Below are 144,179 nucleotides of genomic sequence, written 5' to 3' on the forward strand. Positions count from 1 at the left end.
TAGGACAAAATCCCTGATGAATTTAGATGCTAAAATCCTCAACAAAATATTAGCAAACCGAATCCAGCAATATATGAAAAAAATCATACACCATGATCAAATGGGATTTATTCTTAGGAGGCAAGGCTGGTACAATATTTGCAAATCAATCAATGTGATTCATCACATAAAAAAAAGGAAGGAGAAAAACCACATGATAATTTCAATAGATGCAGAAAGAGCATTTGATAAAATCCAGCACCCATTCATGATCAAACTCTTAGCAAAGTGGGAATACAGGGAACATAGCTCAACATGATAAAGGCCATCTATGAGAAACCCACAGCCAATATCATACTCAATGGGCAAAAATTAAAAGCAATCACCTTAAGATCAGGAACAAGGCAGGGGTGCCCCCTTTCACCACTTTTATTCAACATAGTTCTGGAAGTTCTAGCCACAGCAATCAGACAAGAAAAAGAAATAAGAGGTATCCAAATTGGAAAAGAAGAAGTAAAACTATCATTATTTGCAGATGATATGATATTGTATATAGAAAACCCTAAAGTCTCAGTCAAAAAACTAATGGACCTGATAAATTAATTCAGCAAGGTGCAGGATACAAAATTCATACTCAGAAATCAGAGGCATTTTTATATACTAACAATGAATTGTCTGAAAGAGAAATTAAGGAAACAATCCCCTTCACCATTGCAACCAAAAAAATAAAGTACCTAGGAATAAATTTAACCAGGGAGATTAAAGACTTGTACTCAGAAAATTATAAAACATTGATAAAAGTAATCAGGGAAGATACAAACAAGTGAAAGCATATACCATGCTCATGGTTAAAAAGCATAAACATCATTAAAATGTCTAAATTACCCATAGCAATTTATAAATTCAATGCAGTACCAATTAAAATACCAATGACTTACTTCAAAGATATACAACACATATTCCAAAAATTTATATGGAACTAAAAAGAACACGAATAGCCTCAGCAATCTTGAAAAAGAATAAAGTGGGTGGTATCACACTTCCTGATATCAAGTTATACTACAAGGCCATTGTACTCAAAACACATTGGTACTGGCATAAAAGCAGATATACAGATCAATGGAACAGAACAGAGAACCCAGAAATAAACCCACACTTTTATGGACAACTGATACTTGACAAAGGATGTAAGAGCATTCATTGGAGTAAAGACAGTCTCTTCAACAAATGGTGTTGGGAAAATTGGACAGCTACCTGCAAAAAAATGAAACTAGACTACCAACTTACACCATTCACAAAAATAAACTCAAAATGGATAGAAGATTTAAATGTAAGCCGTAAAACCATAAGCAGCTTAGAAGAAAACATAAGCAGTAAGCTCTCTGACATCTCTCGCAGCAATATATATATATTTTTTTAATAATTTTATTTTTTTAATGGGGTGACATCAATAAATCAGGATACATATATTCAAAGATAACAAGTCCAGGGTATCTTGTCGTTCAATTATGATGCATACCCGTCACCCAAAGTCAGATTGTCCTCTGTCACCTTCTATCTTGTTTTCTTTGTGCCCCTCCCCCTCCCCCTTTCCCTCCCCCTTTCCCTCCCCCATTCCCCCCTCCCCCCCGTAACCACCACACTCTTATCAATGTCTCTTAGTTTCACTTTTATGTCCCACCTACGTATGGAATAATGCAGTTCCTGGTTTTTTCTGATTTACTTATTTCACTTCGTATCATGTTATCAAGATCCCACCATTTTGCTGTAAATGTTCCGATGTCATCATTTCTTATGGCTGAGTAGTATTCCATAGTGTATATGTGCCACATCTTCTTTATCCAGTCATCTATTGATGGGCTTTTTGGTTGTTTCCATGTCCTGGCCACTGTGAACAATGCTGCAATAAACATGGGGCTGCATGTGTCTTTACGTATCAATGTTTCTGAGTTTTGGGGGTATATACCCAGTAGAGGGATTGCTGGGTCATAAGGTAGTTCTATTTTCAGTTTTTTGAGGAACCACCATACTTTCTTCCATAATGGTTGTACTACTTTACATTCCCACCAACAGTGTATGAGGGTTCCTTTTTCTCCACAGCCTCTCCAACATTTGCTATTACCTGTCTTGCTAATAATAGCTAATCGAACAGGTGTGAGGTGGTATCTCATTGCTGTTTTGATTTGCATTTCTCTAATAGCTAAAGAAGATGAGCATCTTTTCATATATCTGTTGGCCATTTGTATTTCTTCCTGGGAGAAGTGTCTGTTCATATCCTCTTCCCATTTTTTTATGGGATTGTTTGTTTGTTTGTTGTTGAATTTTATGAGTTCTTTGTATATTTTGGATATTAGGCCCTTATCTGAGCTGTTGTTTGAAAATATCATTTCCCATTTAGTTGGCTTTCTGTTTATTTTGTTATCAGTTTCTCTTGCTGAGCAAAAACTTCTTAGTCTGATGTAGTCCCATTCATTAATTTTTGCCTTCACTTCTCTTGCCATTGGAGTCAAATTCATAAAATGCTCTTTAAAACCCAGGTCCATGAGTTGAGTACCTATGTCTTCTTCTATGTACTTAATTGTTTCAGGTCTTATGTTTAGATCTTTGATCCATTTTGAGTTAATTTTTGTACAGGGGGAGATACTGTAGTCCAGTTTCATTCTTTTGCATGTGGCTTTCCAGTTTTCCCAGCACCATTTATTGAAGAGGCTTTCTTTTCTCCATTGTGTGTTGTTGGCCCCTTTATCAAAAATTATTTGACTATATATATGTGGTTTTATTTCTGGACTTTCTATTCTGTTCCATTGGTCTGAGTGTCTATTTTTCTGCCAATACCATGCTGTTTTGATTGTCGTGGCCCTATAATAGAGTTTGAAGTCAGGTATTGTAATGCCCCCAGCTTCATTCTTTTTCTTTAGGATTGCTTTGGCTATTCGGGGTTTTTTATAGTTCCATATAAATCTGATGATTTTTTCGCAGCAATATATTTGCCGATATATCTCCATGGGCAAGTGAAATAAAAGACAGGATAAACAAATGGGACTATATCAAACTAAAAAACTTTTGCCTAGCTGAATACAATAAGAACAGAATAAAAAGACAAACTACACAATGGGAGAATGTATTTGACAATATGTCTGATAAGGGGTTAATAAGCAAAATTTATAAAGAACTTGTAAAACTCAATACCAGGAAGACAAACAATCCAATCAAAAAATGGGCAAAAGAAATGAATAGACACTTCTCCAAAGAGGACATACAGATGGCCAATAGGCATATGAAAAAATTCTCAACATCACTAATCATTAGAGAAATGCAAATTAAAACCAGAATGAGATATCACCTCACACCAGTCAGAATGGCGCTCATCAACAAAACAACACAGAATAAGTGCTGGCGAGGATGTGGAGAAAAGGGAACCCTCCTGCACTGCTGGTGGGAATGCAGTCTGGTGGAGCCACTGTGGAAAACAGTATGGAGATTTCTCAAAAAATTAAAAATCAAACTGCCTTTTGACCCAGCTATACCCCTTTTAGGAATATATCCCAAGAACACCATAGCACTGTTTCAAAAGAAGAAATGCACCCCCATGTTTTTGGCAGCATTGTTCACGATAGCGGAGATCTGGAAACAGCCCAAGTGTCTGTCAGTGGACGAGTGGATTAAAAAGCCTTGGTACATATATACTTTGGAATACTACTCAGCCATAAGACATGATGACATCGGATCATTTACAACAACATGGATGAACCTTGATAACATTATACTGAGTGAAATAAGTAAATCAGAAAAAACTAAGAACTGTATGATTCCATACATAGGTGGGACATAAAAATGAGACTCAGAGACAGGGACAAGAGTGTGGGGGTACAGGGTGGGGGGAGGAGAGGAAGGGAGTTGTGGGAGAGGAGGGACACAAAGAAAACCAGTTAGAAGGTGACAGAAGACAATTGGACTTTGCGTGATGGGAATGCAACATAATCAAATGTCAAAATAACCTAGATATGTTTCCTCTGAACATATGTACCCTGATTTATCAATATAAACCCATTAAATTAATTAAAGAATTTTAATGTCAAATATATAATTATAAAAATATTAGAAAAGATATTGACGGTCATTTTTATCATATTCGGGAAAAGTTTTCCTTTCCCAGTACAGTGCAAAAGTTATCAAGGAGCCCTGGCCGGTTGGCTCAGTGGTAGAGCGTCGGCCTGGCGTGCGGGAGTCCCAGGTTCGATTCCCGGCCAGGGCACACAGGAGAAACACCCATCTGCTTCTCCACCCCTCCCCCTCTCCTTCCTCTCTGTCTCTCTCTTCCCCACCTGCAGCCAAGGCTCCATTGGAGCAAAGTTTGCCCGGGTGCTGAGGATGGCTCTGTGGCCTCTGCCTCAGGTGCTAGAATGGCTCTGATTGCCACAGAGCAACGCCCCAGATGGGCAGAGCATCGCCCCCTCATGGGCATGCCAGGTGGATCCCGGTTGGGCGCATGCGGGAGTCTGTCTGACTGTATCCCCGTTTCCAACTTCAGAAAAGTACAAAAAAAATGTTATCAAGGAAAAGACTGACAGAGTTTAAATAAAAATGTAAAACTCCTTTTATTTATATATTTATTCTCTCAGTATATTTTTAACAAATGCTACCATGTGCAGGTATTGTTCTAGTTTCTGAATATAGGATGAACAAAATACACATGGTATCTATTGTAATGCATATTATAGGCTAGTGGCAAAATAGAAGATAAATAAATGAATAATCGAATAAAAATTAGTACTAATTGTGGCAAGTTTTCTGAATGTATTTACTAAATGTGAAAAAATTAGTATGAGAGAACAGGAAAATGCTATATCGGATTGAACGAGCAAGAAAGTTCTCTCTAAGGATGATATATATATATATCTCTCCTGAAGAATACTCTAGATATATGGAAGGAAAATGTTCCAAGTGGAGGGACCAGAATATATGAAGACCCCAAGGCTGAAAGATTCCTTGGTTTTCTGAGGCTCTGGCAAGACAATTTTTAAAAGGCAGGGTGCCTGAGGTGAATGAGGTGAAAAATGACAACAGATAAGACTGAAATAAACAGACAGGGATCAGATCACATAGGATTTCATAGACCTGGTTAAGGAGTTTGGATTTCATTCTAACTAAGTTGGAAATCCACTGAAGACTTTTAACCTGAAAGAAATATGATTTTAAAAAATGTTTTTTAAAATTGTACAACTACTTTGGAAGAGGACTGACATATTTTTGTAAAACTAAAAACACAACCACCCTATGGTTGGCACTAATACTCCTTGGTATTTATCCAAAAGAAATAAAAATATATGTCCTTTGAAAATGCTCATACTGAAAGTACATGTTAATAATTCTGAAACTACTTTAATGTATATTAGAGTGGAACAAACAAGTAAATGAGTGATGGATGGTGGGAGCAAGGTTTCTCAATGTCATAAGGGAAGTAAATAAGAAGGGAAGACTAGAATTAAATCTGTGATATTGGATTGGAGTCAGAGACATCAGTATGTACTAATGTTTAGCTTATACAGATAGATACAAAGACAATCATAAATATGTATGAATTTTTGGATTTAATATACACACTTATATTTTCTAGGCCTGTATGCTCAGAGGGCCCAAAAGCGATAATAATCCAGTAACAGCCAACATACCCAGAGCTCAGATCTTCACTTCTAAATACCATTCCCCAATAAAAGGAACCAGGACTCCTTGAAGAAATGGCTAATTCTCAGGCTGGTAGGAGAAAATACAAGATGAGCCTAGAGTAGTTTGCAGTATCAGAAAGTAGGAAGGTGCTCAAAATACAAAAGGATGAAGGCATGTCAGAAAGACATAGGGGCCAATGGACAAGGCTAGAACAAACAGAGCAACAAAATAGATCATTTTGATTATAATCCAAAGTCTAAAATATATGAGTCTATAGTGACTAAAGAAATAATTGAATAAATCAATACATGGAAAAGATATACACTTACATATATTATTTCAAATAACATATGAAGATATTCTCCCTATAGGAAGTAGAGTGTAATCTCCTTCCTCGAGGTCAGTTTGAACTTAATGAATTATTTAGAGTATAAGAGGGGATATAGTCACTTTAAAATGGAGAAATCTAGCAACTGCTCCTTAACAAAAATGATCAATGTTTAAACCACCAGTAATGTCATGAGTATGTCATGTGCCCCCATATGATGTGATGAGAAGTGCATTTCACCTCAACTGCTTTCCTCTCCAAACCCATAATTCAGGCCTAATCATTAGAAAACCATCAGATAAACCAAATCAAAAAACAGTCTACGAAACACCTAACTAGTACTTCTAAATACTGTCCAGATCATTGGAAAAAAAGAAAAAATAAAGAAACAAAAAAGAAAACACTGAAACCTTGTCACAGACCAGGGAAAACTGAGGAGATATGACAACAAAATACAATGTGGTATATGCTGGATTGGATCTTGCAACAGGAAAAGAACATAAATAGAAGAACTAAGTGATCTGAAGTTTAGTTTCAAGTAATGTACCAATGCTATCTTTGTTTTGTCAAATGTACCATGGTAATGTGTAATGATAACATTAGAGGAAGCTGAATCTGGATGAGGGATTATCTTTGCAACCTTTCTGTAAATCAAAAATTACTCTGCCTGACCAGGTGAATAGAGCATCAGACTGGGACGCAGAGGACCCAATTTGAGACCCTGAGGTCACCAGCTTGAGTGTGGCCTCATTGGGTTTGAGCAAGGCTCACCAGCTTGAGCCCAAGGTCGCTGGCTCAAGCAAGGGGTCTTTCGATCTGCTGTAGCCCCTCGGTCAAAGCACATATGAGAAATCAATCAATGAACAACCAAGGAACCACAATGAAGAATTGATGTTTCTCATCTCTCTCCCTTACTGTCTGTCTGTCCCTGTCTGTGACTCTCTTTGCCACAAATAAATAAATAAGTCTAAAATAAAATGTATATTTAAAAAGGAATTGTACAAGGATGTTTATAATAGCTTAATTAATATTTCCTCAAACCTAAAATCACCCAGGTGTTCAGCATTAAGGGGCTATATAAACAAGGTGTGTTATATCTTTTTAAGGGAATACTATTCAGCAATAAAAAGAAATAAACCATTGAATGTACCACAATATGACTGAATATCAAAAACGTTATGCTGAATGAACAATAAATTAACATCAATAAGTATATACTTGTGTCAGTCTGGGTCCAATCAGGAGAGAGAAACCACAGAAATTTAAATGGGAAACTATAAAATAAAGAATTGTTAACTCTAAGAGAGAATTGGAGTAACAAGGGGTTGCTTGTTAAGAAGTAAAAAATAAAAAACTCTAAAGAATGTAGAAATGATAGTTATAAGGAGCAGTCATTATCCTTAAAGCTGAGAGAGTGGCCAAGGCAGAGCCCTGCTTCCCGTCCCTTCAGGATTCACTAAATGGCACAGAAGTCATTGTGGTGCAGGTTGAACTTGGTGGAAATCTGTTCTCTGTTGCCAGCAAAAAATATTAATGAGGATATGTCTCACTGGAGGCATGCTGCTGTAAAACTGCCCAAGTTGGGATGGGGTTGGGTGCTAAGGAAAGCTTCTCTGCACTGCAGGAGCAGGAGCAGGAGCTGGAGCAGCCCCAGCCACTGCAGGAGCCGGATGCTGGGGAAACTGCCTGTGATGCAGGACGTGGATGCTGAAGTTGTGCACACTGCACAAGCCTGTCATGTGAGCACACTGGGACCAGAGAGAGAAAAAATCTTTCTTCCTTTTGCAATCTCTCTCCTGTACCCTCTATTGATAAAGCTGCATGTTTTGCCAACACTCAAAGGAGAAATATTTAAAAGGCCTGTATCTGTTTTCACAGAGCAGGCAAAATGGGTGAATTTGGAATGAGAGGTAATAAATTGTAAGATAACACATCATAGTACCTTTCCATTTATTTGAAGTTTTAAAAGAGAAAACTAATTTATGATAGAGAAAACATCAGAATAGTAGTTACTTCTGAGGTTTGGGGATGTGAGAGTAGGAACTGACTGAAAAGAAGCAAGTGGGAACTTCTTGGAGCAGTGGTAATGTTCTACATCTAAAGAAGTTAAAAGTTAACCAGGTATATGCATTTATCAAAACTCAAGATTTGTGTATTTCTTTGTACGGAAATTTAGAGAAAAGAATGTAAACAAAGGTAAACATATGCCAGTGAAGTATTTAGAGGGGAAGTACATTGATTCTTATAATTTACTTTGAAATACATCAACAAATAACACAGATTGATGAATGAGTAGACATGTGATAACAAGAATAGTCAAACATTAATGATAGAATGTAGGAAACATTTAGATCAAGGGGATAGAGGTGTTTACTGTAAAATTATTTGAACTTTTCTGTATGTGGAAAGCATTTCAAAATTTCATATTGGACATAAAAGATTACCTTAACTGCTGAGGGAGAATATATTTTAGGGGAACAAGAGTGGAAGAGTGAAAATTGTTGAGGAAGCAATTGCTGTTTGCAGTAAGAGATGATGATAGTTCAAACTGGAGTGGTGACAGGAGAGAGGTAGAATCAATACAGACTGAGGGGTGGAAGTGAGCTGTACTAGTGATATACTGGAGGTGAGAGGTTAAGAACAGGAAGGAATCAGTAATGACAGCCAGGATTTGATTTTGTGCTACTGCATATATGGTAGTGGTTCTACATGATGAAGATTGAGAAAGAGGTTTGGAAAATGTGTGGGATAGAATCAAGAATTCTGTCTTGGGCCTATGTATCAGATTTTAGATATCTAAGAGATATCTCAATGGAATTGTCAGGTAGGCTGTTGGATATGAGGTTGGTGTGCAGAAGCGATATCTAAGCTAGAGAAATATTAATGGGAGTCATTTAAAAAATATCAGTCATGGCCCTGGCCAGTTGGCTCAGTGGTAGAGCATCGGCCTGGTGTGCGGAAGTCCCGAGTTCGATTCCCGGCCAGGGCACACAGGAGAAGCACCCATCTGCTTCTCCACCCCTCCCCCTCTCATTCCTCTCTGTCTCTCTCTTCCCCTCCCGCAGCCAAGGCTCCATTGGAGCAGAGATGGCTCGGACGCTGAGGATGGCTCCATGGCCTCTGCCTCAGGCACTAGAGTGGCTCTGGTCACAACAGAGCGATGCCCTGGATGGGCAGAGCATTGCCCCTTGGTGGACATGCCGGGTGCATCCCGGTCGGGTGCATGCGAGAGTCTGTCTGACTGCCTCCCTGTTTCCAGCTTCAGAAAAATACAAAAAAAAAAAATCAGTCATGGTATTTAAAGCCATGAAAATGAATATAATATAGGAAGCAAGTGTAAGAAGAGAAAAGTAGAGGGATGGGCTTTAGGTCTTGAGAACAGCAATGTTGAGATGACAACCAGACAAGATAAAGTAGCAAAGGAGATTGAGAAGATTAATGGGAAACTGACAGAGGTGTAAAATATTTAATACTTCATAATTTCCAGAAGATGCAAAGATACTGTCATACTCTGTTGGTATGTTAAAGATATTTTGAAAGATAATTTAGTGGTATGTGTAAAAATAAAATCACTTAGACCTGATTTCCATTGATTTTACTTATAAGAATATTGTTAGCAGAAATGCATATACAGTATAGGTGTGCAAGATTGTATCTTATTGCCTGACCAGGCGGTGGCGCAGTAGATGGAGCGTCAGACTGGGATGCCGAGGACCCAGGTTCGAGACCCCAAGGTCGCCAGCTTGAGTGTGGGCTCATCTGGTTTGAGCAAAAGCTCACCAGCTTGGACCCAAGATCGCTGGCTCAAGCAACGGGTTACTTGGTCTGCTGTAGCCCCACGGTCAAGGCACATATGAGAAAGCAATCAATGAACAACTAAGGTGTCGCAATGCGCAATGAAAAACTAATGATTGATGCTTCTCATCTCTCCGTTCCTGTCTGTCTGTCCCTATCTATCCCTCTCTCTGATTCACTCTCTGTCTCTGAAAAAAAAAAGTGTATAAATAAAATATAGTTTGTTTAAGATTGTATCTTATTCACCGAATCTAAGACACCACTGATTGAAATATGAATCCAAATTTCAGAGATATTAAAATGTGAAGCTAAGTATACCCTAGAAACGATAAAATACAGTATTATAAAGATGTTTTTAGCAGCATTGTTTAAAAATTAAAGTTAATATAACGATTTTAAGCTGCCATTCAAAGACCAAAGATCTAATGTACTGACATGAGAACATGGCCACTACTGTTAAGTGAAAAATGAATTTGCAAAATACTATTCGTAATATGATTCCGTTTCTATAGGAAAAAATAATATATGTCTATAGGTATAGTTTCATTTTAAAAAAGCTGGTAAGATAGACATAAAACAGTGGCAACCTCTTGGGAATGATAATGGCATGGGGGTGAAGGCTAGCTTTTCCTTTTTCTTTATACATACATATTTTTTTTAATTAAAAAAATCACTTTTTTTTTTTTTTACAGAGACAGAGAGAGAGTCAGAGAGAGGAATAGACAGGGGCAGACAGACAGGAACAGAGAGATGAGAAGCATCAATTATTAGTTTTTCGTTGCGCATTTCAACACCTTAATTGTTCATTGATTGCCTTCTCATACTGCCTTGACCGCGGGCCTTCAGCAGACCGAGTAACGGTTACTCAGTAACCCCTTGCTGGAGCCAGCAACCTTGGGCTCAAGCTGGTGAGCTTTTGCTCAAACCAGATGAGCCCTCGCTCAAGCTGGCGACCTCGGGGTCTCAAACCTGGGTCTTCTGCATCCCAGTCCGACGCTCTATCCACTGTGCACCAGGCAAAAATAAATAAATAAATAAATAAATAAATAAATAAATAAATCACATTGTTTTTGCAGAACAGAAAATCTCTTTGTTTTAGCCTGAATGCCTAATTTGTATAAACTTATCTACTTGAGAATGAGACAGTAGAAGGTTAACATCTGAGCATTTGGGGAATAAATTGAATATTTCATAGTTAATGACAAGATTGTAAAGCTTTGGGTTTTGTTTCCAAATCTAGATATTAATTCAAATAGAATTATGATTTAGAACTTGTAGAATTATAAGTGGGAAATGGGTGCTATAGAATGTTGTGACACAGGGGAGAAGCAGAAATATTGTTTTACGGAAGAAATGTGGAATTTGGAGAATGTATGGAAATTTTGTGTAAAATTCAACATTGTATAATTGTCGTGTGCGGTGGTAGAGGGTATTCCAGCCAAGAACAACCCTCATTGCAGATAGCACAGTTTGGATAAAGAGACCTGCATCCTAATTTAAGTCCTGCCTATTTTAATGGCTTTGCCTCAAGGAGTTTTAGTTTATTTATTTAGAAAACGAAAGGATTAGTAGTTGACTGTTTTTCCCTTTTCAGTTCCGAGATGTTACTACACACAGAGGCTATAAACTCAAAAACCTACCATTGCCTAACAGGTAATTAAAATTGTGCTTGGGGTCTAAAGGAGGCGGCTTTCAGACAATAATGTGGGCTCAGGGTTTCCCAGCCTTTTTCGAGATTAGTAAGAAATACAGAATTTTATGTGAAATTAAAGATTTGGAAATGTTAACAAATAAAAATGTAAAGAAAAGTAAAACTGGAGAGAGACGCGGGATGGACCACTGTTGGGCAGATAAAATGTATTATGCTCACTTTGTTAAAGTGGCGCTGCCCACGTAGAGGTGCCCAGGTGATATTAATGTGTGTTGGGGGCAGGCAGAATCATTGTAGCCTGGGGCTTGGTTTTGGGATTAAGCCTTTCCCACCCTTTTTGATGTGGGGTGGTACAATCCAATCATGCCTCAAAGAAGTGACTTTGTATTAGAGACTTCCCTATTTTGTATATTGGATTAAAGGTTGTGAAGCTACACTATAAAATAGGGGTAGAATAGGAGCTTGCTCTCTTGGTTCCTGAGATTATCATTAGAAGAGAGAGCAGAGGAGAGCAGAGAAAGGCCACGTGGAGGAGGCCAGGAGAAGCAGCCAAGATGGTGGAGTGCTGAGTGAGATGCCAGTTTGTGTAGAGTTTGTATTTGGGATAAGGAAGGAGATGGGGAACAGAGGTGAATAAGTCTGGTGAGCTAGAAACCTTTGATTCTAGGAAACCCGGATAAGTCAGTGGCTTTGTGAGCACTGAATGTGACTGGGTTTTGGAGCCCAGTGTGTATTTTTACTTGCCCGCCGAGTGCAAGCTAGAATTAAAGACTATGGCCCATCAGTTTTTGGCTCCGCTGTTTCTTTACCGACTGTCCGAATCCAATGCGAACCTGCGTGAGCCGGGCGGCTGTGATGGTGGCCCTGGCCGTGGCTCCTGGCTTTACAACCACCAAACTGTGCAGTTCAGCTCTGCCTTTATCTGGTACACCACCGTGGGGCAGGTGGGTAATAGTGAGTCAGATTCTTAGATTAAAACAGACGGAGATCCCAACATCCAGCAATGATTCTAGGAACAGAATTCTGCTTTCAAATACAAATCTATTTCGGCCCACGAGGTTTCCTCTACGGATGAGACTCAACACCACCACCTGCAAAGAAAGCCCAGGTTATTCCTTTCGTTAGCCGCATGTTGCGCCGAGGATCTGGCACCGGCGTAGCTCAGCGTCCTCCTCGGACCCTGTGGGCGCCGGGTGACTACAGGCGCTACCGATTTGACAGTCCCCGGGGCGCAGGGTGGACGATCCGGACCGCACTTTGACAGCGAGGTATGCCGGCGCCTGGCAACCCCAGGGAACTCCTGCAGGAGTAAGTTACTTCGCTCCCCACCAACCCCCACCCCGCGCGCTTAAGAAGAAAAAGTTTGCTCAGTGCAAGGGAGTGGGGTCTCAACCGGAAGTTTTGCTTCCGGGTTTGAACGCTTCCTGTTTGGTAACTAAGGGCGCGGGACGGTTGCTAGGGCTCCGGAGGCAACAGTTCCTGAGGCAACTACTCGGAAGCTTTGCGGGTGTCGCGGAATTGCCTCCAGTGTTGGTGTTGCTTATGGGCGTTACGAAAAGGCGGATCTTTTCTCTGCCCTGGTCCCGTTTGCCATGAACAGCGAATTTCTGCAAGAGCTGAATTGGGAGAATGAGTTCGCCATCCCTGTGGCGAACGAAGAGAACAAGATACTGGAAAAGCAGGTGAGGATCGGGTGGAAGCTGGGGAAGGAGGAGGTCTTTTTTATTAGGGGGGGGGGGCAGTGGGAGCTGGGGTCCTTTCCTATCATAGCTGGCAGGAATACCTCAGTCCAATTATTTCTCTCCTTTTCTCCCTAATCCCATCTAACGCTCCTCCGCACCATTTCTCCTTCACCTTCCCGCCCTATTCTATAATTGCTGAGCATTAAAAAAGGTATTGAATCGATAATTGATATTCAGGACTATAAAGTCCGAATCTTTACACTCCCCCTCCATGAACTCATTTCCAGACTCTTGGGCAGAAGAGGAAAGGCGGGTTCTAGCGCCCACTTTCCCTTTCCTCAGAATTACGTGCATTCTGCAGTGGGACTTCTGTGGTTTGTGTAGCAACAGTTGTTTGTGGATGTGTATAAACAAAATACGTTTAGGTTAATATTTCTCTTTGAGTTCTGCCTATGACGTTTAAAGTTGAAAGTGACTCGAATAAATGTTTTTAAGAGGGACCTTCTAGTAAGAATGTAAAATGTGCAGCTTTTCAAATGGAGGATTATATTGTCATAGAATGTTGTAAAATATTTTAAGTTGTAAGGAATAATTTACATCAGCTTGCAACCAATGTATAGTAGTTGTTCTAAATAAAATTGCACCCAGCTCGGGAAACTTGAAGAAACCTTCAGCAGTCAGCCCAAGATTCCATGATATGGCAATGTGTTGTGTGGAAGAGGACCCAAGGAGAATAAATGATATTTACTCTATTTAGATAATGTTTTTTCTTTTTCTAAAAATTGAAAATATTTTCACTTTTTCTTTTTTTCTGAATATTATGACCTGTTTACTCATGCCATTTTTTAAAAAAAAATTTTATTTATTGATTTTAGCAAGAGAAGAAGGAGAGAGAGAGAACGAGAGACAGGAACATCAAGCTGTTTCTGTATGTGCTCTCATCTGGGATCAAACCAATAACCTTTGCACTTCCAGACGTTGCTCTAACCAACTGAGCTATCTGGCTGTTTTGTGTTCAATGAAGGGCAACATTAGGGAATGTCTGAGATCTAGCACTAAGTACTGAGGCATAATACATAGTATAAGAAGTATCCAGTCCGAGGTTTATTTATTTATTTTTTCATTTCTTTATTGATTTTTGTAGAGAGAGAGAAAGGAAAGAAGAGAGAGAAGTTATTCCACTTATTTATGCACTCACTGTTGGTTTTTGTATGTGTCCTAACCTGGGATGGAATCTGCAATCTTGGCCTAAGGGGGTGATGATCTAAGCTACCCAGCTAGGGCCTACTTACCAATCAGCTCTGAGCCAGTTTCTTCTTCTATAAATTGAAGATAAGTAAAATAATTATCTCATAGGGTTGTTACGCAGGTCTAAGGACATTGGTGCAGGTTAAAGTTACATTCAAAAGTTAGTTTCTGGCCTGACCATGCAGTGGTGCAGTGGATTGAACATCGGACTGGGGTGCAGAGGAACCAGGTTGGAAAAATGGAGGTATCCTACTTGAGTGTGGGCTCATCTGGCTTGAGTGCAGGCACATCTGGCTTGAGCGTAGGCTCACCAACTTGAGTGCGAGGTCACTGGCTTGAGCATGGGATCATAGACATGACCCCATGGTTGCTGGCTTGAGCCTAAAGGTTGCTGGCTTGAGCAAGAGGTCACTCTCCCTGCTGTACCCCTTGGTCAAGGCACATATAAGAAAGCAATGAAAAAACTGAAAATAGAACTACCTTATGACCCAGCAATTCCTCTACTGGGTATATATCCCCAAAACTCAGAAACATTGATACGTAAAGACACATGCAGCCCCATGTTTATTGCAGCATTGTTCACAGTGGCCAGGACATGGAAACAACCAAAAAGCCCATCAATAGATGACTGGATAAAGAAGATGTGGCACATATACACTATGGAATACTACTCAGCCATAAGAAATGATGACATCGGAACATTTACAGCAAAATGGTGGGATCTTGATAACATGATACGAAGCGAAATAAGTAAATCAGAAAAAAACAGGAACTGTATTATTCCATACGTAGGTGGGACATAATAGTGAAACTAAGAGACATTGATAAGAGTGTGGTGGTTACGGGGGGGAGGGGAGAATGGGAGAGGGAAAGGGGGAGGGGGAGGGGCACAGAGAGAACAAGATAGAGGGTGACGGAGGACAATCTGACTTTGGGTGGTGGGTATGCAACATAATTGAACGACAAGATAACCTGGACTTGTTATCTTTGAATATATGTATCCTGATTTATTGATGTCACCCCATTAAAAAAATAAAATTATAAAAAAAAAAAAAATGAAAGCAATGAATGAACAATTCTGGAGACTATGGAGCCTCAATGAAGAATTGATCCTTCTCATCTCTTTCCCTTCCTGTCTATGTGTCCATGTCTGTCCCTCTCTCTGTCTCTGTCACACACACACACACACACACACACAAATGTTAGTTTGTTAGTTTCTGGTATTAGTATTCTAATATTTGTCTCACAGGATGTCATGTACATGTCACTTATATTAGCAATTTAAAAAATATTATAAAACAATAGAAAAGAAGAATAATGAGGGCCATAATTACTTCACTTGAATAAACTCTGACATTAAAAATGTAACTCTTTTAAGTTTAAGATATTCAAACAGAACAGAAAAGTATAAAATAAAAAAATGTAAAATATTCCCTCCTATTGACCACAGAAATGACTGTTATGGCATAAACAAACATTCCAGACTTCATGGTCTACAATACATAGATTAAAAACAGACGGGAATATTAGAAAAAATGAAATCCTAATGTATATGTTGTTTTTAGCATAAAAAATTTTAAGTTTTGGTTAAATTTAAGAGAGGAAAGAGAAAGAAATTATTGAATTTCAAGTAAGTATTTCTTACTTGAAATACTTTTCTGTGGTCAATAGGAGGGAATATTTTACATTTTTTTATTTTATACTTTTCTGTTCTGTTTGAATATCTTAAACTTAAAAGAGTTACATTTTTAATGTCAAGTATGATTACAAGAAATAATAATTGCTAAAAATATTTTTAACATTAAGAAAAATATAAGAAAAGGTGAAATGGTTAAATTATTGTTTTTAAAAAAGTTCTTTGTGTCAATTGTAGACAATATGGGTTACTCCTTGCTCTTTCATTCTTTAAATGAATAAATCAGCTCTCTTATATATCTTTCCACAGTCTTTTATCCCATTAAATAAATACTGATTGTTTTTTTCTGTTATAAAGGCTTATTTTCTTTTCATTCCATTCAATACCCTTAATTTACTACAAGTATTTAGCATTAGTTTTATACTTAAAATGATTTAATGGTCTTTCATGTAGCCACTTTTACTTAGTTTACCTTTTTTTTCCTTTTCTGAAGTGAGAAGTGGGGAGGCAGAGAGATAGACTCTCGAATGCGCCGGACCAGGATCCAGCTGGCATACCCACTAGGGGTTGATGCTCTGCCCATCTGGGCCATTGCTCTGTTGCAACCGGAGCCATTCTAGCACCTGAGGTGGAGGCCGTGGAGCCATCCTCAGCACCTGGGCCAACTTTGCTGCAATGGAGCCTTGACTGCAGGAGAGAAAGAGAGACAGAGAGAAAGGAGAGGGGAAAGGGTGGCAAAGCAGATGGACACTTCTCCTGTGCGCCCTGGCCGGAAATCGAACCCAGGACTTCCGCACACTGGGCCAACACTTGACCACTGAGCAAGCCGGCCAGGGCCAGTTTATCTTTTCTTGACTGCATCATTTGAATTCATCCCTTGACTGATTGGGTTCTACCCTCAAAAGAAAGAACCATAGTACTGTGCTTTTAATTCTTTGTATCCTCAGTTGCCAGTTTGATTCCTTACAGTGCCTGCTTTAAGTTTATAGTATCAGATCTTCAAAATACTTTCTCTCTCCCCCACTCCTTCCTTTGCAGTCCCATTTTTCAATAGACAGTTTTTTCACAGGCCTACTTCCCAACTGTTAACTTGTGTATTCCCTTTTTTCCCTTATTGGATTATCACTCTGTATCCCAGATCACATTTCTTCTTCTTACATGGATTATTCTTTTTTTTTTTTTTTTTTTCAGAGACAGAGAGAATCAGAGAGAGGGATAGACAGGGACAGACAGACAGGAATGGAGAGAGATGAGAAGCATCAATCATTAGTTTTTCGTTGCGCTTTGCAACACCTTAATTGTTTCTTGATTGTTTTCTCATACGTGCCTTGACACAGGCCTTCAGCAGACCAAGTAATGACCTTGGGCTCAAGCTGGTGAACTTTTGCTCAAATCAGATGAACCCTCGCTCAAGCTGGCGACCTTGGGGTCTCGAACCTGGGTCTTCCGCATCCCAGTCCGACGCTCTATCCACTGCGCCACTGCCTGGTCAGGCTATTCTCTATTTTTTGATGGAATACTTTCTTGTGTCTCCCCAAGAAGGATGTATGGGAAGTAAATATTCTAATTTGAAAATGTTTTAATTTGTTCTCACATTTGATGGTGATTTGGCTGGGTAGAAGATTCTAGGTTAAAAATAATTTTTCAGCAAAATTTGGAGGGTATTGATTACCCTGTGATCTTCCAGCAGTATGGAATCTAATATTAGAATGATTTTATTTTTTTTGTAGGTTACTTTTTTAATATCTGGAAGTGTTTAGTTTTTTTTTTTTTCATCTTTACATGGCAATATGTATTTTGGCAACTATATCAATCATTTTTTTAATTATCAGGTTATTTTCTTGTTGGTTTATTGTAGCATATGATTTTATTTTAGGAGTACAATATTTCCAGAGTTTCTGAGTGTGTGTGTTTAGTTTTTTCTTTTTTTATTATTTATTCATGATTTTAATTTGCGCTTACATAGCTTCAAGTGTCCACCGAATGAATATATCTCCCGCCACCCCCGTGTTCCCCTTGGCTCCTCCCTTTACCCCCTCCCTCCAATGCCTTCCCCCTTTCCTCCAAGATTTGCTGTCCTGTTCTCTATAATGCTGTTTTATGTATATATAATTTCACTAATCTCTTTTCCTTCTCTGATCCCATCTTCTCTTCCACTTTCCCTCTGACGGTATTCTCTCTGGTCCCTTTGATCCCGCCTCTGCCTCTGTTCTGTTCCTCAGTTCACATTGTTCATTAGATTCCTCAAATGAGTGAGGTCATATGATATTTTTCTTTCTCTGCCTGGCTTATTTCACTTAGCATGGTAGTTTCCAGGTCCATCCAAGTTTTTTTCTTTTGTGTCCTGATTATCTGTTTCCTCTGGGGTCTTTTTGTTTGTTTATCTTGATATCCTTTACATGATGTAAGTTTTTAATAAATATATCGTGGTTCGTACATGTACATTTTTTTTTCGTACATGTACATTTATTTGTAAGAAAAAACATTAGAACTCTGGGGAAGGAATTATCAACTTGTGGAGAGTAAAATCATTATGCTTTGTATGGCCAGTAGCCACTGCCACCATCACAGCTGCCTGGCCCGTGCAGGTTCGCATTTGATTTGGACAGACGGTAATAAAACAACAGAGCCACGAACTGGTGGGCCATCATCTTTAATCCTAGCTTGCACCCGGTGGGCAAGTAAAAACACACATTGGGCTCCAAAACCCACTCATTCAGTGCTCACAAAGCTACTGCCATATTATCCAAGTTTCCTAGAATCAAAGGTTTCTACCTCACCAGACTTATTCACCTCTGTTCCCCATCTCCTTCTCTCTGCACAAACTCTGCACTAACTGGCTTCTCCTTCAGCACTCTGCCATCTTGGCTGCTTCTCCTCTCCTCCACGTGGCCTTACTCTGCTTTCCAACCTACTCTCTGCTCTAATACTAATCTCAGGAACTGAGAGAGCAAGCTCCTGGTCTGCCCCACTTTATAGTGCAGAAATCAAAACCTTTAATCCAATATACAAAACAGGGAAGTCTCTGATACAAAGTCCACCCCACATCAAAAAGGGTGGGAAAGGCTTAGTCCTAAAACCAAGCCCCAGGCTACAAGGATCCTGCCTGCCCACAGCCCGCCCCCAATACACATTAATATAATTATGCCCATCATCACCTGGGTGACAGGCTTCCATGTGGGCAGTGCCATCTTTAACAAAGTGAGCATAATATATTTTATCTGCCCAACAATCCACCCCTATGCTCACTTTACTACCCACAATCTACACCACCAGCATCCCTGTGCAAGGAAATTAGGCACATTACACAAATTATAACAACATGACAAATCATACAATTTCAACAATTACAAAGGTTCATTTCAACAGTCTCTGAGCACTTTGCCAAAAGTGAAAAATGTCCTCGACCTTTTTTCTAGCCATGCAAAAAAACTTCCCAGGGTAGGTGAGTGCTTCCAGCAAAGCCAACCGCCACCCCCATCAGGGTATTTCACATTGTCCAAAATCCGTAAGTCCATCCAACAAAGGAGTCAGTACCCACTCTGGTCGTAGTCCAGGAAATCAGTCCATGCACATTGGGCATCAGCCACCCCCCTCATTCCAGCCATCCTGGCAGGTCTAATACTGTCCCAAGGAAGAGCACATGGCAATGACAGTCAGCATTTCCATCTCTGCTCCGGAGAGCATGATGGCATCCGCCTCTATCTCCAAATTGCAGATCTACCAGGGTCATAGCAAGTACTCCTTGCTGCTGGGCTCTCATCTTCTGAAGACTGCTGATTGCACTCCAGACCGATTCTCCTCATTGTCCAAAGAGGAACCAAAAACACCAGCTTCTGCTGCCGGGCTCGAGCCCTGGGCTGCTGCAGTCTTCTGCTCTGCAGACTTTGCAGTTTCAGACCCGGCCTCCTGCCACTGCTGGCTCTCCACAACATCCAGGGCAATCTGCAACTCACAAACCTGTGATTCCTCCTCCAGTGGCTGCTCCATTTCCAGGTGAATCTTGTGAACCTGGTCGGCCTCCTCCGGTGCTTGCTTCAGCTCCAGGGTTGGCATCTCTTTCTCCCACATTTGCTCCAGCTCCTTCTGCTGCTCGGTTTGCAGGTCCCAGGCAGCCTCTTCCACAGAGCTCTCAGTTTCCTCATGCATGGCTGTAAAAGCCAGCCTACGGCCCCCAAAAGGACAGCCATTGGGAACCATAACAGCAGCCAGTCCTCTACTCCACCACTCAAAGGTGGTGGTGACTCCTTGCTGATCTGTATGGAATCCTGCCACAGACTACGCCAAATGTAAAGCCAGTCACAGCTACACTTAGAGTTCCCTGGTTTGAGGCCTGGTCAGGTCACACATAAAAAGAAATCAGTGGTACAACTATCAGTGGTAGTCAACCTGGTCCCTACTGCCTACTAGTGGGCATTCCATCTTTCATGGTGGGTGATAGTGGAGCAACCAAAGTATAAATAAAAAGATAGATTTAACTATAGTAAGTTGCTTTATAAATATTTATTCTGCCAAACTTAGTGAAAATCCGACATAAAGTACTTGGTAAGTAAGTATTATTATATGCTTTAACTTGCTGTAACTCTGCTTTATAATTTTTTTTTTTTTTCTGAAGCTGGAAACAGGGAGAGACAGTCAGACAAACTCCCGCATGCGCCCGACCGGGATCCACCCGGCACGCCCACCATGGGGCGACGCTCTGCCCACCAGGGGGCGATGCTCTGCCCATCCTGGGCATTGCCATGTTGCAACCAGAGCCACTCTAGCGCCTGAGGCAGAGGCCACAGAGCCATCCCCAGCGCCCGGGCCATCTTTGCTCCAATGGAGCCTTGGCTGTGGGAGGGGAAGAGAGAGACAGAGAGGAAAGCACGGCGGAAGGGTGGAGAAGCAAATGGGCGCTTCTCCTGTGTGCCCTGGCCGGGAATTGAACCTGGGTCCTCCGCACGCTAGGTGCTTTATAAATTTTTTTAAAGTAAAGTTACTTCCCTACCTTATAAATCACCATTACTGTGGAACTGGTGGGCGGTTAGAAAATTTTACTACTAATACAGATACAAAAGTGGGTGGTAGGTATAAAAAGATTGACTACCCCTGATATATGTGTTTGCTCGCTTATAGTTTGCATTGGGTGTGGGAGACAAGCTGTAGTCTGGCAAGGTCCTTATAGCCTAAGGATTGGTTTTAAGACTAAGCCTTTCCCACCCTTTTAATACTAAGATCTTCTCAAAGTAAGCTTTTCCCCACACCCTTGACTGTTGCATGATGTCGGGTGGTGCACTCTTATGAGGAATCCCATTTATGCCTCAGATAAGTGGCTTTGTATCAGAGACTTCCTTATTTGTATATTGGTATAAAGGCCTTAATTTTTACACTATAAAATGAAGCAGACCGGGGGCACTCTGGCTCAGATCCTGCCATTGGCATTGCAGAGGAGAGGCAGCCAAGATGGTGGAGTGCTGAAGGAGAAGCCAGTTTTTGCAATTTGTACAGAGAGAAGGAAATGCGAACAGAGGTGAATAAGGCTGGTGAGGTAGAAACTTAATTCTAGGAATACTCGGATGACTCAATGGCTTTGGGATCCCTGAATAGAAAGGGAAGTGTTTTCCCACTGTGTGCATTTCTTGCCTGTTGGGTACGAGCTAGGATTAAAGGTAATGGCCCACCAGTTCTTGGCTCCATTGTTTCATTACCATCTGTCCAAATTGAATGTGAATTTGCACGGGCCAAAATGACACAGTACCAAAATGGCTGTGATGGTGGCTGTGGCTACTGGCTTGACACTATGCTAAATAAAATAAACTGGATGCAAAGGACAACTAATGTATCATACCAGTTATATGATGTAGGGCCAGTGGCCCCTGCCATAGTTGTGACCATGCAGGTTCTCATTGGATTCAGGCAGATGGTAAAGGAACAGTGGAGCCAGAAAATGGTGGGCCATTCCGTTTATTAAAGTCTTGTAATGGCAGACGAGCAAACAGGCAGGGCTCTCAAGCCCCTCAGCATTCCAGACTCACCCAGACTCACAGACCTCCACCAGCCTCAGCATTTCCCAGCCAACCAGGCCGGCCAAAATCTCAGGGCTCCTAAGCCCCTCAACTCTCTCTCTTTCTCTCTCTCTCATTCTCTCACTGATTCCCCAGCCAAAAGTGGCTGGGGGAAAAAAAAAAACCTTCTCCCACAAACAATAACAAACAGTGGCCCCTTGCAAGCAGGAAGGCAATCTGCAATTTGCTTTCTGCCACCCTGAGGGCAAGCACCAGCAGCCTCTCACAGACTATGCACACATGATGCTGCCCTGTGCCAATGCAACAATTAGGCAAAATATTAAGCGAGCAAACTTAACACACATGTTTACCCAACATATGAGATACTTAGAGTAGTCAAATTCATAGAGAAACAAAATAGACTAGTGATTTCCAGGGCCTGGGAGGAAGGGGAATGGGAAGTTAGTGTTTAATGGTACAGTTTCATTTTTGGGAAGATGAAAAATTTCTGGAGATGGATGGTGATGATGGTTGCACAACAATGTGAATGCACCTAATGCCACTACTTCAACGTACTTTGAAAAATGGTTTAAATGGTAAATTTTATGTTAAGTATATTTTACCATAGTTTTTTATTTTTGTTTTTATTTTATTTTTTAGTAAGAGAGTGAGACAGATAGGGACAGACAGACAGGAAGGGAAAGTTGAGAAGCATTAACTCGTAGTTGCATCACTTTAGTTGTTCATTGATTGCTTTCTCATATGTGCCTTAACTTGGGGCTCCAGCTAAGTCAGTAACTCCTTGTTCTAGCCAGTGACCTGGGGCTCAAGCTAGCAACCTTTGGGCTCAAGTCAGCCACCATGGAGTCATGTCTATGATCCCAGGCTTAATAAGCTAGCGACCCTGCTCTCAAGCTGGTGAGCCCACGCTCAAGCTGTGACCTCGGGTTTCAAATCTGGGTCCTCAGTGTCCCAGGTTGACATCTATCCACTGTGCCACCCCCTGATCAGGCAAGGGATTAGTTTCTTCATAAGAAGTGAAAGATTCAGAGAAAACATGGCCAGCTGCAAGTCAGGAAGAGAGATTTCACCAGAACCGATTGGCATCTCAATCTTGGACTACCTAGTTTCCAGAACTGTGATAAATAAATTTATTTTGTTTAAGCCACAAGTCTATGGTATTTTTTTTTTTTTTGGTATTTTGTTTTGACAGTTTGAGCTGACTAAGAATCTTAAATATTTTTGCAAGTGTCTCAGAAATAAATATATTCATAGGTCGTTGTTATATCGAGGAAAAATTGAAAGGGACAAGTCACCAATTAGAAAACTGTAAAAAGAGACTGCTTCATACCCACATCCATGAGAAACAGTAAAACTCTTACTTAGAGAAAACTTATAACCTTATATGACTTCATTTTGAATTGGTGTCTTAGTCAACCTGGGTTGCTATAACAAATTATAATAGTCTGAGTGATTTAAAAACAAACATTTCTTTCTCACAGTTACAGAGGCTAGAAGGCGATATCAGAGCATCAGCAGGGTCGGGTTCTGGGGAAAGCACTCTTCCTGGCTTGTGATGGATGCCTTCTTGCTATGCTCTCACATGGCAGAGAGAGCCCCTTTAGTTTCTCTTCTCACTGTAAGGACACTAATCTCATTATGAGGCTCCTGATTTAAACCTACTTACCTCCCAAAAGTGCCCCTGTCCACAGTTGAAGAGTTAGGGCTTCAACATTTGAATTTGAGGGTGACACAAATATTCAGTTAGATAAAAAATAATAAACTAAGAATTCCTTTTAGTAAATTAAAAAGAACAGCAAAGTAAACAAAAAAGGAATAAAAATTGAAATTAATGAAATAAAAATAAAAAGTATATATTTAATATTACTCAGTAAATTTAATAAAATGTAGGGTATAACAAATGAGTAAATTAGTATTTTTTTTTCTTTTTTGGTTCAGAATTCAAATATTTTTTTCCCACACTTGCATGAATGTGCTCTGCACCTTGGGTTGTAGCCCCAACTCTGGGAACCACAATTGAAGACTTTAGAGAAGCATATTTTTGTTTTGTTGAACTTTTATATTGCTTAGAGGGGTGACATATTCTAATGGTCCTGAGAATCTCTTGTAATTTTCTAGAGGTTTTTTTTTTATATTTATTTGTTTTGCAGTTACATTGTTTTGTTTCTACATAGGGTTCTAATTCAAAGACACAAAATACACTAAGAAATAGGTTCTAAGTGTGTGAGAGTTCTATTCTGTAAAACAGTCTTTGTATATGTGTGTGTGTGTGAGAGAGAGAGAGAGAGAGAGACAGAGACAGAGACAGAGAGAGGGACAGATAGACACAGACAGACAGGAAGGGAGAGAGATGAGAAGCATCAATTCTTTGTTGCGGCTCCTTAATCTCCTTAGTTGTTTATTGATTACTTTATCATATGTGCCTTGACCAGGGGTTGCCCAGCAAGTGACCCCTTGCTCAAGCCAGTGACCTTGGGCTTCAAGCCAGTGACCTTTGGGCTCAAGCCAGCGACCATGGGGTCATGTCTATGATCCCATGCTCAATCCAGCAACCCTGTGCTCAAGTTGGTGAGCCAATGATCAATCCGAATGAGCCCACGCTCAAGCCAGCGACCTCTGGGTTTCAAACCTGAGTCCTCCGCGTCCCAGTCTGATGCTCTAGTCACTGCACCACCGCCTGGTCAGGCTGTTAAACTTAGTCTTAAATCTACTGATTTTTAATAGATACTCAGGAAGAAACTATTATGTCTGGTGTCCAGCTACTTTTCAAATTTATAGTTCATGATCTATTTTTTTGTTGTTTTTGTTGTTAGGCTTTATTACTATTCTGTTGTTTGATTTAGAGATCTTGTCAATTATGAAATAGAATCTCATCTTTTCCCCTTTAAAAATGCATTTTATCCGTGGACCCTGCTAATACAGCAAATCTGGAAGAGAATTCTGTTCTGTTTTAAGATAATGCTCATTTTCCCCCCAGTAATCTCTAGATTACAGCACTTTCATAATTGAAAGGGCAGTGAAGTTCAAATGGGTATTTAAAAAAGCAAAGTAGGCCTGACCTGTGGTGCACAGTGGATTAAGTGTCCAACTGGAATACTGAGGTCACTGGTTCAAAATCCCTAGGCTTGCCCAGTCAAGGCACATTCTAGAAGTAACTATGATTGATGCTTCCTGCTCTCCCCCCACCACCAGTTTTTGTCTCTCTCTCTTTCCCCTCTCTAAAATCAATAAATAAAATCTTAAAAAGTAAATGAAGATTTACTTTTCTTTTGATTTTACATCCTTTAATATGGTTAAAAACTTAGTTGATTGGCTAATCATTGTATTTATTATAAACAGTTGTTGAAGCTGCAGGATGAAAAGTTAAGCTTGCAAGATCAGCTACGTGACTATGAATATCGAATTAATGCGATGACTTCTCACCTCAAAAATGTTAAGCAAGAGTTCTCATTTACACAGGTATTATAATGTTGAAATTCATGTTGATTATATCATGTGTAGTCATGGAATATTTCCCATTGCATTTACATCTGTGATATTAACTTACAGATTTAATAGGAAAATTTAGCCCAAGTAAGCTATTGTGAACATAACCTTGAATTTGAAAGTAGGTAGAAAAAAGTCTTTGAGGAACTCAATACTGCCACCAAATTCCAGGAATAATTAATTCATTTGCAAGGAGAAATTATACATTCAAACAGTATACTATATAATGTTAGCAAATTATATGAGAAAGGGTAGTGATGCAGTGAGAAATGATGACTTTAAGCACAAACTGAATATAACACATAATAAAAAATTTCTGTCTACTTTTAATTATTTAGCACAACCCACTGTGACCATTTTGAGTGGAAGCAAGTAGTCTGCATACTTGAGTAGCTCTTAGGGCACCATGGTCTTTTAGCAGAGTTTAAGAATTGAAATTCATAATGACAGTCCTGAGATAAAAGAAAAGTTAAATTATATTTAGGATAACTGGGGAAAGTATAATGCATTTTATAAAAATTAATACAAGTAATGAAAATTAAAATGTAGGGTGATTAATTAAAGCATCTATTTTATGGATGGTGTACTCATGGCAGAATCTCATTCTCTGATGATGCCCAGCAAATTGAATCAGCTCAGGAAATCAACATTGGAGAGTTTCCTAACTTCCATTTCAAACTACTTTTTTTTAACACATGTACCTCTCTTTGAAAAATTATGTAATTCTTAAAAATGAACAGTCATGTTTTTAATAACAATTTATAATTAATATAGATAAGTAACTATTTCATGCTTTAACAGTGTTAATAGAAAGTTAAAAGTATAATGTACTTTTAAAATCAGTACTTAAGGAATCAATAAGAAAAGGGATTAAGAATTGCAAATTGGTAGTTACAAAATAGTCATGGGAATGGAAAGTACAGCATAGGGAATATAGTCAGTAATATTCTAATAACTATGTATGGTGTCCAATGAGTGTGAGATTTATTGGGATCATCACTTAGTAGGTTATATAATGCCTAATCATGAGGGTGTACACCTGAAACTAATAAAACATTGTATGTCAACTCTAGTTAAAATAAAAAAATGATTAAAAAATAAATTAAAAGATAAAAACAATTTGCAAGGTTTTTGAAACCTGTTATGATTGAAACCTGTTTTGAAACCTGTAATTAATAACTTGTTAGGAACAACATCTTTTCCTCCAGTTATTAAACCACTGAGTTGGGGTTTTGAGAGAGACTCTTTGTAGGTATATTTTATTATACTCAAATGTCAACTAGATGATAAGAGACAAAAGACAATAAACTTCCTATAACACTGACAGCTTTAGTAATATAAAAATAATACCAATGGTGATGACTTGGAAAGCATTATAAAATCAGTAGTTAACAATTACTATTTTATTAAATAAAGCATAACACAAAGGCATGTTTGTATATTAAGATAGTCTAGGAAATATTTATAACTATCAGTGTTTACATAATTATTTAAAAATTATCTATTAATTATATGATTAATTCATGTAAGTATCCCATTTCCCAATTTTTTTTTTTTTTTTTTTTTTTTTTTTTTTTTTTTTTTCAGTGAGAGGAGGGGATATAGTGAGACTCCTGCATATGCTCCAACTGTGGTCCACCTGGCAACCCCTGTCTGGGGCAAATGCTGGAATCACCCAAGCTATTCTTAGGGCCTAGGGGTGACCCTCGAACCAATCGAGGCCCTGGCTGCAGGAAGAGAAGAGGGAAAGAAAGGGGAGAGGGTAGAGGAAAGAAGCAGAAGGTTGCTTCTCTTGTGTGTCCTGACCAAGAATTGAACCCAGGACATCCATACACTGGGCCAGCGCTCTATACACTGAGCCAACTGGCCAGGGCCCAAGTATTCTTTTAATCAGTTTTATTTTTTATTTTTAGGTAAGTAATGACATAAAAGTTTTAATTTTACAGTAAGCTAAGGTTAATTTATGAGTTATATCTAAATGTAACTATATAAACTTTGGTTTTTTGCACTTTCCCTAGACCAACATAATATCTGAAAACTGCTGACCACAATATTTTCTCCTAGCACATTCCACGGACTTTCTTACAACTAGTAAGCAACACTGACTACACTGAATCACAAAGTCTAATGTGGTGTAGGTTCAAGAGAAGCAGAACTAATAATTACTAGACATTTTGTGGGAATTTTGTTATGTTTTCATTGAATGGATTGTTATAAACATTTTTAACATTAAAAATTTTAAAAATCTTCCTATCTTGTATATTTTTCTGTAGTCTCTTTGCAAAGCCAGGGAGTATGAGATTGAAAGTGAAGAGCATTTTAAGATCATTGCTGAAAGAGAACTGGGTCGAGTGAAGAATGAAGTCCAACGACTTAAAAATGAGATAGCTTCAATATTGGAAAAGAAAAGTGATAAGGAAGTATGTGTTGAAATGTCACTTAAAATTTTGTGCTATTGTTCCTTCTTTCCTCACCAAACAAACATTGATTTTTTTTTTTCTATTTAGGAAAGACATTCATTAGTTTTCTGACATTACTTACATTGTTTTCTTGGACAATCAAAGGCACCATGGAGCTGTGATTTGAATGAAACAATGATAGACATTTATTTTCCCATTATTCATTTACCAAATGTTCATTGAGCCTTATTATGTGCACAGCACCATGTTGGTTTCCTGTTATACAATACTAGGCATAATTTATTCATAAGTGCTACATTTTTAAAAGTCTCATTTATAAAAACTTCTAATTTTGAATTTCAGTCTTTATTCAAAACTTTTACCCTTCATATGAACTTATGAGCTTGTGACTAATATTAAACTACTGTACCTATTTTTTTTATTTTCCTTACTTTTTAGTTACTTGATTTGGGTGATCTTTCCAAATTTAGTTTTTCTCTTTACATATGCATATGAATATAGAAATATATATATGTATACATACATACATATTTTATTAATTTATATTTGCATATTCATCAGTTTTTTATGAATCTAGACTTGTTAGATGAATACATTTAAAGAAATATTTAATATTTTTATCTTCTTAACTGCTATATTTATTTCAAGAAAAAATGCTTCCATAATTTCTATATAAGAGGCTTCTTAGAGGCAGTAGTCTGATTGGAAATGTGGCTCATGGGGACTTGTCTTGGACTTGAGTTAGCATATCAAGCACATTATTTGTACTAAGATTGAGCATTCACTTGGGGTGGCTATAGTGGAATGACTAATGAGATAGCTTTGAGGGAACTACCCTAAAACCTTTTACTTATTTTTTTAATAGCTCTTTTTTTTTTAGACAGGGAGAGAGAGTCTGAGAGAGGGACAAATAGGGACAGACAGACAGGAAGGGAGAGAAGTGAAAAGCATCACTTCTTTATTGCGGCACCTTAGTTGTTCATTGATTGCTTTCTCATATGTGCCCTGACTGGAGGGCTATAGCAGACCAAGTGACCCCTTGCTCAAGCCAGTGACTTTGGGATCAAGGTGGTGAGCCTTGCTCAAACCAGATGAGCCTGTGCTCAAGCTGGCGACCTCAGGGTTTTGAACCTGGGTCCTCTATGTCCCAGTCCGACGCTCTATCCACTGCACCACCACCTGGTCAGGCTACCCAAAACCTTTTAAAGCAACCATTGGCTCAACTGCTGTTCTCAATTTTGTATAATCATGTCTCCTCTATTTTACAAAGAAAGAATTAAAACCGAAGTATGAAATTATGTAATTAAATGTGGTATAGTCATCTAGAGGAGGGACAGCGAAAGGATGTCTTTTTCCCTTTTTCATATGTTCGGTATAGTATATAATGTTATGTTTTATTTTAGTTTGTATATTAATTAATGTTTTATAATCTCTCCTTTTCCCCCTCTCTTTGGATATTAGAATAACATATTTAAACTTACTCAAAAATTAGATGATTTGAAATGTCAAATGAACTGGGACCAGCAAGCATTGAAGGCCTGGTTAGAAGAATCAGCTCACAAAGATAATGATGCCCTCACTCTTCAGAAGTACTCAAAACAAGATGATAATAAAATTAGGGTGAGAAATTTGACATTGCAAAGTTAGATTTTCTCTGAATCTGTTGTGTCAACCTTTTAATCTAAATTGTACTTACTATTTTAAAGCAGTAGTTCTTAAACTTTTATTTAAGTCAGGGTTTCCTTTCAGAAGCTAATGAAGCCAAGTATTCTCTCTCTTGAAAAATGACTATATTCAAATACCTAGAAAATTTTGCTGAAAGTTTTGCAGATCTTCTCCGAAGCCTTTCAACCATTTAAGGATCCTTGGACTTCAGGATAAGAATCCTGATTGAGAAGGGTTCACAAAGGCATTTTAGAAAAAAGTTTTATACTTGAACTATGTATAAGTATTTTAACTTGTTTTGTCTAAATCATAATTTGACTGTTACCTATAGTTTTTGCTTATTTTAGATTTAAGTTCTATTGATTATTTAATATACTTTATAATCATTATTTAGAATCTTCTTGTAATGAAATCTGGTAATACTTCAGTATTATGAAATATGCTGTTTTATAATAGACAATAGCAAATGCATTATTTTAAATAATTTTAAGTGGAAAATTGTTTAATCTTTCTAACATACTTTAAATTGTATTAAAAGTCTTTTTAAAAACAAGTTTTCATGGCAGCCTTTTGAGGTTAAAAGATAATATATATATATATAGTAGTTACTTTAGGTATTAAATAACATTGTATATCTATAATAAAATAATACTTAATGTGAAATATGCTAACTGCTTTTAAGTTAATCAAATGATAACCATGACTATTTTTGCATTTAACTACATAGGCACTGACCCTGCAATTAGAAAGACTGACTTTGGAAGGTAATCAGAAAAGAAAGTTACTTGACAATGAATTAACAGAGACTCTAACTGCACAGGTTGGTTTAGTGAAGATTTTTATTTCTTAATTGTCAAAGTGATGTTTACGAAAGCACTTGTATTAACAGACATGTTATTTGCTCTCTATTTGACAGTTAGAATTGGATAAAGCTGCACAAGATTTTCGTAAGATTCATGATGAAAGACAAGAACTCATTAAACAGTGGGAAAACACAATAGAACAGATGCAGAAGAGAGATCAAGACATTGATAACTGTGCCTTGGTAAAGTAGATGTTTGGTGCTTGCAGTGTTCAACTGCCTATGTCTATTGTATTTAACTCATTCATTTCAAATGTAAATCACTTTGTTATTTGAAAGTCACTTTTGTAGGCAATTCAGTAGTTTTGGTAAATGTTTTTCAAGGCTGACTCTATATCCATTTAGAAATGTGATTTTATGTATATTATTTATGGTATTATAATGATAAAGATCCTGCCATCTCTGAAATATGGAACAGGAGAAAGTTAACAGATAATGCTATTACAGTAAAACCAATGCCCTACTTACCACAGTTGTTTGAGACCCTTGGATTTAACGTGTGCTGTCTGCACACACAGGCTCAGGGAAGTGAGCCTTATGGAGGGCCAAGAGACTGGGGGAGAGTCAGGAAAGAAACCAGGACTGCAATAACATTTCACTTTTGAAGTTGGAAGCATCAATAATGGGGTAGAGGCTTGGAAGAGGAGGAATACTGCACTGATTAATTACAGAGCTAGTGTTATCTTTTGTTACTTTCCAAGTTAATTTGGATTTTCTTTTGGAATTCGTTAAGTGGTAAAAGAGTGGTGGATAAAAATGGGCAAATTAGGGAAAGCTGGGAAGGAGAAGGGATTGAAGAGGAAAAAGGCAAATAATATGTGTTAACATTCTGAATTACTCCATAGAAAGGCATTTGGCCAGCAGCTCAGATCACTGAGTTAGGAATGCTAATGTCTGGATGAGGTTTACTTGTTACATGTAACTTGTTATATGCAAATATGTTATTTTATTTTAAATTTGGGTAAGGGACCAGCCTTTATCAACAAAATAGACTATACCTCCCTGCAGGGGTCTCCAAACTTTTTACACAGGGGGCCAGTTCACTGTCCCACAGACCATTGGAGGGCTGCCAAATACAGTGGTCCTCTCACTGACCACCAATGAAAGAGGTGCCCCTTCCAGAAGTGCAGTGGGGGCCTGGATAAATGGCTTCAGGGGGCCGCATTGTGGCCCACGGGCCGTAGTTTGGGGATGCCTGCGCCTAGAGGGACAAGGGAGAACTGGTTTTAACTAATCCTTAACTAGTTAAATCCTCTTAATTCTTAATGCTGATGTAAGTTTCTCTTTCTTGACTTCTATTGCTTTCAAACATCAAGTCCTAACTACTTCCCCTGTGTAAATGAAATATGCCCAATTTAAGGTTGCAGATCCACAAATTCTCATGCAACCCACAGCTGAATTGACACAGCCTGCTGATTTGGCAAAATACACAACATATTCCCTGTATTTCCTTCTGTACAGGTTGTTATCTCCTGGCTCTCTGTATTGTAGGAGAGTAGGGAGGGTGCTAAGAAGTGGCGCCATAGGTAGAGTTATGCTTCTAGGTGTTTAACAGCTGGCTGTAGCATTTCTGATTTCTGTGGTAAAACTGCTTCCATGCCAACATGACCATTGACCACAGTGCTGAGAAGAGATGTGCGAGTCAGTTTATACCACCAGTGGGTTAAATCTGAGATTGGACCCTTTTGTTCCTTTTCCTCCAAAACAGTTCCTGCCTTCTCAGTGTCTTCTTGGCAGGAGTCTGACTAGAGGATCCTGAAATTGGCTTCTTAAAAGAAACTTTTACATTATTTAGAAATATCTTTCTATTATTCTTTCATTTCAGTGAAAAAATTTTAAGTTGTTACTTAATAAGCATTACCTTTTTGAAAACTTATATAGAGAGCATTGCTACTGATGGTGTTAAATAATGTGAACACTGAAGTAGATGTTAAAGCATCTGATTAAGCAGTAGAAAAATCAATATAAGACAGGAAATTCTAGAGTGATCATTTGGCGTATATAAACCAAAGATGTTTTAACCTGCCCTCTCATTGAATGAACACAGTAGATATATAGAATGCTGCATTTCTAGAATGTTAATTCTTATAGAAAACATATAGGAATAGTGGATTAAGCAAATCAAAAATGTTTTTTTTAAATGCAGTGCATCTCAGATATATATATATATATATCATATGATATATATATATATATATGGTATATATATCCATTTAATGTGCTAATATGTCCAATATCACACACAGCACAGCATTTCTAAAACTGATTTCAGAACATATACTTCCCCCAACCCCATCTCCTAGGATTAGTTGTTTGGTGGCTCCCCATTTTGGAAAACTTTAAAGAAATGTATTTTAGGGTAAATTTCTCCTCTCCCTCCAATTCATTTACTATATTGCCATAATAATCTCTTGTAAAAACTGCATATGATTCCCTGACCAGGCAGTGATGCAGTGGTTAGAGCATTGGCCCGGGACACAGATGACCAGGTTTGAAACCCCAAGGTTGTCGGCTTGAGCATGGGATCAGAGACATGACCCCATGGTCGCTGGCTTGAAGCCCCAAGGTTGCTGGCTTGAACCCAAGGTTGCTGGCTTGAGCAAAGGGTCACTCACTCTGCTATAGCCCCCTGGTCAAGTTACATATGAGAATGTAATCAATGAACAACTAAGGTGCCGCAGTAAAGAATTGATGATTCTCATTTCTCCCCCTTCCTGTCTGTCTATGTCTATCTGCCCCTCTCTCTGTCTACCTCGCTAAAAAACAAACAAACCCAAAAACTGCATATGATATTTTTATTCCCCAGTTCTACAATCAACTTTGTTGCACACTGTTTAAAAGTTGGCCCCTTTTAACATGAGAGTTGAAAAATTGAATTTGTCTACGGTTCAGCCCTAACCTCTACCTTTCCAGCCTCATCCTTTTCATCTGTACCCAACCCTACTTAATATATCCACATTCTATCCCTGCTGTCTCACTACACTTGAACCACATGGGAGTTTTTATGCATCCCCATTGATCTTTCTAGGCCTGACTAAAATTAAGCTTCTTAGATAATTACTTTTAATGATTTCACTTGGGTAGACTTTATTCTCATTGTTCCCATAGTACTCTGTCCACATCTCAGTCACTACTTCTTATCTTCTATTAATTTTGCATAGCCAAGACCAGCAAAAAGCCTGAGCGAGGGCATTCCTATAGAAGCCAATGTCTAAAATGCTGTTCTTAAAAGATTAAAAAAAAGGAACTGGTTCTGTGAAATATTTGGAAAATTTCCTTGAAATTCAACTTCCTATGTGAAAAATATTTAATACTGTTATGTTTTTTAGATGTCACCTTTCATTTTTAAAAGATTGATATTTTCCTCATCTCTTTAGCAAAGTACCAGGTAGGTGAGAGATCTTTAAAAATATGAGCTTATTGTTTTTGGTGTGTGGCATATTAATATTTTGTTTTAATTCATATAAGTATGATCTTGCCCATTCTTTTAAGTTTCAATAAAATAAATAGTAAATGTAATAATAGGAAAATGAAAACTTGAATCCTTTCAGTTTTTATTTTGTTCATCCTATTAAACGTATAGTTAACATTTTTTTTTTAATCCTAGGAATTAGCAAGGATAAAGCAGGAAATAAGAGAAAAAGAAAGTTTGGTTAAGGAAAAGATCAAGTTTTTGGAAAGTGAGATTGGAAATAACGCAGAGCTTGAGAAAAGAATTTCTGTTGCTAAGCAAAAAGTTGTAAAATGTAGAACGGATTATCAGCATCATGAAGCTAATAAAAATCAGCTGAAGGAAGAGGTATGTCAACTAAAAAGACTGGTTTGTGTATTTATGAGATATTACTATAAAAATAAGCATAAAGCCTTTCTTTTGATTAAGGAACTGCCTTCTAGTTTTTTTTTTTGTTTCATTCCTCATATTGTGGAACTTTTAGGACTGATTGAGCCCCTGATTGGTGAAGGCATCAGGTAGGTGCCATTCACGTCACAGGTGTTGTGACGGGCTCCCCCTGGAGTTGTACAGTGCTCAACTTACTTGTCACATACGTTTTGTTAGTGACAAATATGAGGCAAAAGGCTCCAAAGGGTCTAAACTGGAAATCATAATTATAAGATAACTGGCTGGCAAATGGGAAAATGTGAAGGTGAATATTGACACTAGTGATAACAGCAAGTGTCTTTTCAGTCCTACACGTGTGTGGTGATTTTAACTCTCAAATAGTAGGTGGATCTACCTGTTTAAGTTCAGTTTCTCACCTTGTTAAGGAATAAATTTCAGTCTGGTAGTGGGACAATATAGTAGTCAAATGCCTTGAATACAGACTAAGAGAAGATAACTTCTGTTTTGTTCTTCCTTCCTTTGCAGGCATATGTGCTAACTAGATTATGTAGGGAGAGGTAGTGATCCCCTTAGTTAGCAATAAAGAGATCTTTATGAAATTTGTGTCTTAAAACCGTATTATCTGAAGTTAACATTGTTTGGGTAGAAAATTGGAATATTGTAGAGCATTTTATTCTATAAATTGTTATGCTTTTTAATTTGATAAAGAAGAAAAGATTTTTCTTCTACCCAAAGAGAACAATTCAGAAGATCCAATTAAATAAATAAATCAATAAAATTAATTTCTTGACCAAGTTAAATGTCACTGCTAATAACTAATTTTTAAACATTTTAAAGTTTAAACCAGTCACAGAAAAGAATGCAGGGATTTCTGTATTCATTCATTTATTTATAATTTGTTTATTGAGCTATAATTCCTCATATCATAATTCACCTTTATAAAGTATACTATTCAATGTTTTTTAGTGTATTCATAGAATTGTGTAAACATCACCACCATCTAATTTTAGAATATGTGTCACTCTGAAAAGAACCTATCCCCACTAACAATCGCTCTCCTTTTCTCCCTGCAACCAGGTGCAATCATGAGTCTACTTTATGTCTCTATGGATTTTCTCATCTGGGATATTTATTTATTTATTTATTTATTTAATTGCCTTGATTTTCAGAGAGAGAGAGGGGGAGGAGAGAGGTGAGAAGTATAAACTCAGAGTTGCTTCACTTTAGTTGTTCATTGCTTGCTTCTCATATGTGCCTTGACCTGGTGGGATGAAGCTAAATCAGTGACCCCTTGTTCATACCAGTGACCTTGGGCTTAAGCCAGTGATGTTTGGGCTCAAGCCAGCAACTTTGGGATTATGTCGATGATCCTGCACTCAAGCCGGTGATCCCCCCCTCCCCCCGCCCTGTTCAAGCTGGTGACCTTGGAGTTTTGAACTGGGGACCTCAGTCTTCTAGGTCAATGCTCTATCCACTGCACCACCACTGGTCAGGTGGATATTTCATTTAAATGAAGTCATGTAATATGGGGCTTTTTGTGTCTGGATTCTTTTATTTAAATAATATTTTCGAGGTTTATTCATGTTGTAGCACATAGCAGTATTTCATTTATTTCTTTTCTCCAATTTTTAAAAATTGTGGTAAAATACACACATATGATTAACCATCTTAACCATTGAAATGTACGGTTCACTGGTAGTTAGTTTATTCCTAGTGTTGTACTACCATCACACCATCCATCTACCTTAACTTTTTTTTCCTTATAAAATTGAAACTCTGTCCTGACCTGTGGTGGCACAGTGGATGAAGCATGGACCTGGAATGCTGACATTGCCAGTTCGAGACCCTGGGTTTGCCTGGTCATGGCACATATGGGAGTTGATGCTTCCTGCTCCTCCCTCCTTCTCTCTCCCAGTCTCTTCTCTCTAAAATGAATAAATAAAATCTTTTAAAAAAATTGAAACTCTGTACTCATTAATCAATAACTCCACCTTCGTCCCTCCTATCAGTAACTACCATTCTACTTTGCCACTATGATTTTGACTCTTCAAAATACATCATGTAAGTGGATCATGCAGCATTTTGTGACTGGCTTATTTCACTTAGTATAATGTGCTGAAAATTCATCCATATTGTAGCATATCTCAAAATTTCCTTTTTAAGGCTGGATACTATTCCATTGTATGCGTACACCAAATTTTGCTTATTCAGTCTTCTGTTCATGGACCCTTTGGTTGTTCCATGTTTTAATAATTATGAATAATGTGTCTATGAAAATGGGGATATAATTACCTTAGAATTACTGAATAACATGGTCATTCTATTTTTAATTTTTTGAGGAACTGCCATACTGTTTTCCACAGTAGGTGTACCAAGAGAGTTAATTTCTCCATATCCTCACCAATACTTTTTTTTTCTTTTTCTTTTTTGATAGTAGCCATCCTAGTAGGTGTAAGATAGAATTTTATTCTAGTTTTGATTTGCATTTTCCTAATGGTTAAGGATGTTGAGTATCTTTTCATATGCTTATCGGTCATTTGTGTATCTTCTCTGGAGAAATGTGTATTCAGGCTCTTTTCCTAGTTTTGAATTTTTGTTGTTGTCGAGTTTTAGAAGATCTTCATACATTCTGGATATTAATCCCTTATCATATACTGATTTGCAAATTTTCTCCTATTCTGTGGATTGCCTTTTTACTGTGTTGATACTGTCTTTTGGTTCATAAAAGTTTTTAATTTTGATGAAGTCCAAGTTGTTTATTTTTTTATTGTTCCCTGAGCTTGTGGTGTCGCATCCAAGAAATCATTGTCAAATCCAACGTTGTGAAGTTTTGCTCTAATGTATTTTAAACACCTCTATGTGGGTCTGCATAATTTGCCAGTATTATACAAGTCATTTAAAACTTAATATTGGATCAAAAAGAAAAACCATTAATATGTATTACAGCATTATGATTACTGTGTTTATAAGAGTGATGAAGGTTAGAAATTAAAGTGTTCCAAATAGAACTTTTTGTTCTCAAATGAAGTTGATTTATAAAAGATAAAGTAAATATATAATTTCTGTCTGTTAACTAACAAATAGCTGGATTCTTTAAAAACCGCTGTGAATAGAAGTTCCACTGAAGATGAAGCAATGAAGAAAAATATTTCCAAAATAAAGAAGGATATTCATGAAGAAAAAACAAGGTAAGAAAGAAGATATTTAAATATATTTATAGTTTTTAAATATTTTTAGAAAAATAAAAAAGTTGTATTAAATAACTATAAAATTACAGCTACTAAATTACTAAATTAAAAAATTTCCCAGGATTTTCATCACAAAGACTCAGGAACAATAATATTTTTATGGCCTACTAAATATATGTTGGTAATAAAAAGGTTTATGGTAAAAGAAGCCTTCAAGTTATATGAAGAAATTAGAGGACAAAGTATTCCTTGTCTGTTTACATACCTTTAGCCATGTTTTCTTTTTTTTTTCCTCATAAACCCTCTCTAGATTACACAAAATTAAAAATTGTAATGAAATTGCAAAAGACAAATTAAAGGAGATAACTGAGAAATCTATGTCAGCAGAAGAGAAAGCTACCAATTTGGAGGATATGCTAAGGGAGGAAGAGAAAGGTGCAAAGGTAAAGTTGAGTTCCAATTTTGAAAAATCACGGAAAATTTACCAATAGTGAATTAATTAAATTTGAGATCAGAAGAGTAGAAGGTATTTTAAGAGGCTCTGCTTTCTGGTGTGATCGCATTTGTAATCAGCACTGTTGGTCCTCTTTTTATTGCTTCTGAGACGCTTGGTGATCTGCTCTCTTCTTAAGCATCTAATTCGCCATCTGCTCCACTTTCAGCTTTTAATTTTGATGTCTTATTTTAAAAGTAACCCCTGCACCTTAGATTCCATGCCCTCCCAATGCCTGCTGTGTCCATGCCCCTGCTTGTCATCTCTATATACATATATAGCGGTATATATATATATGTTATTATATTGCAAACGTACCTTGAAAAGGCCTTGTTTTATAACTGGTTTCTCCATGATTATCATCTTTTTGTTTGTGATCAAATTCCCCCCACTGGTCTACATTCACTACCTCACTACCTGTATATCTTTATCATCTGCTACTATCTTTTCTAGCCTCATATAGTCTGGTATCACTTATCAGTAAACGGGCTTTTAAATACTATCACTTTACTAACTCTACTGGCCTCCCCCCTTCTACCTTAATCTCTTCAGCATGTTGGTAGCATTAAAGCCAATGTTGGAGGAACTGGAAAAGTTTGGTTCACCATTTCCTCTTTGAAAACTTCCAACTGACTTGTTTGACCTGGCACTGTAGGCAGTACTTCTTGCTTTCAGTTTTTTTTTCACAGGGGTAAGTAGAAGGGTGGCTGAAGATGGTGGCAAAATCCTCTATTTGCTAAAGTTTACGTCAAGGATGGTTTCCCTCATATCTGGATAGATACAGCTTCCTCACTGTGTTGTATGTTTAAAATTCCTGAGTAATGAAGTTATGCAGAAGTCTTGACTTGTGTAGTATTTGAGTCTAAACCATATAACACTTTTTTAAAAGATATTTTTCCCTGCTGAGAGCATAATTTTCTGTAGATGGAACAGTATTCAAACTTACCAAAAATCTACAAAAACTGTAAAGTTCATATGAAATAGAGTTTTTGGTGACAGAATGAAAAACTAATGACATTTTTGAAGAAAAGAGCTGAATTTGAAAAACATAAGATTGTAGCATGTGTACCAGTTGTACTCTAGCAGTTATATTTATAATCTTGATTTTTGTAGCTGTTGGATTTCGTTGTTTTGTTTGGAAAAATCCCAACCCTATATCCTTTGGAGATATGCTGTGTTTTCATCTTTAGGCACTGACTAGAACACTCTGCTAGGCAACCTTTGAGAAGGTATTAAGCCGAGTGAAAATTGTCTATTGTTTGAAAAATAATGCATTTTATATAGTTATATCAGATTATATTTCTTGATTTGTGAAAATCTAAATATGCCAGTCACAGACATTCGTTATTTTATATTGAGGTTCATTGGTTGCCAAAGGAAAATAAGCTAATCCAAGTATAAGAGCACAGAGGGAAATTATTTCAACATTTTGAAGTGATAATTTTCAACAGATCAGTAATAGTAGATCTATTTGAAGCCTAGAATACATTTATTTATTTATTTATTTATTTATTTTTTAGTTTTTAATGGGCTCCAGTTTTATTTTTTACTTCTGATTTACCTGAGGTGCATTTATTTATTTATTTTTAATTATAATTTTATTTTTTTAATGGGGCGACATCAATAAATCAGGTTACATATATTCAAAGATCAACAAGTCCAGGTTATCTTGTCTTTCAATTATGTTGCATACCCATCACCTAAAGTCAGATTGTCCTCTGTCACCTATCTAGTTTTCTTTGTGCCCCTCCCCCCTTTCCCTCTCCCTTTCCCCCATCCCCCCCAACCACCACACTCATCAATGTCTCTTAGTTTCACTTTTATTTATTGTGAAGCCTTGATCAAGACAGATCTGCCTCCTGATAAAGGAGTAGTGGAGATAGGGAGTTGGTTTCTGTTTCCTCTAGGGCTGCACAGGGGGGAGGCCACTGGCCAGCAGGTGTAAGAGGCGCCAAGAGTGTGTCAGGGCAAGCCCTGCCAGCTCACAAGAAGTGATAGTTACATTTTCCAGAATTTTGCAAGGAGGCTGCTAAACATAGCTTCTATTAAACATCAAATTATATAGACTTACAATTAAATAAATTATAATAAAAAGTGATAAATACTCAGCACTCATTACTTTCAAATTAATTTACTATTATCTATGCTTTTAATGTTACTTAACACTACTAGATATAGTGGAAATAGTGCATAATGGTCTATTACTGTGTATTTCTTCCTAACTCTGCATCAATGGAATCATTTTAGTAGCTTGAAATTGGCTTTTGTGGGAATATTTACACTATGAAAATCAGCCTCTTCCTTTTAATCTCTCATCCACTGGACAGCTTGTGGTTAACATTTACCTGCTCACCCCTAGATAGTGCCCTAAAGAAGGTGAGAGATTGGGTGATATGATTTCCTCCCTGAGACATCCTCAAAACTGTAGTGAACTTTGTGAGCCTATATGCTGTGTATCTCAAGTATATTTTACTTTCTAAGGAAACCAGAGGAATGGCCAAGTTCTAAACAAGGGTGGGATAGAAATAAGACGATAGATTAAGGCACATGATAAAGGACTAGACAACTACTATTCTAGTTTACTGGAGTAGAGTAGACTACAAGAAATGCTGGGGATTTGTTGAAATTGTGGAAAGCCTTTATACTTCAAGGGCTAAAATTTTGAAGAGTTCATTTAGGATATCCTAAATTATACTATTTATAAAATAAAATATTTTAAGGTATTATAATTTCACTAATCACTATTCTTGTCACCAGGAAGTGGAAGTTCAATTGAACATATTGAAAGGTGTGCTATTTAAGAAAGTTCAGGAATTACAGAGTGAGACAGTGAAAGAAAAAGCTGCCATATCAGAAATTGAAGGAACCCAGTCATCTCTAAAGCACCTCAACCAACATTTACATAAACTGGATTTTGAAACCTTGAAGCAGCAAGAAATCATGTACAATCAGGTAGATGTTACTCTTATGAATATCTGCCATGTTGATTTGTTATAATTATGATGGTCAAGATATACTGCAATGTTCGGAAAAAACAAAGATTTCTGAGCACTCTTAGAGAGATAGACAGATATTGAAGATATGATATTATAATAGGTCAGAATTGGGTGGGAAAACTTTAAATGCTATTTTTTTTCTCAATCTGAAACAAACAAGTAAAAGAATAGACAACTTTAGTGAGGGAGAACAGTGTTTTAAAGGAACCTGGGGCAGTTGAATATAGAGTAAAACAAAAGAAGGAGTTGGACATCTGAAGCCTAGAAAAACTGTATATTGATTCTTTGTTGTGCGGACATAGACTTTCCCATCACAACCCTTAGACCAGTGGTAGTCAACCTGGTCCCTACTGCCCACTAGTGGGCGTTCCAGCTTTCATGGTGGGTGGTAGCGGAGCAACCAAAGTATAAATAAAAAGATAGATTTAACAATAGTAAGTTGTTTTATAAAGATTTATTCTGCCAAACTTAGTGAAAATCTGACATAAAGTACTTGGTAAGTATTATTATATGCTTTAACTTGCTGTAACTCTGCTTTATAAATTTTATAAAGTAAAGTTACTTCCCTACTTTGTAAATCACCATTACTGTGGAACCGGTGGGTGGTTAGAAAATTTTACTACTAACATAATAGATATAAAAGTGGGCAGTAGGTATAAAAAGGTTAACTACCCTTGCCCTAGACTAATAGGTTAAAAGTATTTTTTCGCCTGACCTGTGGTGGTACAGTGGATAAAGCATGGACCTGGAATGCTGAGGTTGCCTGTTCAAAACCCTGGTAATGTCTGGTCAAGGCACATAAGAAAAATAACTAGTACAAGTTGATACTTCCCACTCCTCCCCCAACCCCGCTTCTCTCTCTAAAATCAATAAATAAGATCTTTAAAACAACAAGAATATTTTTTTAGTTTTTTCTTTTTCTTTTTTTTATTAAGTGAGAGGTGGGGAAGCAGTGAGACAGACTCCTACGTGTGCCCGGACCAGGATCCACTCAACAAGCCCCCTACTGGACAATGCTCTGTCCTTCTGGGGCTGCTGCTCTGTTGTTTGGCAACCAAGCTATTTTAACACCTGAGGTGAGGCCAAGGAGCCATCCTCAGTGCCTGGGGCAAACTTGCTTGAGGGAAAGAGAGAGTGACAGAGAGAGAAAAGGGGGAAGGGGATAGGTGGAGAAGCAGATGGTCACTTCTCCTATGTGCCCTGACCAGGAATTGAACCCAGGACTTTCACACACCGGGTTGATGCTCTACCACTGAGCAAACTGGTCAGGGCCTATGTTTTTTTCTATTATAAATATAATGTTGTTTTATTAATTTTTCAATGTTCTTCCTTTATACATTTTAATTTCCCCATCTAATATATTTTTAGTTTCTCAAAATTACAGATGTTAAAGTATAATTTAAAAAAGTATCCATTAGAGATTTTGAATCTTTTATGTCTAACAATTTATGAATATAGTTATAAATTGTTAGCCATAAACAATTTATTGCTAAATAAATTTTTATGCAATTTATTTATTTATTGCACATTAAAAAATGTACTCTCAAAAATTTATGTCCATATATATCCAGTGGATTTACCTGAGGTGCCATCATGATAGTATGACAGAAAGCTCTCTATGTGACTTTTTATGTTTTTCGATTACTTGTCTGTACCTGGTTGTTGAAGGGTAGAATGCAGTTTCTCCCTTTAGGGTAAGAAGGATTTTATCCTGTAAATTACTGAATGCTTAAAGTGATTTTGGTAAATGGTGACATCCAAGCTGACTCATAAGAAAGTCTTTACTATGTCTTTGTATTTATAAAAATGGTTTTCACCATTCATTTCTCTTTACTAACTTATTTTTAAAAACTGGGACAGGATTTTCGCATTCAACAATTGGAACGCCGAATGTCACGATTAAAAGGAGAAATTAATTCAGAAGAAAAACAAGCTCTTGAAACAAAAATTGTTGAACTTAAAAAGATGTTGGAAGAGAAAAAATCTACGTTTGGCCTTTTGGAAACACAGATCAAGAAGCTTCATGTAACGTATCCAGAATACTTTCTATGTTTCAGATGTGCTAAACATTAGTCATTCTGGTTTAAGGGAACATGCTCCGAAGACTTGACTTTGCATAGATGATTGCCAAGCTACCCACATACACAGAAATGTGTAAACTGATACCCATATTTCTATGTGACTATGAATATGTATCATTACCACTGATTATGCATTTTCTATATGCTAAATATATCACATGCCTTTAGTATTTTATTTCATTTAATCCTTCTACATATCTTGTGGAGAAGATATTATTATTGCTTGTCTTACAGATTAAGTAACTTGTCCACAGTTCCACAACTAGCATATGGGGAGCTAGTACATTTGATCCCTGGTTCATGTAACTTCAAAATACTCTTAAATAATTCATGATTTAAAACATTGATGAATTCCAGTTTTCTATTATGCATCTGCCATAATAACTTGATTGCCCTTTATGTATGAAATAACCTCTTTAAAAAGCTGCTCTTTTATTGGTCATCTACTGCTATTATTCTAATATTTACTTAGTTACAGATTTTAAAAAACTCGATTTTGTTAATAAAGTGAAAATATTCTTAATCTTTAGGTATATTAATATGTTAATATAAAACCCATGCTAGGGGAACCTCTATAATATGAAACCAAAGTGACAGTTGGAGAGCAAGTGTTAGGGAGTGAGAGAGTGGAGCTGAATGGATGAGAACTCCAAAGGGTTTAAATGTTTCTTAAACAGCTGGGAAGGCCTAGTGATGAGTGTCCTCTAATGGCTATTGGAAGAATTGTCCCGAATTCCTTTAGGGCTAACAAAGGAGAAAGGGAGCTATTAAATTTTTTACTTTAAACAATTTTTTAGTTTACAATGATAAAATTTTGGTTTGGAATAGTTTATAGTCTAATGAAATATCTGTTTTTTTTAACTGTTTCCTTGGTTTAGTAGAAAAGAGCACATGTTTTGGGGTCAGAAAGAATTGGTTTTAAAGTCAAGGTTATACCACTGCTGTTTTAACACTTCTGAGTCCTAGTTTAATAATCTGTTAAATAGGAAAAAATGTAATATCATCTTAGGGCATTTGGGAGAATTAGAAGTAATTTTAGATCGTAACATAGTGATTTTTAGCATGTACTCAGTAAGTGGTTTTGTTTTAATTATACAGAGTGTGAGACTACTCATGCTGTAGAAACATAAGAAGGTGGCCTGTGTATCTAAATATGTTTCTTAAACCTGGCTGGAGTTGTATCTCTTTTGATGGTTCCAGTGTTCCCTCTTTATCTACCCTGGGGCTCTGTCCATTATGCAGTTGGCTAGTACTTATCCCTATTCTAACTCTGGTTTTAACAGAGAGATAAATAAATCAATAGAAATGCAAGTGAATTTTTAAAGATATTAAAGCTAATTACCTTTCTAATGAAGGTTGTTCTCAATAGTAGCATCTGGTTGAAAAGTCATTCTGCATTCCCTGTCTTATTTTTCACAACAGAAACTAATTTCTTCTGGCTGAAATTCACCTTAAATTTAAATTTTTTGTCCTAAAATTAATTTTATGAAATCACATATTTATGAAAAAAAATCATCGTATTATCTTGCTGCTGCCCTAAGTCTTGATACTTCAGAGATATACAGGCGATGAGAAAGGCAGAGGGAAGAAGGCTAGCTAGAGAGAAAGTGAGGAAGAAAGAGAGGAGAGAGAGAAGCAGAGAGATTTATCTGGAAACTAGAAAGTTTTTGCTTTAGATACCCAGAGGGCACTAAGAGCACAAACCTTGTTCTGGCTTCAGGGTGAGAGGAGGGACACAAACTGGAGAAAGCTGGAAGACTAGTGTTTGTGTAGGTTCAGCCCATTTATGCATCTTACGGAGTTAGATCTTATTTACCATTTTTCTCTCTAGCAATAACAATAGTAATATGTGAGTTTTCTATATATCAAATGCCAACATGCATACTCTTTGCAAATAATGTCTTCGATTCTCACAGCAGCCTAAGGAAGTAGGTATTTTTATCGTCTGGTTCCAGATCTTATACTGTTAATCAAGACCCTATGCTTTCTCACACTGTTAATGTCTTTACCTTCTGGGACTTGGGTTGAATGAAATAATGAACTCTAGAAGGTGAATGTATTGAACCAAAGCTTGGGCTTCCTTGTCCCGTTTCTTCTCTTAAATGGTGATCACCTAAGAATTCAGGGTTAGAAATAACCATACATACTAAACTGAAAATATCAATAGATTAAAAAAAAAATGTATGTGACTATCCATGTATGTTATATTAGAGATGTTAGGGCATGACGAATAAAATTTTAAAAAATCTGATTATTATGAATACCTAATGAAGCATATAATTTAATGTAAGATGTTTTATAGTATATATTTAATATTGTTATTTAAAAATATATTTATGTATTTTCTTTTTTACAGAATGATCTTTACTTTATCAAGAAATCAAACAGCAAACTTTGTGATGAAAAACAGTCCCTCATGGTCAAAATAAATGAACTAACCCTTTTCAATGACAGATCAGAGAAAGAACTTAATAAAGCTAAAGCTTTTAAAAAGGTACAATAAAATCATGAATATATAATATTTAAAAACACATGGTTTTAGACTAATTATAGAAAAATTTAAAAATACAGCAAATTGTAAAGAAGACAGTAAGTCACTATAATCACTGTACACAAGATAAACAGTGTTAAAGTATATTATTTCCTTTAAGTTTCAAAGAAAATTGCCCATATATATTGCATTTAAAATTTGTTAATATACTGTATATGTTTCTAAAACATTAAATATGCTTTAAAAATATTTTTGAAGTCTTCCTATAATCCATTGTATGAAGTTACTATAATTTATTTAGCCATCTCCTATTTTTTGGATTTGTGTTTGTTTCCACTGTTTGGCTATGCTAGACAGTATTATCATGTTTTATGCACATGTCATTGCACAGTTGTTCAGTTCCTTAGTATAGATCTCTAGCTATATAATTAAGGTTCAAAAAGAATAAGTATTTTCAGTGTCTATTTCTTTTAAGTGAGAGGAGGGGAGATAGACAGACTCCCACAAACACCCTGACTTGGATCCACCTGGCAACCCCCATTTGGGGCCGATGATGCTTGAATCAACCAAGCTATTCTCAGAGCCCAGGGATGATGCTTGAACCAATCAAGCCGCTGGCTGCGACACAGGAAGAGAGCGAGAACGGGGATGGGGTAGAGAGAGAACGGGGATGGGGTGGGTGAGGAAAAGGCAGATGGTTTCTTCTCCTGTGTGCCCTGACCAGGAATTAAACCCAGGACATCCATACGCCAGGCTGATGCTCTCCACTGAGCCAAACTGCCAGGGCCTCAGTGTCTATTTTTAAGCCAAATTGTCTTCTAGAAGGTCATATTAATATTCTCTGTAGCAGTGTGTAAGCATTCTATAGTATTTTACTCACTACCACTAAAGCTGGATCTTATAGTTTATAAAATTGATATCGATTTGATGGTCAAACATGGTATTTCATTGTTTTTAATATGCATTTTTAAAATTGGTGGTATTTTGAAACATTTTATGTTTAAACATAAAATTTAAGGTATTTAAATAAAAATGTTTAAAACATTTTTTATTGAACTATGGTCTATACTTTCTCTTTTTGGATTTCTAGTTTATGTTCTTGGCCCATATTTCTATTAGGAGGTTTATATTTTTTAATTACTTTGCAAAAGTTATATTTTATTTTGTGACAGAGAGAGGGATAGATAGGGACAGACAGACAAGAAGGGAGAGAGATGAGAAGCATCAATTTTTTTTTTTTTGCTGCACCTTAATTGTTCATTGATTGCTTCCTCATATGTGCCTTGACCCAGGGCTACAGCAGCCTTGCTCAAACCAGATGAGCCCACGCTCATGTTGGTGACCTCGGGTCCTGGAACCTGGGTCCTCTGCGTCCCAGTCTGATGCTCTATCCACTGCGCCACCGCCTGGTCAGGCTGCAAAAGATATTTATGTATAAAAATATTAACTCTGTCATAAATAGTACCAATACTTTTTCCATTGTCTTTAAATCTGTATTTAGTTTTATAATAGTATTAAAAACTTTTAAATGTCAAACATTAAATGCTTTTTCTCTATATAATTTTTATGCTTAGAAACTTCTTTGTCACACTAAGAATCAAACAAATGTTTACCTGTAAAACTTCTTTGTCACACTAAGAATCAAACAAATGTTTACCTGTATATAGTAGCTGCACTGGTTTTATCTCTTGCGTTAAGTTTTTTCATTCATCTGAAATTTAGTTTTGGTACATATGAAATTTAGGATGTAATCTTTTCTCCAACTGAAGCTTATATTCTAGAGTACTTGTTTCTTGGTTTTTTATTCTGAAAATTATCTCTGTACTCTTTATTTGTACTTCACTCATGATGAAATTTTTTTTTTAATTTTTATTTTATTTATTCATTTTTTTAGAGAGGAGAGAGAGAGGGAGAGAGAGAGAGGAGAGAGAGACAGGGGGGAGGAGCTAGAAGCATCAACTTCCATATGTGCCTTGACCAGGCAAGCCCAGGGTTTCGAACCGGCGACCTCAGCATTTCCAGGTCGACGCTTTATCCACTGTGCCACCACAGGTCGGGCCTAGATGAAATTTTTTTAAAATAAAAACTTACACATTATTTTGTGAAATTTAGTTTAGAATATAAAAATGCTCATCCCTAAGGCTTTATATATTTTCAGGATATTTTTAATTTCTATTTTAGGAATAACATTTTCCTTTTGCTTTTTTAGTAAAATGACTTGCAATAGCCATAAATTTTTTTTATGGTGAAAAGGAAAGAAAGAAGGAAAAGAAGAGGAAAACTAGTCATGACTGATAGCAATCTAAGCCTAATCCTAGTTAATATCTTGGTCAATGGTCAAGTTGGAAAAAGTTATATTTTCAAGTTTGACTTTTGTAGCTGTGATAGAGAAAATAATTTTTGGTTTGGATATAAAACCAATAATTTCACTATTTGGCAATGTTCTTATGTTGATAGGATTTGATGATAAAAGATAACTTTTTAAAACTTGAAGTTAAACGTACTCGTGAAATGCTTCACAGTAAAGCAGAAGTAGTTTTTACCTTGGAAAAAAGAAAGCAGCAATTACACACAGCTATGGAAGAACGGACTGAAGAAATTAAGGCTCACAAAATAATGCTTGCATCACAGATAAGACATGTTGATCAAGAACGGCAAAACATAAGGTAATAATTTGAATTTTTACATACTGCTAATGAATTTTGAAAACATAAGGGGGATGTCAGAAGAACCAACTGCTCCCTCTACCACCCTGAATGTCCATCTTTTTCTTATTCATTTGAAAAGCCTTTTAATAGAATATATGAGACATATTTTAGGCATATATCTATGCTTTTTTCTCTCTCATTCCTTTGGCTAACTCATTCTTTATATTCTCCCTTTTATATTAAGATCATTAATTCCTTTGGAATTGATTTTTTTCTGTGGTTTGTGGTATGGGTTCATTAACATGCTTTTCCTTCTGGATACCTAATTGTTCATTGAAGCAAATTTTCTCTAGTGATTTTGATATCTTTATAAGATTTATTACTGGCTACACGTGTTATTTTTTTTTAATGTTACTATCAGTGTTATCTCTTTGTGTGTGTGTGTGTGTGTGTGTGTGTGTGTGTTTCTGAAGCTGTAAAGGGGGAGAGACAGTCAGACTCCCGCATGTGCCCGACCGGGATCCACCCGGCACGCCCACCAGGGGGCAACACTCTGCCCACCAGGGGGCGATGCTCTGCCCCTCCCGAGCGTCACTCTGTTGCGACCAGAGCCACTCTAGCGCCTGGGGCAGAGGCCAAGGAGCCATCCCCAGCGCCCGGGCCATCTTTGCTCCAATGGAGCCTTGCTGCAGGAGGGGAAGAGAGAGACAGAGAGGAAGGAGAGGGGGAGGGGTGGAGAAGCAGATGGGCGCTTCTACTGTGTGCCCTGGCCGGAAATTGAACCCGGGACTTCCGCACGCCAGGCCGACGCTCTACCACTGAGCCAACCGGCCAGGGCCAGTGTTATCTCCTTTTAAAACGTTTCATTTCCAGCTTGTTGCTGGTATATAAAATACAGTTGATTTTTGTATATTAAGTATCCAGCAACCTTGCTTATACTCTTATTCTAATAATTGATCTAGATTATCATTTCTATATGTTGCACTCACATCATTTGCAAATAACAGTATTTTGCCTTCTTTTTCAACCTTCATTACTTTTCTTTTTCTTGCATTATTGCTCTTGTTATCTAAGCTCCATTTCACTGCTGGACAGCCATGGTGATTGCAGGTACCCTTGTCTTGTGCCTGATCTCAAAGAGAAACATTTCACTGTTTTATTGTTAAGTATGAAGTTTTCTGCAGTATTTTTTGAGATATTCTTTATAATATTAAGGGTATTCCCATATATTTTCATTCTTTACTAAGAGATTGTTTTGATTTGTTCAGTCTGGAATAGATGTTCAATTTTATTTTTGCATTCATTGATATGTAGCTCCTTCAATCTGATAATATAATTAAATATATTGATTGATTTTTCAAAGTTACATTTCTAGAATAAACACAGTTTGCCTGTCACACATTGTATTTTGTGTACATCTAGTTCTTTGGTGTAATATTTTTATACAATTTTTCTTCTATGTTTATAATTCTCCTTTTTCTATGGCCCTTGTCAAGTTTTCAGGTTATTAAAGTTGTGTCTACTTCTATGAAATTAGTTTTGTGTATTTCTTATATTTCCATACTCTGGATAAGTTTGTAAAAGAGTAGGAATTTACAAAGACCTCACTGATAAAGCCAGTAGAGGCCTAGAGATTGAAAGGATGAATTTCAACTATTAGTTCAATTTTTTTGTTGGCCATAGGAAAGTGCAAATTGTATACTTCTTTTTGAGTCATATTTGGTAAATTATATATTTCCTGAGTAAAAACTTTTCCATTTTCTCTAATTTTCAAAGTTATTGCCATAAAGTTTTTCACAATATTTTATTATTTGTTTTGTAGCTTCAGTGTTTCTAGCATTTCATTCCTAATCAGTTATTTGCTGCTTATCATTTTTTGAGTGGGATAAGTTTTGCCAGTAGTGAATCTTACTATTTGAAAAGAATCAAATCTTGCTAATTCATTCATTCATTCTCTCTCTCTCTCTCTCTCTTTCTCTCTTTACAATTTTAGTGAGAGGAGGGGAGGCAAGACAGACTCCTTCATGTGCCCTGAGATCCACCTGGCAAGCCCACTAGGGGGCAATGCTCTGCCTATCTGGGGCCCTTGCTTCATGTAAAACTGGAGCCATTTTTTAGAGCCTTAGGCAGAAGCTGTGGAGCCATCCTCAGCACTCAAGGTCAACTCACTCTAATTGAGCCATGGCTACAGAAAGGGAAGAGAAGAGAGAGAGAGGGGTGGAGTAGCGGATGGGTGCTTCTCCTGCGTGCCCTAACTGGGAATCGAACCCAGGACATCCACATGCCTGGCCTATGCTCTACCACTAGCCAACTGGCCAGGGCCTGATTTTTTTTTTTTCTATTGTGAATTCATTTTCTATTAATTGCTGCTCTCTCACATTTACTATTTTTCTTCTTATTTTTATGGGCTTATTTTGATTTCCTTTTTTTAACATCTTGAGATAGATGCTTAGCTAATTAATTTTTAAATTTGAAGGCTAGAACAATTCTCTTAATTATTAATTTAGCTGCATCCCGCACAATATTCTATAATGGTCAGACACTAAATATTATAGGTTTTGCAGGCTATCTAGTCTCTGTTGTGACAACTTAATTCTGCTATTGTAGAGTAAAAGCGGCCATAGACAGTATGTAAATAAATGAGCAGGGATGGTTGTGTTCCAATAAAACTTTATGGGTACTGGAATATGGATTTCATAGAATTTTCATTTTTCACAAAATATAATTTTTCTTTTGATTTTTTTCAATCTTTTTTAAATTTAGAAATGTAAAAGCCATCCTTTGCTCATGAGCTGTACAAAAATGTGAGGCAGGCAAACACCTTGGCTCTTTATTGCTGAATAATAATATTCCACTGTGCACATCTACTCCAGTTTATTTGTACATTTACCTGTTAAATAAACATTTGAATAGCTTTCAGTTTTTGGCCATTACAGATAAAGCTGCTATGAATATTTGTGGTCTTGGTATGAACATATGCTTTCTTTTCTCTTGGGTAAATACCTAGAAGTGTCTGGTTCATATGGTAGGTATTTTCTTTTGTCTTTCCAATTTTGCATTGGTTTTACTGAATTTTGTTTTTCTCTTTTTTCCTCTTTCATTATTTGGAGAGTATCTTAAATATTTTGTTAGTTATTCTTAAATTCAGAAGAAATTTAATCTTCCTATTTTTCTTTGAATACTAAAGATAAATTTGATTCTACTATTTTTCTCTTCCCAAAAGAGGTTAAGATTTTTAGCAATTTTTTTCTTTTTTTTAGAAATTAAATTTAATGGGTTAACATTGGTCCATAGGAACACGCAGGTTTCAGGTGTACATCTCTATGGCACGTGATGTTGTGTGCCCTGCATCAAAAGTCAAACCACCTTCTGTTACCATATACAGGGTCCCCTTTACCCTCTCTCTTGTTACCACCTCGTTTTTGTCTATGTCTTTGAGTTTCAGTTTTATATCCCACATGTGAGTGAAATCTTGTAGTTCTTAGCTTTTTCTGATTTATTTTGCTTAGCATAATATTCTCAAGGCCCATCCATGTTGTTGGAAATGGCAGTATTTCATTTTTTCTTATGACCAAGTAGTATTCCATTGTACACATGTACCACATCTTCTTTATCCTCTATATTGAGGGACACTTTGGTTGTTTCCATGTCTTGGCCACCATGAATAATGCTCCAGTGAATATGGGGGTGTGTTTGTCTTTACAAACAGATGATTTTGGGGTTTTAGGTAGATACCTGGTAGAGGGATTGCTGGGTCACACAAGAAGTCTATTCTTAAGTTTATGAGGAACTGCCATACTGTTTTCCATAGTGGCCATGCCAGTTCACATTCCCACGAGCAGTGAATGAGGATTCCTTTTTCTACACAGCCTCCAACACTTTTTAGCATTTCTTATTGCTGCATTCCCTGTCCCCATCTTTCGTGTATTGAAATTACTGATTATCATTTCAGGTTGTTATTTATTGTTTTTAATATTATGTTTCTACTTTTAAAAGAACGGCTTTCTTACAACTTTCTTTGAACTATTCAGCCAGTTGCCAGCAGTGATTTCAATCTAACTATATGTTTTACTTTGTTTCTCAGTTTAATATTATTCTCATAGCCTTTGTCATCTGTTTTCTTGGATTTCCATTTAATTTCTCTGATGTATGTTCTAAATTTTTTTTATGATTGATGTTTTCTGAAAATTATGAGTCCTTACATGTTTAAAACTTATTTATTCTACTTCACATTTTAATTAGTTGAACTTTGAAAGGATTGTTTCATATTCTAGGTTATAGTGTTTATGAGGGGTCTGATTTTTGTAGGGAACTTGGTTTTTGTTTTCTTTCTGGAAGCTTGGGACAATCTTTTTACCTTGGGGTTTTAGAAATTTCTTGTACATGTCTGGGTATTCTGTGTTTTTTCATTTTCCTTGTTTAGCCCTCCGTGAGCTCTTTCAGTTGTTTCATTGAGCCCTTTCTTCAGGTCAGGAGAACACTTTTCTATTACTTCATTAATTATTTTCTCACATCATTCTCTATTCCATCCATTGGTTGCTCATTTTTAGTGGATGTTGGTCTTCTTATATCTGTCTCTACTCCCAGATTTCTTAACATTTTTCTAATTTAATGGTTTTTTATTCCACCTTTTTATCTATTTTTTTCACCTTTTTATATATTTTTATTCTCTCTCTTTCTATCCCCTCTTTTGAAAAACTTTTTATTGATTTATTTATTTATTTTAGGAAGGAGAGAGAGAGAAGGGGGGAGGAGCAGGAAGCATCAACTTCCATATGTGCCTTGACCAGGCAAGCCCAGGGTTTCGAACCTGCAACCTCAGTGTTCCAGGTCGATGCCTTATCCACTGTGCCACCACAGGTCAAGCCTCTGTTCCCTCTTGTGTCTCCTCTTTGTTCCCTGCCTCTCTTTGTCTCTTTCGCCATGTCTATAATTCAATTGTTTTCTTCATTAATTATATAAATATCTAATCACTGTATTGTATACCTGAAACTAATATAATATTTTATGTCAACTGTAATTTAAAATATAAATAAAGTAAAATAAAAAAGGAAAATTATTTGCAAGGACTCTTTTTCCTTCATTGGTCTTTCCTTTTCATGACAGCTCATTCTTGTTTTATGGGTATTTTTGGATGCAACATTCATCTTTCAGAGGAAACTAATCAGAATACTCTGAAAGTTCTCTTCTAATTGTTTTTGTATCCCCTAGTTTCTGTTCTGTCATTGCTTATTTTGTTCTTTTTATTCATGCTGGTAGCTTTCCCTAAATGTCTGAAAGTGTTAGGCTTTCTGTTATATTTACTTATAACTGTGCATGGTCATTGGTTTAGTGATCTGCTATGGGTTTCTTCTGCAGTTAAGTAGCTCTCTTTTCCCAACAGGTTTGTTCTCTAAATGGGAGGCTGATTGTAGGCTCTGCGCTAGTCTGTCCCAGAGGAATTTATTTTGGGTGATGAAAGACATTATATTCCTGGGAAGAACTGCCTTTCTTTCTTAACCTCTGGAGGCCTGAAATGACTTTATGCTCCCCACACCCCAGCTCCAATACAATGCCACAAATTTAAAAATACAGAATTGTGGTAATTTGAGAGGGGTTATTATTGGAGCATAAATAATTCATTCCAATATCACTATATACTTTGAAGGATTGAGGAGAGTGACCCAGGTGCTCTGTAGGCAATTTTTATTAATTACCTTGATGATAGCCTCAGAGATCACTTTTTCTCTTTTTATTTCTTATTCCTGAGTTTGGATTTTCTCTAGACTTCTTTGGTGAAAATGGCTCTTATTTCTGCATTAATCTGTGTGTATCTCTTTTTCCTGTCAATAGTATCCCATTTGTTTTCCATCAACTTGTGAAAAAATGGTGTCTTTCTTGTTTCCAGAGCTGTGATGTGGTGTTTTCTGTTGTTTGTTTTTAGTCTTTTCCATTTTAAGCAGGAGGAGAAATATACTTGTGTTCAATCAACCATCTTAAGCTGAAAGGCCAATAAGCATTGTCTTTTATAATCACATGAAGGATGAATAATTTTTTTCTGTAATTTCTGATATTAATATGTTTTACCGTCATCTGTTTTTAGGAGTAGGAAAACTGGTGGGTTGAAGATATCCTTTTACCATGGTTGATGGTTCACTCTCACACAATTGTAACAGCAAATGTGTCAATCTCCATGTTGCCATGCATATATTAGCGTTAATAGTATTGTTATAAATCTAGTTTAAAATAACTTATAAAATATAAATTTACTGAAATAAAAGGAAAAATTTAACTAGCAGACTTAAGAATCGAAACCATGAGTTTCTCATATTTCTGCATGCCTTGTAAGGAGAGACAGTGTCCTGTTCTATTTTATTAAAAAAATTTTATATAAAACATAAAACCTAAAATTTACTATCTTAACCATATTTTAGCATGTAGTTCAGTAATGTTAAGTATATTCTTATTGTTGTGCAACATATCTTCAGAAATTGCTTATCCTGTGAAACTGAAACTCTTTTTTTTTTTTTTTTTTGTATTTTTCTGAAGCTGGAATTGGGGAGGCAGTCAGACAGATTCCTGCATGTGCCCAACCGGGATCCACTCGGCACGCCCACCAGGGGGCGATGCTCTGCCCATCCGGGGCATCGCTCTGTTGCGACCAGAGCCACTCTAGCATCTGGGGCAGAGGCGAACGAGACATCCCCAGCGCCCCGGCCATCTTTTGCTCCAAGGGAGCCTCAGCTGCGGGAGGGGAAGAGAGAGACAGAGAGGAAGGAGAGGGGGAGGGGTGGAGAAGCAGATGGGTGCCTCTCCTGTGTGCCCTGGCTGGGAATCGAACCTGGGACTTCCGCATGCCAGGCCGACGGTCTACCACCAAGCCAATCGGCCAGGGCCAAAACTGAAACTCTTTAATGTTAAATTCTGACTCTCTGTTCTTTCCTCTCCACAGCCCTGGGTAATCACCATTTTTTCTGTCTGTATGAATTTAACTATTTCAGATACCTCATGAAGTAGAAGTATTTTTTCTTTTGTGACTGCCTTATTTTACTTAGCATAATGTCCTCAAGGTTCATTTATTTTTTTAATAAATAAATTTTTATTAATTTTAATGGAGTGACATCAATAAATCAGGGTACATATATTCAAAGAAAATAAGTCCAGGTTATCTTGTTATTGAATTATGTTGCATAACCATCACCCAAAGTCAGATTGTCCTCCGTCACCTTTTTATCTAGTTTTCTTTGTGCCCCTCCCCCTCCCCCTTCCCCTCTCCCTCTCCCTCTTTCCCTCCCCCTGCCCCCCGTAACCACCACACTCTTGTCCATGTCTCTTAGTCTCGTTTTTATGTCCCGCCAATGTGTGGAATCCTGCAGTTCTTGTTTTTTTCTGATTTACTTATTTCACTCCGTATAATGTTATCAAGATCCCATCATTTTGTTGTAAGTGATCCCATGTCATCATTTCTTATGGCTGAATAGTATACCATGGTGTATATGTGCCACATCTTCTTTTTCCAGTCTTCTATTTTTTTTATATTGATTAAAACCTTTAAGCAAACTCTTGGCCAATACAACAAGAATCCATAAAAGAGTAGTGTCCTTAACAAGTTCACCAAGTCCAAGTTGGCCCCAACACCATGCCAAGTCCCTGATAAATGCAACCCAACTCCAATTCAGTCTGTTAGGAGCTGTCCCAAGGAGCAGGAGTCCAGGAAAAGTCCGCATGGCACTGGAATTGTTGTCATAATTCTATACTTTGCAGCTCACATCCAAGTCCCAATGACTGCTGCTTCTAGCTGGTAATGATTCAGGTAGACTGGAAAAGCCATCTGCAGCATGTGTGGAGATGGAGCTTCTGTTCTCTGCTGCCTGGAGAGATGAGACCAGGTTGCTTTTCCCTGGAGCTCTGCGACTGTGGCTTGGTAAAGAGAACCTTGGGATACACTAAGCTGGGTGGCAAAGGTAGATTCATAATAGAAGTTGGCAAAAGGGGGAAAGAGAGCTCTAAATTAGGAGTAGGTCTCAGCCTGAAATATGAGTGGGGCATTGAGGAAAGAAGAATAAAGGAAACACTATATATTAAACAAAGCAGCAGAAAATAGGACTATCAACACCCACAACAGAGATCTTCGAGGGAAGAATCAAAAACCTGACTATTCAGGCAAGACATAGTTAAGTGGCGCTTGTGCAAATGAGATCAGTTTACCTGCTTCTTGGAAGAAATACCCTAGCCTCGTCCACAGTGTCGTAGATGGGGCCGATGGCCCTGGGCCCCTTCAGCCTTCAGTGGCAAACCCCAGCATTCTGGGCAAGGTTAGGTCATAGGTGGCTGGAGCAGGGCTGGAAGAGACTGAACCCTCCCTTAGAGGGGTGAGGGGGAAGCCTACCTTCCAGTGTCCCTGTTTCTTCACAGCAGAGGCATGTAAGCCTGGCAGGCTTTAGCTCAATGACCTTCCTTTCCACTATTGAAACAGGACTCAGATGGCATCTTATGAAACCCTTTTGGGGCATTGGAGCCTCTAAAGGTGTATCCTAAAAGCTGGTAGTTCCCCTGATCTCTATTGGGCTTTTTCTGCCTCTTGGTATCTTAAAAGCCATGCTCAGAAGATCTCGCTGAGGGATTTGAGGATCCCCATCTGCCTATATAAATCTTTTCCATATATCTGGGGCTATTTGGAAAAAGACAAAACAGTGTTATTAGCTGGATCAAATCATTCATGTTTTAAGGCAGAAAAATATTCCATTGTATGTGTGTACAACATTTTGTTTATCCATTCATCTGTCTGTGAACGTTTGGGTTGCTTCGACCTGACTATTGTGGATAACGCTGCTATATGAACACTGGTATAAAGATGTCTCCTCGAGAATTTGCTTTCAATTCTTCTGGGTATATACCCAGAAGTGGGATTGCTGGGTCATACGGTAATTCTAATTTTTGTTTTCCATAGTGGTTGTACTATTTTACAGTCCCACCAGCAGTGCCTAAGGGTTTTAATTTCTTTACATCCTTACTAATCCTTTGTTATTTTTTTGTTTCTTTGATAGTAGCCCTCCTGATGGGTTAAGGTGATAGCTCATTGTGGTTTTGGTTTGCATTAGACTGGAGCAAAAGTTAGACATGTTTGCTTATTTTCTATTATAAAATGTTTAGATTACCTAAACTTGAGGATCCTCAGCTGTGACGTACAACTGCTGTGTGTGCGGCCTTCATGTAGGCCCCTCCTCACCTGCGTGGAAGCTTATGCCCTGAGTGAGAAGAGTGCTTTTCCCCGACCCAGGAGTCTTGTTTTCTGCCAGCATCCAGGAAACTACAGCAGGCTAACTTGTTACCTTTAAAATAGAGTGAAACCTGAGACCCTTCACACTGAATTATAAAATTGAAAAGTGAGGACATATTTAATCTGAGTACAGTAGTAACACAAATATAAAAGGCTTTAATAAAAGCACTTTAGTCCTTTAAAAAAAGTATTTTTCAGTACTTTAGAAAAAGTATTTTTCTTTTTCTTTTTCTTTCCATTGTAGTGCTGAGTTTCATGAGCAGTTAAGTAAAATTGATAAGCTGAAGAATAGGTATGAGATTCTTACTGCTGTTATGCTGCCTCCTGAAGGGGAAGAGGAGAAAACACCAGCCTATTATATCATAAAGGTAATCTTAATCGGTTCACAGTTCTGAGAGAATGAAGTATCCTTTTTTATTAACAGCCAAAACGGCATTTTTTTCCATGAAATTTCAAACTTTATAGCACTCTAGTAACTACTGCACTTAATTAGGGCCACAAAACTTGAATTGTTAATGGAAGTACTGAGGCTCTATTAATTTTATGCACCTCCCATCCATGAGGTCAAAGAGAGGGCTGGATTATTCTTTGACTTTTTTTTCCCATCTTTGTGCTACCATTTTTCCTCATTTCTTCAAGATGTGTAATATCTGTACCCTAAGACCTGCTATCACTCTGAGTGTCTTTAACATACATGTGACAATCTGTTCAACAGCTCAGGCTCAAAGCTTGTACTTCCCTATAGCCACCCATTCATATGGCCAAACCATCTAGACCTTATCATTACCTGGAGTTACACCACCTCTGGAATCTTATACTCCATTTTCTCATGCATTCCTGGGGTGGCAGATAGCCAGAGAGGAAGAGAGGCTGTCCCTTTGCCTTCATCGTAGGTGACAAACTGAACAGGTGAATCTGCTCTGCGCTTCCTACTGTTTGAGAGTTGTCTGCTATCTCGTGATTATGCTTACCTAGTTAACCCATGATGGAAATTTCAGAGGTGAGTAGGAATTGGATGTCATTCCCTTCCTGAACACTTCTTTTTTTTTAAAATTTATTTATTAAATTTAATGCAGTGACATTGATAAATCAGGGTACATATGTTTAGAGAAAACATCTCTAGATTATTTTGACATTTGATTGTGCTGTATACCCCTCCCCCAAAGTTAAATGGTCTTCTGTCACCTATCTGGTTTTCTTTGTGCCCCTCCCCTCCCCCAACCCCTCTCTCCTTCTTCACCCCCTCCCTCCTCCCCCCAGTCCCCACCCCCCACCTCTGTTGCCATCACATTCTTGTTCATGTCTCTGAGTCTCATTTTTATGTCCCTTCTATGTATGGATTCATATAGTTCTTAGTTTTTTTTTCTGATTTACTTATTTCACTCCGTATAATGTTATCAAGGTCCATCCATGTTATTGTAAATGATCCGATGTCATCATTTCTTATGGCTGAGTAGTATTCCATAGTATATATGTACCAAAGCTTTTTAATCCACTCATCCTCTGACAGACACTTGGGCTGTTTCCAGATCTTCGCTATTGTGAACAATGCTGCCACAAACATGGGGGTGCATTTCTCCTTTTGGAGCCGTTCTATGGTGTCCTTGGGGTATATTCCTAAAAGTGGGATAGCTGGGTCAAAAGGCAGTTCGATTTTCAGTTTTTTGAGGAATCTCCATACTGTTTTCCACAGTGGCTGCACCAGTCTGCATTCCCACCAGCAGTGCAGGAGGGTTCCCTTTTCTCCACATCCTCGCTAGCACTTATTCTGTGTTGTTTTGTTGATAAACACCATTCTGACTAGTGTGAGGTGATATCTCATTGTAGTTTTAATTTGCATTTCTCTAATGATTAGTGATGTTGAGCATTTTTTCATATGCCTATTGGCCATCTGTATGTCCTCTTTGGAGAAGTGTCTATTCATCTCTTTTGCCCATTTTTGGATTGGGTTGTTTGTCTTCCTGGTGTTGAGTTTTACAAGTTCTTTATAAATTTTGGTTATTAACCCCTTATCAGACGTATTGTCAAATATGTTCTCCCATTGTGTAGTTTGTCTTTTTATTCTGTTCTTGTTGTCTTTAGCTGTGCAAAAGCTTTTTAGTTTGATACAGTCCCATTTGTTTATCCTGTCTTTTATTTCACTTCCCCGTGGAGATAAATCAGCAAATATATTGCTCCGAGAGATGTCCGAGTGCTTACTGCCTATGTTTTCTTCTAAGATGCTTATGGTTTCACGGCCTACATTTAAGTCTTTTATCCATTTTGAGTTTATTTTTGTGCGTGGTGTAAGCTGGTGATCTAGTTTCATTTTTTTTGCAGGTAGCTGTCCAATTTTCCCAACACCATTTGTTAGAGAGGCTGTCTTTACTCCATTGTATTTCCTTACCTCCTTTGTCAAATATCAGTTGTCCATAGAACTGTGGGTTTATTTCTGGGTTCTCTGTTCTGTTCCATTTATCTATATACCTGTTCTTATGTCAGTACCAGGCTGTTTTGAGTACAACGGCCTTGTAGTATAACTTGATATCAGGAAGTGTGTTACCTCCCACTTTCTTCTTCTTTTTTAAGATTACTGAGGCTATTTGTGTTCTCTATTTGTTCCATATAAATTTTTGGAATATGTGGTCTATATCTTTGAAGTATGTCATTGGTATTTTAATTGGTATTGCATTGAAGTTATAGATTGCTTTGGGTAATATAGACATTTTAATGATGTTTATTCTTCCTAACCATAAACATGGTATATGCTTCCACTTGTTTGTATCTTCCTTGATTTCTTTTATCAATGCTTTGTAATTTTCCGAGTACAAGTCTTTAGTCTCCTTGGTTAAGTTTATTCCTAGGTACTTTATTTTTTTGGTTGTAATTGTGAAGGGGATTGTTTCCTTAATTTCTCTTTCTGACTGTTCATTGTTGGTGTATAAAAATGCCTCTGATTTCTGAGTATTGATTTTATATCCTGCTATTTTGCTGAATTCATTTATCATGTCCAGTAGCTTTTGGACTGAGACTTTAGGGTTTTCTATATACAATATCATATCATCTGCAAATAAGATAGTTTTACTTCTTCTTTTCCAACTTGAATGCCTTTTATTTCTTCTTCTTGTCTGATTGCTGTGGCTAGGACTTCCAGGACCATGTTAAATAAGAGTGGTGAAAGGGGGCACCCCTGCCTTGTTCCTGGTCTTAAGGGTATTGCTTTTAATTTTTGCCCATTGAGTATGATGTTGGCTGTGGGTTTCTCATAGATGGCTTTTATCATGTTGAGGTATGTTCTCTGTGTTCCCACTTTGCTGAGAGTTTTGATCATGAATGGGTGCTGGATTTTATCAAATGCTTTTTCTGCATCTATTGAAATTATCATATGGTTTTTCTCCTTCTTTTTGTTTATGTGATGAATCACATTGATTGATTTACGAATATTGTACCAGCTTTGCTTCCCCAGAATAAATCCCACTTGATCATGGTGTATGATTTTTTCCATATATTGTTGGATCCGGTTTGCTAATATTTTGTTGAGGATTTTAGCATCTATATTCATCAGAGATATTGGCCTATAATTTTCTTTCTTTGTGTTGTCTTTGCATGGTTTTGGAATCAGAATTATGTTCGCCTCATAAAAGGAGCCTGGAAGTCTTTCTTCCTCTCGAATTTTTTGAAATAGTTTGAGAAGGATAGGAGTTAGTTCTTCTTTGAATATTTGGTAGAATTCTGTTGTGAAGCCATCGGGCCCTGGACTTTTCTTTGTTGGGAGTTTTTTGATAACTGTTTCGATCTCATTTGTTGTAATTGGTCTGTTTAGGTTTTCTGATTCTTCCAGATTGATTTTTGGAAGATTGTATGTTTCAAGAAATTTGTCCATTTCATCTAGGTTGTCTATTTTTTTGGCATACAGTTCTTCATAGTATTTTCTTACAATATTTTGTATTTCTGTTGTGTCAGTTGTTATTTCTCCCCTCTCATTTCTAATTTTATTTATTTGAGTCCTGTCTCTCTTTTTCTTGGTGAGTCTACTTAAAGGTTCATCAATCTTGTTTACCTTTTCAAAGAACCAGCTCCTGGTTTCATTGATCCTCTGCATTGTTTCTTTAGCCTCTATGTCATTTATTTCTGCTCTGATCTTTATTATTTCCTTCCTTCTACTACATTTGGGCTTTACTTGCTGTTCTTTTTCTAATTCTTTTAGATGCAGGGTTAAGTTGTTTATTTGAGCTTTTTCTAGCTTCTGAAAGTGTGCCTGTAGTGCTATGAACTTCCCTCTCAGCACTGCTTTTGCTGTGTCCCATAAATTTTGAGTTGTTGTATGCTCATTGTCATTCGTTTCTAGGAATTTTTTTATTTCTTCTTTGATCTCATTCTTAATCCGTTCATTATTTAACACCCTGCTATTTAGTTTCCATGTGTTTGAGAATTTTTGAGCTTCTCTGTTGTGATTCATTTGTAGTTTCATGCCGTTGTGATCAGAGAAAGTGCTTGATATGATTTCAGTCTTCTTAAATTTGTTGAGAGCACTTTTGTGCCCTAACATGTGGTCTATCCTAGAGAATGTACCATGAGCACTTGAAAAGAATGTATATTCTGCTGCTTTAGGGTGAAAGGTTCTGAAGATATCTATTAAATCGAGTTGATCTAGTGTTTCCAATAAGTCTGCTGTTTCTTTGTTAATTTTCTTTCTTGAGGATCTATCTAGTGATGTTAGTGGGGTATTGAAATCCCCTACTATTATAGTATTGCTGTTGATCTTGCCCTTTAAATCCATCAAAATCTGCTTTATATATTTGGGTGCTCCTATATTAGGTGCATAGATATTTATAATAGTTATATCTTCCTGTTGGATTACTCCCTTTATCATTATGTAGTGGCCTTCTTTATCTCTTACTATATCCTTTGTTTTAAAGTCCAATTTGTCTGATATAAGTATTGCTACCCCAGCTTTTTTTCCATTTCCGTTTGCATGAAATGTTTTTTTCCATCCTTTTATCTTCAATCTATGTGTGTCTTTTGTTCTAAGGTGTGTCTCTTGTAGACAACATATGTATGGGTCCTGTTTTCTTATCCACACAGCTACCCTATGTCTTTTGATTGGATCATTTAATCCATTTACATTTAAGGTTATTATTGATATGTAGTTGTTTATTGCCATTTTCTCCTTTAAAGGTGTATTCCTTTTTTGCTATATTCTTTTCCCAATTTGATCTGTTTACAACAGGCACCTTAACATTACCTGCAGCATTGGTTTGGTTGTAATGAATTCCTTGAGATGTTTTCTGTCTGGGAAGCTTTTTATTTCTCCTTTGATTTTAAATGATAACCTTGCTGGATAAAGTAGTCTTGGTTGTAGGTTCTTGTTCTGCATTACTTTGAATATTTCTTGCCATTCCCTTCTGGCCTCAAGTGTTTCTGTTGAGAAGTTGGATGTCATCCTTATGGGGGTTCCTTTGTAGGTGATAACTTTTCTTTCTCTTGCAGCTTTTAATATTTTCTCTTTATTGCTTAGCTTTGGTATTTTAATTATGATGTGTCTTGGTGTAGGTTTCTCTGGGTTTCTCTTTAATGGAGTCCTCTGTGCTTCTTGGACTTGTGAGCATTTCTCTTGCATTAATTTAGGGATGTTTTCAGCTATGATATAATTGAAGAACATCTCTATTCCTTGTTCCTTTTCTTTTTCAGGAACCCCTATGATGCGATGTTATTTCTCTTCATGTTGTCACAGAGCTCTCTAAGAGTTTCCTCTGACTCTTTGAGTCTCTTTTGTTCTCTGCTTTCATGCCTTCATTCCAGTTGTCCTCTAACTTGCTGATTCGATCCTCTGCTCTATCTATCCTGTTTTTAATTCCTTCCATTGTGGTCTTTATTTCTGATATTGTATTTGTCATCTCCGACTGATTCTTTTTTATACTTGCTATTTCTTTATTTAGGTGTTCATAGTGACCATCCATTGTTGTTCTAAGATCCCTAAGCATCCTTACAATCATTATTTTGAACTCCGCATCTGTAAGTTTGATTATTTCCATATCACTCAATTCATCTCCTGAAGGTGTCACTTGTGGTTTCATTTGGATTGCACTTTTTTGTCTTCTCATTGTGTTTGGGTGTTTTATTTGTAGAGTTGGTTGAGTCTAGGCTTGGTGTTGTCTGCCTCTAGTTTTCAGTTGTTATTTTTAGGTCTTCTTGGGTTGGTATCAACTGTTATCTGTAATCCACTTTTGGATTTGGGCAGCTTTGAAGTCTTGATTTGTTTGTTTTCTTAACAGATGATAGTCTTGTTTACTGATCTCAGCAGGGGGCTTCCTTGAAACTGTATCCAGGAATGCGGTGGGTGTAACCTGAGACTCTGAAGGCCTCTTTAGCCAGCTAATCTCACTGGGGGCAGGGTGTTTTCTCAGCTTCAGTAGGGGGAGGTGTATCTCAGATCTCCACGGAGACCTGAGTTACTGCTCCTCCTCCCCACTTCTTGTTTTCAGCTGTGTCTTGTTGCACTGATTGGAGCTGGATAGATGTCCGGAGATCTCTGGTCCGGAAGCACTTCAGCTCTGTTTTGTGAAAGGTTCAGTCCCTTCCCCAGCTATGGCCACCTCCAGCATGGATGAGTCAGCTTTTTTAGTTCATTTCCTGTATTCCTTAGCCCCTCACAGTCTGTCCCTCTCCCTGTCCTTTCCAGTTGGGAGATAAGCTGGTATTTTCAACACACCTCGCTCCCTGGTTGCCAGGTAAGTGGCTGTGAGCAGTAGTTTCTGCTCTTTTCCCTATGTGTGATCCCTTCTGGGCTCTCAGCCTCACCCCCCCCCCCTCCGTTCCTGTAAGCAGAGGAGATTCAGGTACTCCATACCAGTATTATTGTGGCTTCTTCTTTGCTCCTTGGTTTTTGAGAGCTGTTCTTGCAGTTCAGAGTTGGTTTTTCATGCTGATTTTTCCTAAATTGATTTGTATTCCAGTTTGGTGGTGAGAGCTGGGCGTATGTGCGTCGGCCTACTCCACTGCCATCTTCTCTCCCTCCCTTTCCTGAACACTTCTATATGTATCTTTCTATGTAAAAATATCTTGAACAGGTGTGATTTCCTTTACAGAGAATATTAGGAAGTTATTAAAAACACCACAAAAGAGGAATGGAAATTGTGACTTTAACTCATTCTTCCTGTCCCACTATGTGGGTAGGAGTAGGCAGATCTCCCAATTCACACCTTAAGAGACTGGCCCCTCTGGGTGCTTCCTCCCTTTTGATTTAAAATCTTCCAAGTTTCTTTCTGTAGTCTTTCTTTGAGGCTGCCCCTAACACATACCCTAAGCATGACATCCTGCCACTGCCTCAGGAAATTCTACCTAACCACTATGAGAAATGAGGCCCAGTTCCCAGACCCTTTTCTCCAATTCAGTCTATAGTATGTCAGGGTTCTGCCCAATATTCAGGACTTTCTTCTTCTCAGGTTGTGAAGGGTTCCCAAGGAGTGAGGGTAGGCTCTAGTTTGTTAAGCATAGGGAAGAAGTTAGATGTGGCATCCCAATTGTTTCTCTATCAAGGACTGTAATGAGTTACCTGAAAGCACTGGTGTTATAGTGTCTTTGTCCATGTCTTGGTTTTATCACTGACCAGGTAGGTGACCTTGAATGAGTTACTTAATCACTTGGCCTTGCAAAATGACAACGATAACATTGTTACATTTGTTGTGAGAGTGAGAAAATATATATAAAGCCCTTAAGACAGAGCCTGGAACAAAATGAACCCTCAATAAATGTTAGCTGTCATCGTTGTTATTGCTGTTATGATAATAATATTCCAGTTCTTAGGAAAACCGGCCCATTTTATGAGGAAGAGTATTCCTTTTGTTCACAGTGAAGGTTCTGAATAAGTGCCTGCATGTTAACTGAGTTGAGCTGATCCTACACATCTCAATTTTTTGATGCCACACTTCACATTGCACCTTCTCCAGGGTTCACAGCTAACCAGTTATTCCTATTTTTCCTTGTATAGCAGACCTACATGTTTTACGCATAACATTTCACATATGCTGGATGTGTAAAGATTAAACTTTATTTCTTTATAAATAAACTCAATGAGTCTTATGTTAAGAAAAATTATTCATGCTCTGAAAATGGGAAAAGCCATCATCAGTGGGTGTGCAGAAGATTAGGCATTTTCTGATGTGCCCTCCAGGGATTATCTGATTCTGTGGGAAGGTATGCCTTTGACAGATTTTCTATAGACTAACCTACCTTAAAACCCTGTAATGATAGATGTTGATTTGTAGAAAACTGATAGTAAATCACATGATTCTTGTCTAAAATGCAAATGAACTTTGACTACTAGAAACACAATTGACATGCTCTGAGAAAGATAACCAAGCATTATATTTTATTGCCCTAAAAAGGTATTATATAGTTTCATATCTATAAGCTAATTTATTTCAGCATTTCTCTGTATATATATTAAATCTGTTCTAATTCTCCCTTTGAACTTGTCTAAACATCTTACTAGTTGATTTTACAGAAAGGGATGGGAGTGAGAAGTATCATCTCATAGTTACTTCACTTTAGCTGTTCATTGATTGTTGTATGTGCCTTGACTAGGAAAGCCCAGGGTTCAAACTGGTGACCTCAGTGATCCGGGTTGATGCTTTATCCACTGCACCACCTCAGGCCAGGTGAATAAAATCTTTGACACATATTCCCTTTACATTTGCATGGGAATAATTAACTCTTTGAAACTACTTCAGCAGTTCACCACTGGAAAAAACTTAAAACAGATTTAAGATGTACATTTAGTCAGATCAGGGTTTTTTATCTTCCTTATGTCTTTTAACATTCCCCACCCCCTGCAAGTCGATCTTTCCTGATGGGCACATGTATGTATGTTTATAGCACTGAGGATGAGGAATTTGGTCACAGTATACTGGGTCCTGCATGTTGTATTTAAGGGGTACACAAACTACAGCCTCTGGGCCAAAAACTGCCCCATGCTTGTTTTATACTAACACCATCTCATTCGGTTATATATTGTCAGTGGCTGCGTTCATGCTGCAATAGCAATGTATTATGTACAAGTAGTTTTGACAGTTAGAATGGCCCATAAAGCCTAAAATATGTACTATTCTGGCCTTTACAAATGAACTTTGCTGACCCCTTGTACTAGTTTGCTAGAGCTGCCATAACAAAGTACTAGAAATGAGGCAATTTAAACTATAGAAGTGTATTGTCTCACAGTTCTGAAAGCTAGTAGAAGTCTGAGATGAAGGTGTCAACAGGATTGGTTCCTTCTGAGGCTACTGAGGGAGAATCTGTTCTGTGCTTCTGGTGGTTTGCTGGTGGTCTGTGACGTTCCTTGGCTTTTGGAAGCATCACCTTGATCTCTTGCCTTCAGTTTCACATGGCGCTCTTCAGTCTTCCCTCCATGAATGTCTGTATCTCTGTCCAGATTTCCCATTTAGGACACCAGTCTCATGGAATTAGGGCCCAGTTTAATGACCTTATGGTAACTTGACTACATTTGCAAAGACCCTACTTCCAAATAAGGTCACATTCTGAGTAACTGGGGGTTAGGACTTCAACGTCTCTTTTTGGGGAAACAATTCAATCCATAGCCCTCATTTTTGTTCCTGCAATAGGCTCTTGTCTGTGGGGCACACATGGTTTTGTTTTCCCTCCCCTAGTGCCTTCTAGTATTTAACTCTTTAAGAGCCAGACAGAAAAATATATTGGTAACCAATAAAGGACTGGACTCTTTTAAATCTCATATCCAGGTTCCTAGTAGTCTTTGCAAAGAAACAGTCACTTTGTCAATGTAATGAAATGGTCCAGTGAAATTACTAGAAAACTATTTTAAAATGTTGACATAAATGTACAAATAACAGTTTTCCCCTCAAATATCAGATCTTCTAATCCAGGGTAAAAGGTATACATTATATAAACTTTGACTTAGAGGTAAATGGAATCAGAATTTTAGAAGTTTAAGGTATATGTGGAATTAAATCAGAAATTTTATAAGTGAACAAATTCAACCCCTTCTAAAGTGAACTCAAAGAAGGGAAGTGAATTATTTAATGTTACTCACTAGTATGAAATCTGCAACTAACTTCTAGCTATTTTAATTTATTCTAGCTCCCCTACTACATTGTATTTTGGATGAAATCATTGCTAATTCTAGACTCAACTTAAAAGAATTAGATATAATTTATCTAAAAATATTTTTGCGCCTGACCTGTGGTGGCACAGTGGATGAAGCGTCGACCTGGAATGCTGAGGTTGCCGGTTCAAAACCCTGGGCTTGCCCGGTCAAGGCACATATGGGAGTTTAAGCTTCCTGCTCCTCCTCTCTCTCTCTCTCTCTCTCTCTCTCTCTCCTCTAAAATGAATAAATAAATAAAAATTAAAAATATTTTTGCTACTTTTTTATTATATACTATTACGTACTGTGTTATACATATTTTTGTAGCATAACACAAATCTAGGTGAAAACATTAATAATTGAAATATTACCAAAACTTTTTTTACAATGACCATATTCTGGTTTAAATACACACAATTAGGGATTGAATAATGAACAAATGAAATTATTAGTTGATTTTGACTAAAAATGGGTTTGGGGCACTTTTAAATATATGTGCATACTTTCTCTTCCTGTTAACCCTTAATCAGAGTAGTTCTTTGGAATGTGTAATTCAGCTCGAGAGAGTTTAGCCCAATGACAGAGGGAAGATGAAAGTGTCACTATATCCACTCACTGAGGAATTTCTGGTTTTCAGCAATTTATAAACTTAATTCTTCCTAGCCACATTTATCACAATTACTTTTTCATAATTTAAAAAAAGTTTAAAATGCGGTAAAATATACATAAAATTAGCCATTTTAACAATTTTAAGGGTGCAGTTCAATGGTACTAAGTATATTCATATTGTTGTAATATAACAAACACCACTACTCATCTCCAGAGCTGTTTTCACCTAAAACAAACTACCCATTTAACAGTAACCCCCCATAAACCCCCTGCCCCAAACCCTGGCAGTCACCAAGTACCTCAAATTTGACTACTCGAGGTACTTCACGTAAATGGAATCATGCAGATTTCTCCTTCTGAAAATAAAGAATGCTTCACAACTTGTCATTCTTGTGTAGGGGCCATGCTAATCTCCCCTCTGTATAGTTTCAATTTTAGTTTGTGCTATTGAAGTGTATACTCTAATTTTAACATTACTAACGGCTCAAAAATTTTTAAATATTATTCCTAAAAACACATATAAACATAACTCATTTGGAAATACTTTCCTGGGTACACCTGGCCTCAACTCTTTTATTCCTAAGATAAAAAGTGAGAAAGTGTTCTTAAGCCTCTTTCTGGCCACAAAAATACATTCATTTAATATCTACTTTGAAACTTTCTTCTTGTTAACTTTATTTCCCTTCCCAATAAGTTTATACCTGCTTAACTTTTGGGTAATGTTTCCTGGAGAGTTTAATGTAGCTTTGGTTACTACATTTCCATCAGTTTTGCATTCTATGTACTATATTTTGAAGGCCTTAAGGATTTGATCTTCTACTGTATATCAGGTGAAATAGATGGTGCTTTATGTCCACCTCAAGGCAAATTGGTATTGTTAACTATTTCCTGCTCTGAAAAGACATTCTTCCCCATGAGAAATACTTTAATCATTCTATTCCATATTTTATAGGCTGCTCAACAAAAAGAAGAACTTCAAAGGGAAGGTGACAGCTTGGATGCTAAGATCAACAAAGCTGAAAAAGAAATCCATGCTCTAGAAAACACTTTCCAAATGGTGAAGAGTTGCAACAACAATTACAAACAATCTTTTAAAAAAATTACTCCATCTAGTATGTAGGAATTAACATTTAATGAATATATGCAATGAACACTGTAATTATTTTTTTAAAAGGAGCAATGTGAGATATGGAAAACAAAACTGTACCATGTTTGATTGAATCAGAAAACTACCCCTTTTAAAATAAATGCTAAGGTGTTATTTCCATTATTAGTTCTAATGATACAGCGTATCACTTCTCTAGGGGATTCATTTAAAATCTGTAGAAAATAGCAGCACAGTAGCTGATCTATGTTGACTAAACAAGAGTGGCTACTACATAGGTCCATACTGGTTTTTTTTAACAAGTTGACATAAGAAATATAACTTTTCATAGGAATGTTAGAACTTCATAATATATGTAAGACTTTAATATTGCTTTCTATGCAGTATGTTAAAATTTAAACTAAAGATTCTCTAAATTCTAGGTGAGGAGTATGAACTAAAACTCCAACTAGAAGAACAGAAAAGAGCTGCTGATGAAAAATACAGATACAAACAAAGACAAATCAGAGAGCTACAGAGAGATATCCAGGTAAATTCTACAGGCTTTTGATATATTGTACAAAGATAGTTTCTTTTGTTTTTTTTTTATTTTTTTATTTTTCTGAAGTGAGAAGCAGGGAGGCAGAGACAGACTCCCACATGCGCCCTACCGGGATCCACCCTGCATGCCCACTAGGGGGCAATGCTCTGTCCATCAGGGGTGTCACTCTGTTGCAACCGGAGCCATTCTAGCACCTGAGGCAGAGAGGCCATGGAGCCATCCTCAATTCCCAGGCCAACTTTGCTCCAATGGAGCCTTGCCTGTGGGAGGGGAAGATTGAGATAGAGAGAAAGGAGAGGAGGAAAGTTGGAGAAGCAGATGGGTGCTTCCCATGTGCCCTGGCCAGGAATCGAACCCAGAACTTCCACATGCCAGGCTAATGCTCTACCACTGAGCTAGCCAGCCAGGGCTCAAATATAGTTTTTTAGAAAAGTAAATAGTAAGAGATAAGTCTCATTTAAATAAAAAATAGTGATTAAAATACTAGGTAAAATCCCAGTGTTAAGTATAGGATGCACTCCTGATCATCACTTAATTGGTTGATGAATCATTGCTAGTTAACTATATTTATCCTTTATTTAATGTATTTTTATTTCATTCAACTTCTTAAATATCACCTTAAAGATTGCTCCATAAAATAAAAAAACTTGAAAGATAAAAATAATCTAGTACATGGGTTCAATTCCCGGCCAGGGCACACAGGAGAAGTGCCCATCTGCTTCTCCACCCTTCTCCCTCTCCTTTCTATCTCTCTTCCCCTCCTGCAGCCAAGGCTCCATTGGAGCAAAGTTGGCCCAGGTGCTGAAGTTGACTCCATGGTCTCCGCCTCAGGTGCTAGAATGGCTCCGGTTACAGCAGAGTGACACCCCAGAGGGGACGAGCATCACCCCTTGGTGGGCGTGCTGAGTGGATCCCGGTTGGGCACATGCGAGAATCTGTCTGTCTGCTCCCCCCCACCCCCCAGGGTTCTCACTTCAGAAAAATACAAAAGAAAAAAAATTTTAAAAAAACTAGTACAAAGAAGTATGAAAGCACATCACTGAAAGAAAACAATGTGCTTGGTAAGCAGGCTCTACATATAAGTTTTTGGGTTGGTTTTTTTTTGTGGTTAAAGTCAAAGGAACAGATGAATTATGAATCTGAAAATTGCTTGCTTTCAACAGTAATTGTATTATGTTTCCAAGTACAACAATACTTTCCAGTGGAATTATATACAAAGCAATCATAAAACTATTATATCAATATATATTATTTATCAATAGATTATAATAGTAAAAAAAACATGAATTAAGATTAAGTGAATACTTGACAAATGGCAAGTTATTTTTGATTCTAATATGTTAAAACTTTATTTTCTGCAGAGCATGGAAAATACTTTAGAAGACATAGAACATTCAACAAATCACGTCAAAGAAAAATTAGCAGAGAAGCAGGCTTCTTCATTTCAACTAAGTAAAGAAATTGAGGAGCTGAAGCCAAAATTAGAGCGAGCAACTAAACAGGTATTGATATTTTAAAAAATATAACCTGTCATATTTAAGTTCTTTGAAGTTCCAAATGGTAAACCCAAATCCTTTCATTATAAAATATTAATTCTGTAAAACAGGTTTATATAATAATTGACTACTGTTGACCAACAGTGTGCAAAACTCACAAAGGAAATCCGTCTTTTGAAAGACACAAAAGATGAAACACTAGAGGAAGAAGATATCAAACTTCGTGAATTGAAACAATTTCACAAGATCATTGATGTAAAGTTAGTTGATGTCATGCAAAACGCTGAGATCCGTAGTATCCTTCAAACATACTTTCAACAGGTAGTAACTGTACCTTCTAGTTAAGTATATTTCCTAAACACTTTATAAAAATAATTTATGGCATTTATCGAATTGAAATCTATCAAAAATATTCTCCTTCTAAAATGCAGTGGTACTAATGATTGCTATTGAATATTCTTCCAGAGTGGTTTAGAACTACCCACAGCTAGTACTCAAGGCAGTCGTCAGAGTTCTAGATCTTCTTCACAGGCTTCATTATCATCAGCGAGGTAAGTGGAAGGTTAAAAAACCATCTCCAACTCTCACAGCCGCTACCTCAGTGCACCAGCCACTTCCACATTGCCACAGCGGTGGGATCTGCCAGTGCTTTCTCATCCTTACCCACTGGCCTATATGTCAGTGCCACAGATGCAACAGCCAGCAGAGCAACTTTCTTTCCAACCTGTCTCTTTTCACCATTTCCACTACAGTAGAGTGCTTTGTGACTACCAGCTGTTACAAGTAGGATAAATCAGGGTGAAATTTTGGAGGTTACATCTAGCATGATCAACCCTTATTGGGGGCAAGGGGGAGATTAACTATAAAAGGACAACTTAGATGTAGAGACAATGGAGCATGATTTTTATGATTAAAATCACACTGTAAAAATTTTGAATAGTCAGGATTTGATTTCTGCTACTTTAATGTGCTAAAAAGAAAATTATTCTTTACTTTTGCAGTTTAGTGTTATCTATAATTCTATCATCAGGATGTTCAATGAATTCTTTTGTGCTTTGCTGACAAAATAAATTAACGATGATCCTAATTTTAAAATTCCCAATCTCCTACATTGAGCAGCCACTTTTCATTAATCTATGTAAGGATTTTACAAAGACAAAGGGATGTCCTAAAGCAGAGCACAGTGGGCGGCCTCTTGAACACCCCTGAACTGTGATAAAACGTATTTTAAACTTAACATTTCAGAATTGTATAGCTCGTAATGATTTTCAAATGACTCAATTCTTTCTTCTTTCATAACCTGTCATTTTAGGCACTTTTCTCAGCACCCAAATTCCCATGTCCCCTTGTTACCTTTTGTTTAATGAATCTGCAAATCTTGAATGCTTAATGATTCCATCTCTAAATTAGTTGAAAACATTTTCCTTATAGACATACTTGTTAGGGTATTTTCTACTGGTTTGAAACTATTATATTCATGATGTTTCTTTTTTAAAAAAACTTGATTATTAATGGTCATGTTTTAAATATTAACACTATTAATACTAGGTACTTTTTGTTCTCTTTGTGGGAATTATGGTCTTTCACAATTGAGGGGAGTCTGTATTAAAATACAAATTTTTAATTAAGTTTACAATAATTTTTTCTTTTAGGTCATCTAAGAGTACCGGTCCTTCTGCCTCTCGGACTCCGATCAAGGTGCTAGAGCTCACCTTCCCAACCTCGCCCTCATCAGCGGGCAGCACCCCGAGAGCCCCTGGCAGCGGTGCCTCCAGTAATGGGAAGAGCAAAAGGGGCAGCAAGTAAACACCGACTTCTCTTTTGAACAAATGGAAAGCACAAAAACAAAAATAGTAAACACTAAATAGTTTTGGGTGCTGGAATAATGACATAGTCTTACTGAAATAACATTAGAAAATGTAATGACCAGACGAGTTTTATCCAGTGGAAAATGTAAAAACAGGTAAAGTGAAGTCAGTGGAATGTTTCATTTTATCCTTTATCTACTACCTTTTTCACAGAACGAAAGGAGTAATAGCTGATTTTATCTAGGCTACGTTATACAAGCCTAGGGAAAATGATGTGCTTCACTTAGGTTTGTTAAATTGGACAGTTCATTATTTTATACTAGTCATGCAACTACTCTTAAAATCTTCTAGGAAGAAATTTTTAAAGATTCAGAGTTTATTACACTACTATTCTCACTTAGCCTAGAAGATCCTGAAATTAAGTTTTCTTTATTCAAAGAAATTTCTTCTTTGGTGTAAAAGAATTTTAACCAGAAACTAGCATTACCCTTATCTCTTCACCAACGATTAATAGGAAAGAGAAACAATGCACATCAATAAAAATGCAGCATATATTTTTAGGAATTACTTTACTCTGATGTTTAAAGAAGTCAAACACATTAAAGATTTTGCTGTCAAGACAGACAACCAAGCATAAATAATGTATTTTCAAAGCTTTCTTGATTCAATAAACAATATAAAGAAAACTTGGTGTGATTTGGTATATACATTTAGAAAAGTAGACTAGCAGATACAAAATTCGTTATTTTAGTTAGTACTATCACTATAGCATGTTCCCAACACTTTGAAGTCTTGGAATGGAATACTATAGAGCAGGGGTAGTCAAACTTTTTATACCTACTGCTCACTTTTGTATGTTAGTACTAAAATTTTCTAACTGCCCACTGGTTCCACAGTAATGGTGATTTATAAAGTAGGGAAGTAACTTTATAAAATTTATAAAGCAGAGTTACAGCAAGTTAAAGCATATTATAATAATTACCTACCAAGTACTTTGTCAGATTTTCACTGTTTGGCAGAATAAATCTTTATAACTTACTATAGTTAAATCTTTTTATTTATACTTTGGCTGCTCCACTACTGCCCACTAGTGGGCAGTAGGGACCAGGTTGACTACCACTGCTATAGAGTATGAGTACAATGTTATTAAACTGCTTTTCAAATAGATGCATTTGCGGCTGGTCTGATGGTAGTGGGTTATCAGAACTTATTAACTTAGTGTCAAATAGATGCATTAGCTAGCATCTAAGTGCTTAATTAAGTATCCCCTTCCTCAAACCTTGGAAGAAATATTTATAGTTGTCATTGTTTAGAACTGTTATTTGCAGATCCTTCTGAAAGTCAATAGTGGTATTGTGTATTTGAAAACATTAAATTTTTAGAAATAACCAGCAAAATGTATATCCAAGTCCAATGAATTTGATTGGTAAAAATGCCAGATTACAATTTTCCACCTGAAACATTGTTCTAATGCCTGGGATTTTATAAATTCTAATAATTGTTACAGTTGCTTTTTAAGTTCTTATTCTCTGCCCTATATTACTTTGTAAATCACTTAGGATTTGAAAGGTTACATACTGTTTTATGAAGGAAGGAATTGTCTTACTAGCTGTGACTTTGGGGAAGTTCCTTGTTTTTTAAATTTGTAATATAGAGGCAGTAACAGTTACTGAAATAATCAGATAATATATATAGGATGTACACAATCTGACACATAGGACCTGCATAGTAACTTTTACCCATTACCGAGGTAAAAGCCTAGCACAATTATTTGTGGAAAGGTTAGGCTCTCTGACCAACATAGAAGTCTAAATTTAACAATAAAGTAAGTTCCAACTACAGTGTAAGAGTGATAAATGATGGGACAAGTGATTAATACTATTATCTCCAAAGGTGGAGTGAGTTGTCTTAACATTCACCGGTTGTGTTAGAAAGTCATCTACTATGGAAACCAAGATGTAGCCTGAGTATGTATAAACTATAGACATAATGACGTTAAGGGAAAAACAATTGAAGTTATCACTAGGGATTCTGGACAAGTACATCCCCATTTATTTTATTTTTTTGCTGTGATGGGTTTCCTGAACATACCCCAGAAATTGGCATTTATACTCTGCTTAAGTTTACTGTGTTCCAAGAAAGCAGCTCTGGGGAAGATGGAATTTCTAAATTGTTTGGCTGTTGCATAAGGTACTATTCTGACTTTTGGGGGGTAACCTGAATATAACTTAAGGCACAAAGATACTCTGGGAAATTAGTGCTGGTTGATAGTGATGCTCAAAGTTTAACTGAATAAAAGTGGTGTATGTAAGATTCTGAAGCTGTACTAGAAATCCCTGAAGGTCAAAGGCTGTGTCAAGAGTTTTCACTTTCAAACTAGTAATACCAGAGCTCTTAATACATAGAACTGGGGACACTTTTAGATAACTTTCTTGGTGCAAAGACTAATATCCAAGTGACTAATTTCTCCTGCTACTACCTATTGTTTTTGACATTTCCTTCTGTTCCACTACAAAACTAGTGTGAGCTAAATCACTAGGCTCCCATCAGTTTTGGTATTTTACTGTTGGCAAGAACGATAAGACAGAACAAGGACTGAAAGTGTCTTCCTCCTTGATCGTTCTTAGAAATTTATAGATGGATACTCACCTTTCTGTGACCACATCCATCAGTGTCACCAAGAGTGACAGTCTTATAGGCTCCTTACCATTTAGTGTCTAGAACCTTAATTGTAAAGATTCTAAAGGACATTATAAAGAACTATGACTCCTCTATCTCTGCCTCCCAAATACTGTTTTCAATATTTGGGGAGGATCCTTACAAACCAGGTCCCTTCTTCAGCTCTAGTTCCTGGAATTTACTGAGTAAAACCAGGCTGTTGGCCTAGCCATTTATTCAGACCTTGAGAAGAGGCATCAGGGGAATCAAGGGAGAGGAAGAAGAAAAGCAAAATCAGCTCAACTCGCGACTATTTAAAAACAGGCCCAGTGTGTTCCAATCTGGACATCTGCAATACTAGGAGTTTCCTAATTTTCTTTCTAGAGAAAATCAAATTTATAGAGTACTTCTCTTGCCATTGCTGTTTTTGCTGAAAGTATTTTTTTTCCTCTCCTGATATTCTTGCCTGGAATGTAGTCTCTTAAGGTTTTATCAATTTTAAAAATAAAAATTTCTTAGGGCTATACTGCTAAGCAATAAGGTAGGTATGTAAGTAGACAGGTAGGTAGGTAGGTAAAGAAATAAGGAAAATGGGCCTCTATTCAACTTTCATGGCTTTATTCGTAAGATACTTGTTAAGCTGGTACGTCTTTTTTAATTGAATCCGGCTTTAGAGGCCAATTAGACATTACAGATAATTTGTCTGCCATTTTAAAACAAGAGTTATGTAAAAATGTAATATTTAAACAAATGATGAATATAAAATGGTGCTTAAAGAACACTTAAATATATCTCTTTCTAAAGCTGAGGGCTTTTAACAGAAAAGAGAATGAAATATTTTTCTGATGAAAATGACCCAAGTGTTCAGTGCACAAATTCAACTTTCTCTCAAACAGCAGAATAAGGGAAACCCAAGGACTCTGAATTGTCAATGAAGAAACAATACTTTGAGAATTTTAAACCATCAGAGTAAAAAATACTGTACATAAATATACACATGAAAGCCTACAAATCAAGCTTTGAAAGGGGTCACAGCTAAAACAAATATACTTTGAGAATAGCTAAAAAGCATTCACTTTCTGCAATCTCTGGAAATAAAATAACTTCAGGAGTAGAGCTTTCTGCATGGGATTGTTATGACTAAAAGACACACAACTTTTATTAACAGCCGTTAGTATAACAGTGCTGACCCCCTTGGCATATTAGGTTTTTTGTTTATTTCCTTTTTCCTTTTCAAACGCAGCTATCTGGTTAAATATATTGAGTAAATTTTGAGGTAAATTTTTTTTAACTCCACTTCCTGAACGCTCTTTGCTCTTTAGTTCATCTTCTTCAGGAACCTCCGTTTTACTACCCTCCTCATAATTATCCTCTCTTTCATATTCTCTATGATTTTTACTTAATTGATATCTTTGTTCATGTCTACTGAAATCACGTGATCCAGAATAAGTGTATTTTTTATATTTTTCAACTGACTTGGAAGAGTAGTCTGAGCCTACTGGTGAAGTGGAATACCTCATGGCACCTGGCTCCCACTTTCTATGGTGTTCTCGTCTTCCCTCGGCCTCTTTTTCAAATTTTCTAGAACCATAGATTTTGAACCTGTCTTCTGCATTCCTAGAGAAGGAATCTGAGGCATCTCTCCTACTGGAAACATGTCTTTCGTATTTGTATGACTTCTCTGTTTTGCTACTCCCTGCCTGACTTTTACAGCTATTATAAAAATCTCTTGAATCTTCAGACCTACCTCCAAAATCATCCGGAATTTCAACTGAAGCTGAAGAGAGAGGGCACCTATCTTTCTCTTTTACCTGTTTCTTTTGGTATGGTACCCTATCTTGCTTTTCCAGTAGTTTTTCCACTTCTTGTCTTTGGTTAAGAAAAGATGCTGAAGTATTGGCTGGAACTGGGAAGTACTCATCTTTCCTATTCTGATCTATCTGATTTGAGGCTGCCTTAGCTGAATGCCTTTTGGAATTTCGAGAAGACTCTGAACGGTTCCTCTTATGTTTCTTATGCCTTTTGTGACCAGAAGAGGAAGAGGATGAAGATGAAGAAACTGATTCATCAGCAGAAGAAACACTTGAAGAGGAAGAAGTTGATTTTCTTCTTTTCTTCTTAAGCCTTAAAAAAGTAGTTAATTCATTCATCAATATTAAATACAAAAATGTTTCTTAATTATCCATAATGATCTGTTCTCTTTTCCCCCTAGATTTCATAAAAAGCTCTGGCTTAGATAAGCAATTATAATAATTTGAGTTACTGCAAGATCCAATTTTACCATCAAGCACTACTTTTGGGATAAAAAATACTTGTATACAGTTGTCGCTTTAAGCAAATCCATTTCTGCAAGTAAAGTGACATTTCCAACAGTACCTTAAAAACAAGACCACCTGAATACATAAAGGAGAGAATTAAAATTTTTTATCTGGCTACTTCTGGGGTGTAGACAGTCTCTACCTCAGCACTACTGACATTTCGCTGGGGGATGTAGGGTGGCAGTGTGGGGGTAGAAGGGTCCTACAACATCATTCTCAGATGTCTAGCAGCACCCCTGACCTCTGCCCACTCGATTCCAGTAGCACTCCACCAGTATGACAACCAGAAATGTCCCTGGGGGACAAAATTATCCCCAGTTGAGACCCCTGTCTATTTCTAAAACAGTTCTCTCTAAAATACAGATAATTAAAGTAACATAATATTTTAAGTTTAAACCCCCCCCCCATTTTTTACCCTTAGAATTCCACTTTTCTTGATGTTTCATAGAAAAATTTATGGTTCTTGTAATTAATAACTGATTATGATTTGAATACTTTATTTTTACTTACTTTACCTCCATATGGCACTGTGGTTCAACTCAGAAGTTGCTTTAAGTTAAAAAATACTGATTATAGTTTACCTTTTCTCCTCTTTTAAGAGCTTACGCAACTTTTCTGCACTTGTTTCTATTTTCTTTGTTTTCTGCTTTTCTTCCTTTTCAGCTTGTTTTTCTCTTAATTCCAAAGATTTCTTTTAGAACCCAGATATCAGAAAAAACCACACGTTAAAAATAGCAGAATACATAAAACCCAGTTTTCAAAAATCCACCCCCACCAGAAACCAAATGGGGTATACCCAAATTGCCATGTATCCAGCATTAGTCAAGTATTTTTAACATATAAAAATTAGTCAAACATGTGTTTGGCATTAATCATTGGAATAGCCAGAACAATATTGAGGACCATATTGCAGTTGGTATTCCATGAAAAATGGGGACGCCATTGCATTGGTACCCATAACCCAGAGTGCAATAAAGGGAAAAATAAACATTATTTTAAAAAGTTGAAAAGTTTAAACAAGACACAGATGTATAAATAAAATCCAAATAAATTCCATTAGGTGAATTTGAGGGGGAATCACCATGTTCAAATACAAACCATTTAAAAAGTAGCACAGCCCAGTTGGATGCATGATTACATGAGAAATCATTTTCCAGTTTGAGAATGGGGATGAGCAGCACCGGAAGTCACAGACACAGCAGCATGGTCCGATTCAGAAGAAAATGCATGAGAAAACATCATCATCAGTATTACAGGAAAAGACAGTCTAAAATATCTCTCAAAAAGACTTTTAGAATTAGCTCAATTATAGTAACATCACTGAATTTTGTAATCAACAGGAAAGCTCACTACAAGAATAGTACTAAAAACCATTTAACAAATTTAGGCAATCAGAATTTTCTCACAGAGCTATTTTTACTTTTGAGTACTAACAAATCAAAAAGAAAAGACATTATGAAGCAATGTCAAACCCAATTAGAAAAAGCTGTATTTAGAAAGAAATTTTTCATTATGCCTTAAGTAATCTAGAATTGTTTCCCACAGGAGAAAAGTTAAGTTTTGGCATTAAGTTCAAATATCACTAAATTTCTAAGAGGAAATAAAGAATCACCTGCATGTATTTATGAAGCTTCTGTAAAGCATCCTCTGCATCTTTAAAAGTCTCATCCAAATCCAAAGCTTTCTTATAGTAACTTTCCGCATTTAAAAACTTTTCTTCTTCTTCTAACCTACATATGAGAAAAAGATTTAACTTTTTTGGTAAAAACAAAAAATCCTCAAACATACATACAGGTCAGAGGCTCATATGTGAGACCTCATTAGAAAACATCGTGTTTAGCAAATTATTTTCCAAACTGAACAATGCCCTAATTTTTTTTTACTATTTCTTCAGTTAAGAGACCATGTAAAACCACATACAACAGAACAAAACAGAACCAGACTCACAGATTGATGGTTGCCAGAGTGCGGGGGTATGAATTCTATGAAATGGGTGAACATGGTCAAAAGGTACAAACTTTTAGCTGTAAGTTTTGAAAATAAAATGTACAGAATGGTGGCTATAATTAATAATAATACTATATTGTATATTTAAAAGTTGCTAGGAGAAATCTTTTTTTTTTTTTTTTGTATTTTTCTGAAGTGAGAAGTGGGGAGGTAGAGATAGATTCCTGCAGCTGCCCGACCGGGATCCACCTGACATGCCCACCAGGGGGCGATGCTCTGCCCATCTGCGGTGTTGCTCCCTTGCAACTGGAGCCATTCTAGCACCTGAGGTGGAGGCCATGGAGCCATCCTCAGTGCATGGGCCAACTTTGCTCCAATGGAGCCTTGGCTGCAAGAGGGGAAGAGAGAGAGAAAGGAGGGGCGTGGGGAGAAGAGTGGAGAAGCAGAGGGGCACTTCTCCTGTGTGCCCTGGCTAGTAACTGAACCCCGGACATCTACACACCGGGCCGATGCTCTATCACTGAGCCAACCAGCCAGGGCTATAGGAGAAATCTTAGTAGCTCTCACCACACACACACAAAATAAGTTGTAACTATGTGTGGTGACAGATGTAAACCAGACTTGCTGTGGTGATCACTTTGCAATATATATGATACATACAGAGTGGGCAAGAGTAGGTTTACAGTTGTTTGTATGGAAAATATAAGAAGTAATAATAACACAAGAATAAACTGTGTATTTTGTGTATTCCTAATTATAAATCTAGTTTTGCCCCACCCTGTATATTAAACTATTATGTGGTAAACCTGAAATTAATAAAATGTTATATGTCAATTATATTTCAATTTAAAAATAAAATAAACTTAAAAAAAGAAAAGGAAAATAAAAGGAATCTGTTACTGGTAACTAAAGCCATACTGCATTGCTATTTTAGTATAATGCATAAAAACACATGATCAACTGATATCCTTTGTAAATATAGTATGATGTTGAGCTTTAGCACAGAATTACATAGACTGGCTTTTCTTAGTAGTTTATGAAAAATTTTCCTTTCAACAAAAATATTTCCCAGGAATATTTACTGTTAAAAGTTGGAAATATCGGCCCTGGCCGGTTGGCTCAGCGGTAGAGCGTCGGCCTAGCGTGCGGAGGACCCGGGTTCGATTCCCGGCCAGGGCACACAGGAGAAGCGCCCATTTGCTTCTCCACCCCTCCGCCGCACCATCCTCTCTGTCTCTCTCTTCCCCTCTGCAGCCGAGGCTCCACTGGAGCAAAGATGGCCCGGGCACTGGGGATGGCTCTGTGGCCTCTGCCTCAGGCGCTAGAGTGGCTCTGGTCGCAACATGGCGACGCCCAGGATGGGCAGAGCATCGCCCCCTGGTGGGCAGAGCTTCGCCCCTCGTGGGCGTGCCGGGTGGATCCCGGTCGGGTGGATCCCAGTCGGGCGCATGCGGGAGTCTATCTGACTGTCTCTCCCTGTTTCCAGCTTCAGAAAAATGCAAAAAAAAAAAAAAAAAGTTGGAAATATCAACAGAATTAGAAAATTTGTGTGCGTTTACATGTATATATATATACACACACACACACACACACACATATATATATATAGAGAGAGAGAGAAGGAGCAATAAATTAAATGTAATACTGAAATCTTATTCACAATTAACATCAGGAGTTCTCAATTCATATTTTGGGCATTCTTCTATTAAAATGATGAAATAAATTAGAAATTTAACTCCTCTCTATTAAAGTCTCTAGTGTATATCTACTTTCTTTTACCTTTACATTTATATTTTTACGTTGAGACTAGATATATAGAACAAAAAACTCAAATCACTAACATATCTCCAATTAGAAAGAACCTCAAACTCAATAAGAAAAAATGACTAGAAAATTTCAAGAAGCTATATTTAAAAAACATTTATAACCAAAATTGAAACTAAGAGTGTTCTGAATTGAGTGAAAGACGCTATTTCCTTACGTTAAGTTCAAGATTTTACAGTAGCTGGTTGAACATTAGATCTCCACTACTGAACAATATTTGACACTTACTGCCCTCCTCTTTCTACAAGAGTCTGGCAGAGGTATTTTCTTGCATTCCTGTGAGTTGGACAGTTTTCCAATGCAAGCTCAAAATCTTCTATTGCTTTGTTAAGACTTCCTTTTGTTGCATATCTAGAAATATGAAATAAAATTAGAGGAATTTATCTGTGGGCTATTCATAAATCTTGTACACATTCACCTTGTATATATTCCTTAAAATCCATGATCCACTTACAATGCTCCACGAGCTACCAAAGCTTCCACATTTTGTTTGTCTATTTCCAGAGCCTTATTGTATTCATTCATAGCATCCACGTGGCGCCCAACCTTAAAATAATCAACTCCAATCTTCACACTAAAAAGATATTTGTAAAGCATCACAGATTTCACAGAATATCCAAACAAAATGTTAACATGGATAAAATTTTAAAGCAAATCAAATTTGGCTAGTACTTAAGTCTTTCATACTCTACATGTAACTAAGAAGCATTCTGCTTTTGAATAGTTTCGTAACAAATTTTATGAAATCCAATTATCAATATACTAACTTCCTTTGGAAAAAACTTAATACTTGTCTGTTAAGTTTACAACATAACACCACTTACACCTATAAGAAAGCTAATGTCAAAATCTCCCTTTATTTCACTTAAGAACAGATTTGATGTTAATGATGACATAGATTCTTGCCTTACCCGAACCTTCTAGGCTAGATAACGTAACTGTTGAGAAACAAAGTCTTCATACCATTTTAAAGCCCAAGATGCAGACTGTTTCTTTCTTAATGCAGAAGCAAAATCATCTTCAGAGAAATTTTTGCTATTAAATAAAATAAAAGTCAAACCATGTAAATACTTTTTTTATAACTATATATAGCTCACCCTGCCTGACACATAATAAAAAGTCAACTTTGAAAAAGTGAATCCCAAGCAAGAAATTTATATTCTATCTTCAAAACAACTCTTGAACTCCCAGAAATGACTATTCTTTTATATTTTTAATTTAAATTTTATTTTCATTTAGTCATTTTTAACCATTAATAAGTATCAGTCTAGAAATTAACATACGACAGACATTTAGAGATGAATTCCTTTCCTCCTCCATAAATGACTACTCTGAACAGGTCAGGTCAAATTTGCAAATCCTAGCATTTCAAGATATTCAACCTGTATAGTTTTAGTCCATAATTTTGTTTAATATTTATATATTTATCACTTATTAAATTAATTATAATAAGCCAACTTCTACAGATATATAAAAACTTGTAATGACTCAGAGTAATAGATTATTTAATGCTGTGGTCAGAAACCAGGGTTAGTGTCTAGGCTGATGGTGTGGTTTCTTCCCAAATGGTTCAGGAGCCCAGGCTTGCTGCATCTAATGGCTCCACCATCCCATAGGGCCTCCAAGCTGTCTGTATTAATCCAAGTGGGTAGTTAAGAGCTGAAGAGCATAAAAGATTATGGGCTTTGTCTATGAGGAATGACTATATAATTCTTAAACATTATTTTTCTTTAGCATATACACAAAATTCTTATAAATTTTTCTAAGTCTTTTTCTACTTGGTCATATGATACACATCTATTCACTGATAAGAGACTTATTCCAGGAGACTGGATTACCTAGTTCATTCAACCTCTATCACAGTGCTGTCAGTAGGCTTTGTATAGGCCTTATTATGTCCCTCAGTTATGCCGCTTTTGAGCTCAGCACCATTCTTCTTACCACTTAATAGAATAAAACTGATTTACTATACCTTTGTAGGCCTCTCATTAAAGATGGTGGGTTAGATTCATCTATTCCTAGTTTTCCCAGAAGGAATTCAACTACTCCTGGATTAACAAATCCCAAGGAACTCTGCATGATATTGTCATAGGATTCCAAAGAATTGCTATTTAGTTCAACACTCCTCCTTAAAAATACAAACAAAAAACAATAAAACCATAGAAATGATTAATGTAATTAACATGTCTTATTTCTGTTAAAGACTTAACATCACATAGGGCTTAAATACGCATTATCATTTTTATCCATGAAAGTGTGGCAATATCATGATATGGTTCCTTTTATTAAATGTGAAGAAATTTAAGTTTTATAAAAATACAATGAGCATACTTTGAAATAAAAGAAATTAAGTTTCTACTTTGTTGTCAGAAGTTGGGACAAAATTGCTATTTTTCAGTTAAGAAACTGTTTTGCAACTAACTGCTTGCTGTTAGTTAGTTGTAATGTGGATAAATTACCTACCTGTAGTACAAAGGAAGCTCTTCAGAGCTAATTACACCCAGTTTAATACCAGATAGGTGTGGTGGAAGAAATGAGCTATACAAAGATACTGCAAGCTTTTCATGGTATCTGTCAATATCCTTGATCCCAGCTTAAAAAGAAATAAGAAACCTAGATGATTTAACAAGAAAATGCAAAGCAAAAAAAAAAAAAATTCCCTTCCAACACTATTCTTATTCAAATACACTTTCAAAATTAATAAAAACAAAAATCTGATAACTATTTCTTTTTTATTAATATGATGAAATTGGTCACCTCGAATGATATCACCAGTTTGGTAATACGATAAAGGATCCCCATGGTTACTGTGAGAAGGGACATCTCTTAATGGACACAGAGCCTGCAATGAGAAGTATTTTAAACCAACAGAATTCCATTCTTTGGTGGTAAGAGTCTTCTTTTATTCTAGCTGCTCAGTATAAATAGCTAATAGTTGACATAAAAAAATAAACCAACACCCTAAATTCTAAATTTAGGTGAGGATTTTGACAGCAAGTAATTTCTGTCTAAACACAATTAAACAAGTTTTTTATTTAGTTCAAACACTAAAATTTCATGAAATTTACAATTACTGTATTTTTCGCTCCATAAGATGCACCTGACCATAAGATACACCTAAGGTTTTAAGGAGGAAAATAAGAAAAAAGATATTCTGAACCAAATGGTGTGTTAAAATATTTAATAAAATACCGTATTTTTCACTCACATAAGATGCATGGGCATTTTCTCCTGCACTTTTGGGAGGGAAAAGTGCATCTTATGTAGCAAAAAATACAGTAAATAAGGATGATGGAACAAACAGAAATTTGCACTTGTTAAAAATGAAACAAAAGTCTGTCCAGTAAGTATGAGAATTCCAATAAAAATGAAATGTGAACTCTCCTAAGTTTACATCTGTAATCCAGTTTGTGATACCTTCTGCTTTTCCTCCTTTTCATCTGACTTGAGAGACAGCAAGTATCAAACCTTTTAAAGTGACACATCATTTCAAATTCAGGACTGGTTATCTCAGGCAAAGCATCTTATAACGTAAAAATCACAATTACTGTAAAATATATAAATAGGCCAGGAATTTATTTTTAAATTATCCATATGCAAGTATCTAATGCCAAATACTAAATAATTAAGAATACATTCAGCTAGAAAAAAAATGAGCCCCAAATACAATTGAATCTAACCATACCTGATAACTCTTTCAAAACTTGATAAAGGACCCCCCTGCCACCCGCCGCCAATCAAGGAGACTAAAAAAACCCCAAAACCAGAAATGAAGGAGTAACTCTATCACTATTAATAATATTTTAGAAAGAAAAAGGTACTTTATTTTTCTCCGATTAAAATATTTAATTCTCAAAACTCTCAGCACAACTGGGTGGACGCAAAGACACAATTCTTTCATTGAGATGACTATGAAAAACAGAAGCAATCTAATAACTGAAAAGTGAATAACTTACTGTGATTTCTAAGTGGGATATATCTCTCATGATGCCACTGCCTAAACAAATCAATACCATGAAAAACCCAAATTCCCGAATGGAACTAATTCTTCCAATCACTATATCTCCGCGTTCAATATCTCGGAAAAATAGCTCTCTCCGATCCACACTAGGTATTTCCATGAATTGTTCTAAAGGTGGCATGACTGCATAAGGATCTGAAAAAGTAATTAAAATTACTAACCACAGTTTTGTGTTCTGCTTTATCAGAAATACTGCTAAGCCGCAATCAAAAGACTTTACGACTCAACTCACCTTCATTGTCTTCATTAACGTCAGATGTTGTAGGTGCGTCTGATTTCCAGGAAAGTGCGAAAAGTAGATCCGCTTTTTTTGAAATGAATTTTTGTATTTCAACATTGTCAACTCTCTTCTCTTTTCTTAAAAAACAAAAGAAAACAAAACGTTCATCTGCAAAACTTTTCGGTACGTCCAAGCTTCGGATCACGGCTTTCATCGCCCACTCGGGCCCACCCTAAACTGGGCCCGCACGTACTCCGACGGGGTTTCAGCCAAGGACGCCCTCACTCGCCAGCCTGGAGCTGGAGGGCAGGTAACTTAGAAAGTGACGCCCGCAACACCACATCCGAGAGCCCGAAAGAGTTTAGCTAAGGCATCCCCATCACAAGGGGAAAGTCCAGCCCGAATCCCGCACTGCCCTCACATCAGCGCGGACCCCCTCGGACAGACCTCCGCACCAGCGCCCGTCTTCACGTGCGCCCGGCCCCAGCTCCGCTCCTTCCGGACTCACCGCTCGCCGGCCGTACTGCAGCCCGAGCTGGGGAGTCCCACCCCGTCTCGCAGCGGCGGCGCGGTCCCATTACCTGCTCGGGAACGGCGGCTGCGGCGGCGGGCCCCGCGCAGGCTCGGCCGTCGACCCCAGGAGGCTCCGGAAGTGCGGATTGTCCTGCTGCTCGCTCCGAAGCAGGGACAGCAGGGACGGCCCGTGGTAATTCAGCGACTGCCGCAGAAGGTCTCGGTCCATGGTTAGAGATTGTGGGGCTCAACGACCGCCGGTCTCCTAGCCCCCCGTTCGTGCCCACTACTTCTGTCAGGGAGTCCCAGAGCCTAAGCATGCAGCCTGGAAGCTACCGGAAGCACACATCACGGGCACTTTGAATTGCCTCCCGGAAGTATTTCCAAGCCGCTCAGCGTCGGCGCCCACGCGTCGGTCTCGCGACATTGAGCGAGACTACAGAAGCCGGGAAGATTGGGCCAAACATTTCCTGATCTAAGGGTTTACTGTGGCTCCGTGGTAGTGAAGCGTGTGAAAAGTTCACTTTTTTCAAAATTTCAGTGGCGTTATTCTTATACTGCAATGGCCGAGCTCTACTCTAGGGTAAATAATAATTTACCTTTCAATTTAGTGAGACGCGCCTAAGTGCCTGTACCCCAAACAGATGAGAACTCCAAGAGTTAGGAATACTCACTGGATAAATCACTGCCCACGGATCAGGCAGAACCACACTAAAACGTCGCTGTCGGAGATTTCTTGGTAGGCTAAAGGGCGGAAGAAAGGAAGGACAGTAATATTCATTAAGCAGTGGAATTGTGTTCCCCATCCATAGCCCATTCACTAGTTATTTTAATATTAACTTAAAACTTGAATGACTTTAAAGCTCAAACATATGCATATATCATTTCTCTTTAATTAAAGTGATTTATAAGGATAATTGTGCCTGTGGCGCAGTGTATACAGCTCCCACCTGGGACACTGAGGACCAGGTCCACCAAGGGGAGGTTCCTGGCTTGATGGCAGGCTCACTAGCTTGAGCGCAGGGGCGGGAGCGGTGGACCGGGGCTGTCCTGTGGTTTGAGTGGTTGCTGGCTTGGAGCCCAAGGTTGCTAGCTTGAGCAAGGGAGCCCTGGCTCAGCAGGAGCCCCCTGGTAAAGGCACGTATGAGAATCAATAAATAAATAACTAAAGCAGGGGTCGGGAACCTTTTTGGCTGAGAGAAACATGAATGCCACATAATTTAAAGTGTAATTCTGTGAGAGCCATACAACGACTCGTGTACGTTATGCATTATCCAATAAAAATTTGGTGTTGTCCCGGAGGACAGCTGTGATTGGCTCCAGCCACCCGCAACCATGAACATGAGCAGTAAGAAATGAATGGATTGTAATACATGAGAATGTTTTATATTTTTAATGTTATTATTATTTTTATTAAAGATTTGTCTGTGAGCCAGGTGCAGCCATCAAAAGAGTCACATCTGGCTTGCGAGCCATAGGTTCCCGACCCCTGAACTAAAGTGACTCAACTAGACTTGATGCTTTTCATGTCTCTCCCTTCTTGTCTGTCGGTTTCTATCTGTCTCTCTGTCTCTCGCTGAACAACAACAACAACAAAAAAGGTAATTCTGATTTAGGCTTTTTTCCCTTGCCACTTATCAGCCTAAGAACCTAACCACTGTATCTCATATGCTCTCATTTAAGAGACTGAAGAAACAAGCCCAGAGAATCTCACTTAGTAAATCAATGTCATCTAGCCGGTAAAAAAGGTAGAGTTAGGATTCCAAGTTGTTCCAGCTTGGTCTTAATAGACTCTTCCCAGGCAGAGTTGCTGGAGAGAGTATATTTATTATATAGAGGTACAAATTTGTTTTATTTCACTATATTGAAATCTGTGCCAGTTAACTGTGTGTGGTTCAATACAGTCCTCTTGAACAAAAAGCAGTGGTGGCAGTTATTCTGCCCCCTCACCAGCTCTGTGTTTTTGGGGAGATCAGTTTGCCTTCCACTGTTTCAGCTTCTGGATAGAGACCCAGCCCAGAATATAGTGTATGCCACTACACTATTTTGTGGCAATTCCTGGCAAATAGGTAAACAGATGACTGAGACTTGAGACAATACAGCAATGAAAAAAGCAAGTTTAAAAGAAAATAATTTCAAGCTGCTATGGGCAGAAGAGTTTAATCAATGATACAGACTGATTTGTGTTAGACTATAACTGTAAAGAATAGCTGTTATTATACAAGAGGGTTCTGTCATTGAAAAGGAAAGCTGACTACCAAGAAGGAACTTTATAAACATTCTAGTAAATAAGATTCGTATATTTAGATTTGGTCTGTTAATTAAGGCTCTGATTATCTCTGGAGGGACTGAGAAGCTCCATGTCTGAGAACCAGATGGCTAACTGTTGCATTTACCTGCCTTGAGACTGCTACCTTGTGAGGCCATTCTTGAGTAGTACATGCCTTCACCACTATGGGATGTGGCTACTCTTTTTCCTGATTCCAACACTAAAGTAATATTCAACAACCCCCCTCCCATATCTTGACAATCTAAAATTGCTGTCATATGGCCATGAATATAGGACAAAATAGCTGCTTTTAGAGGGTAAGCAGTGTTTATCAAGAGTGGTATTTATTTTTATTATTATTATTTATTTAAGTGAGAGGAGGGGAGATAGACTCTTGCATGCACCCAACTGGAATTCACCCAGCAACCCCTGTCTTGGGCTGATGCTCTGCCCAAGCTCGCAACTGAGCTATTTTTAGCACCTGAGGTGAAGGCTCTACAGAGCCATCCTCAGCACCCAGGGCTAACACACTTGAATCAATCAAGCCATGGCTGCAGGAGGGGGAGAGAGAGAGAGAGGGAGGAGAGGGAGGGGAGGAGAAGCAGATGGTAATTTCTCCTGTATACCCTGACCAGGAAATGAACCCGGGTCTTCCACACACTAGACCGAAACTCTACCATTGAGCCAACTGGCCAGGGCCAAGAGTGATATTTATTGAATGCTTGCTGTATGTGACAGAAAAAATAAACTTCAAATAGGTGTAATAAAAGGTGAGGCTGCTTTTTTTTTTTTTTAAATCTGTGGTTAGTGCTGCCTTAAATGGAGGTAGTCACAGTAGTTAGGTACCAGAGGCAACCTTGTTCTTCACTTCCTAAGTACCCCTTTTATGTGAGGGAATTAAGCCTTTTACACTTATAGGTATATTTGAATTTATTTTCTGCTGAGATAGATATCCTTTGGCTTTGAAGGAGACAGAGCACTGGATCTTTGAGGTAGGACCACAGGGAGTGAGGAGAGAAAGTGAGGGGTCTAGTTTTCTTTTTATCTTGGTGAAACCAGTCTTACATATGGGGTTTTTCAAGATGAACATGGAAAGAAAACACTTTGTTTCACTTCTTGCTGTAATTTTTTATTTACTGGTTTGACATTTTTTTTTTTTAATGAGAGGAGGGGAGATAGACATGTACCCTAACCGGGTCCACGCGGCAACCTTCATCTGGGGTGATGCTCGAGTCAACCAAGCTATCCTCAGTGCCCGGGCCAATGCTTGAACCAATCAAGCCACTAGTTTTGAGAGGTGAACAGAGAGAGAAGGGGAAGAAGGAGGGGAAAAGAAGCAGTTGGTTGCTTCTCCTGTGTGCCCTGACAGGATTGAACCTGGATGTCCGCACACTGGACTGAGGCTCTATTACTGAGCCAACTGGCCATGCCTGGTTTGATCCTTAAAAATTAATTTCTAAATAACTTTATAGAGTCAGCAGCATTAATAATTAAGTGAATATTATATGGAAGGGAAGAGAGGGCAGGGCATTCAAGAAGTTAGATCTTTGGTGTTTGGATCTTGGACATATTTTTATTGTAATGTCAAATTCCATTTCTAAATAAAAACATACACATCTCTTAAAACATATATACATAACACATAGACACACACGACAGTGTGGTGATGGCTGGAGGGAAAGAAGGATAGGGACTAGGTAGAGGTGGGCAAAGTGGGAAGGGGATGGAAACGGAAAGAGTATTTGTGGCAATGAGTGCACAATGCAGTGTGTAGATGATGACTTTTTTAGTTGTACACTTGAAATGTGTATAATTTTATGAACCAGTGTCATCCCAAGAAATTCAATTAATAACACTTTCTAGGCCCCGGACATATACAGAGGGGGAAAAAAAACCCTACCTGATTCTTGAGCAGCAAAGGTCCAATAGAGAAGCAGATATAAGAGACAAATTTGGCACATTGGTATGACTATTGTAGACACCTACTAAGTGTCTGCTTAGATCCCTTTTTTTAATGGGGGATGAGGTATAGTGGGAATTGATGTGGATAAGAGAGGAATTGAGTAGGCAAGTATGTGCATTTTAGGAAGAGGGAGCTATATAATTAAAGAAGTAGATATAAGAAAAGCAAATGCAGTCTGGAAACTGCAAGTATGAAAGGGAGATAGGTAGGAGTATTTTAGTTGTGGACATATACAGTGTGTCCGTAAAGTCATGGTGCACTTTTGACCGGTCACAGGGAAGCAACAAAAGACTATAGAAATGTGAAATCTGCACCAAATAAAAGGAAAGCCCTCCCAGTTTCTGTAGGATGATGTGGCAGCATGTGCGCATGTGCAGATGATGACGTAACACCGTGTATATAGCGGAGCAGCCCATGGCCATGCCAGTCGAGATGTGGACGGTACAGAGGAAAGTTCAGTGTGTTCTGTGGCTCACTAAATTTGAATCCATGACCAAAGTGCAACGTGAATATTGGCACGTTTATAACGAAGCGCCACCACATAGGAATAACATTACTCGGTGGGATAAGCAGTTGAAGGAAACCGGCAGTTTGGTGGAGAAACCCCGTTCTGGTAGGCCATCAGTCAGTGACGAGTCTGTAGAGGCTATACGGGATAGCTACCTAAGGAGCCCTAAAAAAAATCTGTGTGTGAGCCCACATCGAACTGCACTGAATAGGTATGAAACTGGGAGAGGTTTCCCTTTTATTTGGTGCAGATTTTCACATTTCTATCGTCTTTTGTTGCTTTCTGTGACCGGTCAAAAGTGCACCATGACTTTACGGACACTGTATATTATATAAGCATGTCATTTCAGGTAAGTTATCGATAGGTTGGAAGAGATCTCTCACCCCCACTCACCATCTCCTCTATACAAGTACACACAAACACACACACACACACACACACACACAGATTAAATACCTGATTTATTTAGCAAAGAACACAAAAACTTAGCTGGAGCAAGGTAGCCACATAAACCAGGGGCAGAATATATCTTAAGGTAGCTTTTCTTGGATCCCAAAATAACAAATATAGCTGCTAGTGACATCATATACAAGAGGTAAAGTCTATCTGGATCTCAGAAACTTGTATATTGCCATTCAGGAAAGACATACAAATAACACCAGGGAAAAAAATTTTGTTATATCCACAAAAACACTTGTTTTTACCTAATTTGAGTGTGCTGATCTCAAATCTGACATTACTTTTTCTCTGTAAGCTACAGTTTTTTTGTAATTCAAGATTTTAGGTTTTCATCTTGTAAAATTTTCAACATTTAGTTTAACATAATGAAGTAGAATGTCTTCTTGGGCATCATCTTTGTGAAAATATAATAATTTATATAATGCAGTAAATACACTAATACACTAAAAGATATGATTGCATCAGAATTTGTCTACAATTTCAAAATAGAACATATTAAAACTTATTTTAATCATAAAATTTGCACAAAACTTATTTAGAATCTATTCAGGCAAAAATTTGCATTTAGGCCTGACCTGTGGTGGTGCAGTGGATAAAGTATAGACCTGGAAATGCTGAGGTTGCCGGTTTGAAACCCTGGGCTTGCCTGGTCAAGGCACATATGGGAGTTGATGCTTCCTGCTCCTCCCCCTTCTCTCTCTCCTCTCTCTCTCTTCCCCTCTCTCTCCTTTCTAAAATGAATAAATAAATAAATTTTTTTAAATTGTATTTATAGATCTTGTGTTTGTGTACTTGTTGAGAACAATCTCGTTTGATGCTCCAGCAGTAGTCTGCTCATCACTAACAGCTCTAAGATTTTCGGGAACCTTATCAAGGTGACTGTTCAGGAAGTGAATCTTAATGCTCATGTTACATCCAATGTCGTGGAAAGCCAACAGCATCCTTTGAATCAGAAGTTCATAGTTTTCTGCTTTTTTGTTGCCAAGGAAGTTCTTTGTAGCTGCCACAAAAAAACTGCCATGCTGCTTTCTCCTCCTTATTCATCTTCCTGGCAAATTCTTCATCATGTATGAGGGTTTGAATTTGAGGTCCATTGAATACACCTGCTCTTATCTTCTTGAAAGATAAGGCAGGAAAAGCAGAAATAATATGTTGAAAGCATTCACTTTCTCTATTCAAAGCCTGAACAAACTGCTTCATTAAGCCAAGTTTGATGTGAAGTGGGGAGAAAAATGATCCTGTCTCAACTAATTACAGGTTCATTCACAATATTTTGCATCCCTACTTCCAGAGCTTCACGTTTTGGCCATTCTTTCCTTCTGTGTCCAATGTTTCTCCTGAGCTCAGCTGTTGCACAAACACAGAAAGCAAGGATACTTTGTGAAACCTCTCTGTTGTCCTAGCAGGAAATTTACCATTTTAAGATCCACACAAATGATCCAGTTATTCTCCTCATACTTCAGAAAGTCGAGGAAATTTTTATGTCATTATAATATTCTCGCAGATGAGTTGAATAACCAATTGGAACCGCTGCATAAACATTACCGTTGTGTAGGAGAACACATTTCATACTCCATTTAGAGCTGTCAGGAAATAGCCACCATTCTGTTGGACTGTAAGTGGTAACACCTAGCTGGCTGAGAAGACTACTGATATCATGGCAGTAAACAAAGTGTTTGTCTTCAGGAAAAAAGTCCACAAAAATTTGTTCACGCTTCCTGAAATGGGATTCTTTAGCTGACTGGTGAAGTACATTCTTTTCTTGAAGCCTGGAGGCTAATAACTCAGCTGCTTTCTTTGATAGGCCCAAATCTCTTACTAAGTCATTCAATTCGGGTTGGCTAAACTGCTGAGGGGTTAATGACTTCTTGGCATCAGAAGAAGACCCTTCAGATTCTACAACCATTTCCTCATGCATCTTATCAAAATATACTTGATCATCATGTTCACTTTCTTCATCCTTAGAAGAAATAAAACCATTGAAAACTGGAACCGAGAGTGTCTCAGAGTGTAGGATAGGTCATATTGCTGAATAAATATTAGGATATGTGATCATATGCTGTTTTTTCTTGCCGATGCCCTTTGAATGGATCAGACAGAAATAACAGTCACTGCTGTTGTCCTTAGGTTCATGCCAAACCATGGGAATACCAAAAGGCATTCCTTTGCGTTTTTCTTTTGTCCAGTCATGAAGCATTTCCCCACAATTATGACATACAATATGAGGAGCCCAATTCTTGTCTTGATTGCCAAGGGGAACTTGAAAATCAGCAATACATGCACGTGTCAGAAATGATGAAATATTGTGCCTTTGACGCTGAAGTGTGTAACTAGCCACATATATAACAGAAGGTGTCAGGACTATTCTTACATTTATGCCTACTCGAAGAAGCCATGATTCAATCTTAAAACAAAATAAGAGGGTGTTTTTATCAGATAATAATTTTTTACATTTAAAAACAACTACCATTATGTAAAAGTGATGTTTGTAAAAACAGTAATTGCCTTGTGGTTATGTTCAATCCAAGAGTATTTATTGCCCTTTAACTCAAATTTAAAAACCAATGCATGCCATTAACTGTAACAAAAAGAAATTAAAATTGCATAAAAACTAAAGCATGCACCAAGAAATGGATTTCATATTTAGAATCACCAATGCAGAAATATATAGAAACAGTTCTAAAACCTCATGCAACAGAAAATAAAAAAGAAATTGTTCACCAGTGTAATCTATGACTGTATAAGCAATATAGTACACAGGTTCTTTCTGGTTTTTGACCCTGATATAAACAATTTCAACAAAGTCTCATCCTCATTGGAGGTAAAGGATGGGATTGTATGTATCAGGAAAGTACAAGTAAAACTAATCTAGTAAGAGCCTAGGGGTATATTAGTACTCCTTCCTTTAAATTTTCAGCACTTTTTTTTTAGCTCCTATTTTTTTCTTAAAAAAAAATCCCCTTTTATTGCTTAAGTCAGCTTCAGTAAATTAGTGGTTCAGAACCGAAGACATCTTGACTAGTAAACTAAGAAGCCACTAACTATTGCCTCTGCTCTTTCTTTTAAAAAAATGAACAAACAGATATGTGGAGGTTAATAATTTGTTCAAACACTAACTTTAGAACCCACATGGTCTTACTTTATAGCTAGTACTCTTTCAACCACACCATATGGTTTAGAGCAGGGGTCGGGAACCTATGGCTTGCGAGCCAGATATGACTGTTTTGATGGCTGCATTTGGCTTGCAGACAAATCTTTAATAAAAAAATAATAACTTTAAAAATATAAAACATTCTCATGTATTACAATCCATTCATTTCCTACTGCTCATGTTCATGGTTGCAGGTGGCTGAAGCCAATCACAGCTGTTCTCTGGGACAACACCAAATTTTTATTGGGTAATGCGTAATGTACACGGGTCATTATATGGCTCTCTCGGAATTATATTTTAAAATATGTGGCATTCATGGCTCTCTCAGCCAAAAGGTTTCCCGACCCCTGGTTTAGAGGGTCAGCTGAAACCATGCTCTTTAAGGATGTAGTTTGTAAATATATGTATAGAACTTATTTTTAAAATATCTATTATGTTAACATCTAAAAAATCCTCAAACCTTTTTTCCTAGTGAGTATAACCTTGACTTCACTTATAAGCACATGGTGCAAGAGATTTAGATTACAGATTTGCTAGCATATCACGTAGTTAGCTTTGTTCTATTCAAAGTTCTATTCAGGGTCACCCTGAATTGACTCAAGGAAGAATGAAGAATACTAAATGTAAAGTATGGCTCGATCAGCCAAAATCCATCTTCATTAATAAAAAAAATTTAAACTGAGCTCTTTTTATAAGAGTTGGAATATCTTCATCCAATAGTCTTTGAATGGATTCTACCACATTCGCTTTTTATTTTTCATATCACCAACCCAACACTTTGAGAAAATAATTGTCAGTTTAATATTTATCCACTTGAGGGTGCTATCACATCATGTGGGTATCAAAATTTCCACCTTTCACCAGAAACCAGATAAAAGATTCAAGGATGTGGAATTGTAACTTATCATAATGTAGAGTCATTTTAAGATAGTTGTTTCTCTAACACCTCCATTTTTTTGCTTGTGAATGTTTTGAAGATATTATTTTAATGTAATCAGTTCATACTTCATTCTCTAGGATTGATTAGCTCAGTAATTTTTAATTTTTCCAAGAGGAAAGATCACTGATTTCAGTTCTAATTGAGGCCTGTTAGTTCTAAACCAACCCAGAAGTGAGCACTCCAGGGAAGAGCATGGGTGAAGCTGTTGGTGCATTTCCATCTATAGATGATGATGTACAATGTGCATGACGCTCTCAGAGATGTGCAGTGCTCGACTATACACAGTGGCCATCTGCAGTGCTATTCTCAGCCAACTATCTCTCCATGTTTTTCTTTGTTTACATACAAGACTTGGAAGTAGAATGAAGATATTTTGGGAAAAATCCATTATGATTGTTGAAAAACACAGTTTAAAGATGTGAGTGATGCTGACATGTGTGCTTAGTTCAGGTAGTTTGCCATGACTTCTTAGAAAGATGAAAGCATATATGCTTCTTAGATTCTCATTTTGTGGAAATGTCTCAGAATACCATTGTCAAGGAACATGTCTGGATAATAATCAAAAAACTTAGTTTAATCAATATTAAATAAGTAGTATTTCTTGTTGCTACATTCTGGAAAGGTTTGATATCCATTTTTAATGCAATTAGAACATTTCTTTGAAAAAGAGTGATTATCTTTTAATTATGAAACAGTAACTCTGTTTTATTTTACTGATGGTAGAACCAAAGGCAAATTTCAGAGACTAGAAGTGTATTATTGGTTTACTAGATTGCCCTCCTCCATTGGAAGATCCAGCATATTGGGATAAATATTTAACTTTGATTCTACTCACTTTAGGTATGATATTTGACTAATGGTAGATGTTAATAGAATGGTCACATTTCCAAATGAAATTAATTTAATGAATGAATTTATTCAGCAAATGTTTGTTGAGGGTTATACACTGTTTCAGATATTAAGGATAAAATAGTAAAAAAATATACCAAGATTCCTGCCTTCAAGGACCTTACATTCTAGTGGAGAGAACAGACATAAGCAGTAAACATAATAAGTAAATGATATAGTATATAAAGAGATAAATCCTATAGAAAAAGAAATGAATCAGGCCCTGGACGGTTGGTGCAGTGGTAGAGTGTTGGCCGGGTGTGTGGAAGTCCCAGGTTCGATTCCTGGCCAGGGCACACAGAGAAGTGCCATCTGCTTCTCCACCCTTCCCCATCTCCTTCTTCTTTATCTCTGTCTTCCCCTCCCACAGCCAAGACTCCATGGGATCAAAGTTGGCCTGGGCACTGAGGATGGCTCCTGGGCCTGTGCCTCAGGCACTAGAATGCTTCCGGTTGCAGCGAAGCAACGCCCCAGATGGGCCGAGCATCGCCCCTAGTGGGCATGCCAGGTGGATCCTGGTGAGGCACATGCAGAAGTCTGTCTGTCTCCCCCTCCCACTTTGGAAAAATACAAAAGAAAAAAAAATGAATCAGAGTAAGGGACATTGGAAGTACAAAAGTTTAGGTGTAATAGTTTTGAAATAGAATGCTAAGGGCAGGTCTCATTGAGAAGGTGACATTTGAGGAAAAATTTAAAGGAGATGAAGGAATTAATCACTCAGCCTATTTGGAGAAAAATGTTCCAGGCAGAGGGAACAGTCAGTACAAAGGTCCTAAGGCAGAAAGGTAGTTGATATATTTGAGAACAGCAAGGAAGACTGTGGCAGAAAGAGAGTAAGCATGAAAATTCAGAGTTTGTAGGCTATTGGGAAAACTTGACCTTTTTTCTTAATGAAATGGGAGTCACTTCAGAATTTTACATATATTCTCCAGATATATGATGTAATATATACATTTATAAATATATAGATAACTGCTTTTTTTTTTTTTTTTTTTGCATTTTTCCAAAGCTGGAAACGGGGAAGCAGTCAGACTCCCGCATGTGCCGGACAGGAATCCACCCAGCATGCCCACCAGGGGGTGATGCTCTGCCCCTCTGGGGCATCGCTCTGTTGCATCCAGAGCCATTCTAGCACCTGAGGCAGAGGCCACAGAGCCATCCTCAGTGCCCGGGCCATCTTTGATCCAATGGAGCCTCGGCTAAGGGAGGGGAAGAGAGAGACAGAGAGTAAGGAGAGGGGGAGGGGTGGAGAAGCAGATGGGCGCTTCTCCGGTATGCCCTGGCCGGGAATCGAACCCGGGACTCCTGCATGCCAGGCCAATGCTCTACCACTGAGCAAACCAGCCAGGGCCAGATAACTGCTGTTTTTGAAGCAGTTTTCAAAGATTTTTTAAATATGTAAAACAGATAGCAACAGAACTATTTTTGTTGAAGCAGTGACAAAAATCTAGAACCCAAATTGTTAATTCCCTACCTCCCCACCTTGCCACAGCCTACTAATAGATGGAGAGGTACCTTCATGAAATATCTCAGACTTGTTAACAGATTACTTCTTCAGACAGGTTTCAATATTATTGATCATGTTTTAAGTTGTTATAATCATACTCTAATGACATTCTTCTCTATGTCTGTACTGTGTTCACTCTGGAATTGGATACTCACTCTCCAGACTCTCTCTCTCTGCTTGTAGCCATTTCCATAGATGGTAATTCTTTTGCAGTTTGTTTTGATGCTTCCTGATAAATTCATTATAAACCCCTTTATGATCTGGTCTCTACAGTTCCTACCTAATTTTTAACCTTATCCATCAGTCAGCAGGATTCAAATATATGGATTTTCTGATATTTTCTAAATACTTTGTTTTCCCCAGTTTAGAGCATTTATACTTGCTGTTTTCTGATATTCTCTTCCCTCATTTTTATATTTTTATCTTAAAATCTCAGCATTCCCTTTATTTCCATCATAACAGTAATCATAATTTATTTCTTTATTGATTATCTGTCTTCCCAAGTAAAACCTAAAGGCCATATATGTCTTGCTCATGATTCTGTACTCAATAACTAGTTCAGTACGTAGAATGTATCAGGCACTAAATAAATATGTTTGAGTGGATAAATAGCAATGTATAAATATTTACATGTAGATATCACACTCAGAGTAAGAGATGACACACAATGTCATATAGGTCACAAATATGGTGAACAAGGCTTAATTAGGTTGTATAGAAGGGAACCTGGAAATAAATTCCAATTCTGGGCAAATAGGACCATGTCTTGGCTTGGAAGGTAGTTATGGCAAACAAAACATGTCATTTGGAAATTACAGCACAGACCAAAGGTGGTATTCCAAAAAATTAGTCCATATTGTTGGTTCAACTTGAAATAAAGGTGTTTTCTGGACAGGTGCAGGGAACATGGTAACTGGGTATTCCAGAAGCAGATGGGATGATTTTCTTTTTTAAACTTTTAAGGTTTTTTTTTTTTTTCCTTTTGAGCTTAAATATAAGTTAAATTAACTGACAGCTTAAAAAAAGCAAATGTAATTTTCTCTCTTAATTTTTTTCTTCTCTCTTGTTTACATTTGGTTTTTGTCTTTTTTGTTAATTATGGTTGATTTCATTGTACCTGGGACAGTCTCTGTGGTGTTCTGTGTATCTAGAATGAATATCTGTATACTTGATATATTAATCAGGATTCTCTAGAGTAACAGAACCAGTAGGGTGTGTGTGTGTGTGTGTGTGTGTGTGTGTGAATATATATATATATATATATATATATATATATATATATATATATATATATATATAGAGAGAGAGAGAGAGAGAGAGAGAGATTTATATTAAGAAATTGGCTCATGTGATTATGGAAGCCTGCAAATCTGCAGTATGGGCTGGCAGGCTGGTAACCTAGGAAGAGCTGAGCTCCAATTCAAGTCTGAAGGCCATCAGGCTGGAGATCTAGGAAGAGATGATTTTGCAGTTAAAATATGAAGGCCATCTGCTAGTGGAATTCCCTCTTGCTCCAGGTAGGTTGGTCTATTGTTTTATTTAGGCTTTCAACTGATTAAATGAGGCCCACTCACATTTTGGAGAGCATTCTGCTTTATTCAGAATCCACCAATTTAAATGTAAATCTTACCCCAAAACACCCTCACGGAAACATATCTGGGCACCATGGCCCAAGTAAGTTGACACATAAAATTAACCATCGTAATTGTGCTGTACTCATGCCACATTTTAAGACAATGACGATTATTTGGAGCAGTACAATTCATGATGGCAAAGCATCTAGAAACCATGCTATATGAAGAACAGCTGAAGGGATTGGGAATATTTAGAAATTCTGCATTATTCAATCTATTGGGTCCCACATTTTCCACACCCAGGGTCTTTCTGAGTTGAATCATTACTTCTTAGAGTTGTAATGAGAATTGTAGACATATTGTTATAGATATTTTGGTTTAAAATTTCTTTAATTTCAGTTATCAGTGTAATTTCTAGGCTTGTAATGCTTTTGCTTTTCTATATCCAAGATCTGGAGCTTAAAGAGATTTCTTATCTACCATGGTGAGGTCTGAAAAATATATTCCATGTTGAACACTGGGTGAAAATTTATCTCTCATTTTACATAAATCATTGATCCCAGATGACTTCCCTTTTTGAGCTATAAAACATCACTCTAAAACCCTAGCATCCTACTATTCCCAGCCAGGGCACACAGGAGAAGCACCCATCTGCTTCTCCACCCCTCCCCCTCTCCTTTCTATCTCTCTTCCCCTTCTACAGCCAAGGCTCCATTGGACCAAAGTTGGCCCAGGCGCTGAGAATGGCTCCATGGCCTCCACCTCAGGTGCTAGAATGGCTCTGGTTGAAATGGAGCAACACCACAGATGGGCAGAGCATTGTCCCCTAGTGGGCATGCCAGGTGGATCCCAGTCAGGCACATGTGGGAGTCTGTCTCTCTGCTTCACCACTTCTCACTTAAAAAATACAAAACAAAAAAACAAACAAAAAACCCAAATATCCTAGGGTTTTGCTGTTAACCATTTCATGTCCATATCTGTGGCCACATTTCAACTCCTTTTTCAATGATAAACAAAACCAAACACCATCATGTTAGGGAAGATTTTTTTTTTGGTTTTTGTTGCTATTTTTATGTGACAATTAGACCTTTTAATTGGTGATCCTGAACTCACTGTGTTCAGTTTCATTGGCATCATGGTGACTAACATGAATATAAGAATTGTAATTTACTCATTCATCTGTTTCTTGAATATCTCTTTGTGCCAAGCTGGGAGTTCAGTGATGAACAAGTCATAGAAACATCCTAATTGAAAAAAGAGAGCATGAATGATTATTGCTGCTATTTTGTTTTTATTCTAATGAAAATTCCTTAATTCTATTCCTATGAATTTAGATATTAAAGTAAAGTGGATTATTTTTATAGTTTATATCAATTTCACAGAAGTAAGAACCTTGTTAAAATTTAAAGATTTAGAGAAGAATAAAATTTACAATAGTTTAGTATAGTTTCACAATAACAAATGCCACCTCATTGATTATCTCTATAATTAAAATTTTCTGTTTATTATTTTTAATTTTTTTTTGAGAGAGACAGAGAGAGTCAGAGAGAGGAACAGATAGGGAGAGATAGACAGGAAGGGAGAGAGATGAGAAGCATCAATTCTTCATTGCGGCACCTTAGTTGTTCACTGATTGCTTTCTCATATGTGCCTTGACCAAGGGGCTACAGCAGAGTGATTGATCCCTTGCTCAAGCCAGTGACCTTGAGCTTCAAGCCAGAGACTTTTGGGCTCAAGCTAGTGACCATCAGGTCATGTCTATGATCCCATGCTCAAACCAATAACCCTGCGCTCAAGCTGGTGAGCCTATACTCAAGCCAATTGAGTGCCTGTGCTCAAGCTGGTGACCTCAGGGTTTCGAACCTGGATCCTTGGCATCCCAGTCTGATGCTTTATTCACTGTGCCACTGCCTGGTCAGGCAATTAAAATTTTCTAAGACTTTTCCATTTACTCTTCTTTCTGAAGAAGAAATAAGTATAACTTATTTCCTGAACCAAAGAATCTCTGTAAGACCCTTGGAATTGGTGGCATAGAACTGAATCAATGAAATGTTTATGTCATTTACTTGAAATTTGTTTTATGGAATATTTTGAATTGACATAATCCCTTTTCCCACTGTTTGTGGAAAGAGTTGAATTGTGTTTTTATGATAGATTCTATTAAGAAGTTTAAGCAAAAATATATTTTAAATAAGAAATACTAAGTAGACTGATAACATATTGCTGCTGAAAATTTCTGGGCTATCTTAGTATTTACTATTTACCTAAGTATCTTTTTTTCAAATATTGATGCCTTAACTGGTCTCAGAACTCATATGTGAGATTTTTTTGTCATGCTTGTCCATTTAGGTTTTATACACCTTTTAAATTTCCTGAAACTTTATCATAAGTATTCATCTTAGTTTCTCCAAAGTTCCATGCAAGACCCATGTTGACCTGGAGCATATGACCCATGTTTTTCTAAGGTTAGCCTATCACATCCCATCTCCAGTCTTAGAAGAAACCATGAAAATTCTATTAGCTCTTTCTCATTGAACCTCTGTTTGCCCTCTTCTGGTGCATTATGTTTTATTTCTCCAAGGCCATTCAGTGTACTAACCCCAGTTCCCTATCTTGTCTTTGACTGCAGGCTCATATATTATTAAAGTCTGAAACTCTTAAATTTTATTAGAAAAGAGGATAAGTTAATACCTTCTTTGTTCTCAAAGAATTTGCTTTTTCTTTGTTCTCCAGGAAGTCATTTTTAGATCCCATCTACCTCTCTCCCACTAAGTTCTCTTTTGTCTTATTTTGTGATTCAGTCTTCTAGCCCTGTCTCTCTACACTGCATAGATAGATTATACTAATTGCAGTAATAATAAAATTTGGCTCTAAAATCTAGTTTACAAATCTATGGAAATTGGAGATAAGGTATGAATTATTCATTTTTTCTGGTACAAATAATTAAATGGCGATCTTCTCAGTTGGGCATTATCATAGAAGGATATTCATTATTTTCGGGGTCTCCAATAGAAGTACAAATGGAGAGAATCAAAGACTTGACTTTTAATTGCAGCTAAAAACTGGTGCTAGACTAAGCCTTCCATAATCAATATCTCCCCTGACAAAAAAAACTGGACAAAATATATGAAACAAGTATTTTCAGACATTTCACAATAGGCAATGCAGAGCTGCAGTGTCTGAGAAAAGTAAATTAACTAGACATGTTGTACATTCACCTAGTTTACTGGCTGGGGGCACTTACTGGACAATGGTGCACAGAGGTGGAACTCAGACAGAGCATGGCTGCCTTGCTAAGCCAAGAAGACAGACATGAGAGTTCAGGGAGGATTAAGCAACTGGAATTTGCAGGGCAGAGGACCAAAGAGGAGGCAGCTAAGCAAGAAAAGATTGCTATAAATTTGCATAGATATTCCTTTGAGTATTTGACTGAATACTAAGATGTATATGTATAGAGTGAAACCCTACAAGGCCAAAGACCAACTATAGGGAAGTTGCATGCTGAACAACATCAGAGGTTTATAGGATTGGGAGATGTTGGAATTCTGACCAAATGGGGTAAAGGCCTATTGACACTGAAGGAATTCACTAGGGACTCCTTTAAAAGCTGTACATAAAGTTTTTACTCCTAAGAAGAAGAGCTAATTGTAACTCATTTTAACAGTTGAAAGAGAAGCTTCCAAATGATGAAGTTAATCTCCAAATAAATTAATTGCTTGCCAGAACAAATCACTCCTTTTTATAGAAGACATAAAAATCACTCAGCAATAGAATTCATTGTCTAATATCCATGAAAAATTACTAGACATGCAAAGAAGCATAAAAATGTTACCCATAGTCAGGTGAAAAATACATTATTAGAAAGAGACCTAAAAATGACAGATATGATGGAATTAACAGACAAGGATTTTTTTTAATAATTTTATTTTTTTAATGGGGCGACATCAATAAATCAGGATACATATATTCAAAGATAACATATCCAGGTTATCTTGTCATTCAATTATGTTGCATACTCATCACCCAAAGTCAGATTGTCCTCTGTCACCTTCTATCTAGTTTTCTTTGTGTCCCTCCCCATCCCCCTTTCCCTCTCCCTCTCCTCTCTCCCCCTGTAACCACCACACTCTTATCAATGTCTCTTAGTTTCACTTTTATGTCCCACCTACATATGGAATAATGCAGTTCCTGGTTTTTTCTGATTTACTTATTTCACTTCGTATAATGTTATCAAGATCCCACCATTTTGCTGTAAATGATCCGATGTCATCATTTCTTATGGCTGAGTAGTATTCCATAGTGTATATGTGCCACATCTTCTTTATCCAGTCATCTATTGATGGGCTTTTTGGTTGTTTCCATGTCCTGGCCACTGTGAACAATGCTGCAATAAACAGGGGGCTGCATGTGTCTTTACGTATCAATGTTTCTGAGTTTTGGGGGTATATACCCAGTAGAGGGATTGCTGGGTCATAAGGTAGTTCTATTTTCAGTTTTTTGAGGAATCACCATACTTTCTTCCATAATGGTTGTACTACTTTACATTCCAGACAAGGATTTTTAAAGTGGCTGCTATAAATATTTAAAGTGGGAAAGTGTTGTGAGAAAAGTGAGTGGTAGTAAATTTCTTCTCTTCTGGTAGGTTTGCTCTCTGCGAATCACTCTTTCTCTCTGAGACACTGGTAGGTTTTGTGAGGTTCACCACACCATAGCAACTGGGGATCAGAGAAGCAGAGAACATGGAGGGCTGGTATGGCATAGCGAGTGCCTGCTGACATTCCTAGGACCTTTGTGATACAACTAATATATTTAAAAAATCAGTGAACACATATTTTTCTATGTCCATAGAACAAAAGGGCCCAGAATATAAGTGAGAAAGAAAGAGATATTAGACATGCAGGAACTTTATCAATCTCTTGGTGGGCTAAGAAGACCACAAATAAGATGGGGGAAGATCAGAAGAGGATTCTGCCACGTCTCAGAAGATTATTTACTCAGTGGGGAAACTTGATTTCCAAGGATACCAGCTGCCAAAAATAAGACTATTTAAAAATCAAAGTGGACAACTCTTTTATTCAAATTTTGTAATGTGATTATTTAAGTTTTTCAGCTCAACAATAACTAGGGAGGAGGAATAAGACTGAGGGAGAGGAATCTAATTTATTACAGAGTTTTCACTTTGGTACATCTGTTTCTAGTTAAGCTAAAAGAAAATGATTTTCGGCTCCCCAATTGCTTTCCTAATAATTACTGGATAATTTTGTAGATGTGCTCATTTCTCTAGAGGAATAAACATGAAGCCAGACTACAAATCCATGAGAAGCTAATGTACTTTGTGTAGGTAAGCAATTTAAAAACTAATATGTAGGTATCTAATTGAGAGGAAAGGTAAAAAAGCACACTAGGCAGCTAAAAAAAACCCTGTTTTTCTGTATCATTTTAGAGAAGACGTAATGATTAAGTACTTGTATTCTTCATTTTGCCTTATCAGCAGATAAACAGCTGCTATAAAAAGACTCCATTTGCCCTATCAATGTGAGCTGAGAGAATTAAACCCTATGTCTGTCTTACACAGGATGGTTTAAGGGGACTACACATGTAGACTCAGCCTTAATAGTCCCTTGCCACTCATATGGTAAAGTTCACTCTTACCTCACCATGCTATAATTTTTCTAGGACGTAGACTTTCATTTCCTCTAGATTTTATTTTAGAAAATGCTCTCTATTTTAGGTCACTTAAACTTTGTTGGTTCTGAATTCCTAAAATAATCTGGGCCTTTTCAGTTTTAAACTCCTGTGACAGTGTGTTCTTTTGGCTTTCAAAGCCATCTATGTTGAGAAAAATACTTCCTTTTCAGAGAAAATACCCCAAAGTGTAATTTTCTCATTCACATCAAATTGACTCATTAATTCATCCTGCTATGCCAATAGTTTGGGAAGAAAATTAAACTAACAACTGAAACAGAAATGGCCTCTCTTTTATAGGAGTTAACAACTTCAAGAGAGTGCTTATGTTGTGCTTAAAGCTTATAGATCTATAAAGCTAATATAAATATTTAAAGCACAGCAAATCAAATTATTGCATAATAGGATGTTCTACACATACTTACATAGATATCAGTATATACATATAAATAAATGTGTCTTGGCCTTTTGGCATAAATTTTGGAAGTTAATAAAAAGGTGGAGCCCAAAATGGTAGATTCATAATTTCCTGAACACCATGATAATCAGAGCTGAGAAGTGAATTGTCTTATCAGATAGGCCTTAGTAGTGATTTGTTGTCTTCTGGCTGCCCAGTATTCATTTTCCCTGATTTAGGTAACAGTACTCACCTTTCCCCACCCTCTCTCTGTCTCTGGGCTCTATGTGACCTGTACTATTGAGTCTAAGGATTGGCATGTGATTCCATACAGGCCAGTCATTAGATTTCATGTTTAAAACAAATAGATTGGTTTAAGAATGAACAGGTGGACTGTTTTAGCCCAGTGAGAATCAGGCCCAGGAACTGATTAAAACTGTTGAAAGGACCTTGTAATTTTTACTTTATTTTTTAGTTTATTACTCTTTTACTATTTTTTTTCTGGACTTCAACCTGAAACTGTTATATTTTGCCACTTTGAATAAGGTCTACATGGAAGAAAGTAGAGCTGAGAGAGGGAAAGATACTGAGTCCCAATGACATCCTTTGGGATGATGCTGGAGGGTAAAGCTGGGCTTGAAGATAAAGGTGCCCCTATAGTTTTCAGATGCATATGTCAATAAATTCCCTTGTTTGTTTAGACAAGCTTAAGTTAGATTTTCTGTTACATGAAGCAAAAGAGGACTACATTGGGTATTTTCTATTTGCTTTCCAGATTCACTCTTTACTGTTCTCTACTTTCTCTGTGCCCCAGGGGACTGACCTATCTAAACTGCATCTTAGAATTCTTTTTTCTTTGGCATTTGGTTTTGTTCAGGAGTTGGAAATATGCCCCAGAGTGAAGTCAGGGCATTTATTTCCTAGTGATACTCTCTGGGAGATCATAATACATTGGCTGTTCCCAGCTCCACTCAGAGGCTATGGTTCCTGTCAAGTGCCCTTCTCTCCCCAAGTGTGAGTAGCCATTCTCTCAATGGCTTTATCCCATCAGATGTAGGGAAGTAATACCTCCCACAGTGCTCATCTTGGGGTAAAATATTATTCCTAACTGTTGTTCCATGAACCTTTCTATACATTTATAGCCTCTATATTAAATTCTCAATTATCAAGTTTGAGTGAGCCATCTTTCTGTCAGGATTTCAGTGATATGTACTCCATTCATTTGAAAGACCAAATAGAAAATGCAGTAGTTTTAAAAGACGTAATTGGCCCTGGTCAGTGGGCTCAGTGGTAGAACATTGGCCCAGCATGTGGATGTCCTGGGTTCGATTCCCTGTCAAGGCACACAGGTGAAGCAACCATCTGCTTCTCCAGTTCTCCCCCCTTCTCCATCTGCAGTCATGGCTCGGTTGATTCAAGTGCATTAGCCTTGGGTGCTGAGGATGGCTCTGTGGAGCCTCTGCCTCAGGTGCTAAAAATAGCTCAGTTGCAAGCATGGCCCTGGATGGGCAGAGCATCAGCCCCAGATGGGGTTGCTGAGTGGATCCTTGTTGGGGCGCATGCTGGAGCCTATCTATCTCCCCTCTTCTCACTTGGGAAAAAAGACACATAGTCACATTTGCCATTTGAATCATTAATTGCTTGATACTGAATTCTCAGTTGAGACTCAAAGTAGGACTTCAGATTTTTTGCAGTGCACGGATTAAAAAAAGTTTTTAATCAAATTTATTGGGCTGACATTGGTTAATGAAGTTGTATAAGTTTCTAGTGTACAATTCTATGATACAACATCTGTATATTGCATTGTGTGCCCATCTTCCAAAGTCAATATTCTTTTGTCATCATATACACGATCTCATCTACCTTTTACTATCTCCCGAACCCCTTTCTTCTGGTAACCACCATACCATTTCTGTATCTACGAGGGTTTTTTTTATATGTTTTTTCATTTGTTGTTTTCAATTTTATATCCCATATATTTTGCTTAGCATGATATTCTCAAGGTCTATCCATGTTGTCACAAACAACAATATTTCATCTTCTCTTATGGCTTGTAGTTTCCATTATGTATCTTCTTTATCCAGTTATCTATTGAAGGACACTTTGGTTGTTTCCATGTATTTGCTACCATTAATAATGCTATGGTTAGCCTGACCTGTGGTGGTGCAGTGGATAAAACATCAACCTGGAATGCTGAGGTTGCTGGTTTGAAACACGGGGCTTGCCTGGTCAAGGCACAAACGAGAATCAACTACTATTACAAGTTGATGCTTCCCACTCTTCCCCCCACCTTTCTCTCTCTCTGTCCTCTCTCTAAAATCAATAAATAAAACCTATAAAAGAGTAACACTACAGTGAACATAAGAGTGTGAATAAATCTTTGTGAATAAATGTTTTTAAAAATTTGGGGTAGATGCCAGAGGAGGGGTTGCTGGGTCATATGATAACTCTGTTCTTAATTTTTTAAGAAACCTCCTAAAAACTCCACCAAAAGGACTATTAGAAACAACAAACAAATACAGTAGTGTTTCAGAATACAAAATTAATAATACATTGCATTCTTATATACTAACAATGATATTTCATTTAAAAAAAGCAATAGAAAAAACAGTTCCTTATGCAATTGCATCAAAAATAGAATACCTAGGAATAGACTTAAAGGATGTGAAGGACTTTAATACTAAAAACTACAAAGCATTTTTAAAAGAGATTGAAAAAGATGCAAAGAAATGGAAATATTCTGTGTTTATGAATTGGAAGAATCAGCATAATTAAGATGGCCATATTACTCAAAGAAATATTCAGATTTAATGCAATCCCCATCAAAATCCGAATGGCATTTTTTAAAGAAACAGAACAAAAAATCATTAGATTTGTAAAGAACTACGAAAGACCTAAAATAGCCAAAGCAATTCTGAGAAAAATGAATGAAACCAAAGGTATCATACTGCCTGACTTCAAATTATACTGCAGAGCTCCGATAATCAAAATAACATGGTATGAGCAAAAAATGGACACATAGACCAATGGAACAGAATTGATAGCCCAGAAATAAACTCACATGTGTATAGGCAAATAATTTCTGACAAAGGATCCTAAAACATACAATGGAGAAAAGAAAGCCTCTTCAATGAGTGGTGCTGGGAAAATTGGAAAGCCACATGCCAAAGAGTGAAACTAGACTACTGTTTGTCCCTCTATACAAAAATTAACTGAAAGTGGATCAAAGACCTAAATATAAAACTTGAACCAATAAATTATATAGAAGAAAATTTAGGTACTAAAGTTATGGACCTTGGTCTTAGAGAGGATTTAATGAATTTGAACCCAAAGCCAAAAAAAGTAAAGGCAAAAATAAATGAATGAGATGATATCAAATTTAAAAGTTTCTGCACAGCAAAAGAAACCATCAACAAAACAAAAAGGCAACGAACAGGATGGGAGGTGATATTTGCCAACAACAGCTCTGACAAGGGGTTAATATTCAAAATATATGAATAACTTGTACAACTCACTACCAAATAAACAAATCAATTAAAAAATGGGCAGAGGATGCCTGACCAGGAAGTGACGCAGTGGATAGAGTATCGGACTGGGATGCGGAGGACCCAGGTTCAAGACCCCGAGGTCACCAGCTTGAGTGCGGGCTCATCTGGCTTGAGCAAAAAGCTCACCAGTTTAGACCCAAGGTTGTTGGCTCGAGCAAGAGGTTACTTGGTCTGCTGAAGGCCCTCAGTCAAGGTACATATGAGAAAGCAATCAATGAACAACTAAGGTGTCACAACGAAAAACTGATGATTGATGCTTCTCATGTCTCTCCGTTCCTATCTGTCTGTCCCTATTTATCCCTCTCTCTGACTCTCTCTCTCTGTCCCTGTAAAAATAAATAAATAAATAAATAAATAGGCAGAGGAACTGAACAGACACCTTTCCCAAGAAGACATACATAGTGTCAACAGATATATGAAAAGATACTCAACTTCACTAGCTATTAGGGAAATGCAAACCTAAACTACAATGAGATATCACCTCCCACCTGTTAGAATGAGTGTTATCAACAAGGCAAGTAATAACAAGTAAATCTGTATTCAAGTAAAGCATTCATTTACTCAGTGAATTTACCATCCATGATCACTTGCTCAAAATTTTTTCTTGTGTTATCTATGTTAAATAAGGTTTACTGGCCCTGGCTGGTTAGTTAGAGCATTATCCAAAAACACCAAAGTTGAGTGTTTGATCCCCGATCAGGGCACATATTGGAAGCAACCAATGAATGTGGAACTGAATGGAACAAGTGAATGTTTCTCTCTCTCTCTCTCTCTCTCCTCTCTCTTTCTCTCTCTCTCTTTCTCTCCCTCTCTCCTTCTCCTTTCCTCTCTCTGTCTCTCTAAAAAGCAATCAATAAAAAAGGGTTTTCTATGCAAATTAACAATATTAACAAAATAGTAGATTTATATTAAAATATACTTGAGAACAAACTTTCCATGGGTTTTTATATACTTCCCAAGAACATAGCTGAAAATACTCTAGTTTTAATTTTATTAATTGAAGCAATTTTTGAAGAATTTAACTAGCTATCATGTCATTGTCTGAGTGTTTCAAGTAGTAAGGTTACTTTAACATAATTTATTACTCGAACTTTTTAGAGTGTTAGCCTTTTCTTCTAGTAGTCTGACGATTGAACACTAATGAGCTTTTTAAATGATATAATATTTAAAAAAGTAAGTATAATGGACATATAGATTAATAATAAGTGAGTATTCAATATTATCTTGAGGATATGGAGTATATTCAATAGTTAAGATGAAGCAAAATAGCCCGACCTGTGGTGATACAGTGAATAAAGCATCAACCTGAAATGCTGAAGTCACTGGTTCAAAATCTCTCTTTCCTCTCTCTAAAATCAATAAATAAGATTGTTAAAAAATGATGAGGCAAAGTATTATTTATACTTTAAGTTAAAAATTCAAGTAATTAAATTATTTTCTTACCTCATTTTGGTTTTCCTGCTTCTTCACTTACAGCACAATTTATACATAGAAGAACAGTTCAAACTAATAACAAGTATATGGTTGTCATACTTTCTGAACCACAATTTGTAGTGATGGTGATAGCAAAACAAAATATTTGAAATTGTTCTTGACCTAAGGAAAAAAATCTAAGTAATAAGGTTGCTAATAAGTATCTTGTTATATGTGTAGCATAATTCCTCTCAATCTCTTTCAATAGCAAAACAGTTTAAAAATGTGCCAGTCTTCAGAGGAATCTAACAGATTTAAGAAAATATGTTATAACAATAGTTAATATTGTCCAAGTGCTCTGTAGCAGAAATTGGTGTTTCATTTTAGTAGGCACTTTTGTTGATTAAAAAGTACAAGCCCTGACACGTTGACTCAGTGGTAGAGCATCAGCCTGGCATATGGAAGTCTTGGGTTTGATTCTTGGCTAGGGCACACAGGAGAAGCACCCATCTGCTTCTCCACCCTTCCCCCTCTCCTTTCTATCTCTCTCCTCCCCTCCCACAGCCAAGGCTCAAATGGATCAAAGCTGGCCTGGGCATTGAGGATGGCACCATAGCCTCCACCTCAGGCACTAGAATGGCTCCAGTTGCAATGAGCAATGCCTCAGATGGGTAGAGCATCGCCCCTAGTGGGCTTGCCTGGTGGATCCCCATTGGGCACATGTTGGAGCCTGTCTCTCTGCCTCCTGCTTCTCACTTCAGAAAAATACCCCCCCAAAGGACAAGATATGGTTCTCACTTAAGAAGAGTATGAATTTAAAAATTTAATAATAAAGAAAGAAGAATATAGTTTAATATAAGTGAGCTATCAACAAAAGGCAGTATAAAGAGCCATGACATGTCAGAGGATAGGATTAGAAGAGGCAGCATGTGCAGAAAGCTGAATATGACTGTAATCTGGGCTTTAGTCCTTGTTACATCATATGCTAGTTATGTGACCTTGTGTAAATTTAACCAAGACAAAGTTCTCAAAATAAAGATAGCTATTTACCTGACTACCCCACAAAATCACTGGGAACATGTTTCATACTCGCAATGTTTCCCCACAAAATTTTTTTTTTTCCCCTTCAGTTTCCTCTGATATATTTTTAGAATTCCATTCTCAGTCATCTTATCTTTTTAATCCTATAAAAGGTCCTTTAATCCCCATATCTGAAAACTGAATTGATAATCAGATTTATTAAGCAAGATATGTTTAAGATGATAGCAGAGTTTCCAGTTGTATTTTTCATACCTATAACTTTAATTACCAGTATATTCAAATTAAGAAGCTAAAAAAATATATGGCATGTAAAGTTAGTAGCCACGGCCACCATCACAGCCACCTGGCCTGTGCAGGTTTGCATTTGATTCAGACAGATGGTAATGAAACAACAGAGCCAATAACTATCATCTTTTCTTTTTTTTTCCATTTTTCCGAAGCTGGAAACGGGGAGGCAGTCAGACAGACTCCAGGATGCGCCCGACCGGGATCCACCCGGCATGCCCACCAGGGGGCGATGCTCTGCCCATCTGGGGCATCGCTCTGTTGCATCCAGAGCCATTCTAGTGCCTGAGGCAGAGGCCACAGAGCCATCCCCAGTGCCCGGGCCATCTGCTCCAATGGAGCCTTGGCTGCGGGAGGGGAAGAGAGAGACAGAGAGGAAGGAGAGGGGGAGGGGTAGAGAAGCAGATGGGCACTTCTCCTGTGTGCCCTGGCCGGGAGGAATCGAACCCGGGATTACTGCATGCCAGGCTGACACTCTACCGCTGAGCCAACCAGCCAGGGCCAATAACTATCATCTTTATCCTAGGTTGCACTCAGAGGGCAAGAAATACACACAGTGGGAAAACACTTCCCTTTCCATTCAGGGCTCCCAAAGCCACTGACTTATCTGAGTTTCTTAGAATCAAAGTTTTCTACCTCATCAGCCTTATTCACCTCTGTTCCCCATCTCCTTCTCTTTACACAAACTCTGCACAAACTGGCTTCTCCTTCAGCACTCCACCATCTTGGCTGCTTCTCCTCTCCTCTAGGTGGCCTTTCTCTGCTCTCTCCTCTAATGCTAATCTCAGGAACCGAGAGAGAGCAACCTGGTCTGCCCCATTTTATAGTGTAGAAATCAAAACCTTTAATCCAATATACAAACAAGGAAGTCTCTGATACAAAGTCATTTAGGGTGGGAAAGGCTTAGTCTTAAAACTAAGCCTAAGGTATAACAACCCTGCCTGTTTACAGCTTGTCCCCCACACCCAATGCCAACAATAAGCGAGCAAACTTATATATCATATTTACAAACTTATTTGACCAACATGGCATTTTTTCATTTAAAAAGAAATAACACTCTAGTATCGGCCTGTGGGAAAAATTAGAGAGAGGAGTGAAAAGTCCAGGCAAAGCTCATGAGGATTTGAGCTCAGGAAATGATAGTGGGCATGGATAGGAGGACTAGGCACAGGTGTATGTATTTGAGAGAAGGTTAGGCACATTCTCCGCCCACCCTCACCCTTTATGTTTTTTTTGTTTTTTAATTTTAGGGACCATTTTAATTAATTAATTATTTATTCATTTTAGAGGGGAGAGACAGAGAGAAGGGTGAGGAGGAGCAGGAAGCTTCAACTCACATATGTGCCTTGACCGGGCAAGCCCAGGGTTTTGAACCAGCAACCTCAGCATTCCAGGTCGATGCTTTATCCACTGCGCCACCACAGGTTAGGCCACCCTCTATGTTTTATATCATAGAAACATTGGGATAGTCTGATCTTTTGTGTGTGTGTGTGTGTGTGTGTGTGTGTATTTTTTCTGAAGTTGGAAATGGGGAGGCAGTCAGACACACTCTCGCATGCGCCCGACTGGGATCCACCTTGCATGCCCACCAGGGGGCGATGCTCTGCCCATCTGGGGCATTGCTCTGTTGCAACCAGAGCCATTCTGGCGCCTGAGGCAGAGGCCACAGAGCCATCCTCAGCACCTGGGCCAACTTTGCTCCAATGGAGCCTTGGCTGCAGGAGGGGAAGAGAGAAACAGAGTAAGGAGAGGGGGAGGGGTGGAGAAGCAGATGGGTGCTTCTCCTGTGTGTCCTGGCCAGGAACCAAGCCAGGACTCCTGCACGCCAGGCCGATGCTCTACCACTGAGCTAACCGGCCAGAGCCGGGATAATCTGATCTTTAGAGGTTTGCTAGAATGAAACCATTTTGGTTTGTGCTTTCTGTGGGCTTGTGTTTTGGTAAATTATCTCTATTTCCGATATGGAAATTAGTTTGTTCAGTTGAATATTTTATATCTTCTAAGGTCAATTTTTAGAATATATGTATTTCATCTAGGTTTTACATTTTATTTGCACAGAGTTGTGCCCGGCAGTCTTTTATTATTTTTTAAATTTCCTGTTTTTATTAGTTCTTGTCATTTCTTTTTAAAAAGTTCTTTAAATTAAAATTTTTAATTGATTATGTTAACATGAATTCAAGTGTCCCACTCAATATAATACCCTCACCCCCAAACAACGTATATCCCATTAACACCCCCTTTGCCTGCTCTACCTAATTCCCTCTACCCCGCCCCTCTGGAATTTGCTGTCCTATTATCTGTATCTCTGTGTTATGTATATATAATTTCACTAATTCCTTCACCTTCTCTAATCCCATCCCCTCACTCCCCTTCCCTCTGACAGCTGTCCCTCTGCTTCTATGACCCTATTTCTGCCTCTGTTTTGTTCCTCAGTTTACTTTGTTCATTAGATTCCACATATAAGTGAGATAATATGATATTTGTCTTTCTCTGCCTGGCTTATTTTACTTAGCATAATAATTTCCAGGTCCATACATGCCATCGCAAAAGGTAAGATTTTCTTCTTTTTAATGGCTACGTTGCATTTTGTTGTGTATATGTACCACAGCCTTTTATCCACTTGTCCACTGATGGACACTTGAATGGTTTCCAGATCTTGGCTATTGTAAACAATGCTGCAATAAACATAGGGGTGCATATCTTCTTTTGAATCAGTGTTTTGGGATTCTTAGGATACATTCCTAAAAGTGGGATAGCTGGGTCAAAAGGCAGTTTTATTTTTAATTTTTTGAGGAAACACCATACTGTTTTCCACAGTGGCTGCACCAGTCTGCATTCCCAGCAGCTGTGCAGGAGGGTTCCCTTTTCTCCACATCCTCACCAGCACTTATTCTGTGTTGTTTTGTTGATGAGCGCCATTCTGACTGGTGTGAAGTGATATCTCATTGTGGTTTTAATTTGCATTTCTCCGATGATGAGTGACATTGAACATTTTTTCATATGCCTATTGGCCATCTGTATATCCTCTTTGGAGAAATGTCTATTCAGTTTCTTTGCCCATTTTTTGTTTGTTTGTATTTTGCTGAAGTAAGAAGCGGGGAGGCAGAGAAACAGACTCCTGCATGTGCCCAACTGGGATCCACAAGGCAATCCCACTAGGGGGTAATGCTATGCCCATCTGGGGCATTGCTTCATTGCAACCAGAGCCATTTTTTTTTTTTTTTAGCGCCTGAGGTGGAGGCCATGGAGACATCCTCAGCACCCAGGCCAAATTTGCTCAAATGGAGACTTGAATGCGGGAGGGGGAAGAGAGAGAAAAAGAGAGAAAGGAGAGGGGAAAAGGTGCAGAAGAAGATGGGTGCTTCTGCTGTGTGCCCTGGCTGGGAATCGAACCTGGGACATACACATGCCAGGCCAATGCTCTACTGCTGAACCAAATTGCCAGGGCCTACTTTTCCCATTTTATAGTTGGATTGTTTACTTTCCTGGTGTTGAGTTTTAGAAGTTCTTTATAAATTTTGGTTATTAACCCTTTATCAGACATATTGGTAAATATGTTCTCCCATTGTGTGGGATTTATTTATTTATTTATTTATTTATTTATTTATTTATTTATTTATTTATTGTATTTTTCTGAAGTTGGAAACGGGGAGGCAGTCAGACAGACTCCTGCATGCGCCTGACCAGGATCCACCTGGCATGCCCACCAGGGGGCAATGCTCTTCCCATCTGGGGGATCACTCTGTTGCAACCAGAGCCATTCTAGTGCCTGCGGCAGAGGCCACAGAGCCATCCTCAGCACCTGGGCCAACTTTGCTCCAATCGAGCCTTGGCTGCAGGAGGGGAAGAGAGAGACAGAGAGAAAGGAGATGGGGAGGGATGGAGAAGTAGATGGGTGCTTCTCCTGTGTGCCCTGGCCGGGAATTGAACCCAGGACTCCTGCATGCCAGGCCAATGCTCTACCACTGAGCCAACCGGCCAGGGCCATCTTTTTATTTTTTTAATGGTGTCTTTTGCAGTACAAAATCTTTTTAATTTGATATAGTCCTCTTTGTTTATCTTTTCTTTTATTGCTATGAGAGAAATTGGAACATTCACTGCCTATGTTTGGTTCCAAGATTTTTATGGTTTTGCCACTTACATTTAAGTCATTTATCCATTTTGAGTTTATTTTTGTGAATGGTGAAGTTGGTGGTCTTGTTTCATCTTTTTTACCTGTACCTGTCCAATTCTCCCAACATCATATGTTAAAAAGACTATCTTTACTTCATTGTATACTCTTGCCTCCTTTGTCAAGTATCAATTGACCATAAAGATGTGGGTTTATTTCTGGATTTGCTATTCTGTTCCATTGATCTGTATGCCTGTTCTTATATGCCAATACCAAGCTATTTTGATTACAATGGACTTGTAGTTAACTTGATATCGGAAGTCTGATACTTCCCACGTTGTTCTTCATTTTCAAGATTGTTGAGGCTATTCAGGCTCTTTTTTTGATTCCATATAAATTTTTGGAATATTTTTTTCTAGATCTGTGGAGTATACCATTGGTATTTTAATAGGAATTGCATTGAATCTCTAAATTGCTTTGGGTAGTATAGACATTTTAATGATGTTTATTCTTCCTATCCATGAACATGGTATTGTATATGCTTCCACTTGTTTGTATCTTCCTTGATTTTTTTTTTTATCAATGTCTTATAATTTTCTGAGTATAAGTCTTTTACCTCTTTGGTTAAATTTATTCCTTGGTATTTTTTTGTTGTTGCTGCAATAATAAAGGTGATTATTTCCTTAATTTCTCTTTCTGGCTGTTGGTGTATAAAAATATTACTGGTATCTAAATATTAATTTTTTATCCTGCCACCTTGCTAAATTCACTTATCAAGTGTAGTCATTTTTTGACTGAGTCTTTAGGGCTTTTTATGTACTGTATCATATGATTAGCAAATAATAAAAGTTTTGCTTTTTCTTTCCCAATTTGGATGCTTTTTATTTCTTCTTGTCTGATTGCTGTGGTTAGGACTTCCAGAACTATGTTGCATAAGGCTGGTGAAAAGGGAAACCCCTGTCTTGTTCCTGATATTAAGAGGATTGCTTTTAGTTTTTGCCCATTGAGTATAATGTTGGCTGTCAGTTTGTCATATTTGACCTTTATTATGTTGAGGTATGGTCCCTGTATTATCACTTTGCTGAAAATTTTGGTTATAAATTGGTGATGGATTTTATCAAATGCTTTTTCTGGATCTATTGATATAATCATGTTATTTTTATCCTTCATTTTTTTTATATGATGAATCACATTTATTGATTTGAAAATATTGTCCCAATCTTACATCCCCAGAATAAATCCCATTTGATCATGATGTATGATCTTTGTAATGTATTGCTGTATTTGATTTGCTAATATTTTGTTGAGAATTTTAGCCTCTATGTTCATCAGGGATATCGGCCTATAATTTTATTTCTTTGTAGTATCTTTACCTGGTTTTGGAATGAGGATAATGCTTGCCTCATGAAATGAGTTTGGAAGTCTTTCTTCCTCTAGAATTTTTTGGAACAGCTTGAGAAGAATAGGTGTTCGTTTTTCTTTGAATGTTTGGTAAAATTCACCACTGAAGCCATCTGGTCCAGGACTTTTGTTTGCTGACAGGTTTTTGAAAACTGTTTCAATTTCATTTGTTGTAATGGTCTGTTTAGGTTTTTGGATTATTCCAGATTGAGTTTTGGAAGATTGTATGTTTCTAGGAATTTATCCATTTCTTCTAGATGTCAATTTTTTTGGCATATTGATCTTCATAGTATTTTTTTACAATCTTTTGTATTTCTGTGGTGTCAGTTGTTACTTATCCACTTTCATTTCTAATTTTATTTTTTGGGGTTCTTCTTTTTTTTTCTTTTATTTTTTACAGAGACAGAGAGAGAGTCAGAGAGGGATAAATAGGGACAGACAGACAGGAATGGAGAGAGATGAGAAGCATCAATCATTAGTTTTTTGTTGCAACACCTTAGTTGTTCATTGATTGCTTTCTCATATGTTCCTTGACCATGGGCTTTCAGCAGACCAGGTAACCCCTTGCTCGAGCCAGCGACATTGGGTCCAAGGTGGTGAGCTTTTTGCTCAAGCCAGATGAGCCTGCACTCAAGCTGACCTCAGGGTCTCGAACTTGAGTTCTCCACATTCCAGTGCGATGCTCTATCCACTGCACCACTGCCTGGTCAGGGTCTCTGTTTTTCTTGATGAATCTGGCTAGGTTTGTCTCTTGTTTACCTTTTCAAAGAACCAGCTCTTGGTTTCACTCATCTTTTGAATTGTTTTTTAGCCTCTATGTCATTTATTTCTGCTCTGATCTTTCTTATTTCTTTCCTCTACATCCTCTGGGTGTTATTTCTTGTTGTTGTTGTTTTTTGTTTTTTTTTGTTTGTTTTTTTTTCCCCAGGCCTCTTAGATGCAAACTTAGATTATTTATTGGAGTATTTTTTTGCTTCTTAAGGTATGCTTGTAATGCTATGAACTTCCGTCAGGACTGCTTTTGTTGTGTCCAATAGATTTTGGGTTGTTGTATATTCATTTTCATTTGTTCAAGAAAATTTTTTATTTCTTCTTTGATCTCATTGTTAACCCATTTATTATTTAATAACATGCTATTTAGCCTCCAAGTATTTGAATGTTTTTCAGTTATTCTTTTAGAGTTGATTTCTAGTTTTATGCCATGTGATCAGAGAAGATGCTTGATATTATTTAAATCTTCTTAAATTTATTGAGACTTGTTTTGTGTCCTAACATGTGGTCTATACTAGAAAATGTACTACAGGCACTTGAAAGAATGTGAATTCTGCTGCTTTGGGTTAAAAGGTACTGAGGATACCAATTAAATACAATTGATCTAGTGTGTCATTTAAGGCTGCCATTTCTTTGTAATTTTTGGTCTGGAGGATCTATCCATTGATGTTAGTGGGGTATTAAAATCCTCTACTATTATAGTATTGCTGTTAATCTCACCCTTTATGTCCATCAAAATCTGCTTTATATATTTAGGTGCTCCTATATTAGGTGCATAAATATTTACAATGGTTATTTTTGCCTGTAGGATTGCTCCCTTTTCATTATGTAGTGACCTTCTTTATCCCTTACTGTTTCTTTTGTTTTAAAGGCTATTTTGTAAGATATAAGTAATGCTACCCTAATTTTTTTTTCATTTTCATTTGCATGAAGTACTTTTTTCCAACCGTTCACTTTTAGTCTATGTGCATCTTTTGTTCTGAGCTTGTTCTCTTATAGACAGCATATATATGGGTCCTGTTTTCTTATTCATGCAGCTACCCTATGTTTTTTCACTGGAGCATTTAATCCATTTATATTTAGGTTATTATTGATGTGTACTTATTTATTGCCGTGTTATTTTTTAAACCTACAATCCTTTTTCTCTTGATTTCTTTTTTCCTTTGCTCTTTTTATAGCAGGTTCCTTAACATTTCATGCAGTACTGGTTTGGTTGTATTTAATTCCTTGAGTCTTTTTTTTTTTTGTCTGGGAAACTTTATTTCTCCTTTAATTTTAAATGATAGCCTTGTTAGATAAAGTAATCTTGATTGTAGGTTCTTGTTTTGCATCACTTTGAATATTTCTTGTCAATACCTTCAGGCTTCAGGTATTTCCATTGATAAGTCAGATATCATTTTTATGAGGGCTCCTCTGTAGATAACTAACTGCTTTTCTCTTGGAGTTTTTAGTATTCTTTCTTTGTCTCTTAAATTTGGCATTTTAATTATGGTGTGTTATGATGTAGGCCTCCTTGGGTTCCTTTTTAATGGGACTCATTGTGCCTCTTGAACTTGTGTGACTTTTTTCATCACCAAATTAGGGAAATTTTCAACTATATTTCTTCAAACACTTCTTTATCCCTTGTTTGTTCTTTTCTCCTTCAGGAACCCCTATGATGTGGATGTTGTTTCTCTTCATTTTGTCTCAGAGCTCTCGTAGAGTTTCCTCAGTCTTTCTGAGCCTCTTTACTTTTTGTTGCTCTGCTTCTGTGCTTACATTTATCTTGTACTCTAGATCGCTGATTCAGTGCTCTGCTTCATCCAGCCTGCTGTTGATTTCTTCTAAGTGCAGTCTTGTTTTCTGATATTGTATTTGTCATTTTTGACTGTTTTTATGATTTTAGTTTCCTTTTTGATGCTTTCGATCTCCATCAAAGTTCTCATTGTGATTATCCATTGTTGCTCTAAGATCCTTGAGCATCTTAAAAGTCATTATTTTATACTCTGCATCTGGTAGTTTTAGTTACTTCCATTTCATTAAGTTCTTTTTCTGGTGATTTCTCTTTTTGATTCATTCAGATCTTTTTTTTGTCTGCCCATTTTGTCTGTGTATTAGAGAGCTATGACTTTGAAATTTGTTGGGATGTTTTTATGAGGAACATAGGCTCTGTGGTATTGACCTCTAGGCCAGCTGAGTTCCTCACTCTAGTAATGCTTCCTGAGAGTGGTATTTACCATCCTGTTGTATGTGAGTATTGAATATAGTTGGTCCTTTTGTGGGTTCATTTTTCCCTTCAGGCTAGCTGGCTCTAAGGGTCTACCTTGATCATGTGTATTAGACACTGTGCAGTGTCTGTCCTGTTGGGCATATTTATTCTTCACAGTGTCTGGTCCATACTGGACTTTTCCTTTGGGCATGCTGCTTGTGTAGCTAGCTGAGTCTAGTGTTATTGCTGTCTGTCACCCAGCACTGGTTGTATTGGTTCTGGGTATTCTTGGGTTGGCCTCAGCTGTTGTTTATACCCTGCTGTGGGTTATCTGTTTTGAGCTACTGCTCTGTTTGCTGTTTTTGCCTGTGTTTTCTGTGCCTGGATCATGAGGGAGAGGTCAACTTGTTTATAAGGATCAGCTTCCTCCTGCTTAAAGATGACACCAGCTTCATAAAAGCCTCATGCTACGTAAGATTTGCCTCCACTTTTTAGCTGCTCCTCTTCCTCTCAAGATGCATTGTCTTTGCACAGAGTCTTCTGTAGAACGACTGTAGTGTGGGTTCAGACTGGCTTCATCCCAACACCTTTACAGGTTGCAAGCTTGGTGTGTTTGGGCAGTTGAGGTTGTGAATATAACATTAGTGGGACCTCTACTTCAGGAGTCTCTTGGTCAGGAGCTCAGTACAGGGGAAGTGGTCCCTACTTCAGAGCCTAATCCCTCAGACACTGTTGGATACTCCAATTCTATTTCTCCCCAGTGAGTGAGCAGCAGGTTCAGATTCGGTGGGGCCAATAGTTCCCTTTGCAGAAGTTCTTACAACTGGTGAAACCCTGGTCTCAGGAAGAAGACTGAACAAATTCTCTCCTGGGGCTGACTGTGCTCCCCACCCCCAGAAAGTGGCTAAGCCCCTTGACCTGATCCAAAAATAGGCTTGTGAAACCCACACTTTAAATATCCATGCTCCAAACCTCTCTTCCTTCCCCTTTTGGAACCCAGCCCAGTGGGGCAGGATATCCAGCACCCAAGTTGGCTAACTGTGAAGCTCCACCCTGTCCAATGAACATGAACTGCTGTGTAGGTACTGACCATAGAACACGGAATGCAACTCTGGTGGGCCCTGTGTCCAATGAGCCCTCCTTTAAGACACACTGCCAGTAAGGAACGTTAGGTCTTGGACCGATGCTCTCTGCAGCTGACCACTGGATGTGCCCACCCTGGACCTCCCTGGATGGAATTCAAAACAGACCAGAGGGGGACACTACCCATGACTGGCCCTCAGTAACCTTCTTGGAGCCACAAACAATCCAGAGTTTGTGGCTACCTCTGCTGGGGCCAAGTGCACATGGAAATACCAAGCCACACCCCTAGGCTGGCTTTTACCCACATTGGACTTGGGGGAAAACCAGTAAAAGGCCAAAGTTTCCTGAGCCCCACCTCTTGCAGCCTCTGTGTGCTGGCTTCTTATTTGGCTCAGCCACTGAAATAAAACCTCTGGTAGAGTCTAGAGCCTGGGGAAATTCAGGGATTAGGAAGGGTGAAAGATTGGTTCAGTTTCAGGTGTCAGTCTGTCCAGACTTTTTTCAGACCGCAGTGGCCCCCAGGAGTCCTGTGTGTGTGGCCTCTGAGACCCAGAGATGTAGTCTGCTTGCAGCCTGGACAGTTTCTACTGAGACTCCCGTGAGCCAGGAGTACCAGTCATAGACTTGAGATTGTGCAGGGGTGGTGGGGGTGGGTGGGAATACTTTGGCCTCAACACCAGAAAACTGAGTCACTGACATGCCTGCTGCTTCCTGGATGACTTCTCTGAATGTCCCGGTCTCTATAGGATGGGCCAAGAGGTATTCCCAAAGGTGGAGCAGTTGCTTTTCCCTAGGCCAGGAATCAGGAAACTTTTTGGCTGAGAGAGCCATGAACACCACATATTTTAAAATGTAATTCCATGAGAGCCATACAACGACCCATGTATGTTATGCATTATCCAATATAAATTTGGTGTTGTCCCGGAGGACCGCTGTGATTGGCTCCAGCCACCTGCAACCATGAACGTGAGCAGTAGGAAATAATGGATTGTTAATACATGAGAATGTTTTATATTTTTAATGTTATTATTATTTTTATTAAAGATTTTTCTGTGAGCTAGATGCAGCCACCAAAAAAGCCACGAGCCATAGGTTCCCGACCCCTGCCCTAGGCTGATGCTGCATGGAGGGCACTGCTCTACCCAAGAAAGATGGCGACTGCAGTTTTTTGTTTTGTGCTTTATGTGTTTGAAATCCCCACTTTCTTAGTTATCTAACTCCTTTGATCTCTGTAACTCTGAGCCACTGTAGTTCTTATCCAATTTCTCTGATTACTGTTCCCCTGTCAGTACTGGGAATAGTACTGGCTTCACTTCTTTGGCTTAGTTTAAAAGTCCTACTACATGCTTTTTTCACTCTTTCTTCTCAGATATTTCATCCATTATAATGACATAACTGAAAATGATCAAATTACCATTTTGAGGACTGCCCCCTCATTAGCTCTGTTATTGTATCTGCAGTTATCTATCTGAGGTTTCTATTTGTACATCTGGTTATTAGTTTGTAAATTCCATATCTAAAGTGGAACACATTGTTTTGCTCTCAACACCTGTTCTTCTCTTTTCTATTTCTTCTGGTGGAGTCATGATTCTCTTTATCACCTAGTTTGAAACCTCTGAATTAAGCTGGACATTTGTCTCTCTCTCATCCTTTCATTCAAGAAGACCTTGAAACTCTTCCTCCCAAATATCTATTGTTTCCATTTCTTCTCTCTGGTGCCAGAGGTGGATATCCTCACATGCTGCTCAGATAACTGCTTCTTTCTGAACCCAGAGTTCCTGGAACTATGGCATGGATATGAAACACCAAGGGATGGGGGTGGTGAGTAATGATGATTTTTTTCCTAGATACTTACTCTAAAGTGATTTATTTACATTACTTTTTTTAAAATGCTAACAGATAATATCATTAGCTTATGTATGAAACCAAGATAAAAAGAGTAATTGTTCTTATAAAGTCACAGGCAGCCTTCTTTCTTTGGAGGTAGGAGCATAAATGTAAACATACAGGCAGAAAAGACAGTGAAAGCACAGTATGAACACTAGAAGAGTTGAAGAGAAATGATCTTTATCACTTAAAACCACATTGACTATAAAATGTTGAAGTCACAATGTTCTAAAATTTTTTTATAGGCTATATATCGGGACTGTGTAAAGGGCTGTGTGAGCACTAAGACATTTGCATAACTGACAATATTTAAACTATTTAATATTTTGTTGCTTTGGATTTTAAATCCTTCTCTCCCCCACCCTTTTTTCTCTTTTTGGATAGAAAAGTAGTTCACAGGGAGATAAAACCACTTTATGCTTTCATTTAATTGCTTTGGCACTTTCTATGTGATTTTTTTGGTCATAGGAAGACACTCCACAATTCTGAAAGATGCAAGACAAAAAACTGCAGGGAAGCAAAGCATAGAGATCTTTGGGTGGCCCTGTACAGAAGTTACTCAGCCAATTCAAATAAAACATAAAATTTATATAATATAAAGCTATATCTGAGTTTAGGCAGTCTGGTCAAAGATGAAAATACTAAGAGACTATGCCCTATTCCCATTCCTGCCATTGACACATGACACACTAAATTTTTCCTTCAAGTTCTACAAATACTTAATAAAGACAGGTTGTTCCATCCATTGCGTCTTTGTCATTTTGTTGTTAAAATCTGTGACATCATCAGATGTTGTCTTAGTTAAAGAATCACTGAATACGGGAACTAGGCATGGCAAAGACATGTTAAAATTTTGATTTCAGTATACCCAGTCTCATGTTTCTGTCCTCTGATAAGATTCTGGTATAATTTACTTCTGTTTTAGCTCACTGATTCTCAAACTTTATTGTACATAAATGTAACATAGAAGAACTAATTTAAAATGCACTTTGGAAGTCACTGGTCCCAAATATTCTGATTTAGTCGGTCTAGGTCAGAATTTTAATTGGTTCTCTAGTTGTTGAGATGCAGGATGCTGTAAGATCATGCTGCGAAGAATGCTGGCTTAGTGAATTTAAGAAAATGTGTGTTTCTTTTCCTAAGTTATATGTAGATATTAATTTCTATTTTATATTTTGTAATACAAGTTATATATCACTGTGCATGGAATTTTAGATATCAAAATATATGAGAAATATTTAAGGGCAGAGTAAATAAAAATCTACCAGGTATGTGAAGGTTATAGTGATTTAAAGAAAAAAAATTTAAATATTATTAAAATAAATATCTCCTCTAGGCAATTTATTTGTTTTTTAACATCTTAAATAGATAATTATCATGGGTCCATCTTATTTATATAACTCATCAGTAGGAACAGCTAGGCTGTAGCTAGCCAGGTGAAGAGATGGGTAGAATCCCATTTTTAGTCTCTCATCTTTTTATTACTTTTGAGGAAAAAAGAAGTATTATTGAGATTGGTCAAGAAAGCTTCTTCTTTGTATTGCAGCAAAATATGTATAACATAAAATTTATTATAACTGTTTTTTAAGTGTACAGTTCTGTGGTGTACTAGGTATGTTTACATTGTTGTGTAATCATCACCACCCTTCATCTTTACAACTTTTCATTTTTCTAACTGAAACTTTGTACTTGTTAAACACTACCTTCTCATTCCTGTCTTTCTCCAACCCTGACAACTATAGTTGCCTCATATAAATGAACTTACACAATATTTGTCCTTTTATGACTGGCTTATTTCATTTAGTGTAATATTTGCAAAGTTTATCCATGTTGTAGAATGTGTCAGAATTTCCTTCCTTTTTTAAGATTGAATAATATCTTATTGTATGCATATGTCACATTTTGTTTATCCATTTGTCTATGAACAGACACTTGGATTGTATCCAATTTTTGACTTTTATAAATAATGTTACTATGAACATGAGTGTACAAATATTTGTTCAAATAAGAGAAATATCTTTTCTAATTTAGGGGAAAACACTGGAAGTTCATTTCTGTTTTTTAGATGCATATAGATTTTCCCATCCTGAGCCAAAATACTCATAAAGTGAGTATAATGCTACTGTGGTACTTGCTTGCAGAACACAAAAATCCCTTGGTAGGAGGTCTGCTGCATTATAATTTATTTATGTTCTATTCTGACACAAATAATGTACTTGCTCAACAGACAGTGAAACCTGCAATTGAAATACCACCCTGGAACTGGAGTACATGGTTGCTGACCAGTGACCTGGAACCCATCCATATGCAGTAGCACCACAGCATACACAATACAGTGGTATAAGAAATAATAAAAATACATCAGAGTACCTATTAAACCTTCAGCAGACTTGTTTCTAGCCCAGCTTTTTCTGTCCTTACAAGGAAGAAGCGAATGAAGTCTTATCAGTGATGCAGAACCAAAGTGTTGAGTATAAGGTGGATGTGCTTTCAAAAAGAGGTAAGTATAGAAAGAAGGCAGACTAAAAGAACCAGAGCCTTTGCTGGATCATTTGTTTAAGCAGAGGCCTAGGAATGAGAGTATGCTGCTTTGGGGAGTCTTCTCTGGGTGGTTTTACTGACTGCCCCAGTCTGAATTGGTGCTGTGACCAGCTCCTTATAACACCCTTCTCTTAGTTTTTCTGTTTGTTTGTTTTTTGTATTTTTCCAAAGTTAGAAGTGGGGAAGCAGACAAACTCTTGCATATGCCCAACCAAGATCCACCTGGTGTGCCCACCAGGGGGCAATATTCTGCCCATCTGGGGCCTTGCTCCACTTCAATCGGAACCATTCTAGTGCCTGAGGAGGAGGTCATGGAGCCATCCTCAGTGCCCGGGCCAACTTTGCTCCAATGGAGCTTTGGCTGTGGGAGGGGAAGAGAGAGATAGAGAGAATGGAGAGGGGGAAGGATGGAGAAGCATATGGGCACTTCTGTGTGCCCTGGCCAGGAATCAAACCCAGGTCTTCCAAACGCCAAGCTGATGCTCTACTGCTGAGCCAACTGGCCAGGGCACCCTTCTCCTAGTTTCAAAGGAGATAAAGCATTTTCCTAATCTTTCTGGATAATGCTACATTAGAGAAAAAGGGAATCTATATGGCCAAAGCATTTGGAAGCTGCTCAAGCAGAAGTTGGAAGGGAAAAGGTTTAGTTAGCTGGAATTTGAAGAACAGGTTGGATCTAGGTAGGTGGAGAAGAGAAGGCGGGACTATCTGGGAGGTATTAACTTGAATACATTAGTCCAAAGATGAAAGGCAAAAATTTGGGCAGATTTTTTTTTTCTGGTCAGTACTAAACTGTTCTTTCTTAAAAAAAAAAAAAAAGCTGACAAATTATTCTAAGCAGCTCTCCCTTTTATAAACACTTTCACACTTATAACATTTAAAAAGCTTCCTTTCCATACATTTTTTTGTTTTTGTTTTTGTTTATTTTAAGATAACTAGACATCACATTTTGACAAGATTATCTCTTTTTAAGGACTTGTTATATTGTGTCAGGAATAATTTAGCCACCTCTTACAACTTTGAAATTGGGTAAAGCTATGTAAAACTTGTAGGTTAAATTCTGACTACAGATCAGAGTATCAGGTTGGAGTTTGGCAGAACTGGGTCTTTAGATTCATTGATAACTTTGTGCAAAGGTTGCAAAAGGAGTTAAGAACATGAGACTTCATTACTTTCTATATCTGGTGAACTTATTAGTTAGTTTTGCAGATTTCCTCTTATCTTTGAATCAGCAATTCTAAAGAGCAGCTTGCGAATGTGCACAATAAATACTCACTAAAGAGCAATTAGAACCAATAACCATTGAGCATTCAATGAATGACTTTATACATTTCCCTAAAGTAATTAACATTCCCTTTTCTTGTTTTGTTTAAATTTTGGTTTTACCTAAATTGCCTTAATGCTGCCCCTAGTGAAAGATTAAAATAAGAGTTTCTAGAAATGGATCTTTCTTGAGTAAGTGCTAGAAGTGCTGAAGTTAATTAGACCAAAACTGTGTTTGAAACTGTTGAGTACAGATCAATGGTGATCACATTTTACAAGGAAGTCTTTCTCATGTCTCACATTAGGCCTGGATTTGTTTATAACTGCCTAATAATGGATTTACATGTACAATAAGGCAAATACTAGTCAAGTGACATTGTGCCAAAGTAATTAAGTGTGATTTTTAAGAATTTGATGTGCTGGCCCTGGCTGGTTGGCTCAGTGGATAAAGCGTCAGATTGGCATGCAGATGTCCTTGGTTTGATCTCTGGTCAGGACACACATGAGAAGCAACCATCTGCTTCTTTTCCCCTCTCTCTCCCCCTTCTCTCATTCTTCTCCTCCCATAGTCAGTGGTATGATTGGTAGAGCGTCGGCCACCGGTGCTGAGGATAGCTCAGTTGATTCAAGCGTCATCCCCAGATGGGGTTGTTGGATGGATCCTGGTCAGGTTGCATGCAGGAGTCTGTCTCCCTACCTCCCCTCCTCTCACTTAAAAAAAATTGATATGCTGATCCATGAATGGACATTCATTTACTGCATGGATTATGATCAGTTAGTTGGAGGAAAAAATATGATTCTCAACCAATTAAAGATTTTGGCAGAGGCATTATCTCAGTGATTTGAATTTTTTTAGAATTTTTTTCTTGGGAAGTCAGAAAACAAGATGAAATGGAACTTTATGCAAGACATTAGGAAATCTACTGTCAGACTGTTCATCTAGCAGACCTTAGAACCTGTTGCCTTCTGGTAAATGTCCTTAGACCTGTGATCCTTCGCTATGTGACCATGCAAAGTGGGGATTCCTCTGAGCTCCTAGACTTTCTCTGATGGTTGACCTTTAAGGGGACTTCCAATCTTTCCTAAATAGGGAGCCATATCTTAAAGTATCTCTTTGCTATTGCTGCTTATGGGCCGTTGTTTCAGAGAATCACCTTTCTCCTTTAATTAAGCATCACGAATTGAGATTTGGAAATCTTATATTACAAAAGGAACAGTCATTAGATTTACACTTTACCTTATTTATGGAAGTTGGATATTTGGCTAACATTTATTAAGTACTTACTGTTTGTTAGGTACTTTATTTCTATTTGATTCATACAGCAACCAGCAGGTTAGGCAATACCATATCATTTTACTGAGTTAAAGAAACTTAAGCTCTGTGTAATCAACAACACAGTTCAAGATTACACAGCATGTAAGTGGCAGGCCCAGGATTATGAACTCAAGATTATTTGATCCCAAGTCTGTGTTCTTTCTGTTGTGCCACAGTATCTGAGAGATCAACTTCACCTTTTGAGTTTTTGGTTCAATAATGCCTTGAAGGACTGGTAAGTACTACTTACTGATATGTAATGCCACAAGCAATGCAACTTTTTCAGCTGTTTTATTTTTTTTTTAATTTTTATACTTAGACTGAAGTATGGCAGATGTCAGGAAGCAACGGGCATCTGCTGTAGCCAAAAATCTGTACCCACATAAACATCAGTTGCCTAAATGTTTTCTTTCATATATCCTGATATTTCTCAGAAGTACACCATCTGCTCATTGAATAGATAGCAGCACATGTCTGCAGCAATTTTTCTTGTCAAGTTATCTATTCTCTTATAGTGCATCACTTTGATTCTTATGCATACTTAATCCAGTCTTATACAGAAGCACACAATAACTGCCAGCTCATTACCCCAAAGGAAAGGGACACATGTAAAATGGATGAAACATGGAGAAACAGAGTGTGTGGTGATTAAGAGTTCAGTGTTCGACAGGCTTGGCTTCAAATCTCTGGTCTACCACTTACTAGCTCTGTAATTTTGACATTTTATTTTGTTCAACTAAACCTGCAACTTTCAACTGTTTTCATCTTATTGCACAGATAAACTAATTACTAAAATTCTGCAGCACACCTCAAAATATAGTTTTTGCCAATTTGACAAAAAAATAGGTATAATTTTGATTCATTTACATTAGATGGCTATTATTGTGTTGGTGTTGTCATTTTTTTATTTGGCAATCTAAGGAAAAAGAAATCAGTGCCCCTGACTGAATATACAGGTATTATTACATGTTTTAAAAATTCTTACAGCACACTGGTTAAAAATCATTGCTCTGAAACTTAGTTTTCTCATCTACAAAATGAAGGCAATGAAAGCAGTACTTACCTGTATAGGGTTTTGGGAAAATTAAGTAATGTTGTATTTGAAACCCCTTAGCACAGTTAATATCTTGTAGTTAGAGTTCAATATTAGATATTTCATCATCTTTCCTTCTTTTTGCTTCTTTTTAAAATTTTACTTTCATGACTTTCACTTCTACCCTGAGTAGACTGTGGTTAATTGATCTTTCATTTTGTTTTATATAGTGTGTAGCATTTTAAAGTCAAACTTACCTGCCCATTTGTTTATTAAAAAATATTGAATGTGCCTCAAGCATTTTTCTAGTTGCTAGGAAGAAAATGATGAGCCAAAGGACAAGGCCTAAGACTGCTTGAGGCTCAGAATCTAATGTGAGAGACACTGAGCAAATAGCCATACATGTATGTATATAATCATAGTGAGGGGAGAATGAGAAAAAAGAGGGTAGGCAATTTTTGTTGGAAATGAGGACTTTATAAATAAGAACTTCATAAATGACATTTGAATTGATTTCTGATGGATAAGAAGGATCTCACAAAGAAAAGAGAAATAGCAAGATAAAATATATTTTAGAGAGATTGGTAAGTTGATTATTCCTCCTTTCTCTTCCTTTATCCCTTCCTCAGTTACTCAAAACTCAAGGGCAGTGAAGGGTAATATTCAATTGCCATACACTGTATGGTTTTTCCAGGGGTTTAAAGTACTGAAATACGTTTTCACTGGTTGGTAATAATAGCTTCTATTCAAAGCTCTTTGAGTCCACTCTTGTCCCCCTCACTGCCTTGGCTCTAGACCTTCCCCCAAAGCCCACCAGACCTTCCCCATATCAGCAACCAAATAGTTGATGCCTACCACAAAATGCGTCCTCCCAGACTCTGTTTCCTCACTCTGGCAGGCTAGAGTCTTTTCTCCCAGGTGAGTGATGATACCATATTGGTGTTAAAATATTTTTAATGTCACTTCCTGGTTAGGATATCAGCATTTACACCTCTGTGTTATTTTCTAGGAGAGACCTAAATCATTCTCAAGTTAGTTTTATCTCTTTGTTTCAGTTTGCTTATAGTTTTTAGTTTATTATCTAAAACCTTTAAAGTTAACAGTAGGGAAGATAATTTTCCTTTGAATGAATTACTAATTTAGTATCTCACCTTAATTCCTTGGTTCATTGTGATTATTTTTTGGAGGGGGTTATTTAAATTACAAAGTCACAGAAACTTTAATCTAGTCTTCAAATAGAGTTTAAAATGTGTAGATCTAATCTTAACAGTAGGTTAACAGAGGGCACAACTTCAAATGTGTTTCTAGAGAATTAAATACACACTCCCAGTTAGCACATAAAAAAGACTGTTACTCTTAATACTATTTTGGAAATTATAAGCTAACTTGTTTCAACTCCTATAGTTAAGCTAAGAAATCAACCAGTTAAGACATTTTTAGTTTTATTATTACCTGTACATATGGAAGTCAAATCATAGATGTTGCATTGGGATAGTTAATGAAAAGAAAATGAGTTATATCCATTTTATGGTCTTTTAAATTACTAATAGTGGTTACTCCCAAAGATGTTGAAGTGAAGAATTAATGCTTCTAGAATATATGAATGGAATCATCTAGAGTACTTTCTTGAACTATCACTAGAAACAAGGGTTTCATTTTCACCTTTCATGTGTTAAGTATGTTTGACCTATTTGATCATTCATGATGAAGAAATCTGATTCCAGGAAGCAGCAGTTTTTCCTTCCCATACATCATGTGTGCACACTACCTTACTCACCTAATGTAAGTTTTAAAAAATAAGCTATATCATTAATTATTCCAAAGATTCCATATGAGTGGATAAGCATCTGTCTTAGCCAGCAGCTTATCATTTTTAGTGATGAATAGACAATACCTAGAGAATAAAAGACTACTGAAGTAGTCTTTGTTACTTAAAATAAAAAAAGAGACCACACCTAGGGAACACAGAGGCCACAACCAGTGGATTAAAGTGGCCAAAACCTTTTACACAGACAAAATGAGAAGGCAGAGAAATGCAACACAAATGAATCAAGAAAAAACTCCAGATAAGGACCTGCATGAGTAAGATATAACCAAATTACCACATGCAGAGTTTAAAATAATGATTGTGAGGATTCTCAAAGATCTTAGAACAACAATAGATGGTCATTACAAACACCTAAATAAAGAGATAGCAAATATAAAAAAGGACATTGAAATAATAAAAAAAATCAGTCAGAAATTACAAATACAATATCAGAAATGAAGAATACAATGGATGGAATTAAAAGCAGGATGGATGAAGCTGAGAATCGAATCAGCGAATTAAAGGACAAGATAAATGAAGGCACAGAAGCAGAGCAGAAAAAAGAAAAAAGACTCAAAAGTCTGAGGAAACTCTAAGAGAGCTCTGTGACAACATGAAGAGAAATAACATCCACATCACAGGGGTTTCTGAAGAAGAAGAGAAAGAACAAGGGCTAGAGACTTTGTTCAAACATATCATAGCTGAAAACTTCCCTAAATTAAGGCAGGAAAACATCTCACAAGTTCAAGAAGCACAGAGAACTTCATTAAAGAGAAACCCAAAGAAATATACACCAAGATACATCATAATTAAAAGACCAAAGGTAAGTGATAAAGAGAAAATATTAAAAGCTACTAGAGTAAAAAAGGCTATCACCTACAAAGGAGCCCTCATAAGGATGACTTCTGACTTCTCAACAGAAACACTTGAGGCCAGAAGGGAATGGCAAGAAATATTCAAAGTAATGCAGAACAAGAGCCTACAATCAAGACTACTTTATTCATCAAGGCTATCATTTAAAATTGAAGGAGAAATAAAAAGCTTTCCAGACAAAAAAACAACAACAAACAGCCCAAGGAATTCACTACACCCAAACCAATGCTGTAAGAAATGCTAAGTGGCCTGTTGTAAACAGATCAAAGGGGAAAAAGAATATAACAAAAGAGGAATACAGCTTTAAAGAAAAAAACAGCAATAAACAACTACATATCAATAATAACTTTAAATGATCCAATCAAAAGACATAGGATAGCTCGGTGGATAAGAAAACAGAACCCATACATATGCTGTCTACAAGAGATATACCTTAAAACAAAAGATGCACATAGACTGAAGATAAAAGGATGGAAAAAAAGAATTCATGCAAATGGAAATGAAAAAAAAAAAGCTGGGGAAGCAATACATATATCAGACAAAATGGACTTTAAAATAAAGGCTATAATAAGCGATAAAGGAGGTCACTACATAAAGATAAGGGAGCAATCCAACAGGAAGATATAACTGTTATAAATATGTATGCACCTAATATAGGAGCACCTAAATATATAAAGCAGACTTTGATGGATGTAAAGGGAGAGATCAACAGCAATACTATAATAGTAGGAAATTTCAATACCCCACTAACATCAGTAGATACATCTTCAAGAAAAAGAATTAACAAAGGACCTGCAGACTTAAAGGACACACTAGATCGACTCGATTTAATAGATATCTTCAGAACCTTTCATCCTAAAGCAGTAGAATATACATTCTTTTCAAGTGTTCATGGTACATTCTCTAGGACAGACCACATGTTAGGACACAAAAACAGTCTCAATGAATTTAAGAAGATTGAAATCATATCGAGCACTTTCTCTGATCACAATGGCATGAAACTAGAAATCAACCACAACAGAAAAACTAAAAAATACTCAAACACTTGGAAACTAAATAGCATGTTATTAAATAATGAATGGGATAACAATGAGATCAAATAAGAAATAAAAAAATTCCTAGAAACAAATGATAATTAGCATACATCAACTCAAAATTTGTGGGACACAGCAAAAGCAATCCTGAGAGGGAAGTTCATAGCTTTACAGGCATACCTTAAGAAGCTAGAAAAAGCTCAAATAAATAATTTGACCCTGCATCTAAAGAACTAGAAAAGGAACAGCATGTAAATCCCAGAGTTAGTAGAAGGAAGGAAATAATAAAGATCAGAGTGGAAATAAATGACATGGAGGCTAAGGAAACAATACAGAGGATCAATGAAACCAGGAGATGATTCTTTAAAATGGTAAACAAGATCGATAAACCTTTAACCAGACTCACCAAGAAAAAAAGAGAGAGTACTCAAATAAAATTAGAAATGAGAGTGAAGAAATAATAACTGACACAACAGAAATAAATAATATTGTAAGAAAATACTAGGAAGAATTGTATGCCAAAAAACTAGACAACATAGATGAAATGGACAAATTCCTTGAAACATATAATCTTCCAAAAATTAATCTGAAGAATCATAAACCTAAACAGACCAATTATAACAAATGAGAGCTAAACAGTAATCAACAAACTCCCAAAAAAGAAAAGTCCTGGGCCTGATGGCTTCACAAGTGAATTCTACCAAATATTCAAAGAAAAATTAACTCCTATCCTCCTCAAGCTATTTAAAAAAATTCAAGAGGTAAGAAGACTGCCAAGCTCCTTTTATGAGGTGAGCATAATTCTGATTCCAAAACCAGGCAAAGACAACACAAAGAAAGAAAATTGTAGGCCAATATCCCTGATGAATTTAGATGCTAAAATCTTCAACAAAATATTAGCAAACCAGATCCAGCAATATATGAAAAAATCATACACCATGATCAAGTGGGATTTAATCTTGGGAGGCAAGGCTAGTACAATATTCTCAAATCAATCAATGTGATACATTACATAAACAAAAGGAAGGAGAAAATCACATGATAATTTCAATTGATGCAGAAAAGCATTTGATAAAATCCAGCACCCATTCATGATCAAAACTCTCAGCAAAGTGGGAATACAGGGAACATATCTCTACATGATAAAGGCCATCTATGACAAACCCACAGCCAACATCATACTCAATGGGCAAAATTAAAAGCAATCCCCTTAAGATCAGGAACAAGGCAGGCATGCACCCTTTTACCACTCTTATTCAACATAGTTCTGGAAGTCCTAGCCACAGCAATCAGACAAGAAAAAGAAATAAAAGGCATCCAAATTGGAAAAGTAAAACTATCATTATTTGCAGATGATATGATATTGTATATAGAAAACCCTAAAGTCTCAGTCAATAAACTAGTGGACCTGATAAATGAATTCAGCAAGGTGGCAGGATATAAAATTAATACTCAGAAATCAGAGGCGTTTTTATACACTAACAATGAACTGTCAGAAAGAGAAATTAAGGAAGCAATCCCCTTCACCATTGCAACCAAAAAAATAAAGTACCTAGGAATAAATTTAACCAGGGAGATTAAATACTTGTACTCAAAAAATTATAAAACATTGATAAAAGAAATCAAGGAAGATACAAACAAGTGGAAGCATATACAGTGCTCATGGTTAGGAAGAATACACATCATTAAAATGTCTATATTACCCAAGCAAATATAAATTCAATGCAATACTGACTAAAATACCAATGACTTACTTTAAAGATATAGATCACATATTCCAAAACTTTATTTGGAACCAAAAGAGAACATGAATAGCCTCAGCAATCTTGAAAAGGAAGAATAAAGGGGAGGTATTACACTTCCAGATATCAAGTTATATAACAAGGCAAAACAGTCTGGTATATTGGCATAAGAATAGACATATAGATCAACGGAACAGAACAGAGAATCCAGAAATAAACCCACACCTCTATGGACAACTGATATTTGACAAAAGAGGTAAGAGCATACAATGGAGTAAAGACAGCTTCTTCAACAAATGGTGTTGGGAAAATTGGACAGCTATCTGCAAAAAAATGAACCTAGATCACCAACTTACACCATTCACAAAAATAAACTCAAAATGGATAAAAACTTAAACGTAAGCCGTGAAATCATAAGCATCTTAGAAGAAAACATAGGCAGTAAGCTCTCTGACATCTCTTGCAGCAATATATTTGCTGATTTATGTCCACAGACAAATGAAATAAAAGACGAGATAAACAAATGGGACTATATCAAACTAAAAAGGTTTTGCACAGCTCAAGATAATAAGAACAGAATAAAAAGACAAACTACACAATGGGAGAACATATTTGACAATACATCTGATAAGGAGTTAATAACCAAAATTTATAAAGAACTTGTAAAACTCAACACTAAGAAGACAAATAATCCAATCAAAATATGAGCAAAATAAATGAATAAACACTTCTCCAAAGAGGACATACAGATGGCCAAAAGGCATATGAAAAAATGCTCAACATCTCTAATCATTAGAGAACTGCAAATTAAAACCACAATGAGATACCACCTTACAGCAGTCAGAATGGCGCTCATCAACAAAACAACACAGAATAAGTGCTGGCGAGGATGTGGAGAAAAGGGAACCCTCCTGCACTGCTGGTGGAATGCAGACTGGTGCAATCACTATGGAAAACAGTATGGAGATTCCTCAAAAAATTAAAAACCAAACTGCCTTTTGACCCAGCTATCCCATTTTTAGGAATATACCCCAAGAACACCATAGCACTGTTTCAAAAGGAGAAATGCACCCCCATGTTTATGGCAGCATTGTTCACAATAGCAAAGATCTGGAAACAGCCCAAGTGTCCGTCAGTGGACGAGTGGATTAAAAGGCTTTGGTTCAGGTATACTATGAAACACTTCTCAGCCATAAATAATGATGACATTGGATCATTTACAACAATATGGTTGGACCTTGATAACATTATACTGAGTTAAATAAGGAAATCAGAAAAAACTAAGAACTATATGATTGCATACATAGGTGGGACATAAAAATTAGACTCAGAGACATGGACAAGAGGGTGGTGGTTACTGGTGGGGGGGAGGAGGTGCATAAAGAGAACCAGATAGGTGACAGACAATTTGGCTTTGGTTGATGGGTATGCAACATAATCAAATGTGAAAATAACCTGGAGATGTTTTCTTGAACAAATGTACCCTGATTTATCAGTGTCACCCCATTAAAATTAATAATAATAATAGAAATAAGAAGTGTGAGTGTACTTCAAAGTCTATATATATATCTTTTGAAGTGAAAATGATTGTTAAAAAACCCATCTGTATGAACATAAAACTAGGTATAAACTCTTTAGATTTAAATTTACATAACACTAAAAAATGCTATAAAGAAATTACAAACAAAAATACAATATTAATATCATTTAAATGAACCACACTGATTTAATATGGCAGGTTTTTTATCCCCTCCAAATAAATTACACATGGCATTATTGATATGGTACTAATTTCAATAGTGGAGAGTCTTTTTACTTGAAATCTTCATTCCTTACAGAATAGAGTGATGCTATTTGGTTTTCCCTTGGCATGGATGTGTCATTAAAGTGTTGAGACCGCCTTTGCTCTTTTGCACAGAAGTCGAACATTTTACAATTAAAAGTAACTGTCACAATTAACCATACTCTTTGGTGCCAGAACTACCCCAAACACTACATAAAGGCCTCTCTTTCTATTCACTTTTATAGAGATTCAAAGAGCCACTCTTTAGGGACCCAGCTTTATGTGGGGATCTTCTATTAGACTCCATACCTTATGGGGAACCCTATACCTTATCTACAACATTCTGCTTGTCCCGATAAGACTATTTAGAATATTTATAATCAATGTGGTCAAAGAGTTCTTCAGTTGCTATTATTTTAGTAGTAAATAAATACCTCTTTGAAGTTCAGTTCCCATCTATGATTTAAATCTTGTGTTGGTTGGGATTGGATCCCTTTGCTTTTTCTTGCTGTAGGACTTCTTTTTCTGTAGATATCATTAGGTTAGAAAAACATCACCAAGTTTCTATCCAAAACTTTCATCTTATAATTGCTGACGATAGATGATGGATGGACTTCAGTCTTTATGGATGTTAAAAATTAAGTAATGACTCAGGAATTAGATAACTATACAAATTTTTAAATATCAAATTTGCCATTAATGTTGCCAACATATCACTTTATTATTTTAAGAAGAAAGAATAGAAAATAAATCCTTTTAAAGGAAGTCTAAATTGCATCAAAGATCCTTTAGTAGAATTTATGTTTTTTAAAGAAAAGGTGTCCAAAAGCAATTACAGTCATTCTTTTGATTCATAGTTGGCAAATAGATAAAGGACTCTTGGTTGAAATGTCAGCTGTTTTTTAAGATATATAGCAAGGAAAAGAGTTAATACTCTTAATGGATGGTGATTGTCTCTCTGTTCCTCCAGAATTTGATCATTTTACATTAACAATTTAATAAATTACTGATGAAATTAAAAAATTCCAAGATAATTTTAGGAAGTCATATTCTAAAATGTAAATAATCTAAAATTAGTTAATTTTGAAATTTGTAATATATCATTGTGTTGTAGCAGTAGACTTGTAGTAAATGAAATACAGAAACAAAGAACAGAGAAAAGTAAATTATGTTTTTATATAACTTATTCATTAGTATATTCAACAAACATTAATTGACATTTAGCCCTTGAACAAGGGATACAAACAACTCAGTGGCTCTCCATACATTATTTCTCCTTCCAAGAATGCCATCTGGAAAACCACTCATTCTTCCAGACTCAGTTCAAAGGATATTCCCTGTACAGAGATAGTTGGTCAAGTCTCTGTGCTTCAGTATATTAATTGTGTATCATATATTATTTGTATATTGCTAAATAGATATGCATAATATATCTACCAACTCAATATATCTACCAATTCAAATGTAAAGTCTTCAAAGATAGGTACTACTCTTAAAATTTTTATATCTTTTTTAAATTTTAATGTTCATTGTTTTTCTTTATAAAATTTTGGTAATCTTTTTGTCTCATGATTTAAACATTATGTAAGTAGCACTTATTCATCTGGTTAAATATTCTTTAAATTCATTGTTTTTACTGGTAGCATAATGTCACATGTATGAACCATAATTGATTTAGTCATTTCTCTATTTTGGGGAAATTAGGTTATTTTCAATTTTCTACCATTGTACATAATGCTGAACTCCTTGAAGATAAACACTTGTCCATATCTCTGATTATTTATATAGAGTTTTAAAATTTCTAGAGATGATATTACTACATCATAGAATGTGAACACTGGTAAAGCTCTCACAATAAATGGTCAAATGGCTTTTTAAAAAGTCTGTTCCATGAGTAATAAATGAGAATGTAAGTATTATCACACTCACCCCCTGCCAACCTTGGACATTATCATTTAAAAAACTTTTGCTAATTTGGTACGCAATAAAAAGCTCTTATTATATTTCTTAAATAGTTTTGTTTTACATTATCTATTCTTGTCTTCTGGGCAGTTGTTTTTTCAATCACTTAAGTTATTTTCAGCTGAGAGATGATGTCAGAGTAATGGTGCAGTAAGAAGCAATACTGATAAATCTCCCCCAAAACTCAACAAGATCTTCAACCAGAAACAGAAAAACCTATCCTTGGAGCCTCCAGATGTTTTGCAATACACCCAAAGGTATGGTGGAGTGAAAAATTGGCTATATATATAATCAGACCCTGAAGAATATAGGGAGTAAGAAATGCTTCACCTTCCTCACTAACCTAAATAGGGCTGCTTTCACTGGGAACTGAGAATATAGAAACTAAGGTGGGCAAAGGGTGTGAATAGATCCAGGCCGCGGCACAAACAGCCGAACCAGGCTGTGGCACGGAGATCCAAGCCGAGGAAAAACTGTGCCTGTGGCAACCCAGTCAATACAAGCTAACGCTCACACCAAACCCAGACAAAGAAAGACAAGTGGGGCAACCATTTTCCCGATCTCCTGGACGGCACATGCAGATAGTGGGCAAGAGATTCCTTCGAAAGCCCTGGGAGTGTGCACCCATGTTGTCCCACAGAGAGGCAGAGTCAGAGGCCTTGGTGTGGGCCAAAAGCGAAATCTCAGGCCGCCCCAGCACCCTGAAAAAACCGCGCATGGGGAGGGAGTGAGAGGCAATTCCAACACCGGAACTTTTCCGTGCGGGCGGGGGTTTCACTCAAAGGGTGAGGCGGCCGGCCTGATATCCTGGTTGGCGCGCGCAGATAGTGAGCGAGAGATTCCTTCAAAAGCCCTGGGAGTGGGCGCCCGCCCGTGTTACCGGACAGAGTGGCAGAGCCAGAAGTCTTTGAGTGGGCGGAAGCCCCGCCTAATTATGCTAGCAGCTCTGACTGACTGAGTCTTACCCAGAGCCCTGTGCTGAGTGGGAATAGAATGGGGAGTTGCCAGCTCTTTGAGCCTCTTACTGTCCAGGCAGAGGCAGCAGCAACCCCATAGCTGGATTATCAGATTACTAATTGAGGAAGGAAAGACTAGGAAAGAGGCTCCAGGAACATGGACTCTCTCACTGTCAGAGCCTATAAATACTAATGAGCCTTGACTGCTAATGAGACTGAAGCACAATACAGGACATTGCCATAGAGACTTATCAACTGCAAACCTCTACCTAAGCATGCCACAGTGGCAGAACCCAGGGTACAGAGTCACAGACCAGGAAGAGGGAGAGAAAAGAAAAAGCAAGAAGATAACCTCTCAAAATCAAGAATAATCCACAGACTTTATAACCTATCCCATTTTATTATTATTTGTTCATTTGTTTCTCTTATCTTCATTCTTGATTTTTTTTTCCTCCTCCAATTTGGTCATTTAACTCTCTGCTGGTCTTACTCTCTCCTCTCCTTGAACTACACTACCCATAAGTGTTACATCTTTCATTATCTTTTCTTTCCTCTTCCTTTCTCTCTATGAGGGTTGCACTCCAAAACCCTTAACTCTCTCTCTCCTCTTTTTTCTTTTTTCTTCTTTTAGTGGTACTCTTATTTTTTCTCTCTCTCTTTCTTTTCTCTTTCTATATTATCAATAGTTTCTTTCTTTCTTCTTTACGTCTCCTCTCATTCAAACCTCAATAATGAACAAATTATCTTATCTGGGACTCAAACTTATGTTTGTGGCATTTTGGGGTTTTTTTACTTCACCTTTTTAAGTCACTAGCAGTGCTCCCATCCCTGGCTTTCCATTTTATCTAGTTCTTGTTCCACTAAATACAATAGTAATTTTTTAATTTGTCCCCCCATTTTCCTGTTTCCCTCTTATTCCTCTCATCATAACTCTTAGTCAACCGACACCTAAAATGTTATTTTCTGTATTGGAAAAAAAAAGTTAAAGTGGTTAAAGAAAATTAAATCTAAAAATATATTTTAAGAAAGACTAAGAATGCTTGAGTAGTGTACATCATAAGTCACCTTTTAATTGTTGGTAAGTACAGATTAACCATTGTGGTAAAAATGATTTTTTAAAAAGCTTATAAAAATACCCTTATCCTTGTCCTTTAGTTAAATATCACATTATTATATCCAAGAATTAAAACAAGATAATACCAATGGGGATGAGATATCCTTAGAGTAGTTAAAATTAAACAAAAAATAAAAATAAAAATACAAAAACAACTGACCATACCACAAATGTCACAAGTTTATGTAGCAACTAGAATCTTTGTGCTGCTGGGAATGTGAAACGGTCAAACTAGTTTGGAAAACTGGCAGATGTTTTCAAGTTAAACATGTACCTACTGTATGACCCAGACATTCTGCTTATAGATATTTACTGAAAAGAAACAAGAGCATATACTCAGACAAAAACTTGTATGTAAAAATTTATAGCAGCTTTATTTGTAATAGCCCCAAGCTGGAAATAACCTAAATGTGTATCAATGGGTGAATAAATAGATGCATGGTATATTCATACAATGCAATAGTACTCATCAATAAAAAGGAAATGAACAATAACATAGATTAATTTCAAAATTGTGCTGAGTGAGAGTATCTATGGCCAAAAAAAGATATCATATAATGTGTGGTTTCATTTATACAAAATTCTAGATGATGCAAATTAGATTATAGTGACTAAAAACAAATCATTGGTTATCTGGGAATGGGTAGAGGAAGGGATAAGATACAAAGGGGCTTGAAGAAACTTTCTGGGTGATGGATTGTACTTAAATTGTACTTTAATAACATGAGAAGAAAAAAATTAGATGGAGTTGGCAATGTGGTGGAGTAGAATCTAATGCCACAGTGTTAGCTCTGGCTCTACTGTTGTAACTTTGGAAAAACACACACCTCCCAGGACTTGCTTTTCTTTTCTTTCTTTTCTTTTATTTTTTGCATTTTTCCGAAGCTGGAAACAGGGAGGCAGTCAGACAGACTCCCGCATGTGCCCAACTGGGATCCACCCGGCATGCCCACCAGGGGGCGATGCTCTGCCCCTCTGGGGCATCACTCTGTTGCATCCAGAGCCATTCTAGTGCCTGAGGCAGAGGCCACAGAGCCATCTTCAGCGCCCGGGCCATCTTTGCTCCAATAGAGCCTTGGCTGCAGGAGGGGAAGAGAGAGACAGAGAGGAAGGAGAGGGGGAGGGGTGCAGAAGCAGATGGGTGCTTACTCCTGTGTACCCTGGCTGGGAATCCAATCCAGGACTCCTGCACGCCAGGCTGACGCTCTACCACTGAGCCAAGCGGCCAGGGCCATGCTTTTCTTATTTGTAATAAGAAAGGGCTTGGTTAACAGTGATCCACAATTGTAGATTTAGTAGAGAAAGTTAAACATAGTATCTTATTTTACTATAATAAATGAAATGGTCAGTCATTCTATTTATCTACAGTAATTAATTATAAGCACATTTAGGATTATTTTGAAAAACTAAATCTCTGGTATTTCTTGCAGTATAGAAGAAGTCATCAAAATATATCTCACTTCCTAATCCTACTTGTATGAGATATAAAACCTCAGTTGGCCTTAGATATTATCTGTTAGATCAATTTAATTCAAGCAGGTGCCAAATTTAAATTATGATGTCTATTGAAAATTCTACATAAAATGCATTTGGAAACAATTCTAAATGTTTAGAATAGCTTTTTTAAAGGGAGCCATGGCTAAAATTCTTTTATCTTTTAAAAAATATTCTATTGAATACATAATGCACTAAACCTGTTTTTTTTATTTTTAAATGTTTATTTTATTGATTTCAGAGAGAGGAAGGCGGAGAGCAGGAGAGAGACAAGAACATCTGTTCCTGTATGCGCCCTGATTGGGAATTGAACTGGCAATTTACGAGCTTTGGGATGATGCTCTAACCAACCAAGCCATCCGGTCAGGGAAAACCTGTTTTTTTAAAAGTTATTAGTATCTTGATTTGTTTGGACATAGTGACAGGTGGTAATTTATTACAGTCTTTCCTCTGTAAAAAATGTCTTCATCAGGTGTTATCCAATGACCTAAATCTGCCAAGTGAACATCTTACATTTGGTTTCAAGTGAGTATCTATGAAACTTTAAATCTTCATCTATGCAATTTTTTGTTTGTTTAACATATGTATAGCTACTTCTTTGAATTACAGAAGTTGAGAAATGAAAGAGACCTTATAGATCAGGGGTAGTCAACCTTTTTATACCTACCACCCACTTTTGTATGTTAGTAGTAACATTTTCTAACTGCCCACCAGTTCCACAGTAATGGTGATTTATAAAGTAGGAAAGTAACTTTACTTTATAAAATTTATAAAGCAGAATTACAGCAAGTTAAAGCATATAATAATAATTACTTACCAAGTACTTTATGTCGGATTTTCACTAAGTTTGGCAGAATAAATCTTTATAAAACAACTTACTATAGTTAAATCTATCTTTTTATTTATACTTTGGTTGCTTCGCTACCGCCCACCATGAAAGCTGGAACACCCACTAGTGGGAGGTAGAGACCAGGTTGACTACCACTGTTATAGATGACTTCATTGTAACACATTTTAGGTTGAGGATGCTAGATTTAGATATGTATACCAGTTACTTCATGAGGTTTAGAAGATGTGAGTTTTGATCTTAGATTTCTACAGTAGGAAAAAACAATTGAATATATGTGCACAGCAGAATCATAAATGATGTCATAAAAATGATGAACCAGTCAGCATTTCATACTGTTTAGACAAAGAAACAATACATTTGTAAAAAATTGACAGGACAAAAAAAGTTAGTGCTCATTAGCAAGGAGTCTAATCAAGGTACAGGTATGCATTAGTGAAGAATCTAAAAAAAAAGTTTGGGCTTGGGTAGTAAATAAAAAGGACACAATGTTTATATAGACTCTTTGGCTCTGGATTTCTTAACTCCAGTGATAAGGGTATCTTCATATGCAGGGAGGGCATCTTTCACAGGGGAGATTTATCCCTAGCTTTCAAGGACACACCTATACCCACACACCCCCACACATATCCACACACACTCTGGTCAGAGTGTTCTTGCATTGCCAGTTTCTTAAGTAATTTTAATTCAAAATAATCAATATGTCATTGTGGGATATTTGGGGTGGCCTGCTCTGAGCCTGGACATAGTGTTTATTTGGCTC

At 37.3% G+C, this 144,179-nt stretch overlaps 2 protein-coding genes and 1 non-coding gene across 4 annotated transcripts; 1 reads left to right on the forward strand and 2 right to left on the reverse strand.

Annotated features, from left to right (window-relative positions):
• Nucleotides 1-12,938: 12,938 nt before the first annotated feature.
• Nucleotides 12,939-73,654, forward strand: CCDC39 (coiled-coil domain 39 molecular ruler complex subunit). Its single transcript, XM_066240934.1, has 20 exons — nucleotides 12,939-13,102; nucleotides 25,334-25,453; nucleotides 27,754-27,900; nucleotides 29,362-29,520; nucleotides 30,293-30,385; nucleotides 30,482-30,610; nucleotides 34,035-34,226; nucleotides 37,353-37,456; nucleotides 37,767-37,899; nucleotides 40,707-40,901; nucleotides 42,806-42,970; nucleotides 45,383-45,520; nucleotides 47,975-48,183; nucleotides 57,669-57,792; nucleotides 69,085-69,244; nucleotides 69,660-69,766; nucleotides 71,140-71,280; nucleotides 71,419-71,595; nucleotides 71,740-71,825; nucleotides 72,927-73,654. The coding sequence occupies exons 1-20, from the start codon at nucleotides 13,013-13,015 to the stop codon at nucleotides 73,078-73,080; spliced, it is 2,823 nt and encodes a 940-aa protein (XP_066097031.1). The 5' UTR covers nucleotides 12,939-13,012; the 3' UTR covers nucleotides 73,081-73,654.
• LOC136312364 (U6 spliceosomal RNA) lies at nucleotides 68,491-68,592 on the reverse strand. Its single transcript, XR_010726959.1, has one exon. It is a non-coding gene; the product is annotated as a U6 spliceosomal RNA (small nuclear RNA).
• Nucleotides 73,655-76,341: 2,687 nt separating the features above from the next.
• TTC14 (tetratricopeptide repeat domain 14) lies at nucleotides 76,342-86,935 on the reverse strand. Of its 2 annotated transcripts, none has more exons than XM_066240935.1 (12): nucleotides 86,652-86,935; nucleotides 86,083-86,207; nucleotides 85,786-85,985; nucleotides 84,587-84,671; nucleotides 84,293-84,422; nucleotides 83,802-83,957; nucleotides 82,793-82,864; nucleotides 82,284-82,403; nucleotides 82,058-82,180; nucleotides 79,671-79,788; nucleotides 78,640-78,749; nucleotides 76,342-77,864 (listed from the first exon to the last, which is right to left on the reverse strand). In XM_066240935.1, the coding sequence occupies exons 1-12, from the start codon at nucleotides 86,810-86,812 to the stop codon at nucleotides 76,943-76,945; spliced, it is 2,322 nt and encodes a 773-aa protein (XP_066097032.1). In that variant the 5' UTR covers nucleotides 86,813-86,935; the 3' UTR covers nucleotides 76,342-76,942. The 2 variants fall into 2 exon arrangements, with proteins under 2 accessions (XP_066097032.1, XP_066097033.1); XM_066240936.1 differs by lacking the exon at nucleotides 86,652-86,935 and adding an exon at nucleotides 86,518-86,638.
• Between the last annotated feature and the right edge of the window lie 57,244 nt (nucleotides 86,936-144,179).

Source organism: Saccopteryx bilineata, chromosome 8 (assembly GCF_036850765.1).
Source record: "Saccopteryx bilineata isolate mSacBil1 chromosome 8, mSacBil1_pri_phased_curated, whole genome shotgun sequence".
Taxonomy (NCBI): Eukaryota; Metazoa; Chordata; class Mammalia; order Chiroptera; family Emballonuridae; genus Saccopteryx; species Saccopteryx bilineata.

Excerpts from the sequence above, each read along its gene's own strand:
- TTC14 (XM_066240935.1), bottom strand. The coding sequence starts at position 86,812 with ATGGACCGAGACCTTCTGCGGCAGTCGCTGAATTACCACGGGCCGTCC. Across the intron at positions 85,986-86,082 it reads CGTTAATGAAGACAATGAAG|ATCCTTATGCAGTCATGCCA; the intron begins GTGAGTTGAGTC and ends TTACTTTTTCAG. Across the intron at positions 82,181-82,283 it reads TTGGTAGCTCGTGGAGCATT|ATATGCAACAAAAGGAAGTC; the intron begins GTAAGTGGATCA and ends TCATATTTCTAG.
- CCDC39 (XM_066240934.1), top strand. The coding sequence starts at position 13,013 with ATGAACAGCGAATTTCTGCAAGAGCTGAATTGGGAGAATGAGTTCGCC. Across the intron at positions 30,611-34,034 it reads ACATTGATAACTGTGCCTTG|GAATTAGCAAGGATAAAGCA; the intron begins GTAAAGTAGATG and ends TTTTAATCCTAG. Across the intron at positions 69,245-69,659 it reads TAAAAAAATTACTCCATCTA|GTGAGGAGTATGAACTAAAA; the intron begins GTATGTAGGAAT and ends TCTAAATTCTAG.